Here is a 144,179-nt window from a genome sequence, read left to right as displayed (position 1 = left end):
AGGGACAGGAACTGTTCAGACAACAGCCTTTTTCCCATCTAGAGATGAAAGAGTTCAATGGCAGAATTCCTGGTCTAAATTTAACAAACAGATTCCTTGCCTGTGCTGGGTATATATTATCCATTGCTGCCAAATAACCGAGCTTTTCTCTAATTGTGAAGACCATGAATGATTGTCTCACATTTTGATGCCCAAATAATCAAATTGCCTAACTGCTCGATAAGGACACCCCCTATAACCATCTTTCCCCAAAAGGGTTTGTGTGGGTTCAGGGCCATACATTTTTACTTCTACAGGTTAATTTCTAACCCCCTCTCTTGACAAAATGCTGCAAAAGAATCTAGTTAATTTCGCAGTCCTATCGGGGTTCTTCATATAAGCAAGGTCATCAGCGAACATAAGAATAAGCACTGGTATTCCTTTTAATTTGGGAGCATTGTGATTGCACCGAGCCAACTGGTCCACTGCCCTATTAATATAAAGGATAAACAGAGTAGGGGCCAAGACGCACCCCTGTCTCACCCCTCTTGCAATAGGGATTGGGTCAGTAAGATCACTTCCCACCGTCTACCTAACCATAGCATAAGTGCCCTTGTGCAGATACCGTATTAGCCCCAAAAGGTCACCATCCATACCATAAGCATTTAAAACTCTCCAAAGGGACTCTCGTGGAACCAAATATAGATATTAAATAAAGCCTGGCTCAATGAGGAGCCCTGCGGGACACCAGTTACCTTCGGTTTATTCAGAAGAATAAGGGACTAACTTATCTATCTGTATATGAGCAATAAATAATTACTTTATCAAAGAAAGGGCTAAACTATCAATCCCACATTGTTATACCTGACAGCCTTTGGGTGGTCGTCCCCCAACTTTTTCCCTGCCTCCCTCCATTTTCTGATCTTGCTTTTGCTGGTTTTAGCACATTTTACCACTTTTGACCAGTGCTAAAGTGATTGTGCTCTCTCCCCTAAACATGATGACATTGGCTCCTAGCCAACTGGCATATTTAATTTACCTATAAGTCCCTAGTAAACTACACTATATGTGCCAAGGGTCTATACATTAAATGCTACTAGAGGGCCTGCAGCACTGATTGTGCCACCCACATAGGTATCCCCTTAACCATGTCTCAGGCCTGCCATTGCAAACCCTGTGTGTGCAGTTTCACTGCCATTTCGACTTGCCATTTAAAACTACTTGCCAAGCCTTACTCTCTCTTTTATTACATATGATCACCCGCAAAGTGGGCTCTCGGTACCCCATAGAGCAGGGTACTATGTAAGTAAAAAGCAGGACATGTACTGCCTCCTCCTCTCATGAGCCAGCATTGCAAATTCCCTTATATACTTTTAAGTGGTAATTTCCAATCGAAAGGAGTAACATTGTCATGTTTGGTTTGGTTGGAATGGTAGTGAGAAATCCTGCCTATTTTAGAAATGCCACTTTTAGAAAGTAGGCGTTTCTCTACACTTTTTGCTCTCTGTGCCTTACAGTCTGTCTCCAATCCACATCTGTTTGTTTGCTGGTTGACAACTCCCCTTGTGCATTCCACCAAGACAGCCATAAACACAGGACACTCAGTTACATTGGAATTCATTTTCATACTGATGTGTCTTCCTGGGCCGGATTGGTGGGGGGGCTCTCACTTACACTTCAAAGGCTTGTGGCCTGACCTCACACAAAGGACTGATAACCCCTACAGAACTCCTGAAAGACAGGGCTAGGTTGAAAGGGGAACTGGTGCACTTCAAAACCACTCTTTCAGTTCTCCTCCACTTCAAAGGCACAATTGGGTATATGTGTTGTACCTGTGACACCTCTGGACCTACAACTGGACTCTGTCAGAAGGACTGCAGTGCTGCCCAAAGGATTCATGTGAACTTTTCTGGAAGGACTGGTCTCATGCTTCTTGCCCTGATGCCTGCTGCTCTCTGACTGTACAGCAAGGACTTTGCCTTCCTTCCATAAATGATCTCCAAGGGCTTGTCAGCTTGCCTCCAGTTAGGAAGTTTAAGGGCCATCTATCAAAGACTTCACCTAAGAGAGAAAATCCACCTAGCCAGAAAAATCAACGCAATGCCTGAAGTGCCTGTCTCGCAGCTGAAAACTGTTGCAGCGCATTCAGAATGGACACAGAGCCTATTTCTTCATCACAGCATGTTTGGATTTTTCTCCCACAACCCATGGACATAAATTTATCATCAAACCCACACCTCAGCAAGGAACCAAGTCTGCATGCCTGGAAATTGGAGCATCATCTTGCCTGTCAGAAAAGAATCGATGCATCATCTCCACTGCATCGGAAAATTCAGCTCATTACTTTAGTTTCCGACGACTCATCTCCTCTGCAGCCCACAGCATCTTTAATTTGATGCACCCCAGGTACTTTGTTGTAAAGCGATACATCCATCGATTCCTGTGGAATACGACTTAATGAAACCTCTAAAAAGTGATATCCTGACTTGTGCATGTTGAATCTTTGCTGTTTTGGTCTTATTTTATTCAGATAAATAATATCTATTTTTCTACACTGGTGTGGAGTACGTTTTGTGGTGGTTTCACTGTATACTGTATGAGTTATCGCACAAATACTTTACACATTGCCTTCTAAGTTAAGCCTGCCTGCTCTGTGCCAAGCAAATGCAGGGTGAGCACAGCATAATTTAGGTTGTGTTGTTATTTACCCTGACTCGGATTGTGATCCCTACTTGGCAGGGTGCATGCCTCTGCCTATTAGAGACCCAATTTCTAACACATTCTCTACTGCGTAGAGCAGGGTATATTTGTGAGAGTGTTTAGGCATGGACTTTTTTGATGTGTAAGTGTGGTAGGTGACAGTTCCTCCCCTCATTAATTCAGAGTGGCATGTCCTACCAACACCTAGCTTCTCTTTGTCTCAATGTCTGGGAGCAATATACAAAGACCAACTGCCAACTTCACTTTGTCAAGTGATGGAGCAAAATGCCAACTTTCTAAAAGTGCCATTTTCAGAATTGTGACTAAATATACAACTTCTTTCATGGGGCTTTTCCTTACAATTCTTTAGACACCAAATTGGCCTGTCAACCTTCCCTCAATTGAAAGCTATCACTTATTACATGTAATAAGGTAATCTAATGTTATCCTATGAGAGTGGAAGGTCTTGCAGTAGTGAAAAACAAATTTAGGAGTTTTTCAGTGCCAAGACATGTAAAAATGAAAATTATACATCCTGCTTTTCATTGTACATTGCTCTCTGAGCTGTGTAGGATGTATGTTTCAGCTGACTTATATGCATTCAAAAGGAAGGTTTGGGCATGGCAAGAGGCCTATCTTACTAGGTCGAAATAGCAGCTTGAAACTGCACACACATGCTTCAATTATAGGCATGAGACATAATTAAAAGAGCTACGCAAGTCGGTGGCACAGTCAGTGTTCTATGTTCATTGGGAGCATTTAATGTACAGGCCCTGAGGCACATATTGTGCCACTTTACCAGGGACTTGCAAGTAAATTAAATATGCTTATTGTCCACAAGCCAATATTCCCATGTTTCGGAGAGTCAGCACAATCAATTTAGCACTGGTTAGCAGTGATAAAGTGCACAGAGTCCTAAGACTAACAAAATCGAGCTTAGCAAAAATAGGATCGGTCAAGGCAAAATGTTTGGGGGAAGTCCAACCTAGGGCCCACAGGTCTAATATGGGTGTGTGTGTGTGTGGGTGTGTGTGGGGTGTGTGTGTGTGCTTGTGTATATGTATATGTGTGTGTGTGTGTATATATATATATATATATATATATATATATATATATATATATATATATATATATATGATGTAAATGGTTGCTTCCATGCAGAATACCCAAATAGCAAGAAAATATTCATAAAACAATATGCGCTTTTTCCAGTGGCGGTTTCAATCCTCAAACTATCAGTGCGGAGACGTTATCACACCTGCTCTGTGATGTACACATATGCTATAAGCACATGAGAGGGCTGGATCTTCCGAAAATTCTCAAAAACTTTCAGCCCAGTTTGTAGTATTTGTGTGTAAGCTGTGAGGACATAGCTTCCTAAAATGATCTAACCAAGTTGTGTTTGGTGTGTGTATAGTGTGGCCTGGGCTCTTCCAGAAAGTTCTGATAAGTCAGATCACTTGACCGCTTAGAGAGCAACAGAGTCCTGAGAGGGAGTCTTTCTCCAGAAAGAATACTCTTCTTTGACTGTAGGCAAATATCAATGTAATATGTAATGTAATATTTAGTCACACCCTTCACCCTTCACCTGTTTTTGCATATGAGCTTCTCCTGTAAGCAGGATTGAACAAACAAGCATCTGTTCTGCCAAAGTAATGATTTGTGTGCCCCTCTCTGGCCTCTTTCTTCAAGCAAAGAGACTTGGATGCTGAGGGGGGATTCTGATTATTCTGAGTATATCTACATTGGGACAACGTAGCTTCATTTGGGGGCGTAATCATTGGTTTTGGGAATGCCCAAAGGTTTCCAGGATTGCATCTCGAAATGTGCAACAGTTGCATGTTTCTCAACGTACACCCAGGAAACATATGCACATTTCTAGCTGCTTGCGTGCACAAGCCAGAATTTCAAGCACAAATAGCTGGGTGACTTTTGGCCCGGACTAACTCTTCAAATACCCTTGTAATCCCTTGGGTTACCTGCGGACACTTCTCAGGGCTTTCTTTGCATCTATCTCGGGTTCTAATAATTATTCATCATGAACACTACCATTCATCACAAATCCTCTTTGCTAACGAAACTGAGGGGCATATTTAACAAAGAGTTGTATCACACTTGTGCCTCGCAACAAGGTGCAAGAGTGACACAACTCTTAACTTAGATTGTGCAAGCCATGCAAGGCCAGTTTGCGTGGACATGCCTTGCTTGATAAATCTAGAGTAACGCAATGCAGCACAAATTGCTGCATTGTGTTACTCTGCCCTGGGAAGGCGTTCCATGGGTGGAGCGTGAGGGTTCCACACATCCACCTACGGATTTTGGCGCATTCCCAGATTTACCATTACTGGTAGACGGGGGAATGCATAAAAATCCTGTGCCTCCCTAGGTGAGGCATAACAGGGAGAAATATTTATATTTCTCCTCTTTACTTCCTCCTTCATTGTGTGTTGCATTTTGCAAGGTGACTTGCTGCACTGTGCTGATGTTTGCTAAATATGTCCCTGACAGACCTGCAAATGAAAATGATGCATTTTCCAGAGTTCCAGGTCAGTTTTGGAAGGATGCACCAGTTATTAAGACAATATCACTGATTTGCAAAGCCATTTCCACAAGCAAGTTTAACTCACAAGTCCAAATGGCTACGTTTTTATGTACAAATTCAGGTTTTGTAATTTTTGGACTTTTATTTCAGTCATGAATCCATCTAGTCACACACAGTATCATGATATACGTTACCCCAGCGTTGTATACTATCACTTTAATAGGTAGTCCGAGTGTTGCCACGGGAGAGGAGTAAGGCTTGTCCCCGAAAGTCTGTGAACTCCCACAAACTTGTGTCTTGTTATTGAAAAACTTTTTCTCAGGCAATCACAAACTTGGAATTGGGTAATGATGTACTCATGTTAAAGGGAGAAGTAATGAGGACTAATTTTTTTCCCTGTGCACAAATCTGCATACAGACGTGCTTCTGCATTTAGGTAAATGGGATTTCTCAAGGGGTTTCTAGAAGTAGACTTGCAAATCTTTGGCTAGCTCAGTTTCTCTGATGTTTGCAAGAAAGCCTTTGAGAATTCCAGATCATCAAACATCTAAACCCAAATAAATGTGCCAAACTCTCACAGCCCACTGCTAGAGGCCAGAAAGTCCATGCACATCAGATGATTGGGTGTAAGTTGGGCACATTTTTATCTTTGAATGATAATGATAGAAACATTACACAGAAATTAAATGGAAAAAAAAGAAAGATAACAGTGATGTTATAGTTAGGTAGGGCAATAAAATATTATCTTACCTTAAAAGAAAACAGGAAAATTACTGAAAGATAAAAGTTAAGGTGATGTTATACTTAGGTGTAGAAATGAAATAAGAGCTAATGTTTAAAGACTTAAATATACTGAAATTTGCTGGTAATAGTTTAGTGTAGTAACTTTGACTTACATCCCTGTCATGCTCTGCTTAGGACTTCAAATATTACATCACTCTGGATATGTTAAATGATATAATTTATGAAATGGCTGATGACATCTCAAATTATATTAACCATGATACTACTATTAACATTAGCCCTTTCATTATATAAAAAAGAAAGTTGTAGATAAAGGGCCAACAGCATGGAGTTACTTTGTGTACACACGTTGATGCATATAATGCAAATAGTGTAAGCCCTGGAGGCAAGCGTGGTTTTTGCTGTTGAAAGTTATAAGGTGCACAACTTACAAACCAGTAAAGGTTGGAGTGCAACTAGTACTCAATGTTAAACAATAAGAAGGCTGAATGCACTTGATTTGTCTTACAGAGTATGTTTCAAATTGTTATGGGTTAAATCCAAAGCCTGCTGGAAAAATATGTGAGAAAAGCCAAACATTATGTTGACAATAACTTATCTACCAGTGGATATGTGAGCAAGTGTCCGTGTTAAATGGAAGGAATTCAGTTCTTTAGACAAATTCTATGTAACAAGGATGTTTGTAATGTGTGATTCTTTTTGCAGAACTATGTGGAAGACTTTCAGGTAGTTTAACTCACATTGGGGTTGTAAGCATGGTTAGAAGGCTGTTTGCAATTCTGTGCATCTCTGAAAGATGTGTAATGTATTTTACAAAATAATAGGATCAGGCAGCATGTGCCTTACAAATGTTAAATTCAGACCTGCCAACCGCTTAACTTAAAATTGCTCATCATGTGGAAGCTGTCACAATGGCTGGATATTATCATCTAGGATGTCATCCATGATCTCTCTATTGAGGTAGTTTCCATTGAATGAGAGCTTTTTTGGTTTTATAATAACTTTGGCAACGTTTGGTAAATCTTCACAAAACACACTGAAAAAAACGTTTATCCATCTCAGCTCCTTCCTGGAAGCTTTTGGGGTGATCCATCGAGCAGGGACTTGCATTTTCTATAGACATCTTTAAGACAGGCTGCAGCAAAAACTTCTGAACATAATTACAACACATTCTGCAAAAAGTTGGACCATGGCCCACAGTGTGCTTTTTGTGATCTGGTGTAAATCCGTTCAGTAGTTTATGATAAATTGAGGGTCAAAAATAGTTGTATATTTTGGCAGTTGGGCTTGAGAGAGTCTCGGAGACTCTTGCGGGGATGTCAATTTAAAACTAGAGCATTCTGATTGGCCCAGGGAGCATTTTTTCCCTTTGGCCAGCTCGCTCCCCAGGATTGAAATCCTGCAGAAGCAAGTGCTCAGATTGGGATAATGTTGCTGGCTGTCATTGCAGGACTCAAGGACTTAGTAAAAAAATGATGGAAGGGGTCATGGTGAAGGTACACTGCTCCCCTAGGGGGACACAGAGAGACCCCCTCGCAGTCAGAATTGGAAAAAAATTGCAAATTTTGTAGTGATCTAGCAGGAATCCTGCAGGATTGCAACAAAGAAAAACAAAAAATAAAATGGCAGCCAGGCAGCCTTCTATAATTAAGAGGAGAAGGGCATGCAGGACCCCCCCCCCAGAAATTTTGGCCCCAGGGACACCATCCATCTGGGCCCAATTTAAATATTGTGGGGAGGGGCTGGCATCCCCCTACCCAGAGCAGATTTTAGCCCTAGGAACCCTATCCAGAGTGTCACAAGTAAGTTTCTAAGGGGAGGGTGGTCACAATGGCCCCCTCCCAGAACCTTTAAAATGTCCAGGAGCCCCCTTTCCAGAGATTTTAATGGCCACGGAGAGCCCACCCCTAGGACACAGTGGTTTCCCTGCCCCCACCAGCATGGGCTGGGAAAAATGTGTTTGCTCCCAGCATTTTCAAATCTCCTGCTAAGTGGGAGCAAACACAAAGTCTGCTACCATCAAGCGGGAGCTGTAAGCATGGTCCCCCCAGCTTGAGGCAGATATGTGTTCTGTTTCCCTGCCAGCACTGATGAGGGCAGGCAAACTGAACCGATATTGCTCCCACATGCAGGGAACAACATAAACCACTGCGCTCTCTGGCGGGAACAATGCTGACTCCTGCACCATGTGGGGAGCCGGCTGGAGCTGTGGGGCCCTGGGGCTCCACCCATATCCCCCAATGTGTGCATACCCTAGGTGATCACCAGAGCACCCATGCATTTTCAAGACAGACTGCGGGAGGGAGTCCCCAAGGCCAAAACAGTTTCGAGGAGGCGGTCCACAGCCATTTACCCCTTTTAAAAAAGGCTGGCAAGTGTGTTTTTTTCTACAATTCCACATTACAAAACTACCTGAAATCCTTGATGGATGTGAATGCATTATTGATTTTTTTGGAACACAATCTCTTCTGTATTGATTGTCCAAGACAAATTGGTTCTTTCTTGTCATCTCCTGGTCTTAGAGCAAAGTCCATGGTTTTTCCTTTTAATTACTGCTGAGTATGTCAATGCGCCAAATCACATACAAGCTCTACCCATTTGGCCCCACCCCTTCCACGTTAGTAGTATGTGATGGTGGTCCTATCATTTTCCAGGCTAATGGACAACTTAGGTTACTAAAGTGTCCAGAGATTTACCACCGATTTTGATCATGTGTTCTTGATGGAGAGGAATAAGAGGACATTGCCAACAAACAAAGATGCACTTACTCCATATGATTAAGAGTAAGTACCTGGTTTGGTGGAGATTCAACTCTTTGTCTATAGTCTTGTCTTCTTCTCTATATTTGTCAATGATTTCTGTATGAAGGCGCTCCAGGAACAATCGCAATGCAAATATTACATGTATGCAAGGTCACGGGAGACATTACCTCGTGGTCTTTTAAAGCAGCTGTAGTGTAGAATATGCACTATACCTTTACCCAACAAAGTATTAATTGCTAATTATCCAATAGAAAGTACTCAAGATGGTAGACATTTTGTGCAAAACTGCAGATTCTTGTTTGATAAATATAGAGGTGAGGTTCCATTCTGGCTATAGTGATCATTTTACGGAAATTAACCTCAATGGGAACCACTTATAAATATAAACATAGCAGGTGCCCCAATTGAAGCTCCATTCTGTCATCCCTGGGTAGAGTGGGGAAGTCAAAAACTCTAGTGTGTCCCATTTTTGGGTGGCAGTGTGGCCAATGGCAGAGTGCAATCCGCACACCACTTTATTTTCCCCATAGGCAAACTCCTTAGTGACAGGTGGACTTTCTACCCCCAAATGTTAGGTTTGGGGTATTCTCCCCAATTGTGACAAACCTTCTATTTGCCCCGGGGGTAGAAAGATAGCATTGTCCCTTCTGGGACAGGGGTATGGCTCGCACCAAACCTCTTTCTTTTGGCCCAAATGCAAAATCCCTGTTGTCAGGTGAACTTTCTACCCTCCCCATGGGACATATTTGGGGCAACTTCCCCAATTGGGAGTGACCTCATACCTTCCACCAGGAGGACAGAAAGACACTATTGGCCCTTCGGGGGTATGGCTCGATGTCAGGATAGGCCGCCCCATCCTTTTGTTTTTTTTGGATTTGTTTTGAAGTCCCTGGTATTTAGTGGACTTTCTGCCATCTTGGGGGAGCACATTTGGCTTGAATATCTCTGTCCAACCCCTGGGGGGGGAGGGAGCAGAACGTTTATTGGGTCATGGCTAGGGGGGCCCATGCTGAGGGGAGGCTCTCCCTCACAGAAAAACATTGCAGAAATTCAGTCCCTCCTGTCTAGTGGGCTTTCCGCCCCCTGGGGGGGGGGGGGGGAATTGGGAGTAATTGCCCCAGAAACTCCAGTGGGGCAGTAAGACTGGCTGTACCCTTTTGGAATGGGCACATAGCCATGTCCGTGGTGGGGAGTCCCCACCTCTACGTTTTCTTTTTCTTATTTTTTCCTGGTGTCTAGTGAGTGTTCTGCTTCCCCCAGAGAGACAGATCAGAGGTAACTTTTCCTATCTGCCCCCGACGGGGCTGTTAAACTGTTGCTGCATTTATTTAGGGTGGGGGATGGCCATGCAGCCCCCATTCTTGTACATTTTTTACCAAACTTACCTGGTGTCTAGAGGGCTTTGTGCCCTCCCAGGGGATGGGGGGAGACGGAGGGTAATCAGCCACATCTGCCTCCACGGGCGGAAAGACTGGCGCTGTCTTTTTGGGGTGGGTGCATGGCATGGTGTGCAGCCCTAACCCCTGTAAATATTTTGCAAAAATATCCCTTGTCTTTAGTTTACTTTCTGCCTCCCCAGGAAGCAGAATGAGGGTAATCACTTCATTTAACCCCCAAAGGGGCATAAAGAATGTTGATGCATTTTTAGGAGTGGGGCATGTCCATTCCCATTGTGGGCAGACCCACCACAGTACATTTTTTTAGAAAATTTCCCTGGCTTCTACTGGCCTTTCTGCCCTCCCCCACACAGGAGACAGAGTGGGGTAATCACCCCCATCCGGCCCGAGTGGGGCAGGAAGAATTAATTGTTCAAGGTGGTGGGAGGATCACAAGTCCCTGCCCAAGGGGCTGCTCCCCCATGTCCCTAGTGTTCTAATAGGTGGGCCCTTGTTCTGGAATCACTCAAGCAGGGATCCACTAAGCAGATTTCCCATTGGAATTACCAATGGTAATATCAATGCTACCTCTCCCAAAGCAATCAGAGCTTGGACACGGGCTGAGATATGCCACCTCACCCCCCAGGACTGGTGCAGTGAAAGTAAAATGAGCCCCTCAGCTCCTTTTTTTCCCACTTTTCTGCAATGAAGTGGGCGTGCCGAGTGCACTGATTGATTGTCATTATAGTAAATATTAAACACTGAGGCTGCTCAGGAAGTTCTTCCCCAGCGGCCTGACGGTAAAATGAAGCAAATGAATTCCTCTAGTACAGAGCACTAGAGGGGCTTTTATACACCTCCCCAGTGTCAGTCAATGTCTGACACATGCACTTGGAAGGTAGTGCATGTGTCAGCCATTAGCCGACACCAGCACTTAAGGGGTTTTAAAAGAAAGTTGTTAATAAAGGGCCGATAGTCTCATAGAACATACAGTTACTGTTTGTGTATGTCAGGGTGCATAGGCTATAAATAGTATACGCCCTAGAGGCAAGTGTCATTGTGCATGCTGAAAGTTATAAGGCGCACATCTTACAAACCAGTAAAGGTTGGAATGCAAGTAGTACTCCATGTTAAACTAGTGATGGCAATTGATTTCGGTTGCATTAAAATGTTTTAGAGTAGGTTGTGGCTTAATGCCAAAGCCAGTCGCAAAACTTTGTGGGAAAAGTCAAAGCTTCTGTTGACAATAGATTATCCACCAGTGGATGTGGGGGCACATACCCATACTAAATAGTTGTAATACAGTATTATTTAGAAATTCTATGTAATGAGGATGTTTGTAAGATGTGTGTTTTTATATTCAGAACTTCACAAAAGAATTTAAGGCTTTGGAGATTGTAGAACAATTTAGAAAGTAGTGATGATCCACTTAGCTCACTCTGGGTTGGGGTTTTACGCATGGCTATAAGGTTGTTTGTGACTTTAGTCTTCTCTGGAGTGTCAGTAGTGTATTTTATTAAACTACAGAGGATTGTCCATAAAGCCTTGCAAAAGATGTCTTGTTAATGGCAAATACATACCTGTTGAGTTAAGACTACAGGTCATGTGGCATTTTCACAATGGCTGGATGATGTCATCAGTGATGCCATCAATCATTTGATTTCAGATGTCATTAGTGAGATCATCAATGATGTCATTAACAAGAAATGAGTGATGTAATATATGATGTCACAAGCAGTACATTTTAACTACCATTTTATTGGTATGGTAAATATATATCAAAAACTAATACACATATGGATGTATCAATCTTAGCTCCACTTCTTTGTACCTTAACAATATGAATATTGGGCCATATTCACACAGATTTCTCTGTAACTTACATTTTTGGTACTCCTGCATTATTCCTGTGATTTACAGCAGCTATGCAATATTTTTCCTTATCTACACATGTATTGTGCATTATTATTATTTTTTTAATTTGCCATTGCAGTCTGCTCTAAATAATGTAAAGTTTTAATTTGCCTATACAACAGATGAAGTGAATTAATCACAAGGAATATTGTAATTTTGAAATTCATATATTTTCATTTTTTCTCCAGTGTTTCAATGTGGACTGCATTTTGTGAACACTCGCTTCTCTCTGTGAGGACATTTTGTATAGAAAATACAACAGATGAACTGTATGCATCATATGTATTTTTGAAAATCCTTGTATACTATTTCCAATTGTCTTTGCTGTTTTATTTTAATATTGGCATTGGGGGTTGTTCCAAGATCATGTCCATACTCACTCAGTCTTCTTTTGATTTCACTTGTTTTTACTGTTATATGGAGCAAGAACAGCTATAAATGTCATATGACCCATACCACTTCAGCCCGAAAGTCATCGTAATTCATAGGATGTACGCGTTCAGTTCACCTCCGGAATGGCCATGCCAGGCATCAAGTGTTTTCTCAGTCGGCTGGCAGGGTGGGGGCCTGTTTGATATACAACATATATGACATCAGGGAGATCTTTAAAAAAAAAGTAGTTAATCATGGTTGTTCTAGATGAACTATGCCCACAATAAGAAACCCAATGCCGGTGGTGCACAATAAATGTCATAATTCATTCTTGCATCTGTGAAGATGAACAGTTTATTGTAAAAATGGAAGCACACTGACATGTAAAACATATTTATATGCGGGTTTTAAAAAAAAAGATTGAAATGGATAATTTTGTTGATACTTATATTGGTGTCAAATACTCATTTCGAGCTGAGCAGCCATATGTTTTTGATGGCTACTTCTAACCACAGATTGTTCATGTGGGGATTACCCCCAGCTGCCAGACTGTATACAGAGAATTTCCTAAGCAAGCTCATTGGTAGGTGCCGTTGTGTGTCTCTGCTTTGGGTTTAACCCAACACGGATGTCATTTCAGAGCCACAACTTATTCGTCAGTTCCTTTCTTTCCATGCCTATCGATGTGGATAAGGAAATCACTCCATCGAATTCTGTCAGGCTTGACAGACCTTTTCACAAAACTTTCCCAGTGTGCAAGGGACATGTAACTCCACAAAATGGCAAGGAGTGCCACAAACAAATGTCAATGATGGGCCCCCATCCCTTCCAAACATGATTCAACGTTGTGCAACATATGCATGGAGATGAACTCAAATGGTGTTCAAGACTCCAAAGCTAAACTCCACATCACATAAAACTTTCTAAAAAAAGAACAAGGCCCAGTCTCATGGGCGCAGACTTCCTCTCGCTCCCATCGTCCGTCTTCAAATCAAGATCTTCATCAACCTTAGTGTCCTTCTGTGGAGCTGGCTCTGGCTCTTGTCCCAGTGCACCCCGCCTTCTTCAAGCCATCAGTGAACCAGCGATATCTCTGAAAATTCAAGGAGGCCATGGACAAAATATTTGTTACTAAACTAAATCCTTCTCAAGTGGATTTGAACCCTACGAATCCAAGTTGGCCTCCAGTTGGTATACCGCGGGCAGATTTGTCTCTGACACCAACTAGGCACCTTAACCCTGCCATGGGGTCTGCCCTGACTCGAGACATGGCACAAAGCCTGATGCCATTCACTGAGCCTCAACCAATGGCAAAACCCTGAGCGTTGAGGACAACACAGGAAGAGGCAGCAATAGTATTTTCAAACACTGAGTTCAGCCACCACAACTTCAATCAAGGTGGCAACCACCCTGACCTCATCCTCATTCTGATTCAATGGCTGCCATCAGTGCTGAGGCCAGAGATTGCAGGGTTCGCTGAAGGACAGCCTGACCAGAATGAATGCCCTCCAGGAATGCATTACCGTGTTGCAACTCTCGTTCTACACCCTGGATGGCATTCACAATGGTAGACTGCCCAACAGTGAGTGACCTGAGGAGGTCAATGGCCTCATCACTGAGGGCAGCAGGGATGACTGGGGCAGGGCCTGAGGTGCCTGGGGCGAAGGTGATGCCCACCCTCCTGGGTGAGCGGGCACGGGGCGAACGCTGAGGGGCTGCTGGGAGGGCAGGGCTGGTAGGGGAGGTGGCGGCTGTACCTGGTGAAGTGTGGGGCACAGATGGTGCCGCCACCACAAGGGAGCTCCCATCGGCGGACGAGTCCGTGTCGCTGGTTGGTGATCCGGTGGCCGACGTGAAGCTCCCCTCGCCCTCCGTCCCACTGGTGCATTCAGAGTCCGTGGTGTGGCCCTCCATGGCCATGTGGGATGCAGCTCCCTCGTGCTCCGGTGCCACTGTACCTCTGCCTGATGATGCTGATGTTCAAAAGGACAGGGAGAGCACAAAAAGGGGGGGAGACTGAAGAAAGAGAGTTTTAGTGCATGGCATACCGCTCCAGTTGGCGGACAAGACAGACACAGCAGCCCCCTGCATTACGCCGTGCTCCTGCCCTCTGCACATGCAATTTCTGGTATATGGCCTACATGGCAATGGTGGACATCTGCGCATATGGATGCCACAGGGGCAACTATACCTCGACTTGCCACTCTGCTGAGGTGGGGTAGAGTGCCTACATTACGGAGGGGCCTTGCCTACCGAACTCGCCCTGGCCTAGCGACACCCACAGCCCACCTCCCCCACCCGGACACCTCCACTGCACGCAAAGTCTGCAGAATGAGAGTATACTCACCCCCTTGTGTCTGCTGTGATGCCCTCAAGCGCCCATCCAACTCCGGGTAGGCCACCGCCAGGATCCGGAACATCAGGGGGGTCATGGTGCGATGGGCACCCCTCCCATGTTGGGAGGCCATCCCCAGCTGAGCCTCCGCCGTCTTCTTGCTGCAGCATCGAATGTCCTCCCATCTTTTCTGGCAGTGGGTGCCCAATCTCTGGTGTGCCCCCAGGGTCCGGACCTCCTTGGCGATGGCACGCCAAATTTCCCTCTTCTGGTGGGCGCTGACCTAAATGACATGCACAAGGAAAGAGGAACAGTCATTACCAACTGCACCGTCCTTGTGAGTGGCCCCCTCCCTACTCTGGCCATGTGGCCCATTCATTCCCATGCATTAATGTTCTATGAACTCTGCCCCCTTCCCTCTTCCAACCAGCCCTCTCCACCCAGGCATAGCCCATACAACGTGCTCCCTTGGTACTAACCTGTTGGTCTGGAGGACCGTAGAGTAGCGTGTACTGGGGAGGACCCCGTCTACGAGTTTCTCAAACTACTGAGCAGTGAAGGCAGGGGCCCTTTCCCCAGACGCAGCAGCCATCGTCGCTTCCAGACCGAGGTCACAGCAGCACTTGCAGTGTAGGTCCTCTCCTGTCGAAGGTCAGGTATCTAGTGATTGAACAGAAAGAAAATGGCGGTGACGTCCGTGGCAGTGCGCATCATCACCGCCGGCGCACCTGTTCATTGGCTCCTGGGACCCATAGGGTCCAATGTTATCCAATGCAGCATTGCGCCGCGGTCTACGACCGCCTACCGCGACGGTGTACAACGCCAGCGCAGTTACCCCACAATCCCATTGTCCCAGTTTAGAGGTCATGCAGCCGCCATTTCAGGGGCCCACATGGCTTAATTTACCTCTGCGTCACACATAGCTAGGCCTACACTCAACACACATACAGGAAGGGTTTTGTGAGTGGTGTAGTCTTCTGTGTAACTGTGGGTACATACCTGGAGGGATAATGACTGATTATTCGCTGTTGTCCTTCATAGGCACCGTCAGCTGGGACATGTGAGAAGATGGCGGAATCCTCCGGTGTACCGACCGCTGGTGGACCTGTTGACAATGGAAGAGAGACATGTCATCGTCACCTACCGGTTTGACCGTGCCACTATCCAGGAACTATGTACCCAGTTGGAGCCAGACCTGATGTCACCAATCTGCCATCCGACTGGAATCCCCCCTGACGTGCAGGTGCTATCAGTGCTCCATTTCCTTGCAAGTGGGTCTTTTCAGACAACAGTGGCCATGGCATCAGGGATGTCCCAGCCTATGTTTTCCAACATCTTGTCCAGAGTGTTGGCTGCCCTGCTGAAACACGTAAGGAGATACATCATTTTCCCTGAGGTGGCAGATTTGCCTACAGTGAAAGGTGACTTCTATGCCCTTGGACATATCCCCAACGTCATAGGTGCCATTGATGGGACCCATGTAGCTCTGGTCCCCCCCCCACAGGAGTGAACAGGTGTACAGGAACAGGAAGAGTTATCATTCCATGAATGTACAGATGGTCTGTTTGGCAGACCAGTACATCTCGCAGGTAAATGCTATGTTCCTTGGCTCAGTGCATGACACCTACATACTGCGGAATAGCAGCATCCCTGATATGATGGCTCAACTCCAGAGGCACTGTGTATGGATATTGGGGGACTCTGGTTACCCCAACCTTTCCTGGCTATTGACCCCAGTGAGGAATCCCAGGACCAGGGCAGAGGAACGCTACAATGAGGCCCCTGGGCGGACTAGGAGGGTGATAGAACGCACCTTCGGCCTCCTGACGGCCAGGTTCAGGTGCCTCCATATGACAGGTGGATCCCTATTCTACTCACCAAAGAAGATGTGCGAGATCATCATCGCCTGCTCCATGCTCCATAATTTGGCTTTGCGACGCCTGGTGCCTTTTCTGCAGGAGGATGATCCAGATGACGGTGTTGTAGCAGCTGTGGAGTCTGTGGAGCCTGTGAACAGTGATGAGGAGGAAGCTGAGGAAGAAGATAACGACAACAGGGAGTCAGTCATACAGCAGTATTTCCAGTGACACACATGTGAGAACATTTTCATGTTTAACATTACATTAACTTTCACACGTCTACATCTATCCTGTTTCCCGAATTCAATCACTATTTGGTAACTGAGATGTACCCTTCCATTACGGTTTCACAGGTGTGGTTACCAACGTGTCATCTGCTTGTATCCTTCAAGGACTTTTGATGTGTGACATAGGTATGTTAGCCTTACAATGGGAAACCCATTATGACACTGTCATTGATAATACATATTTACTAAATCACAGACTGACTCCAGATTGTTTTGTGTTTCAAGGGTGTTTATTGAAGTTCTCAGAAATGTGAGGGGTTTATAAAATGAGGATGGGTGATGGTGGAGGAATGTCCATGGCAGAGTCCAGTCTACTAGTCTCACAGGTGCACTGCCCATCTGGGCATAGGAAGTGGAGCTGGGCCAGTTTAAGTATGGACAGGGGAACAAGGTGGTACAGTGGGAGGACAAACAGGGTGGTCTCATTTCCTGGCGGGGGTCTTGCCATCTTGCTCTGTCCTGTTCCTGGATCTCAGGGACCGCTTGCGTGGTGGTTGTCCGTCTGCAGGGGGTGGGGTGCTGGTGTGGTGGTCCTGTGGCGGGGCGTCCTGTCCACTAGCGCCGGCGGAGTTGGTGGGCAGTTCATCGTCCTGGGTAGTGTCAGGGGCCCCTTGGAGTGCCACGGTGTCCCTCATGGTGTGCTGTATGTCCTTCAGCACCCCTACGATGGTGCCCAGGGCGGAGCTGATAGTCCTGAGCTCCTCCCTGAACCCCAAATACTGTTCCTCCTGCAGGCGCAGGGTCTCCTGCAACTTGTCCAGGACCGTCGCCATCGTCTCCTGGGAGTGGTGGTATGCTCCCATGATGGAGGATAGGGCCTCGTGGAGAGTGGGTTCCCTTGGCCTGTCCGCCCCCTGTCGCACAGCAGCCCTCCCAGTTCCCCTGTGTTCCTGTGCCTCCGTCTCCTGGACAGTGTGCCCACTACCACTGCCCCCAGGTCCCTGTTGTTGTTGGGGTGGTGGGTTATCCTGGGTTCCCTGTAGTGGTGGACACACAGCTGATTGACCTGTCCTGGGTAGGGAGGTTTGGGCCCGCTGGGTGGGTGCTGTGCTGGTGTTACCAGAGGGTGGAAGGTCAGTGTTGGGCTGTGCCTGTGCAATGGGAACTGACTGTCCCGAGGCTCACGATGGTCTGGGTGGTCATCAGGATCCAGTAGGGCAGAGCTGCTCTCGTCACTGTGGGCCTCTTCTGGGGGTGGAGTGGTGTTGTCTGGACCCTCTGGTGTGGTGACGGTCCTTCGGGTTCCTGCAGGGGCATAAGAGCATGATTATTGCATGTGTGTGTGTAATGGTGTGCAATGGGTGGGTGAGCGTGTACCCCAGTGCAAGCATTCCTGTGTGTGGGTTTGTGTGATGATGGTTGGGGGGTGTTCTGGGTATGTGCAGTGGGCATGCTTTAGTGAGGGGTTCCCATGCTTAGTTGTGTCATGCAGGGCTTGGTGTTGGGATGGGTGGTTTGTGTTATGGGTACATTAGTGAGGATTTTGAGTGATAGGGGAGGGTGTGAGGGTGGGGGTGTGTGACAGCATACAGGTAGGGCGGGGGATATGATAGTTAAGATTTGACTTACCAGTGTCCCATCCTCCACCGACTCCTCCGAGGATGCATGATGGTCAAGACTTGCTCCTCCCATGTTGTTAGTTGTGGGGGAGGAGGTGGGGGTCCGCCGCCAGTCTGCTGCACTGCGATGTTGTGCCTGGAGACCGTTGAACGCACCTTCCCCCGTAGGTCGTTCCACCTCTTCCTGATGTCCTCTCTATTTCTTGGGTGCTGTCCCACGGCGTTCACCCTGTCCACTATTCTGCGCCATAACTCCATCTTCCTGGGTATTGATGTGTGCTGTACCTGTGAGCCAAATAGCTGTGGCTCTACCCGGATTATTTCCTCCACCATGACCCTGAGCTTCTCCTCGGAGAAGCGGGGGTGTCTTTGGCGTGACATGGGGTGGTGTGTGTGATGTGTGGGGTGGTGTATGTGGTGATGAGTGTAGTGAGTGTAGTGGTGTGTGGTGTTTTGTGCGTGGATGTTGTGTGGGTGATGGTGTGGTGTGCCTCTGTGTGATGGGGTTGTCTATTCTGTGCTCTCTCTCTCGCCTTCGTTCGTGATTTTTTGGTCGTAGGGGTTTGTGGGTGATGTGGGTGTGTGTTTTATATAGTATTGGGTGTGTGGGAGTGGTGTTTGTATGTGTATCAGATGTGTGTATTTTGAATTGTCCAATGTGGCGGTGTTTTGGAGATGTGTGTGTATTTTGAGCGCGGCGGTGTGTACCGGCAATCGAATACCGCGGTTGAAAGACCGCCGCATGGATTTGTGGGTCGTAATAGCATGGGTGTGTTTCTGTTGGCGTGGAGGTGGAGGATTGGTTTCCGGCAGTTTATCACTGACCTTTGGTGTGGCGGAGTTGTGTGGGTGTCTGAATTTCGGCGGATTCCGAGATGTGTGTCATAATAGATGTGGCGGAATTCCGCGGCCGCGGCGGTGTATTGGCGGTCTTCTGCACGGCGGTAAGCGCCTTTTACCGCCAATGTTGTAATGACCCCCTATGTCTGGCACAGGCATAATCTGACGAAATAAATTACAAAGTGGCGCATTGCATGCATTGCGCCACTTTGTAAATATGGTGCGGTGTCTTTGGCCATCTAACGCCACATTAGCGTCAATAAATTGAGACTAATGTGTCATTAGATAGGTCTAGGCCCTCTTAAATCTGGGCCCAATTCTTTGCCGCACCAATAGGAAATGGCCTACCCTGATGATGACATTAAAACGTATCTATGATGATGAGAAGATATTCTTTGACCTGCAGGACACCAGTGGGCTCGATATACCCCCAACACTGGCCTTAATTCACCCACATCAGCTACTACTACTTTGCCACAGTTATACGAAGAGCAGCAGAAGTAGTAGACATTGTACTTCCTACTGCAGAGATACAGAACAACATTCTTACAGAGGTCCTTTACCCAGGACAGGCATGTCAAGAACCTCTATTATATTTTAATGAAGGTCTAATGGATACATTGCTGGGGACCTGGGCAAAGTCAGGTTCTTGATCCCCAGTTAACAGGCAGATTGTAAGGCAGCATAGGCCTGGTCCAGAGGACCCTGTCTTGCTAATCCAGCACCCTACTCCAGAGTTAATAAAGGGGCAGGACTACACAAGTAGATAACCCCAAATGTGCTTCCAACCACCCCACCTGACAGAATTCTGAAACAGGGGAGCCATTCCTGAAATGGATATTCTCCTTGTCCAGTCTTGCCCTTAGATCAGTAAACACCATCTGCCTCCTGCAGATATTTTGCATGTGTTGTGGGACGTGATGGTGAACATCTTACCAACCATTCCAGATGATATGAGGCCCCATCTTCAATTCCTTATTCAGAATGGCAAGGGTACAGCAACATACCTCACTAATTAGGGCTAGAAACTACTGACTAATTGGGTAGGTCAGTTGACAACAAGCTTGGGTTATCTCTTAAGTGACATTCAGGAATTCCTCATGGACATGCCATTTGAAGGCATGTGTCCTTTGGCTCACAAGAGATTCAGCCCTGCATTTTGTTAGAAAAAAAAAATTAAGCAATAGCACACTCTCCTCAGTTGGAACTGCTGGTAAGGCTGTTTCCTCAGCTTCCCCCCTCTTTTGAGGCTTCATAAGAGTGTTCCAATAGAGGCTGCATCAAACCTTCTATAGCTATAGGCCTCCCAAGCCGTTTATGGCAGGATAACCAGGTGTCAGCATTCAGGCCCCTTGGGACACCAACCTACCCGTCCTAATGCACTTCCCTTCTCAGCTGTTGCAAAGCCTCTGTAATATCAACTCATGAGTGCTCAGCAGGAGGTCACATCATCTTTTACCTCCTTGAGTGGAGGAGCATCACGCCTGACCAGGGGGTGCCATAAATTGTCCAGAAGGGTTTCTACCTGCCCTTTCTGACCAACCCCCTTTCCCACCCCGACTTGCTTACTGACACACATATCCTCCCATTAGACCACTTGTGCATACTCCATCAGGAGATCAAACTTTCTTGACCAAGGAAGACAAAGACAGAGTACCAGCATCAGAAATCAGGACTTTGTGTTATTGCCATTACGTTTTAAGGCCAAAAAAGGACAAAGGCATTTGCCCTCCAGAAGGGCAAGTTAAAACTGCTTAGCATGACCCACATTTTGTTAGCAGGTGACCCAGTAGACGGGATGGTGGTGTAGGATCTGCAGAGTTCCTACCTCCATATCCCAGTCCAGAAATGCCACATATGCTACCTGTGGTTTCAGGTAGGCCACAAGCAAGTTCAACCATCACCTGTGCACCTTTGATGTTCACAAAAGTGAAGGTTAAGGTGGTGGTGGCTGCCCATCTACAGAGGTAGGGAACTGAAGATTACCCATTAAATCAAACGTCCAGGAGCAGATGCCTTTTACCCAGCTCCCTCCAACAGATGCGTGTTCAGACCTTAACTGATTATCTGAACTCCGCATCCGATGGGGAAAAGGGGAATGGGAATAGAGAAAGAGAGACCGCCTCCAGATCCAGTTCCAGCCTGTGTTTCCCACTTGAAGATAGGATATTTAGTGTGTGTCTCTGAAATCCTGCGCCTTTGTGGGTGATAAGAGCATAGATAAGTACATTCCTACTGCACATTCTAATGTTCAGCCATTCACATTCACCCAATTCTATTGTTCACATAACCTGGATCTTTGAGAGACTAGCCTTTCTCTAAGAGAACAATGTAAACATAATATCTTATTTTCTCCAGGAGTCAGAGGTTTCCAAGGTTCTCTGGAGAACAGTTCAAAAGTTCACAAATATACAAACTACTCATGTCTTTTACAGGAAACAAAAACTTGTTCTCAAGGTTCAGTTTCCTCAGTCACAGTCTCTAGGAATTAGTCTGAGCATTGAGGGGTGTCTCTAAGACTGACAAGTCTGCAAAGAAAGAGTTCTTGAATATATATATATGTACATATATATCTATTGGCAAGTCTGGAAATCATAGAAAAAGATTCCTTACTGCAGTTGCTTGAAGTTCTGTTAAGCCAAAACGAATTCTCCTCAGAAAGCAGATAGCCAGTTGTTGGAAGAAGGAAAAAATTCAGCTACTTCAAAAGGTAAAAAGTAGCTTCTTCAAAAGAGAAAGAGTAGCTGCTTCAAAAGGGAAAAAGTAGCTGGTGTGCACACTGTAACAAGAGAAAGAATTAATTACTCAAAACTGGAAGAATTTTATATGAAACGAAGCGCCTCAGCAACACTGCTCTTTCTCTTCAGGATGACAGTTGAATTGCAGGCCTTTTAGCGAGAAACAGCTGGAGGGAAGCTACAGCACGAAACTAAGGTTGAAACACTAGAGTGCTGACCTCACAAGGATTTGCAGCCACCATCTTGAGTGGCAGTTAAACCTGAAGAAGCTAGTTCTAAGAACAGCCTCTGCAAGAGCCACCTGGAGTGAGGACACCGCTGCAACCAACATGGGTATACGGAAAAGGGGAATTGTTTTTGCTGAGGGAAGAACTTAACAAAGCTGGTAATAGTTTTCCTGACAGAAATACCACATTTCCCATACCCCATGGTCTAGCTACTAAAAGTGGTCTCTCCTCAAACAGTCGTAACCCATGTCCTGAGGACAGCAACCTGTTGAATCTTTTCATCAACATGATGAACCTGATTCCTTCACAACAGCTTCCCTTTATTGGAGCCATCCTGGACACAGTGGTCTGGCGAGCCTTCCCCCTACAACTATGAGTGCAATGCATTTAAGCTATGATCTCACTGCTTCAATCTTTGACCTAGGACTCAGTGACAGCAGTGCTGAGTCTTCTTGCTCTTCTGGCCTCCTGCATCCTGCTGGTGTAACAGGCCAGTTAGCACATATGGGCTTTGCAGTTAGAGCCCTAGTCTCAGTGGGCCCAGCATTAAGGGAACAATTTGGATTTCCATCCAGGTGTCACGGAAGACTGAAAATATCACACAGTGGTGGTTGCTGGGCCTCTTTTGGACTGGTTGCAGGCCCCTCTCCCTACCCAACCCAAACCTAACTGTTGTGACGGATGTATCATTGCTGGGTTTGGGAAGTCACCTGGAGAGGTGGCTATCAGAGGGCTCGAGTGTCTTGAGGAAAGCCCATCTCCACATCATTTTGCTGGAGGTATAGGTGCCTAGCACTGAAATTGATTCTCCCATTCACCTAGGTCTGAGCACTGACTTGGAGGTGCCTTTAGCTCAGATTGTAGTTTGGGATTCCTGTTTGTCATCCCAACTCTACCTCTTCTACTCAGTGTTCTGAAGAAGATCAAGAAAGGCCAGGCCTGAGTCAATCAATCAATCAATCAATCACAGAATTTGTAGAGCGCACTACGTACCCGTTAGGGTTTCAAGGCGCTATTGCTACTGGTCGAAGAGCCAGGTCTTAAGAAGTCTCCTGAAGGCGTGTAGGTCCTGGGTCTGTCGTAGGTAGGTAGGGAGGGTGTTCCAGGTCTCGGCGGTGAGGAAGGAGAAGGATCTGCCGCTGGCAGTCTTACGCTGGATGCGGGGAACGTTGGCGAGGGTGAGGTTGGCGGAGCGGAGTTGGCGGGTAGGGGTGTAGAAGTTGAGTCTGTTGTTCAGGCAGGCTGGACCAGTGTTGTGGAGTGCTTTGTGTGCATTGGTGAGGAGCTTGAAGGTGATCCTCTTGTCCACGGGGAGCCAGTGGAGGTTTCTCAGGTGATGCGAGATGTGGCAACAGCAGGGTACGTTGAGGACCAGTCGGACAGAGGCGTTCTGGATGCGTTGGAGGCATCGTATGTTTTTGGCTGAGATGCCTGTGTAGAGTGCGTTGCCATAGTCTAGCCTGCTGCTGACGGGGGCCTGGGTAACCGTTCTTCTTGTTTCTGTCGGGATCCATTTGTAGATTCTGCGGAGCATATGGAGGGTGTGGTAGCAGGAGGAAGAGACTGCGTTAACCTGATTGGACAGGGAGAGCGAGGAGTTGAGGATGAAACCCAGGTTGCGAGCGCGGTTGGTGGGTGTTGGCGGGGCTCCCAGTGAGGTGGCCCACCAGGAGTCGTCCCAGGCGGAGGGGGTGCGTCCGAGGATGAGGACCTCCGTCTTGTCCGAGTTCAACTTCAAGCGGCTGTATCTCATCCATTCGGCGATGGACTTCATTCCCTCATGGAGGTTGGCCTTGGCAGTGTGAGGGTCTTTGGTGAGGGATAGGATGAGCTGGGTGTCGTCGGCGTAAGAGAGAATGTTGAGGTTGTACTGACGGGCCAGTTGAGCGAGGGGGGCCATGTAGACATTGAACAGCGTTGGGCTCAGAGAGGAGCCTTGGGGGACGCCGCAGATGATGTTGGTGGCCTTGGAGTGGAAGGGTGGGAGGCGAACTCTCTGGGTTCGGCCGGAGAGGAAAGAGGAGATCCAGTTGAGGGCTTTTTCCTGAATTTCGGCTTCGTGCAGGCGGGTTATTAGGGTGCGGTGGCAGACCGTGTCGAAGGCGGCGGATAGGTCCAGGAGGATGAGGGCAGAAGTTTCGCTGTTGTCAATTAGCTGTCTGACATCGTCTGTGGCGGCGAGGAGGGCAGTCTCGGTGCTGTGGCTTCACCTGAAACCAGACTGGGAAGGATCCAGGATGGAGTTGCTCTGGAGGTGGTGGGTTAACTGAGCGTTAACGATCTTCTCTGTGACCTTCGCCGGGAAGGGGAGCAGGGAGATCGTCGGAAGTTTTTGAGGTCGTTGGGGTCTGCTTTGGGCTTCTTAAGGAGGGCGTGGATTTCGGCGTGCTTCCAGTTTTCCAGAAATGTTGCAGTTTCGAAGGATAGGTTTATGACTTTTCGAAGTTGGGGGGCGATGGAAGAATCGGCTTTGTTGTAGACGTGGTGGGGGCATGGGTCTGATGGAGATCCTGAGTGGATGGAATTCATGATCTTGCGTGTTTCTGAGTCATCTATGTTGGTCCAGGTGGTCATGCGGTTGGAGCCGTTGGACTGTACGGGGGTGGGGTCTGTTGTGGGTGTGGTGTTGAGGCTGTCGTGGATGTCGATGATCTTTTGGTAGAAGAAGGTGGACAGGGCGTCGCAGAGTTCTTGGAATGGAGGGATGTTGTTGACGTTGGAGCTGGGGTTGGAGAGCTCTTTCACAATGCAGAAGAGCTCTTTGCTGTCGTGTGCGTTGCTGTTCAGGCGTTCTGTGAAGTGTGATATCTTGGCTAGTCTGATAAGTTGGTGGTGCTTGCGGGTGGCCTCCTTGTGGGCTGTAAGGCTGTTTGCCATGTGTTCGAGGAGCCATTTCTTCTTTAGTTTCTGGCAGATGCATTTGGAGGTGAGGAGTTCGTCTGTGAACCAGGCGGCTTTTTTCCTTTCTTGGTTGGCGGTGGGTCTCTTGAGTGGAGCAAGGGTGTTGGCGCAGTCGTAGATCCACCGTCGGAGGTTGAGTGCGGCGGTGTCTGGGTCGGTGGAGTCGGGGGTGGGTTCTGGGCGAGGGTGCTGTTTAGCTGGTCTTCCGTGACTTTGCTCCAGTGACGGCGGGGGGGGTTGTTGGGTGCGGTGGTGCTTGATATTCTTCTTGAAGGTGAAGTGGACACAGTGGTGGTCGGTCCAGTGCAGTTCGGTGGTGTGGTTGAAGGTGACGTGGGTGCTTGCAGAGACGATTGGGTCAAGCGTGTGTCCGGCGATGTGGGTGGGTGTGGTGACGAGTTGTCTGAGGTCGAGGTTGGAGAGGTTGAGGTTGAGTAGTCCTAGTTGCTCCGAACTGAGCAAGGCAAGTGTAGTACCTGGAATTTCTGAACATTAACATCTGTCCTCTGATCCGGCTGTCAATTGAGGAGGGCCTCTTGTTTCAGAAGCATGGCAGTCTTACACCCTAGCCTACGCAACCTTTACCTCCATGCATGGAAATCGAGTGGTGACAGTTCAGTGGATGGTGTTTGCTCTTCCTCCTAAAGTAGAAGGTTTCATCTTAGCATCCAGGTGCTTTCAACTAAAAGAGATAAGGGGGGAAATGGGAGGAGTTTGTTGTCTGGTGTTTTCGATTGCAATACCCAGCATCTAAATGCACAATTGTCTGACATTCTGTTATTTGAACTTTTGCTAGCCCAGCAAGACCTTGCTCTGGCAACTGTTAAACTTTCTCCATCAGACCTTTCGGCCTTCCTTCCTACCTCTACTTGATCAACCACACTTATTCAAATCACTTGCTGTAGTGCATTTTTTGAGAGGTTTGACCCACATGTTTCCACCAACCCTATTTGTGATGTCTCTGTGGGAACCTTAATTTGGTCCTCACTTTTCCTATGTATGTCCCATTTGAACCCATGCATAGCTGTTCCCTGGGCCTGCTTAAGCTGAAGATAACATCCCTCATAGCGATCACATTTGCACATCATGTTTGTGAATTAGAAGACAGTAGCCACACAATACCTTTTTTCCAGCCATGAAAGTCCTCAGGAAGAAAGCAGCGTTTCTCTAAAAGGCTGTCAAGTCTGTCCACATTAGACAGTCTATCAACTTGCCAGGCTTACTCATCCCTCCTCACTCATCTAAAGAGAAAGAAAGATTTCATTGCTTTGACCTGGAGAGAGCACATAGCTTTTACATTGATCGCACCAAAGAACTAGGACTGGGAGAAGTTTTATTTATGCCAAAGTGATCAAAGTAGTTTCTGTAATTCAACAATACAGTTGTGATGAGAAACTATTTAAAATAACATGATTACGCCCACATATGTAAATAGGAGTAATATAGGGTGAAAAACCTAGTGGTGGAAAACAAGAAGAATTAACTTAGCGAGGACGAGCAACTGCTGGCTGCTGCTGTTCATGTTCTCTTGCGTTTATTGCTACTTTATTAGTTCAAAGTGCCTCCTTGGGTTAATTTTGGATGCGAGGATGCCTTTTGCACTATGAAAATAGTGCTAAATGCTGAGTTACGCTCCTCACATTGTATTGCCTAGTTTACTGGTCATTCAGCATAATTACACAAGTTATGCCCAATCCTACTTCAACATCAGATGGATGATTAGCTCTTTGTAGAGTTTTATGGGGCAAAGAAGGAGCAAGCTGCTCAGAAAATAATAATTTCGAGATGGATTGTCTTGTGTATTATGACATGTCACGGACTGGCCAAGAAACAGCCTTTGGGAGGTCTACTTGCTCATTCTACGAAAGCAAGAGCTGCTATCATTGTGCTGGCGTCTGTTGTGCCAGTCTTTGATATTTGCCAGGTTGCTATGTGGACATCATTCCAGACTTCCTTAAAGTACTATTTCCTAGATAGCCCTTTGCCTGTTCTGAAAGATTTCCTTCTCTGAGAGCTGGGGAGGTACTTCTTTGGTATCTACTCACAAGTGGATTCAGAAGTATCCATCAGAAGAACAAGTTACTTTTCTTTGGTAATTCCCCTTCGGTGCACACTCTAACTGCAGATTCCTCACCTACCCACCCACCTCCCTGTTCGGTGGAATCGACTCATCTATCCATAGTAATGGGATTCCAATCTAGAGATCTGCGCATTGACACAGTCTGATTATTGGAGATTCCTTGTTCGACAGTGCGGACAGATGTCAGAAAGAAACTGACATCAGCACCCTTAGGTGATGTCTATGTAGGTGCCCGGTGCTGCGCAGCTCCGTACAAGCTTAATAAGGAGCTACGCAACACCACCTACCGATGTGTGAGGGATTTGCTGAATCCGATCTGGCACCTGGGGGTATTTAGAAGGTGAAGACTATGTTGTTAGGTAGAGCATCTGCCAGGAAGAGTGTCCCGAAAGGCAAGTAACTTGTTGGCTTTGTCTCTTCCAGATATTTCCTCAAGTCTACAAGGATCAAAAAATGTATTTTTGTTTTTCTAAATAGGGTATGCAAGATTCTAATTATAGTGAATAGCAACAGCTCACTGTGATGCAGAATGAAAAACGTGAATTTCTATGTATGTTGCTGAAATCTTAATTGCCTCAAATTGTCACAGTAAAATATTCAATTAAAGGTGTGTGCAGTAATCATGTAAGTTCTGTGATAGGAATGCGCAATTTAAAACCATAAAAATCAACGAAAGAAGCCTTAGGTAATCCCAGAGTGAATATGTGTGAAGATCAATAAAAGGCTCATCCATTCAGGTTTCATAGTATGTATTTAAGTAGGTTTGAGCTCAACATAACGACCTCATCCAGCCAGTTCAACTCTCCAACTGATTGTCCCCAGTTGGCTTCTAGAACTCTAGGAACATTCCCAATGACATTTTAACTTTCTTTCTGACATACATATAATGACATCACGAGGATACCACAATATGTGTTATATTCATTAAGAAATATATACATAGTAGGATGTGTGATGAGCAGTCAGGGAGAGTGAGTAGTGGCATGAGGCATTATCGAAACATAATAAGATAGAAAAGCGGTGACAATAGAGCATGTGCAGCGCATTCACCAATCACCATCCAGATTTCAGTGAGCTGCAGAGTAACTGACCAATGTGCAGCAGCCAGAGTTGGCAGTGACACTATGAAGAAGCTGCTGCCTCCTTCTCTGCTTGGACCTTCCACCAGCAGCAGCTGTAGCGGGTCAGAGAAGTTGGTGCTAACACCACTGATGGAGGAGGAGGAAGTGAGAGTGGTACTGATGCAATAGATCTGTCACATTGAGGTAGGGTACTGAGGTCAGAAGGCTGCTGCTCCATGCCTTGATCCCTCACATCAGTAAACACAACATTTCACCCATTGGCACCAGACTGGGCTGGAGCCAGGTGGTCACACACAGAAGGTGAAAGTACACAAAGATAAAATTAATTGTCAGTAGGCATTTTAATTGAAATGCTATCATTTCCATCTCAATTGATAATACAAAGAGCAATATGTTTTTCTTTTACAAAACGTGTTGCTGCCCATCCATTTATTTATCATAGACTGCAAAGTATTATCTGGTGCAAAACATTAAGGCATTAAGCAAACGTTACTTGAAAGTACCCATAAAGTGCCACCTAGCCAAGGGAGGGCAATGCCAAGTGGTTTTGTATCTGCATTAACTTGTTGTACAATGCCAGCCCCGAAATATATATTTTCCATTCAACGAAATGGGTGTAAACATGGTGGTACATGGGGAGAAATTGTTTCTGAAGTATTGAATGAAAACCATGAGGGGAGGACAAAGGTGTCACCAAAATCAGGATGGTTGAGTGTAGGTAAATCTTGAGGAGAGTTACACCCATCAGCACACTTTACATCATAGCCTTTGTTAGTCCCAGGATCTGGTCAGCTACGTAATCAGGTGAACACATGATACACCTCATTTCCTAATCAATACAAAGGACAGGAGCTCTTGCTGTAGAAATGACCAGATTCCCTCTTGGTCAGAGGATTGCGACTACCAATGGGTCAGCCCCCCCCCAACTTCCCCTCTGACATCAGTAAGTGTGAAGACAACATGCGCTCCCTCATTTCAAATGTGAATTTACAAACCAACCTAGTGTTCAAAATACCACCTCGTGTAACAATTTGTTGTTCAAGACCATGGTTTCTGATTCGAGGGCCATGGGGCAAGCTCGGTTTGTGTTGAAAAACTCTTTTCTGCTGAGTTTTAGGTTAGAGACTTTGAGTTTGGAAACATTCTAATAACAGTATCTGAGAAGAAGCTCAAAATTAAGTCCAGTCCACAAATCCAGGGGAATCCCAATTCGAACTTTCTGAAATCCATAAACCGCATATTGTGAAATGGGCTGCAGATTAAGAACCCTGGAATGCACAGACAATGAGGAAAAGGTGATGTGGGAAGAGGGTCTGTGTGCTGAGGAGGCTCTAGCAACTTTGTTCAGAGACGGTGAGTTTATGAATCATTTAAGTTTGAAAAGGAGTTTAAGGCACTGGCCATGAAAGTGGCCATAATATGAGCAGTGGCGTAACAAAACTTGAAGGGGCCCCCTTGCAAAGAACCTTGAGGGGCACTCCTCAACACATGCATAAAAGCTCTCAAGCCAAGGAACTGAGCTGAGGGGGGCCCTGGAGCCAAGGCCCCCCCTGCACAGCTGGGCCATGGGGCATTTGTTATACCACTGAATATGAGAAAAGAGTTGGATGTTACTTTTTTGAGGCTGTAAACTATGTCTCATTGTGAATAATTATCAGGGCCATCTCACGTCCAATTACAAAAGAACCAAAAAATCTTAAATATTGGATGAAAATGATAAATTATAAGATAATGAATAACACTAGAATGGTGATCTAACTACATGAACAGAGTATGTGTCAAGTCTTCTTCAAGCTGCTACAATGTCGATTTATAAGTATTGGACCTCAGTAACTGAAGCTCTCATATGGAATATCCCTTTCTTGTCACAGCCCACAGCTCTCCCATCTCTGAAACTTCTCGAGTTTCTTCATCTGATTGCTCCACAATGAGGGAAACCGATTGGTCTTGTCCAAAAACACTTTTGGCAGAGATGTTCATTGTGACATGAGACTTCCTTTCACCATTGACAGCATAATTGCCCCCATCTTCATTCTTTTAACAATCTCCTACTTGTTGCTAAGAGATAACAGGAGGGGCAAGAAGTAGAGAGTTCAGACAGCAAATGAGGTATTTTAGATGATTATTTGCATCTGTTCTTTATGACCCCTGGATAGGAGTCTTTGGTAAGGGTCACTTTAGGGAAGCAGGGCCAACACCTGCTATTTCTGATTACCCTTAATTAAGTCCCTTGGTGACATGACCTGGAGACAGATAAAACAAGTGTAGGGAATGCAAGAGAAGAGGACAAACTTTTAGACTCGAGGGAAATTCCGAAGAGTGGAGGTAAAGGTCGGCAGAAAGGAAAGGAAATGAAAGGATGAAATAGATCCTTAAATATACACTAAAGCATTTCCATACACCAAGTGTTTTTTTAAAGAGGGAAATAGTACTGTTCTGGAAAAACAAGGCCATTAGGAAAATATCTGCACGTCAAGACCAGCAGACAAGCAGAGGATGTAAATATTAAGCACAAGTACAGACTTTCTGGAGAAGAACAACTGAGATAAGGGGCTCTTGTAATCAACTACAATAAACAAGATGTCTCCACTTCATCTTTTATTTGTGGTCATTCTTGTAATTAATCTGTTGCTGGGCATCACCTTCAACACCTTTATAGTAGCTGTGATCTCCACCCAGGGGACAGGAACCAGACACTGGCCACCAACAAGTGATCTCTTTCTCCTGTCCCTCGGGCTGTTGAATATTTTTCTTCAAGTTTGTACATCAAGTGAACATCTCCGTTTGCTCCAGAGAGAGGTGTACAACAGAGATAGTGTTTGGAAAGCCTTCTTTATCCTCAGTCCACTTTTTATGCCTCAAGTTTCTGGATCAATGCCAGGATCTGCGTCTTCTATTGCACCAAGATCGTCAACTTCTCCCATCCCCTGTGGCTTCGTCTAAAAGTGGGGATCTCTGCTGTGCTTCCATGGCTTGTGCTGGTGTCTCTTCTTGCAACTTCAGCTGTCAACGTCTTAAGAATCTGGAGCTTTGGAGGACTGCTTAGAGATAATTCTACCCTGACAAATGCCACCTCTCACAGCACTGGCAATGGAGTTCACCTTTCCCACAACCTCTTGATATCCTTTACAGGATGCTTTATACCTCAGCTCATGATTATAACCTCAGTTGTGCTGGTCCTCACTTCACTTTAGAAGCACACCCGACAGATGCAGCAGAACAACACTGGTTTTACCGGTGGACCCAGCATGGAAGCCCACACCAGGGCAGTCAAAACCATTGTGTTCTTGGTAGTCCTTTATGCCTGTTTTACTCTGGCTACGTTGTTGGGTATACAAGATGAAAACTGGTTTACTGGGTCGGCTATGTTCTATATTTATACGTCCGTAGGAATTTCCTATCCATCCCTTAACTCGTTACTTCTTATATTTGGTAACCCCAAATTAAAAGAAGCAGCAAGATGCATTGTTTGCTCCAACCTGTGTTTTTGACAAATTCAATGAACATATAAGATGACCACAAATCGTTTGTACACACATCTTATAGCAGGAAATAATTATTTATTTAAGAGCAATTTCATCATGGAGGTCAGTGGAAAACCAGGAGTGAGGCAGTCCTCTCAGATTTACTTGCTCAGGAAGCCCTTCTTTGCCATTGTGCTAGAGCTGTTTTTTTTTTAACTCAAAACCACATTGAATTGCCAGGGAACATTTATTGTCCATGTTCAATAGTTGTTTATATCACTAAAATCACATTAAGTACACTAGAGACAGGGACATTGTTTTGACCATAAGGTACTCTAGTTAATATCTCTATAACCACACTAGATTGTACTAGATGAACTAGAAGGGGGCGGGGGGGTATTTGTTGTTCATATGTTAAAATGGTTTGTTTCTGGAATAACAATAAATGAATCAGAAGAGTAGATTGTGTTGTTTGTCTCTGTGACTAAGATTAAGATCCAATTTCACTCCTGTAAATCTTTCACAAGTTCTTTTCCACACATGTATCTAAATACAAGTATATATACATACAAGAATCTGTATCCTCTGTGCACCAATGGCCTGATTTAGGGTTTGGCAGATGGGAAACTTCATCACAAACATGACAGACATCCTGCAGCCATGTTACAAGTCCATTATATTCAGTCTCACAAAACTTGCCCCCCCCTGAAAAGTACTTTGAGGGGTCCCCTCCAGACTAACTCAGGAGCTGTCAGGCCAGGGTACTGTGCTGAAGGGGCCCTCTAGAGATCGTAGCCCCCCCCCCCGCGGCAGCCTTTGTTACACCACTGGTAATATGGCACAAATGATATCGGTCATCTTTGTGATGCGTATCCTATCCAACAAACTCTAAATTATTTTTCCAGAAAAGCTTCAACACTAGACTAATCATAAACCATAGTATAAAATATTTATGCAGATATGAAAGTAGATTTACTAGTTCTTATCATAAACAAGGCTTTTATAAGTTCAATTGTATGACGATGGATCTCCACATTTTTTAAAAATATTTTGTCATTTATTTGCTGTGATGTGGTGCATTATGTTAAAATCTGTCTGCTTTAATTTTGATTATTTATAAATATAGAGATTGTCAGCCAAACATTTTGACCTGTTACAATTTTAATATTAAAAGTAATATAAAAATGACTCTGGTCAGTTTTGGTATGTTTTAAATGCAGTTGTCCCCTCTGGAGCATGTAACTTAATTATTTGTGTAAATATGTTGCTTTTGTGCCTTTATTACCTTAAATTGTGCATTCAGTCCATATAATAAATTATTTAAAAATATTACCTATAAAAAGACACTCTCATGTTGCCCTTGTGCTAGTCTTGTTTATATCTCAAGCGTATCATTAAATCATCTAGGACCAGGGATACTTTCTTTGTCCATATGCTTGAGTTGGAGTTACCTAAACTGGAATGCCAGGATAGCCACGTAGCCTTTATTTTTCAAAAACAGTGCAATTGAGGTGGGCAACAGTTCTTTTTGGTTTGTCATAACAAACATCGCCTTGGGTTGCTGATGACTTTCACAATGGGGAACCTTCGGTGACAGACAAGGAACAAGGACCCTTCACGCTCTAGATGTGAGAAGGGAAGCTGGGATCTGCTATGCATGAAGGTCTCTACTCAGCTAGGCAGACCCGGAGCAGGTCATTCATGTTCCTGATGATGATAAGGTTTGCGTGTATTTATTTGGCATACATGCTGACAACAATACAGTGATTAAATACGTGTTTGTATTTGATTTTATTTGTCTTTAAATGTATTCCACTGTTATCGATTAGGGGGTTTCTGAAGTATTAATACAGTTTGAGATGAAGTTAGAGGTCCGCCAGGTAAGTGAGAACCATGTACAATATCCTTCCGCCTGACCCGTGTCAGGTCAGGTGGGGCTCTCAGTTGATGCAAGTCTGAAAAGCTCGCTTTCCGAAGATAACTGAGCTTCTAAACACCTGAGCATTGCTGTTAATCCGCAAACAATGTGCAGCATCACTGAGCTTTTGACCACCCTACCCGCACATCAAAACCACCGTGACCACTAGTCCACCCGTAAGACCCTCTTTGCTGACCAGCACTAGGGAACAAGGTATTTTACCAGCAGAGCATGAGGTAACTAAGCCCCCCTCCGGCATAGCCCCCCAACTGTTCAAGGGCCCCCTTGCCCTTCAGGGACCCCATTCTGCCCAACCTCAATGACCTTCTTTGGTATGTGGGAGACTCAGGTGCCTCTCTTCACATTCTGCACGGGGACCCCATCATTTTGCGATGCACCTCTGCAGAGTACTTCCACCGAAGGCTGAGTGACTGGAAGATGGCTTCAGTTCAGACTGGGGATGTCTACGGGTGTCCTCATTCTATTCAAACTCAGCCATTGATGAATTTGGAATAATTTCACAGTGGGGTATGATGGTCTTGCTAAAGGTCATTCCTCTCATGGTTCACCGAGAGAATGACTCTTAGAAGCAGCAGGAATAGGAGCAGGTGCCCCACCTTTGAAACAGCTCTGCTTGTGGCAGTACATAGCGGACTGAACCTCGCTGGGGAGGGCAGCAGATGCTCATCGGCATTTGAGCGGAGGTCACACACTTTCACAATGTGGGTGCTTGGTACAGACGCACTATGGATCAGCAACCAACAGGAATTAATGACCACAGCAGCTAAGCTTGTGAAAATAACCCTCTGAGGACACAGGGGCAAGGCAAGCGACTGTCTGCAAGTGGTAAAAACAAGTCCAGACATCCCAGTTAACAGGAGCGGTAACAAGTTGCAACTAATAATTGTTGTGGGGTAGAACTTCATGAACGCACGGCTACATGCAGCCTGAAACAATTAGGGCTGGTATAACATCTTTCCAGTGCTGACCCAAACAAGCCCTGCTACCACGAGGTTAGAAGAAGGGTGAGGAGAGCCACATACAGAAACATGGCTCTAAGGCAATCTTTACTTTCTGGCATTCGTGCTGCCTTCATGACCTCTGAGAAGGTGGGTAACAAGGACAGTTGCAGGCTAGCAAGGGGTCACTGAAATGGGGTGTTGGGGCAGGGATAAAACAAATTTTAAATATTAAAAAATCACTTACCTTGTCCGTCAGGAGACGGATTTGTCTCCTCCGTCCTCGCCCAGAAGCTCACAGGCTCCCAGCCTCCCCTCAGCCTATCACGAAGCAGCTGTCACCAGCAGCTTTGTGAGCATGACAGCAGTGTCGTGATTGGTGTGAGCAGCCTGCTTTGGCACTTACAGAGGGAGTGAAGGCCAGTGCACTTTCTCGACCCAGCTGTGCAATACAGCCTGGAAGAGAAATGCAAAGTGGCCAACACAACTGGCCAAACCCACATGTGAACGTATGGTGCACAAACCACTCCTCCTCCAGCCCCACCCCACCCAAACCTGGCTCAGTGAAAAATGTAATGATAATAACGCTCCATTATTATAATTTTATTTTTCTTTCTGTTGCAAGCAGCGGGCGATGGTCCTCAGCCTTAGAGGAGGTGCGGCCACTAGTCTGATACATTATTTAATGGTGAATTAGGAGAGGGGAGAGGATCTGGTGTAACAGCTAGAGCTCCCAACTTGGAAAATAGCCAACTGCTATTCTCCCCGTGCCTACCAAAAAATGAATGTGTCTTGTGTGATGTAACTGGTGCTCATGTAAACTGCCCCAATACCTGTGGGTCAAGTTCCTACTACATAAAACTGCAAAACTAAACTGATAGACTGGTTCATTTATCCAATGAAAAGTTGATCAAAATATTGGGGCTTGATCTCCTTGTTTGGTGGTAGGAGTTGAGCTTCTGGAACTTGTGGTAGGATCCATGATCGTCAACCTCCTTCCTGTATATGGACATCAAACTCTTTGGTGGCTTGCAATATCCTTATAATGCATGGTAGTGGGTCCTTGGCATAATGAAGCTTCAGAGGCCCCCTGCAAAGGGCATGAAGGGGTTCCCCCACAACTCAGTCTGGAGTTCTCAGGCCAGAGAACTGTGATGAGAGGGCTCCGGGGGGCACTAATGTTTTGTCACTGCTTTAATATATATATATATATATATATATATATATATATATATATATATATATATAATATTAAACACCGATACATTTCTTAAATTACATTTAAAAACTCTTTCCATGTCTCTAGGTAAAGTATTAATATAATGCATAGTCAATACTATGAATTATAGTTGAGGAATACATTTAAAAAATAAAACAATCTTGGGCATCAACAATTATTCCTTTTGAGATGCACAGAAATTAAACTAAAATATTTTTGGCCTATAAAAATTTATGAATCTAAAAGACAGTGAAAATACAGTGTCTTTTGGTCATAACAAAATCTAACTCACATATCTTGCACACTTTGGCACTCTGGCAAATGCCCGCCAACCGCCACGGTGACGGCCACCAACATACCATCGCCGTGGCTACCGACCGTCCATGGAATTATGACCATAGTCGGAATTCTTCCAGAAGGCTGGCGGAATTCCGGCAACGGTCATAGCGGCAGACAGCAGTAAGGTGGCGCTGCTGCCAGCAGCGCCACGCCAACCAAACACTGCCTACCATATCATGTTCCATGATACGGCCTGGCGATGATTTGTTGGTGGACGCTGCTGCTGGCAGCAGTGCCGCATCCCGTCTCCTGCCTGAGGCCCCCTGCAAGCAGGTAAGTCGAATTCTCTGACAAGAGAGGGGGGTGAGGGGTGTTGTGTGCGTGTGTGTGGGGGGGTGTGTGACTGTGTTTGAATGCGTGCATGCATGTGTAATGCGTGTGTGCATGACTGGGGGGGTGTACGTGCATGTTGTGTCATGTGATTGCGTGTGTGCCTGGATGTATGTTTGTGAGTGTGTATGAATGTATACATGCGTGGGTGAATGTGTGTATGCATATGTGTATGGGTGTGTATGTATGATCATGTATGTGTGTATATGTGGGGGGGACAGGGTGCAGGAGGGCTCTGGGGATGGGGACGGGGAGACCCCTATCAGTGCTAGGGAAGGAATTCCCTGGCACTGATAGTGCCTACCTCCATGGTTTCCGTGGCGGTACAAAACCACGGAAACCATGGCGGTGGGTGGTGTCAAAATGCCATGGGACTGTAGTCTCCAGCCTGGCGGTTGTTACCTCTGTGGCGGTCAGTGTGTTAACTTGGCGGTTTGGCTTTGGCCAACCCGCCAATGTCATAATAGTAGAGGTATGTACCGCCAGCCTGTTGGTGGTAATACCTCCACTATTGCACCGACTGCCGGGGTCATAATGACCCCATTTGTTCCTTGGGCCAACCAACTATTAGTTTGTTGGGATGACCATTGAAAGCACACACATAAAGGCACTTTATGACAACAGAATTAGGTTAAAAACTTGCTTGATACAATTGAAATATTCAAAGCAATGTACGAAGTTGAGGTATAAGTAGATCTATTCTGGATCTTAATATCAGCCTGAATAAATGAAACAATTGATCTTGAGATAAATGGCGAAGGGGGTGTATGGAAAAGGTCAGAGCTGGGCGGCACTGTCTCAAGTTGGCCACCCAGAGAATTGCTAATACGTATCTCTTGATCTGGCATATATAACATTTATAAAATACATTAAAGTGTAGTGCTTTTTGAGCCATGATTTTGTCACAACAACATGGAATACCCACTTTGTACTCATAACTAACTGACTGGTCCATTACAGATGGTGAACGAGATTTAGCCTAGAATGAATCAGGTAAAACGTTGCTTGGATAGTCATCATGTATGTAAGGTCAATGACACAATGTCTTAAAAGATGGGATGTGTCAAGACTGTCAACTTATTAGACCATGACATCCAACAAAACCTTTGACCATTATCCACTGATATAGAGATATCTGTGGATGAATATTTTATTAGATATGGACTAATAAAAAATTCTCCCAACCCTAAAAAATTAAAAGAACTCTTTAAGAAGTTTAGCAATGGAATTGAACCTTTGTCTAACCAGTGGTGGCAGTCACAAATTGAAAGTGGTGGGGCATGGGGGTTTCAGGGGAATATTCATTACAAAAATATATTTATATATATAACTTACCTGCCGCTCCCACTGCTGGACTCCTCTGTGCTCCTCCTCCCCAGCATCACTGGAGCACAAGCACAGGCTCCCAATCCAAATGCTGCTCTCAAGCTGTACCAAACATGAGAGAAGCGCCGGGATTGGCCTGAGTAGGCTGGTCAGACGCTCGCTCAGGCACAGGTAGCCTGTTCCATTTCTCCACAGCTGGGTTGGAAAAATGTAAGTGTGCATGTTGGTTTGGCCATCCTAAATCAGCCGGCCAAACCAACATGTGCACTTACAGGGCCCACCACTCCTCCTCCCTGCCACGTCCCAGCCCTCCCTGCCCTAGATTCCATGGCTCCAGTCAGACAGTGATTGATAAAATGATAATAAAGTCTATTTATTACCATTTTATTTTTCACTGTCTGAATCTGAGCAGGGGGATGACGTTGCTCCGATATTACGAAGGAGCCACCCAGATGTCTAACTAAAGACTGTCCTTCACTATTGATCAAGCTAAACTTACTTCTGGCTTGACCCATATTGCCACACATAGGCGCAACGATTCAAAGTCTGAAAGCATCCTCTATATACGGTCCACTCAGGTCCTGTAACATATAAAAAGAGAGCGTGACATGGGGTGGCCAGTAACCTCCTTCAAAAGTGGTTTTCTGTCTTTTGAATTAAGTGGGAGTTGGAGACATCCCATAATCTCACCCCATAATTCACCACTGAGATGAATTTAGATTTATATAAATTCAACATCAGAGGAAGAGGTTTCTGGCCCAATGTAGTACTAAATTTAAAAACTGTTTCAAATGATCTGTTTGACTGCTGGTTTCTGGCGTTAATTGTATTGTCCCATGCTAAAATGTTATTAGAAGTGATTGTTAGATAATTAAAAAGATAGGAGTGCTCAGTCAAGTGCCACTAATATGGTATGCCCTTGGCTTAGATGTTTTTGAGCCACATTTACTCACGTACGTTTTGGACAGGTTTGTTGACAGTGCAAGAGTATCCATAAACACATTAATAGAATCCAATAATTTTGGAAGCCTGTTTGGGGTTCGGCACAATGGTACTGTGTCATCTGCATAAAGCAGTACATTGTTAGATCTTCTATTAACATGGCGATGTCTCCTCCTTGCTGCAGTAGAAGGTTCTATATGAAGAAAGTTCAGATGATATGCAACTTATCATCCTCTTTGCTGATGCCTCTCAAGACATCATTACATTTTAGTAATGTATGCTGGTGTTGGCCACCTGAATGGGTGTCAACTGTTTAAAACTGAAGTCCAACAGAACCGAGATTCTGTTGTTTGTTTACCCAGATGTGGGGTGATCACTGGTGGCTGGAATTACAAAAGAACCTAAAAACCTTAAATCATGGATGATATTGGTATGTCATAAGATAAACAAATAACACTGTAAAGGAGACCCTTCTAAATGACCAAGTATGTATCAAGTCTTCTTCAAGCTGCTACAATGTCACTTGATACATATTGGCATCTTCAGGACCCCAATAAATGAAGGACTCAAATGGAATTTCCCTTTCTTGTCACATCCCAAAGCTCTCCCAATTGTCCTGGCTGACAGTGTCGCGTGGGCTCTCATTATCCTAAATGAGACTACTGGATTTCTAGGTAGCAGGATCGATAACGGTGTGGGGGACTGAGTCTGACCCACTTGTAAGGAACTCTGTCACCCTAAATCCGTTTTTTGCTCCGGCTAACTAGCAGTGCCTCATTTCTCCCGCGGGGAAGAAATGATTGGGCAGCCGAGCGCATTACATCTTTGGAACTTCTCAGGGAAGTCGTGGTCACTCAGATCCAAACCAACTCTCTCATTTACAATATGATCTCATATACAAACGACAAAGACAGTATAAGTTTTATATAATGTTTTAATAAAACAACTGTATTTTAGTTAATAAGGCGTGAGCCGCAATAACCAGAACAATACAACACAGTAGGATTGGAATAGTCACCAGGAGAGTAAAACATAAGAACAAAGCTATCATAGTGCCTAACAGTTTCTACTCTCCCTCTGCTTGTTCTATTTAGAGCACAGCATGTTAAGCTTCTAGCTTGCCTTTACGAATCACCCAGGGAGACATAAGCCCTCATACCTGAGCAAAGGCCTGTGATCTGGTTCAGCATCTACAACAAGGCAGTCAGCGTCTAGTTGTGGTTCCCTGGTCGGAATCTCCCTCTTGCATGTATTGGGGCAAGGAAGTGATTTTATAACTAACATGTCATCGTGATCACAAAATGTCCCTACGCAGGAATGCCAAATCTAAACTCCTACCACGTCTATCGGCAATGTACCAGACTGTATCCTTGACTGAAGCACAGAGTGAATATGTTATGAAGAACTCCAGTGCTGAAGTAGGCAAAACAGTGTGATATGAATAAAAAACTACACAGTAGAACTGGCTATTTTGTAAAATAACAGTACGAAGCTAAATAAAAAGCATTTAGAGCAAAGTGCGCAGAGGCTCTAAGCTGTCAGCAAATGAATAAAATACATTCTGGGCAAAGTGCACAAAGGCCTAAAGCCTGAAGCTAATGCGCAAAATATGCGTGAAACTAACCACACTACACCCTCCCCTTGTCGGTAGCAAGTGGTTCCAATAACATAAAAACATGCCCCAAACATAAACAATATATTTCGACAAGGTAAGAGGACAACAAAGTCTTAAATTTAGGAAACATGTGACGATAAAGCCAAATTCAATATAGTGTCAATTTTGCCGAAGAAAAAAACCAATTGTCAGACAGAAGCAATAGAACGTAGGAGCTCCTCAACTTCGATATATGTTAATATCGGAAGATCCACACCACAAAGTACCATGGAGCAGGTGTGTTCCAAAGCCCCAAAACCATTCAGGGCGGCACCCCGTGCAGGGCCAATGAAAGAGGCAATACCATCTTCCTCCAGGAAGGGAATCTCATAAACCGCCTCACGAAGCAAACGCAACCGTAGTGCACAAGTCTGGGAATGAGCCCTAATCGGGAACATCAACAGATCAGGATCGACCACTGGAGGGCGCTGCAGTGAGAGACAGAAAGCCAGTGCATGTTCAAACGAGCACCAAAGGCACCGAAACACGGGTTGCACACAATCCAAAACCGGTCTGAATGACAGAGACCAGTCACACTCCAAATGGCCCAGGAGTGTAGCTCCGAAATGCTGCATCATGCGTACACGACACAGCTGCGCTGACGGGAGCAGCAATATAAGATCTCGTCGTGGCGGGACAGCCATTGCGAAAAAATAGCAACAATAGCAAGACTCCAGCCAACAAAGCCAAAGTAATCGGGAAACCCCCAAAAATGCTTCAGAAAATAGAGTGTATAGCCGAAGGTATCAAACCGAATATGGAAGAGAAGGTGTGAGCGAAACCAACACCAACAGCTTTGAAAAAATGAGCAACACCAGCAGTGCTGGATGCATTAAATATACGTCCCACAAGTTCACCGAAGTGACTTGGAAAGTTAGTATTCAAAAGGGACTGTATCTCCGCCGATGACCTTGCCACCTGAAGTGCGTAGGTCTCGCTAGCAGATGTAAGGGCCACATGCTTATGAAACAATAAAGCTTTCAGCCGACTCAACTTGTCGAAATCAACCTTGGAAGTAGCAATATGAGTCCAGATGTCCGCTACCTCCCTAATTTGAGTGGGGGGAAACAACACATTCCCGCAGCACGTAACGGCCTTGTTGACAACGACAACGTAAACTATTCCGGCACGCATGCCACAGCAGCATTCGCTGTTAAGAACAATGTAACTGCTGTTAGAAAGCACCTGGAAAGTGTTTTTAATAACCGGAACTGCAACACCCCTTAAATAACAAGCTAAGTTAGCAATCGAAGCGTTACACGCTCCGTGCAAGGACAGCTGTTTACAAACCATGGAATGGCTGACAGAAGCTTCGCATTCGCTACCGCTAAGAAAAACCTCCCTCAAACCATTAACACATCTGTATTGAAAGGGAAGCTCCCACACCTCATGTATGTAACTGTCTCCCAATAGTTCATATCTACCCACCGGAATGTGCTTCAAACAAGAAGTAAATTGCAGAGTGGAGATAGGCAAATTAATAACCCCATGAATCAACCACTCAGCTGACGGAATCTCAGCCACCGTAAAAGGCAGTTTCTCCAATTTCTCAATATTCAACATAACATATATCGCTTCCTTTTTTGCCATCAACTGTTGTTGACAAGTTAAATTAAAGGAGATAAAGATCTCTCTGGCATGAATGTGCTGCCAAGGAACGCGACCCGCCTTCAAGGTCTGAAGAGTCCAACCCAGCTGCATGATGGACCGTGTCTGACTCTGCCCATGATATAAAGAAGACATGTCTGATTTAATAATGTCAATAGCAGAGGAAACAATGCTGTCAATCGTGTAAACACGGTCAGAAAGGGTATGCATGCCATTATCAAAAACAGACAAAGTCTGCAGCAGATTTTCCTGATCAATCTGCCTCAACCGGGCTGCAGCCTCCTGTTGTGAAAGTTTCCAAATCTCATTATAAACTTCATATAAAAACCTTTTCTTCCGTGGTACCTTGGGACCTGACAAAAAATCTTGTAAATCAGTACCATTAGACAGTAACTTGAGATGTGACTTAACTGCATCCAGCGTGGATGACTTCAACCATTGTTGACAAAGCTTCCCCACGCTGTACGTAGTTATAATATCTGCATGTTCTGGTGAAATGTAACGAGGGTCTGCCCTACTAGTCCTGAACCCCCCTGAAGAGGTGACAAAACGTTGATGACACTGATTAGTGTCTACAGGCCATAATAACCACCCGCCCGGATGTAACGATGAAGTGTTAAGCGTACCATTCTGGACCCAATGCGTAAATTCACTAAAAGTAGCATTCACATAGTGATGCCAGTTGTTTAATTTGGAAGGGACAGGTATACTAGGTAAAGTCAACTCTCTAATTGTCGCCAAGCCCAAACAGCTAGTCTGTTGTACTGTGTCATTGAGGAAAATTATCTGCACAGGGATAAGACATGCTCTAAATAATGTATCCCTGCCTTGCATCTGCCAATGTTTTGTACCCCAAACACTTTTCAAGTCAACAGTTTTAAACCAGTATTCATACCCCTCGACCGAAAGTTTAGATACAAACAAATTTGAATACAATAATTTAGTATCGGTCAATAACATTTGCTTATGAGAATACGGTGTAACTTTAAAATAGTAAGACTTAGCATCCCGTTGATTATGCCCAGAAAAATATGCAAATTTATCATAATACGTTTTCGAACTCCCTTGTGGAGGAGTCGAGCAATGTTCCCATTGCACATAATTAAATATGGACTTAGGGCTACTAGCTTTATGAATAAAGTGGTGTCCATAATAGTTGTAGCAAAACATGTCACCATGATTATCTGTAAATTGGTAAGCATCTACATCGTCATAGACAGTATAATATTGCAAATCTGTCAGCATAGAATCTACTGTCCTCACATCCCAATCATCAGAAACAATGCCTGGTATAACAATATCATTCATTGATAACTTGAGGACATACGGTATTTGAATCAATTCAGTGGGACCATATATATCAAACATTACTTTATCCCACACGATCCAATCCGGAATCGGTATTGCAGAAATGTTCACATTGGACAAGTCTCTTCGAACCATATGAGATGAAAAATGTGGTTTTAACACAGTCTCCACGTGCTCAATGTCAGATCGATCAGGAAGAAAATGACATGTATTACTAGAAAAAAAGTAACCACAAATCCCAACCATAAAAAAAGAGTCATTACAGCCATAAAAAGCCACAAATAGTTCCAAGGAAAAACAAAATATGTGCGTTTAAGCCAATCCAGCAGCTTACGTGGACCTCGGACAGAAGATATCGAGGACGAGGAGCTGGACACTGCATCATCAGCGTCATTGAAGCAGCCAGAGGCAGTTCTTGCAAAAGGTGAAATTGTGAACAAAGAAGCAGATGGAGGCTCTCTCCTAGGCACGCTATAAACCACATGTTCAGAAACATCAGTAGAACGTACAGCAACTTGATCAAAAGATTCCATATTAATCGTTGTCTGTGGAACAATCGCAAGATCATCTTCCACCCTCCCCAAGCTCGGAGAGGAAACAGTGTCGGTGTTAATCACCTGCAGCGGGACTTCTTCCCCAGTAGTGAGAGGGATTCCGGAACTACTGGGTGTCCCTCTTGGTCTGCTGTGCAGAATCGGTCACATGTTGTAACTTGACATTATCAATGGAAACAAAGCGATTTCCTTTGGCCCCTTGCAGCGGCGGTAAAATCACAGTTCTCGTGCCGCTCACCCCTAACACAGGGACAGGTGCTCGATAAGAAGGACCAAATTATTTCTTCACTGCGACCTTTTCACGCACTAGATCCCCAATCCTGGGTATCCAACCAGTAGATGTTACTGGTTCATCCTTAATTCCTGTGGAAGCAGCACATGCAGAAGAGTTATCTTCACGGAATTGTTGTAAATCCTGCAAAACAGTGACACGATCATTTATGTCAAAGGGCGTATCAGCCGCCTCCACACCAGGACCATCTAGATCAGGAACATACATTCGTGTTCCAAACAGGCACTCATATGAAGTACGACCCCCCAGGGACCGTCTGGGCAAGTTATTAAGTGCTCTCTGTACTCCATACAGGTGGGCTAGCCAACTACGACCCGTACCTATAACCCTGGCCGTTAAGGATTGCTTTAAATCACGATTTAAACGCTCCACAACAGAATTTCCCTTGGGATGAAATGGAGACGAGAATTGGAGCTGGACCCCCAACGAAGCCATGGTGTCCTTGAATGCCTTAGAGGCAAAAGCAGGGCCCTGGTCCGAATGAAAAGCCGCAACTGCAAATGTATCGACAAAGATACGCAAATCTTTAATAACAGTCCTGGCGTCAGCCGAGCGTTGTGGCCAGACCCACACAAATCTGGAGCACGAATCTACAGCAACCAAAATATATTTGTATGCACTATCTGGTGTCAGCGGACCACAATGATCCAAGTACACACACTGTAAAGGTCTATTTGAAATCAGAAGGGGCGTCTGCTGCGGGCGTCTAGCCGACGAAGCTTTAATCTGTTGACAAATGTCACAAGAAAGGACATATCGCTTTGTCTCTTTATAGAGACCAGGCCACCAGTAACGAGCCTGTAAATGCGAAATCGTGGCAGCCACACCAGCATGTGCAGACGCCACCCCCTCATGTGCTGCAGAAATTAATCGAGGTCTCTCAATTTTATTCGGTATGTCACGTACACCAATGCCTGGAATAGTAACAACAGCATTTAGCGCACCACTCAAGCAGTAACTACATTAAGAAGGAAATCCTTTAGGAAATGGCGTGCCATCAGCGGTAGCTTTTACGGCAGCCGAAATTTCTGTGTCTGGTTTGGAACTCGAACGAGTCACTGCGGCTACAGTGGCGACAGCCACTGCCGATTTTGCAGCTTCATCAGCCAAAGTATTCCCAGCAACGTGTATTCCAACGCACAGGTGTCCAAGTGTATGCACAACATGGACCTTAGGAAGCGTTTCTTTCAGATCCGCAACCTTACCCCACAACAATTTATATTTAATGGTGTTGCCTTTAGAATCTCTGAACCCATTCAACTTCCAATAGTGCAAATATTCATTGAAAGACTGAACAAAGTAGTAGGAGTCACAGACCAGCAAGGTCAAAGTCGCCGGATCCGCGTGCTCCAACGCTAACAATAGAGCTTTGAGCTCAGCCAGCTGTGCCGTGCAATCTCCTAAGGTTTTAGTATAAGTATGTCGGGAGCAGAACACTTCCCCCTCCATAGTGCGACTCACCACCGCACATGCAGCAGAATACTGCTGTTTAGTCCCAACCGCTGGTTGCGCAGAGCCATCGGTATACATGACCACTTGATATTGGTCAATAGGCAATGTGCCAGCAGGAACTGGGTACTCTATTTCATATTGAAGACATTTTTGAGTCTGCATTTTAAGGTCAAATATGTAATCTACATCAGTGGCTGTCAAAGACGTAGCCCATTGTATCCATTGCGGGTGTAAAGCTTTCGAATTAGGAACACTTGCTTTTGTAACAGCCTCTAAGGCCGGAATCGGGGAAACGACAATGATGCGTTGGCCCTGGGCAAGCGATCTTTCTTTGATCACAGCCATCTGTACTGCAGTGAGTATTTTCTCAGTCTGTGCAAATCGTTGTTCTGCAGCAGAATACAAGTGGGACTTGTATGCAATCGGGACTGTCTCACCCTCATTAAAGGTGACATACGTAAACCCAACAGCCCCAGGTATCACCCTGATGACTAAATGTGTCTTATTGTCCCGTTTGTGTAAGTGTTTAACTGCTAAGAGATCATTTTGTAACTCTCGCAGTATGTGTGTATGCTCAATCGTCCAAAATCTACTCGAAAAATTCGGGCGAATCAGTTCGTATAAGGGTTTTATACGCGTAGCATAGTCAGGAATGTAAGTTCTGCCAAAATTCAGAAACCCCAACAATGACTGGAGCTTCTGAACCATATTAGGAGGCTGCAATAAATCACATTTCTCCAAAAAATGTGGTGCTAGGCTCTTGCCCTCACTCGATAACTCATATCCCAGGAAAATTACACTGAGGAAGGCAATCTTCGATTTCTTAAAATTAAACTTATAGCCAATATCAGCAAATCCCACAACAATGCGCGATACGCGCCTTAGATGTTGCAGAATCTCATCGTCTGTCAAATATATGTCATCAACATATGATAATGCTTCAGGGTCCAACTCGTGCAGCATTTCAGTCACACGAGCCGAAAACAGTCCTGGGCTATTCTTATACCCCTGAGGCAAACGACAAAATTTTTTCTGAGAGCCAAACGCACTGAAACTGCTATAGTCCCGACTTTCGGGCGCTATATTTTGGCAGAAAAATCCATTCGAGATATCCAATGTTGTTTTGTATTTTTTACGCACTATATTGTTCATAAGCGCTGCGCTATGTGAATTCTGTATTGCATATGTGCGTGTGTGACTATTCAAATGTCTGTAATCCACCACTATCCTATATGAATGGTCCGGTTTAGCAACCGGAAATAAGTGATTATTCATCGGCGAGACACAGGGCTCAATTACACCCTGGTACTCCAATTGTGTAAGAATTTTTCTAACCAATGCCCTTGCCTCAAATTTAATAGGATACTGCGGCTGTGGCTGAGGTTCGCCCTTTATTGGAATGACATGATAAGGTGATTGTTTATCCCACCCCACGTTATTTCTATATAGGGCGGGGGCTTGTGCTAGAGCCCATGATTTACTATAGGACTCCGCTAGTTCTCTCGGAACAAGCGGTGAGAAGGAAGGTGTAATAACCTCCTCCCCAACCGGACAGTCGCGAACAAAGTCAGGTGGCCAATCTTGTTCGGCCAACAGAACATCATATGATTTTACCACATGGTCCCAAAAGATGGCGTGTACAACGCGGTCAATGTCCCCTTCTAATCGTAGAGTCACTTGATATACTCTATCAGGATCAGAGACTCGCATATCCGCCGTTTCGACTTGTATGAAGTCATCAGTTGCTTTCACCTCCAGATGCTCTAGAAGACTCCGGCGAACTATTGTGACCTCTGCCGCAATTTCTAACAGTGCTAATGCCCATGTCTTGTTCGTCAAGAGAACTCTCTTCTTGAGCGGCATGTCTAACTGAGACTGCTGCGACTTTTTTCTTTTTAAATTGCTGTTTTTGTTGCAGCGGTTTCTCTTCTTGTTTAACAGAAACCTCCGCTGAGCGTAGTGAATCCTGTCTCGGTTTAACATACTCCGTCCTTCGCTCTGACCGCCCACCTCTCTCACTTCTCTTCTCTGAGGAGTCCTGAAAGGAACGAGATTGGCGTGTATCAGTATATTGATATCTATCAGGCGTCTTCAAATTATCCCTATTTCTGAGATTATACCTATTCTGCGGGGTCTCCGGTTGCGGAGACTGTCCCCCATCATTTTTAGGTGTTTGCTGTTTCTTTTCCCAGCGCTTTTTCGTACCCACAGGTTGCTGTTGCTAAGCATTATCTTTATTATTTTTACCCTGCAATTGTGGTTTCTGCGGTCTAGCCCCTAGGCTATCGCGACCAATACTTGAATATGTCTCAGCTATTATTCGCGGAAGTTCCCGCTCTTGATTAATCTGCGGAACATCCCGAAGACGCATTCGCATTGCTAGTGCTACTGCCTCTCCCTTGAGATTACTCAAAATAATAGAAGAAACTGCGGCAAAATTGCCCATTAACTGCATGCCCAAATCTAAGGCAGGGGCAGCCCCATATTCATCTTGAATTTGTTTAAGCACTTCCGGTAAATTAGCTAAAGTCGGCGTACCGTGTGCTGTAGTGTAGAGCCCGGCAAACACTGTGCCCCAAGTATTACAAAGGTCCACCGGTGGAACCATCCCATACGGCAAACAGATCGTCAAAATTCTATGTTTATCCTGAGGTCCCGTATAGGGAAATACTGCCTGAAGCGTATTCATTTTTTGCGCCAGCCAAAATGGAGTCTCCTTACGTTTAGCCGGTACCGTACCCATAACTGAGTGTACAGTGGCCGGATTTATTCCCGGCACCACTGCTTGTGGGTGCGCAGGAGCAGCACGCGCTGCATTAGTATTTAATGTCTGCATCACAAACTGAACCAGTCTTCTGTATGTTGTTGCTAAGTCTATATATAAACAACGCACATCAGCCACTGCCAAATTTGCAACCGCAGAATATGGTGTGTAGGTAGCCAATAAAGGCCAAGTCGGACCATCATTACTCAATGGACCTAACCTTACTTGTGCTACTGTGTGTGGGAGGGTGCCATCAAGCCAATTATGGTGTTCTTGATAAGATAAAGGTATCTCTAAGTATGCATAAGCCCTGTATTGTCCAGGGACATTCGCAACAGTGTATTTGTGAAAAGTATTTGTACCCCCATCAGCTGCTGGAAATATGACCCAAGAATAAAAAAGTTCTGTTCTATAGGCTGCATGGGCGTCCACCACAAAAGAGACCGGACCCCCCTGGACTGTCAGTCCATGTGCTATCAGATGTCCTGTGAGCGGGTGACGCATATTGATTGCTATATTCACTACATTAGGATGCACCATTTGTAAAAAATAGCTCTAGGTCAGAGAAGGCACACCAATATTGGGGTTTTTCCTTTCAAAGTTCAAGCTTGAACAACCAACCACTAAGCAATAGGACGTACCTATCCCGTGGTGGCGGAAACCCTCAGCCCCACGGACGTCTCCGCGTACGGAACCGAGGAGTCAAAATATATATGAGACCGAGAGAGTCAGTCGGACCTAAACATTAGAGCCAGACCAATCGTTGGCGGCGCCATGTCGCGTGGGCTCTCATTATCCTAAATGAGACTACTGGATTTCTAGGTAGCAGGATCGATAACGGTGTGGGGGACTGAGTCTGACCCACTTGTAAGGAACTCTGTCACCCTAAATCCGGTTTTTGCTCCGGCTAACTAGCAGTGCCTCATTTCTCCCGCGGGGAAGAAATGATTGGGCAGCCGAGCGCATGACATGTTTGGAACTTCTCAGGGAAGTCGTGGTCACTCAGATCCAAACCAACTCTCTCATTTACAATATGATCTCATATACAAATGACAAAGACAGTATAAGTTTTATATAATGTTTTAATAAAACTGTATTTTAGTTAATAAGGCGTGAGCCGCAATAACCAGAACAATACAACACAGTAGGATTGAAATAGTCACCAGGAGAGTAAAACATAAGAACAAAGCTATCATAGTGCCTAACAGTTTCTACTTTCCCTCTGCTTGTTCTATTTAGAGCACAGCATGTTAAGCTTCTAGCTTGCCTTTACGAATCACCCGGGGAGACATAAGCCCTCATTCCTGAGCAAAGGCCTGTGATCTGGTTCAGCATCTGCAACGAGGCAGTCAGCGTCTAGTTGTGGTTCCCTGGTCGGAATCTCCCTCTTGCATGTATTGGGACAAGGAAGTGATTTTATAACTAACATGTCATTGTGATCACAAAATGTCCCTACGCAGGAATGCCAAATCTAAACTCCTACCACGTCTATCGGCAATGTACCAGACTGTATCCTTGACTGAAGCACAGAGTGAATATGTTATGAAGAACTCCAGTGCTGAAGTAGGCAAAACAGTGTGATATGAATAAAAAACAACACCGTAGAACTGGCTATTTTGTAAAATAACAGTACGAAGCTAAATAAAAAGCATTTAGAGCAAAGTGCACAGAGGCTCTAAGCTGTCAGAAAATGAATAAAATACATTCAGGGCAAAGTGCACAAAGGCCTAAAGCCTGAAGCTAATGCGCAAAATATACATAAAACTAACCACACTACAACAGGATCTTTTTGCATTAACTTCTCAGCTCTGAAACATGTTGAGTTTCTTTGTCAGATTGCTCCATAACTAGGGAAACCGATTGGTCTTGTCCAACAACACTTCTGGCATGAAGTTCATTTTAAGTTGAGGCTTCCCTTGACCACACATGGCTTCAGTGGCCCCATCTTCATTCTTTCATCAATCTGTTATTTGCTGCAGAGGGATGAGGTGAGGGACATGGTGTGTAAAGTGCAGAGAGTAAATTGGGTAAATAGATGATTATTTGTATCTATTCTTTATGACCCCTAGAGTGGGAGCAGTATGAGCAGAGCAAGGGGCACTAAATGGCAAGCCGGAGCAGCACTTGTTATTTCACTTTACCCTTAATTAAGTCCATGTCCTCTGGTGATATGACCTGATGACAGATAAAACAACTGGTGGGAATTGAAGAGAAGACGATAAAGGGTAAAACTCAAGGGAAATTCACAAGTGCGAGGGGAGGCTGGTGAGAGAAGAAAGGAAATGCATGGATGAAATGGGTCTGTAAATATGTGGCACAGAATTTCCATGAACAAAGTGTTTTTTAAAGAGGGAAATATTACTGTGATGGAAAAACAAGGCCATTAGGAAAATATCTGTGTATCAGGCTCAGCAGACAGGCGAAAGATGTAAATATTTAGCTCAAGGGCTTCTTTAAAAGAAGGGACTCCTTGAGATGAATACTAGAAATAAGGGGCTGTACTAAGGATCTTGCTCCGGCGAGAGTCATACACCTGCAGGATCGAGTGCTCTGATTAGCTGCCAGCAACATAAAAAAAAATGTTGCTGGCAGCCATTACAGGACTTAAGGCCTGAGTCCCCTGTCCTGACTTTTTCAAAATGATACAAGGGAGTATGGTAGGATGTTGTGGTAGAGCAGATGGGCCACCTAAGCCAAATTTGAAAATAAAATGGCAAATGTTTCTGCAATGCTGCAGGATTACCAAGGGATTGTGGCAAGAAAAAAATAAAACAAATTGGCAGCCCCGAGCTGCATTCTTTAAGGGGAGAAGGGAGTGCACCCCCCTCTTTGAGCCATTTGAGGCACCAGTGACCCCATCCCTGGGGACTCAATTTAATTATTATGAGGAGGGGGCTGGCGTCTCACTCTCCAAGCAGTGTCTGGTCCCGGGGATCCCATCCCCTGGGGCCAAAAGTATTTTTCTAAGGAGAAGGGCTGTGTGGTTCCCAACCCTGTGCCTTTTAAAGGACCTGGGTATCCCATCCTCCAGGGGCTTTAAAAAAAAAAAAAAGGAGTGGGGTTTCATGCCCCTCTCCCTGAGCCTTTAATGGCCCTGTGGAGCCACCCCCAGGACACCGTGGTTTCCTTCCCCACACCGGTGTGAACAGAGAAACATGTGTTTGTTAGCGTCTGGTGGGAACATTTTCAAATGTCTTGCCAAATATGATCAAACACTAAGTTCGCTCCTGTCGGGTGGGATCCAGTTGGTAGTAGAATTGTGTTCTGTTTCCCTGCCTCCAGCATGGCGAGAGCAGCATAAATAGCTGCTCTCGCCGTGACAGAGCAATGCTGGCTCCTGTACCTTGGGGGGCTATCTGGAGCCCTAGGTGCCCTGGGCTTCTCCCTCCCCAATGTGCACATGGTGGATGCTCTGGGTGGGCACTGCTTCACCCATCCATTATAAACACAGACAGGGATGAGGTTGGTGAGGCCAAGATCGGCTTGGAAAGGGGGCAGAGTGACCTCCCTCCCTTTTTAAAAAGGGTGGGCAAGTGTGTTTCTTCTACCATTCCATGCTGAAAATTGATCTGAATCCTTTGAAGGAGGTTAATACATCATTGATTTATTAGAGCACAATCTCCTCTGTTTTGATTGTCCAAGATGAGTTGATTCTTTCTTGTCGCCCCCTGGTCTGAGAAAGGAGTCCATAGTACTCCTGTTTAATTATTGCTGAGCGTGCAAATGCACAGATTCACCTACAAGCTCCACCCATTAGGTGCCACCCATTTCATCCTATTAGTATACAACGGCGTTTCTGCCATTTTCCAGGCTAATGGGCAGCTCAGCTTACCAAAGTGTTCCGTGCGTGTTTCCCTCTGATTTGATGGCCTGTTCTTGATGCAGACGACATGTCTATCAAACAAAGATGAACTTACTTCATTTAATTAAGAGGAAGGGCTGTTGCTTGGTGGAGAATCAATAACCTATAGTTATGTTGTCTTCTCTAATCAAGGATTCATTTTGTCACTGACTTCGGTATCAAGACACTCAAGAAACAAGCAAATTTACATGTACACATGGTCGCTGGAGACATTACCTTGTGGTCTTTCATTTGCAAGTCTGTGATGTTGTCTTAGTAACTGATGCATTCTTCCAAGACGGATTTGGAATTTGGAGAAAAGCATAATTTTCCTTTACAGGTCTTTCATGGACATATTTACCATAAAATGATGCAGTGCAGCAAGTCCCCTTGTAGAATATTCACTAAATATTATCCCAGCGAGCTAGCGCTTGCTAAGTATTCAGTAGAAAAAGCTCCAGTTGGGTGGAAATTTTGAGCAAAACTGTGGACTTTCCAAGGATAAATACACACATGAGTTTCCATTCTGGCCTTGATGCTAATTTCATTGAATTTAAACCTCAGGGTACCTCAGGGTAAAGCACTTACAAATGTAAGCATAGCAGATGCCTTAGTTGAAGCTCTACTCCTGTAAAGGACAAACCACACTAACTTGTTGCGCTTGGCCAAGACAAACCAAGTGTGTTTTCTCTACAATTTCACATTGAAAAAAGATCTGAAATCCTTGATGGAGGTGAATACATTGTTAACTTATCAGAACAGAAACTCTTTTGTAGTGACTGTCCAATACTAGTGGCTTCTTTCTTGTCTCCTGGTCTGAAACTAGAGTCATGCTTATCCCTTTTAATTACTGTTGAGGATGCAAATACAAAAATCACATACAAGCTCCACCCATTTGACCCTGCCCCTTTCAAGTTAGTAAAATGCAACGGTATTCCTGCCATTTTCCAGGCTGATGAACAGCTCAACTTACCTGACCCATGAGCATTTCCAGGTGATTTTAATGGGGTGTTCTTGATGCAGAGGAATATGAAGACATCTCCAACAAACAAAAAAGCATTTATTTCATGGAATTAAGAGGAGGTACCCTAGTTTGGTGGGAATTTGACTTTTGTCTGAAGCCTTTCTATCTTAATACGAGAATTCACAATCTCACAGATTTTTTATGAAGAGGGTCAAGGAAAAACCACATTACTAAAATTACACATACTCAAGATCACTGGAGACATTGGGGGTCATTACAACCTCAGCGTTCTTTTTACAAGACCGCTGAGGGACCTCCGTGCTGAAGACCGCCAGTGCAGGCGGTTTTGCGCTCGGCGAATTATGACTGCTGGCAGCCCTCCGTCCTTTTCCGGACGGAGTGCCGCCAGCAGCCATACTGGCGGTCGGCGGAGAAGTGGAGGTTGCTCCACCTCCACCGCCACGTCAACAGAACACCACCCACCAAATCACGTTCTGTGATTCGGCGTGGCGGTGTTCTGTTGACGGGGTGTGGCGGCGGAGCAGCCCCCATGGATCCCGTCCCCTCCCGGAGGATCAACGGACCAGGTAAGTTGATCGTCCGTTAGGGGAGGGGGTGGGGGGTGTTGTGTGTTGTGTGTGTGCATGGGGGTGTGCGTGTGAGTATGTAGAGGGGGTGTGTGAGTGCATGTATGCATGCGGGTGTTGTGTGTTTGGAAATGTTTGCGTGGCTGTCTGTATGTATGTCTGTATGGATGTGTGCGTGTATGTCTGAATGTGGGTGTGCGTGTATGGCTGTGTGTGTGGCTGTTGGCATGTTTGTTGGTGTGTGTGTGGGTATGTGTGTTGGTGGTGCCTGCGTGCATGTCAGGTGTGAATCAGTAATGTAATGTTGGGGGTGGGGGTGGGGAGGGGAAGGACTTGGGGGTGGGGGTGAGGGGGTGGGGGGGTGGAGACCCCTATCAGCGCCAGGGAAGGAATTCCCTGGCACTGATAGTGCTCACAGCCATGGATTTCATGGCGGTTCCCAACCCCATGAAATCCATGGCGGTGAGCCGGGACATGATACCGCCAGCGGTAGTGTGACGGCCGCTGGCCTGGAGACCCAAGTCACCAGCCCAGCGGCCGTCTCCGCCCTGGCGGTCTGATCGGAGAAGTGGCGGATGACCATGGCGGTCATAATTCCAAATTTTTTACCGCCAGCGTGTTGGCGGTAAAACCGCCGCTTCTCCATCAACCGCCAGGGTCGTAATGAGGGCCATTATTTTAGCAGATGTAATGTATGGTACGTAATAAACATTTACCCAGTGAGGTAGCACTCACTAATTAACTGATAGAAAGCACTCCAATAAGGTAGCCTTTTTATTATAATTTCTGCCCTGGGTGATGGGTTTCCTGGGGCCTAATTAGGCTCAGAGGAGAGAATGTGTGCCCCTCCCTTTATTAATTATTCAGCCCTGGGGATTAGGGTCCCCAGGGCCTAATAAGTCTTGGGGAGAGTGGCTACATGCCCCCTTCTCTTTCTTATTAAATTTGGCAACAAGGAAAGTTGTCCCTGGGGCCCAAGGAGGCTCTGAGAAGGGGACAGTATGTCCCTCCCTTTTTTAATTGGCTTTAGCCCTGAGTGATGGGGTCCCGGGCCCTGATAAGGCTTGATGTGTGGTCTGCATGCCCCCTTCCCCATAGACTGCAGCCCTAGGAATGGGGTCTCTGGGGCCAAAGAAGGCTTGGGAAGGGGAAGCCCCCCTCCCTATTTTATTGTATTTAGCACTGGGGAGGTGTGGTCCCCAGAGCCTAGTACGGCCCAGCAATGTGGACACACCCTTGTCCCCTGTTTATTTGTATTTGGCCCCAGGGGGCAGTGTCCCCGGGGCCTTTGAAGGCTTGGAGAGGAGGGCCACATGGTCCCTCCCCTTTTTATATATGTTTTGGCTCCAGGCGATGTGCTCTAGCGCAAGAAGGCCATCCCTGTGCCACCAATGTCAAAGTCTGTCTGTGGTGTGTGGTTGGCAGCCTACTGGGGGGTTTCCTAAAGGGGGCTGGTGACAGGCTAAACACAGTTGGCCAAAGGCCGAAGGCTGTGTAGGTCCTAGTGTTGGCTGCCTACGGGGAGCTGGAAGCAGGGACTAGCTGCAGGCTGACCCCAGGCCATGCATGACCAAACGTGTGTTTCATGGGGTTGGCATACCCACACTGTGTGCAACAAAAGGAGATGCGGAGTGTGTTGGCTGCCTGAGAGGAGTTGGTTATGACGTATGCAAGCAAAATATTACTTTACATTAAAAAATGTATTAATTCAGTCAAAAAATAAAGGTTAAAGTAACATTATAGTTAGGTGTGATAAAAAGTTTTATTTTTATTTTAAAATGCCTTAGAAATTAATTCACTGTAAAAAGCAAAGGTTAAAGTAACATTATAGATAGGTGAATATATCAGTGACAATATTAATGTTTAGAACTTAAAAAAACACTGAAATTCTCCAGTTGTACTCAGCAGAGCTAATTGTAACTTCCGCCCCGCCATGCACTGCTTATGTCCTCATATATTCCATCACTCATGACATATTTAAAGACATCCTTTGTGACAGCACTAATGACATTTCTAATGACATCGCTGATCAAATCTCTGATGACATCATCCATGCTTCTTTTGTACACATTGCTCTATAAACAAGTATCCCATTGCAAATAGAAAGGCCCTGGGGAATTAGATCCCCTGGGCCAATACTGGCCCGGTAAGGGGGCCTATCTGCCCCCCGACTCATTAACAATAAAGCCCGGTCCCAGGCGATGGGGTTCCCAGTGCCAAAATATGGCCTGGAGGGGAGCCGTGTGCACTCCTCCCGCTTCTAGATATGGCATTTTACCTGGAGTTGGGGTGCCTTAGGTCAGAAAATGGTCTGAGGAGGGGGGACACATACCCCACCCCTAAAAAGATGTGGCAGGCCTCTCAAGATTGAGTCCTCAGTGCCAAAATCAGCCCAGGGAGGGAGGATGGGTGCTCCCCTCCCGTGGCTGTTCATAGTAGGTTGGCTGCACTGCCATGCATGACCAAGGTTGTGGAAGGCATGTGGTTGGTTGCATGTGTGGGTTGACAGCAGGGCTTGGCCTGTGGGCAACCACACTGTTGGACCTAGCCTTTTGTGCAGGGTCATCCCGAAACTTTTTGCCTCCTTCCTCCTATTTTTTTGGACCTCTTGCTTTTGGCTCCAGTACTCTGAGCACTTTATCACTTCTGATCAGTGCAAACGTGCAGGTGCTCTCCCTTCTAAAGTTGGTATGATTGGCTTCCACCTAATTGGCACATTTAATTTACCTGTAAGTCCCTTGTACAATGGTATTCCCTATACCCAGGGCCTGTAAATTAAATGCTACTAGTGGGTCTGGAGCGCAGCTTGCGCCACCCACAGAAGTAGCCTTTCAAACCTGTCTCAGGCCTCTTAGTGCAGGGTCGGTGTGTACAGTTTACCGAGACAGGGAACTGACATTTAAATTTACTTGCCAGGCCTGGAACTCCCATTTTACTACATGTAAGTCCGCCTAAGGTAGGCCCTAGCTAGCCCTATGGGCAGGGTGCCACGTATGTAGAAGGGCAGGACATGGGCCTGGTTGTGTGTCAAAGCCCAGCTCACCTGAGTTCTTGTTCAGTTCTGATGGAGGTTGAAGACAATCCGACCCCACCCTGAAACTGCTTGTTCCAGCACACTAGTTTTTAAAACAGTGCACTAAGAACTTCTGTAGAAACTGGTGCCTAATGAAACATAAACAAAGAACAGATAAGTGCAACCTATTCCTAAATGGGTTCCTGACTATCCCTTTATTTATTAGAAATTCTCTTCTAAAAGTACCTCTTGGATCCTGGTCTCTAGTTTCCAGGTTTGGAATGTGTTACTGCTCTGGGATGTGTTTTCTATTACTGTAAAGCTTCTGAAACATTAAACAAATACCGTTATCAGAATTACCAATATCAAACATTCATCATAATATAACTAAAGCCTAAATTCCCAATAGCAGACTCACTTTTCCCATATTTCCAGAATCTTTTATAAAACAAATACTGTACTTTTACATCAAAATACAGCATGTAATTTGTGCAAGTCCTTGATTTACAGTTTGCCTTGCTGTTAATGGTTTCCACTGTTCGATTCTTAAAAGTTCCATGAGAAAAAACAATGTTTGCTTCACAAAGTTCTGCAAAATATTCTTGTAACAAAGAGTTTGAATCACAATGTTCGTGGAAGGTATTTTGTTTCAAATTGTCTATACACGAATCCAGAAATTGTTGTCAAAGTTCTTTCAGGTAATAAAAGGTTTTGCACTTACTTGTTGCTGGCAAGAGATACTGATCAGTCTAACCTTGTCTTCTTTCTCTTTTGCAGGTTACTCATAGGAGAGAGGCTGAAGCAAGGAGGAACCGGAAGAAGGAAGAGCCCATTGAAGTCAATGAAAGTCTGTAAAGAGCAGGAGTGCCAGCGCCGAGGGATCTTTTCTCAGGTAAGCGGGAGGTAGACAAGCACAAGCACTGGGTGAGGCTCGGGGGATGCCTTTTATAGACAGGGCTGGGTGTGGTTTGAAGGGCTGGGTGTGGTCCTCACATGCTGCACATGTTTTTGAAAGGTGTGCAGAGCTGGGTGTGGTTTGAAGAGCTGGGTGTGGTCCTCACATGCTGCACATGTTCTTGAAAGGTGTGCAGAGTTTCAGTTATTATGCAAATGAGTTGGATTAACACATGGCCTAGGGAGGAGTGTTTTAAAGAAGCCTTGGTAAAAGCAAAGCCCAATGTGTAAACAAAACAGCACATTAAACAACATACACAGAAGCCTGGGGGGGGGGGGGAAGGTGAGATAAAAAGAAAGGCTTTCAATAGTAAGTTTAAAAGGGAGCTATTACTGAACCCACTAGTGCAGTGAGAGGGGACATGCTCTTTGCTGTGTACAAACCCTAACAGTGTGCCCTGTCCTAGTAGTGACAAACACCATATTTGATTTCACTGCTGTGAGTGCTGCCTTATTCATAGGATTGAATTGGAAATTCCCTGCCTTATGTCTAGGGGGTATTGTCTGATCTATGAGGGGTAGCTTAGGCATGTTTGGTATGGGTGTAATGTTAGTGAGAAATGATGCTTACTGGTGTAGGTGGATTTTTTATTATCATTATAGAAATGCCACTTCTAGAAAGTGAGCATTTCTCGGTGCTTATGACTGGTGATTTGCAGCTTGATTCCAATCCACGTCTGGGGTAGAGTGACAGCTGGGCTTTGTGCATACTTTTCAGACAGCCTGTACACAGGGAGGGTGGAGGTGTCACAGAGGTGCATCTGCACTTTGAATGGTCTTCCTAGGATGAGCGAAGGAGAGGCTGGGCACACCTGCATTTGTAAAGTCTGTGCCCTAGCCTCACACAAAGGGCTTGTTTACCCCCTACTGATGTCTGGGGCCAGTGCTGGAGGAGAGAGGGGACACTCCTAGAACCAGTAGTAACTGGTTGGAACCTCTTCTCCCCCTCTTTGTAAGTGTTGTGCAAAACTGAGTATCAGTACAGGGGATGCTGCTGGAGGGACTCACCAGGAACCACCTTGGACTGCTGCTGTCCTGCTGTTGGGCCCTATCGCCCTGTGCTCAATTTGTGTCCCCAGGGGCTGGGTGTTGTGGCCGCTACCCCCTGCAAATACTTGTTTTCCAGTGCAAGTACAGCGCAGTACATGAAGGCTCCTATAATGGAGCAAAGCGCATGAGGAGAGCTTTCCTTTAGTCATTGGAGTGCATGGAGTAGCACTCTAATTGATTCCTGTACCACGCTTCGAGAGCGCTATTTCGTGTCTTCCTGAGGAAGAAAGCACCACTGCAACCCACGCAGACTGTGACGTCGGAGCTCAGTGAGGTGCCCCTGGGGCATGAGAGAGGGAAACCTGGGTCAAGCACACTCTTGGGTTAGTACCCCTGGGCATAGGAGCGCTTCTGGCAGTGCCCCGGGGCACTATGAGGAGCGGCTTTTCAGGGATATTCACTACAGCGGCGTGGGAGGGCTAGAAGGAGGCTCACACACCGTGTCAGGTGCGGGTGCATCATCACTGGCCGGGTGGGAGCCTCATCGGAGGCCCCCTCCATCGATCCCCCTTCTCTGTTGTGAAGCTTGCGGGTGGGCGGGAAACCTCGACAGGGGTCACTCATTGCCTCTGGGTCCCCTCCCCATGTTTTGTGGCTCATGGGTGGGGTAGTGACGTTGCCAGAGGTCCCCCCACTGTCCCCCTCCAAAGGGTGCTGAGGACACATAAACAGGCAGGGGTGCTGTCCCTCGACGGAGATCACCGGCCTTGCCAAAATTAATCATGCCACACCACAGGGCACAAACCGGAGCATGGGAGCTCTGATAATTGGGCACGGACGGCCCCTTTTAGCCCACAATGTTTTTGGTGCATCCTGTGGATAGCAGATCACACTTACCGGTTCTGGTGAGAATATTGCAAAATGATTTGTCCATTCCTGATGTTGGGCCTATTATATTAGGTGCATTCATGATGTTGTGGTTGCAGTCATGATATTGTTTTGTTATATGCTAATTCCATGAGCTTGATTCATGTTTTCTTTTTATGGGCAGTCACAATATTGTTTGGCATTTTGGATAATGTTTTTTCATGACTTGCCATGTGTTCTCTGATGTTCCTGTTATGGGCATTTATGAGTATATGTTTTTCAGGACATGTGCATTCTTTTTTAGAAATGTTTATCTGACTAGATCACCAGTAACCCATCTCTTGTATGTGACTGCTGCTGGCTTTGTTCTGACAAATGCTTGGACAGCAGGGTATTACTGACATGTTGTGTTTTGTCTAATGCTGTTGTGTCAAATACAGTTTATTTTTATATAACTTGGTGTTGTGTTTCCTTTGTGGTGGGGATAGTGCATCACATGTTTTGCAAACGCTTTACACATTGCCTCTGGGATAGGCCTGACTGCTCGTTCCAAGCTACCAAGGGGGTGAGCAGGGGTTAACTTCGGTGTGTAACCCCCTCGCCCTGACTAGAGTGGGTGGGTTCTGCCTGGCTTAGGTACATATCCTAGCCAACCAGAAACCCCATTTCTAACACACACTGTGTGAAAAAAAAACTATAAATGTTTGGACAAACCAAAGGTTACAGGGACATTAAAAGTTTGGAAATATAATTTAAAAAACCTTTGAAATTCACTAAAAGACAAAGGTTACAATGACATTATAGTTAGGTTCAGAATTTACCCACACAAAAGCATTGAGATTCAGCAGTTATAGATAGTGTTGTCTCATGTAACTATAACTCTTGCCCAAAAGTAACTACAACTCACACCCTTTCCATGCACTGCTAATTACCCTACATATTACATCAGTCATGACATCATCTATGACATCATTGATAATATAACTGCAACATTTGCAGTACAATTACTGATGAGAAACCTGTGCATGGTAGGGGCGTGACTTATAGTTATCTTATTGCATGAGCTATAGTTACTCGGGATTACTGTTATAAGTGCTGAATTTCCATAGTTTTTGTGTGTAAATTATATATATATATATATATATATATATATATATATATATATATATATATATATATAATAAAGGGATCCAGGTACCACCGTCACCGGTACCTGAAAAAACGCACTCCACAGGCTTGTGAATTATGATAAAGAAATTCAATGGCAACGTGTTTCGATCTCCCAGATATCTTCCTCACAGCCAATAAAAATAATGTGCACCACCTCCCTTAAAAACACTTGAAATACCTTAAACATAGTGAAAAGACTATAAGCCATTAATAGAATACAAGAAGAATTACAAAACTGAATATGTGCAATTAATCAACCACTAATCATATTCATGATACATCTGTCAATTTATTCATCCACATTTTTGACATTATATAAATACTCAGCAAACATGTGTTCTGGCCAGTGATGTTCAATTAAAAGTACGATCATATTTACATCATTTCCAAAACCATTATGCAAATATCTGTACCATATATACTGGCCAAGTGGCCATATGATATATCATAATCTGTTGCACATGATTTGTCTGACCAAACACTTGTAGCCCCGCCTAGGTCTCATTGCGTATCTGTACCCTATATACTTGCCAAGTGGCCATATAGTGTATCATAATCTCTTGCACATGGTTTGTCTGTCCAACTTGTAGCCCCGCCTAGATCTCATTGCGTACAGTATATGCTTATCTTATATATTAAACCAACAAAATGCCATTTTATTTTATTGTTTCATGTCAATCTTCTACAAAAAGCAACCCAGTGCACCCACATAAATAGATATGTAAGTATATAAAATAAGGAGAGTGCTGAGAGAAACTTCCCCCTATTATCCCACTGAGATGCCCCTAACTTTTGTCTCCCATAAAACCACTCATCAACATAATGCAACCAGATGAGAAAGCTAATGCCAATTGTCCCATATTCTGAATGTTGGCAACCTATACGAACCGAGAGCTCTTCATCAAGATTCAGACCCATCGGAGCCTTATTGTTAAGATGCACAATATATTCAGAATCCAAAATCCAGAGTTTTCTCTCTCTGTCGCCTCCTCTTGCTGAAACCTCCACCCTGTCAATACCAAAAAAGGAAAGAGTATCAGAGTTTTTGGCATGTGCTTGTTCCCAATGTCTCGCCACTGGATAATTATGATCACAATTCCTAATCGCTCTCAAATGCTCGAAGATACGTTTCTTGGCAGGAAAAATGGTACTTCCAATACATCGTAAGCCACATGGGCATTCCAAAACATATAAACAGAAATCACGATTACATGTGATTACCTTGTTGATCTTTCTCTCCTATCCATTTGGCATTGTATATGTCTTAACATTGACACTATTGTTACAGGAATTACAATTGCCACGCTTAATTAAGCCCTTCTGTTCAGTCAACCAACTAACCTGTTAAGTAGCCTTCGTCATGTCACTATGTACTAGAAAGTCTCTCACTGATCTTCTTTACGATAAATGATCAAGGGGGAAGGTGAAACCTTACCACCAATCACACTATGTGATTTAACCCCATGCCAATGTTTCAAGATCATCCTTCTGATCTCCTGTGATTCAGCACTGTAAGAGGTAATTAGGCTAACCTTATCCTCATCTCTGGAGAAACTAGATTTCTTTGTAAAGATATCCTTCCTAGGGACACTTCTTGCTGTATCTCTGGCCGTCATAAGGATTTGAATGGAATATCCTCTGACCTCAAATCTATGTAACATAATGGCCTCTTCTTACTCATCTGCATGCTCATCACTGCAATTATTCCTGGCTCTCAATAATTCACAGTAGGGGACACTCCACTTCAAATTGGTCGGATGATGACTTCGTGCATGCAGAAGACTGTGACCTGCTGTCTCTTTTCGATGAAGACAATTACACACCTTACCTCCCTGAATCTCTGTACATCCAAAAAATCAATTCCAATGATCGTTCTCATCTGTCCAAACATGTTGTTGCTTCCACCAGCCCATAAAGATGCCAGCAAAACGTGATGCAAAACAACTTCCCATGGCAGTCCTGGTAACCTGTCTATACCATTTGTGCCGTAGTGTGGTCTTGCCATGCACTATGGAACTCATGCCATCTTTCATAATACCAATGTAATGTTTGCAGTAACATTTTTCATGAAAAAAAACATGCATGGCGGGGAGCGAGTTATAGTTTTCTTAGACCATGCGTTATAGTTACTTAAGTAAGTCTAACTAAAACTGGTGAATTTCTATGGTTCTGTATGTTTAAAATGTGAGCCTAACAATAACATCCCTGTAGCCATTGTTGCGACTTTATGTATATATACATATATATATATATATATATATATATATATATATATATATATATATATGTATATTGCGATGAGGAGGCAGCGAGGAACACCAAGAGCGTTGCAGATGGTCATCTCTGAAATGCGAAGAGCAGGTTGGGCTGTAGTGCAAAGAGCTGGCCACCAGACATCGCAGACAGTCATTGCTGGAGCTTTGTATTGAAGGTCACCGCAGGCTGTCGTTGCTGTAGCACAAAGTGCAGATCTCACACTGTCAGTCAGTGCTAAAGGCCACCTTCACAGCTGAAAAGAGCCTAAATCTTCAGGATCTCACCTTTCTTCACAGGAGGGGCTCAAATGATGCCAGTCAGGGTCCAGAATGTAGGGAGGCACATTTTGGGGATCAGGAACTCACTCCAGCAAAGGTCCGCAGGGCTCAGGCAGGTCCATTTGCAGGTCCAGGCAGGGCCAGTTGTAGCAGGTTAGCTGGGCATTTGCTGAGAAGCCTCTGACGCTTGTTTTGTCCTTGTAGCTCAAACAGGAGGTCAGCCTGGGCTGAAAAGAGAAAACAAGGAAGTCCTCAATTAGCAGGGCAGACATTTGTGAGTCAAGGTTGTCCTCAAGCAGCAGGGCAGTCCTCGGGTAGCAGTAGGGCAGTCCTTTGGGGGGCAAGGCAGTATTTAAGAAGCAGGACAGCTCTCTGTGAGGCAAGACAGCCCTTCTTCCATAATGTCCATATGTCTAGGAGTGTACTAAAGAGTGGTTCTGCTCAGCCAATTATTTTAACGGGTGTCAGTATTTGAAGTGGGTTGTTCCCTATACTACCCCACATCTGGTTCTCAAAAGTTATCTTCTTCTCTGGTCATGATTCAAAGAAGTCTGAGGTCACCAAAGTCTAGTGTCAGGTACCTTTGTGTGTGCTGTAGGCAAGCCCTTTGAAGTTTAAGTGGGGCAAGAACCAGCTCTGCCACTGCTACCCTGACAGGTTGGCCCATCCTGCCAAACAATTAGTCCTGTTTTTTCTGACTGCCTGGGAGGAATACCTACTGCCGAAATCAGAGCTATCCATAGTCATATGATGCAGAACACTTGCAGAAGGCACAAATGGTTAGAACAACAAAATTCCAACTTTCTAAAAGAAATTGTGACTTAAATAGAATATTACCATCACATTTTAAATCTCAATGCACTTGAGTCTACCCATAACATCTCCATCTGCTTCCACACTAAAGGTAGCACTTATTAAATGTAAGAAAGGTAACTCAATGTTAGTCAATGGGAGAGATAAGCCATACAATAGTAAAAACAACTTTAGGAGATTTTCACTACCAGAACATGTATAACATAAACCCACATATCCTACTTTTAAATAAAGATGCCGTTTAGGCTGTACTTTAGGGGTGACATATATGCATGTTGCTCGAATGCTGGTTTACCGTAAAGAAATGAAAGACAAGAAGCGGAACAGTCTGTTTAATTAAATGCATTGGCTAGGAGAGTGCAGTACAGAGTCAGGGTATGTTGACTGTCTCTCAAAGTTCCAGAATTTTGTGCACCTTGAATACATTGTCTTGAGGTGCAATAAAATGATTGAATGCATTACTTGGAGAAAATGATGTAGGGCTAGTCACAGGACTATAAATCTGACCATCTGACAAAGTGTGCAAGTGGGTCTCAAACTTGCATGGACATAGCGTGGGCCAGCAGGCAACATGTTCAGATGTCCGGCATGGAGAGCGCGTGACCACTGTGTGTAGTGTGTGTGCTGAGTTCTGAATGGCTGAGTGTTCCCAGCTTCATGTTACATCTAACTTTATGGTGTTGTGGGAACATGCATCCCTTCAGTTTTATTGGGGACCAATTTCCTAGAACCTTTGTGTTGTTGCTGCCTATGTGTGGAATCGATATGGGCTTTCCCAGTTTGCACGTTTGTCTATGGGCTACATGTCACCCCATCTGTGATCAGTCAATCAGATGCTTCAGGCCTAGGTCGCAGGACCTGCCTGGCCACATACGTCTGACTATGGGTTGATAGGTAGGTCATGTTGGGTGGAATAAACAATAGTAATACAAGTTTGCTGTTATGCTGGCACATTTCAAGGTGTACATTGACATTACTTTTATGTATATCAACATTTCCCCCTCTAGTTGAATTTTCAAATACTTTTTCCACACCATATTTCATGAGAGTCACATTATTTGAGGTTTGACGTGTTTCTGTGGTATCAATTACTATTCCCCTACATACTTGTATTCTAACTAATTTGAGGACTGCATTTTTACAGCAGGAAACTCCCATTTGGAGGAATTATTAATAAAGGCTGCCCTAGACATGCGAACGGCCACACAGTGACCACAGACAGAGTTGGGAGCAGACATATTTGTGCACTGCTGCAGTGATTTTGCTACCTCCAAGAACCTCTTTTCTGGAAGGTCTTGGGGTCAAACAGTGTTCTCCCCTATCGAGCCCCACCTGCACATGCTGTCTAGCTCAGTTTGAATGTCACTAGGCTCAGTGTAAAGATACAGGGGGTAATTCCGACCCCGGCGGGCGGCGGGCGCCGCCCACCGGGCGGAAACCTCCAAAAGACCGCACCGCGGTCAAATGACCTCGGGGGTCATTACAACTTTCCCGCTGGGCCGGCGGGCGATCTCCAAAAGAGGGAGAGGGAGAGCCGGCGGATTTGCAGGGGTGCGACGGGTGCAGTGGCACCCGTCGCGATTTTTAGTGTCTGCAAAGCAGACACTGAAAATCTTTGTGGGGCCCTGTTAGGGGGCCCCTGCACTTGCCATGCCAGTGGCATGGGCAGTGCAGGGGCCCCCAGGGGCCCCACGACACCCGTTCCCGCCAGCCTCTTCCTGGCGGTGTAAACCGCCAGGAAGAGGCTGGCGGGAAGGGGGGTCGGAATCCCCATGGCGGCGCTGCAAGAAGCGCCGCCATGGAGGATTCCCTGGGCCAGGGGAAAACCGGCGGGAAACCGCTGGTTCCCCTTTTCTGACTGCAAAGCAGACACTGAAAATCTTTGTGGGGCCCTGTTAGGGGGCCCCTGCACTTGCCATGCCAGTGGCATGGGCAGTGCAGGGGCCCCCAGGGGCCCCACGACACCCGTTCCCGCCAGCCTCTTCCTGGCGGTGTAAACCGCCAGGAACAGGCTGGCGGGAAGGGGGGTCGGAATCCCCATGGCGGCGCTGCAAGAAGCGCCGCCATGGAGGATTCCCTGGGCCAGGGGAAAACCGGCGGGAAACCGCCGGTTCCCCTTTTCTGACCGCAGCGGTAAAGCCCGGGAAGCACTGCCAGCCTGTTGGCGGTGCTTCCTCTGCCCTCCACCCTGGCGGTTTGAAACTGCCAGGGTCGGAATGAGGGCCACAGTGTGGTGGGATTGGTCTCATATCAAGTGATGTTCACCACTACTCTATGAAGTTCTATCCTACTAGGTTGTATCTTGGCCCTGATTTTACAAAGGTAGAGGTGGATAAGATATGTTGCTTTTTCGGGGACTACCTCCTGGAATAGATAAAGCCTATCTGTATCTAGGACATGCGGTATCAGCGAACAGATGTAGCACAGTTCAGCTGATGTCTGGGCACCCATGGCAATCATGTGCTAATACCATGTGTTGCACAGTATAGTGTATGTGGAATACTAGCATTGGGTTCAGTGCAGTTGTAAGTGATGTGGAAAAAGGTCCCGGTGCAATCCTAACAATGTTGAGGTAGGTTTGTTAAAACAATGGTGAGGCAGATTTTTGCTATGGATGGAGGTGGCCACGCCCACAACAAACAAAGGGTGTGCAATAGTGCAAAAATACATAACTTTTGGGACGGTTTTCTATGCAAACATCTGTGGACCTCCTGCGATCAGGGGTGTCTTTACTATGGTCAAGTGCTGTGGTACCGGGGATTTCTTGCTTGGGTAGGAGAGTTTGCAGTAGAGTGTCTTTAAATAGTAAAAAAAAAAACATTCCCTGGTCTTTGTCTTTGTCTTTGCTCGTTTGTGTCGTTTCAGAGTAATGGAAGATGTTGCTAAAGAGGTGGTGAGCCGCTGCACAGGTAGAGCACTCATGGCTTGGCTGCAGACCTTTTTGATCAGAGCTGTGGGTAGTAGGTTAGCTTAGTAAACACAGCTCACTATTTAATCTCAGAAGATTCCTGTGCCTTTCTTCTTTACTTATGTTTTCTACCTTTATTTCAGAGGTGGCTCCAGTTGGGGCAACTATTTTAGGCAGCAGTGAGTATTTTAGTCATGGGTCACCTGAGTTTTGTGGGTCATTTGGTCCTCTCCTCTCATCATGGCAGCAGGGAGTGTTTTCAAGGGGCAATTTTCAAGGGGTTATTTCTTAGCTATTGTCCCAGGTAGATGAAAACATTGACCTACATGTGCATGGAACCGTGTGGAAGGGGTGGGTGTGTCATGATTTAGGGGTTGCTAATGTTCACAACCTGCTCCGAGGACACATGTATGCCCCTCTGGTCCCTGCATGTGGCATGCAATGAGGTGTTTTTTGTCAACCTATTCCATAAGGAGGAATCCCTCAGAACATGGTCATCACAACCGCACCCCATTTTCAATTAGATCACAGAAAAGAATGATCTTATGACAAGGAGAACAAGCCTTGTTGGCTAGCACTCTTGATTCCCCATACTTGTTGTGCGATTGGTCTTTGAAGTAGGGGGGCAGTATGGGGACCAGAACCTCCCCATCTCTCTTTATGTGTAAAACGCTTCCCTAGATCTTCATGCAATGGTATGCCAGGGGGCGGGGTCAGAGAAGTGCCCCTTGGCCACCATATGATTTTAATGCGGCAATGACTGGGATCAAGTCTATTGCAGATGCTATGTGTGAGGGCTTCGTGTGATCTGACCGACAGGCTGAATGGGACAGTGAGTGTATCTGTGCTCCTCACAAGGGGCTGCGATGGTCATTTTCAGGTTCCCTTTACCGTCTGCCACCCCCATCTCCTCAGATCCAGGATGTTTTAAGACTGCCGGTAGTGACTAGGAACATGCTGTTCTCTTCGCATTGGAGGGGATGTAATCCAACTAGCAGACTTGAATGTTTAGAAGCCTTTTAGGGAGAAGATGAGGCAAGGCATCTGCTATGATGAGAGTCAAGTGCCTGACCAGGACTCATTAAGATTTGCCCAAAACCGGTGATGAACTGGGATGCTAGTTGAAATTTCCTACTGACTTGGTGCCATGTGATGCTTTGCAATTCATCAGATTTGTGCATGGACTTTGGAATTCTATTGAGACTTCATTATCCCTAGTGTGTCAGAAGGCTGGCTCCCGACACTGGAACACTGTTTCATTTTGGAACTATAAAAGACGCCTCCATCTGTTGGAGGTCTTTTGTTGAAGAATGGGGTCTTTGCGACTTGGAACCCTGTCCTAATTGGACTTGGATGTGGGGACCGGGGGTTTTACTTTTATGCTCTGGTCAGGGCTGCCCTGCCCACCTTTTCAGACTGCCCTCCCTCTAGGTCGTAGCCTGCCAACCTGGCACTGGGAAACCAGAAGTAGAGTGGGGCCTGGGCACCTGCAAAGAACTGAATGGCAGATTCTACTGCGGATTCCTAATTGACAAAACATACAGCATCCCTGAGTTTTTCTCAAATGCAAGTAAAGGCGTGAGCTTTCCCCTAATGCTGTGTCACTGGTCTTTTATTGTTGAAATAAGTTTTGGAGTGGATGTGAGGTGAATGTAAACTCATTGGGAGTTTGAGCTTACTGCATATTTGTGTCTTATGGTTGTGCAAAAGTGTTGCCTTCCCATACAGTCACCCCTACCGGATGTGGTTGTGGCCCCAGGCCTTGATGGGATGAGTTTCATGTCTGCTGAATGTAGGATGTATTTGGGTTGACCCTGGCTTGGTTTGAGGATGGGGATTTTGCAGGGACTGGCCCAGGTTTATCCCTCTCTGTTCATGATACTCTTTTAAGCGGGATCAGTCGGCCATGTGGCCCATTCTTTGGCAAGAGTAGCATTCTATGAGGTCTGGTGGTTGCCTGCTTCCCTGAGCTCTTCCTTTAGCGCTGGGTGGGATTCCTTTGGAGTACTAAGGTGGAGCTCCCCTCAAGACTGCCAAAGTGGCTCCCTTGATGGTGATCTTTTTCAATTTATTTTGGACTAGATTAGCAGTTTCCCTCTGGGCTTGCTCCTGCAGTTCTCTGTCCTTCTCCCATTTCTTTCTATAATAATGTAATATGTAGGCCTGGATTTCCCACCAAGTTTTGGTGTCTAACCATACAATGCTATTGAGTCCACTCTGTATATCGGTGGGAAACCCTGTTTTGAGGATGTTATAAAAAAGGGCAACCTGGGGACCTGTGTCGGTCCATGGCTGTCCTGTTTCCTGTCTTTTCATTCCCTCATTTTTTCTAGAAATTCACTCATGGTTTCCCAAGGCTTCAAACTTTCAGCCATCAATACTTCTACATCCGGGCAGTAAGGGTACATTTCTCCCCGGGGCCTTCTATATCTGGTGTGTAAATGAATTCCAGGTGGCCCCATCATGCCCGGTGTTAGTGAGCTTGACTGTTGAGATGCGGGCCTGGAAAAAAAATGTATTGGTCTGCTCTTCTATGTTGATGCTGAACAGACTCTTGACATCACCTATTGCTAGGTTTATTCTCGCTGTGTTTTCCTCAAAATATGAGATCCATTTTCCTTCCCCATCCATCAATGGGGTAGTTTGGTCTTGAGCTCTTCTATTTCCATCTGCGCCCATTACACATAGATGGTCCCTGATGTGCTCTTCTGTAACAACAGGCATATTTTGGCTCAAAGAGGCTCTGCAAGTTTTTCTTCAACTTAGCGCTCCCATCTTCTCAGGCATTCCTGCATGAAGGGGAAGTGCCATTTGGGATGTCCTCTTCCGTGCCAGGTGCAGTCTTCCACAATGGCCATGTTCTCCGACTTGAAGGATCCCTCCTCTAGTCAGGGTCTATCATACTGGCCCTCGCTTTTGGTACAGCGGGCCAGCAGGAGGCAAAATGGTCATGCAAAGACCTCATCTTCTTCTCTGGGAACTATCTCTCTAGGGGTCAGTTTGCCTGACGAGTGCGTTCATAGGGAGCAGCAAACATACTTGTTGCTGCTCTCCTTCAGCATGCGTAAGAGTGTCATTTTGATTCTCTTATCCCTTAGTTGGGTTTGGAGTATTCTACTCTGATTTTGTATTTCTTGCTCGGCCCCTCTCCTATGCTGATGGTCTGTGGGAGGGGGGTCGAGTTTCCGATATGTGCCTCCCTTCTGGTTCTACCTCAGACTCCTCTTCACATGGAGCCCGAGGTCTATCTCTGCTCTGCTCAGGAGGAGGGCGCACTGCTCTGTTCTCCCTTTGTGCTTCCCAGGCAAGAGTTCACTCTCTCTCTTTTCTCAACCCATGCCTTTCTTCTAACTCCCACCTGGGCTGCCTCCTTCACTTCATGCCACATGTGCTGTTCCTTGGTTGGAATGCACCCATAAGCTCACTTTCTGTTGCCTCTTCTGCTGCCTGGGCATAGTTTGGGGAGTGTTTCCTGTGGCTCCCTCCCCAGCATCGAACCCTGGAAGGCTGGGAGTTTTTACTTCCCCTCCACTGCTGGTGTCACTGTCCAGGACCGCTTTGAACCTCCCAGTCACCTAAGAGTGTTCTACCAGACAGGTTGGAGTATCTACTCCCTGCACTGCTGGGGTTTGAATGGCAGATGGGGAGGTCGAGCTTGGGGTGCATCTAGCATCAACCTGAGCAGCCCTGGATCCAGTGGCTCACTGCCCAGCGGGGGGCCATCCAGACTGCAAAACCTATGGATTGGTATAACCTGGTGCAGAAACGGTGGGATCACAGGCATCAGGCAGAGGTCGTCTGTATAATGGGGAAGGGTGCAAAAATCTTGCTTGTGGATTCTGGGTGGTTGCAGGCCAGCGCCACCTCAAAGATGCTTCTCTTTTAGCCTTTTTTTTTCACCCTACAAATTTTGTCTGAATGTGTGTCCTTGTGTGCTCTATCATGATGGTGTTGAAGGTTCCCCCTGTGGCCAGGGTAACGTGTGTGCCTTAGTATGTGTATGTCATTCACAGCAGTATTTATCTAGCTTTTTAGCCTGCGTGGGGAATTTAGTTTGCATGTGGCTTAAAGGTGACTCCATGATGGGTTGGAAACCTTTTTTAGGTGACTAGTACAGTTCAAATTTATAAAGTTTTAAATGATCCAAAATCCTTCTATGATCATGGGGAAAATATGTACACAGGATTATGCCAGCAATAACTACTGTAGCTGTGAGCCCAGTTTTAGACAGAGATCCATCAAATAGGCTTTTCACAATGCATATGAACATTCACAACCTGTAAGAAAGAAAGTGCAATGGTTCATTTAAAACATTGTAAGCCGTTTTAACAGCAGAATAGCAAACATGGAATAAGAATTTGTGAGAGAAAGACAGTGCCATTAAAACATTTAGCGAGACATAGCATTTCAGAATTAAATATAATATCAACAGTTTTTCATCAACAAAAATGCTTCATTTGAAATGACAATGGAAATGAAGGGGAAATAGAGAAAAAAGATTGACCGATAAAAAAAGAAGATTTTGTAAAAAAAAAATACCCGTAGCCTGCTCCTAGCGCATGCTGCTCAATGCTGAGGGTCGATCTGCAAGGTACACAGGACCAAGTGAGACTGATAATCTTTCAGTATCGGCTTGGGGACAAAGATAGCAACAATTTACATGGAGAAGAAGGAAGGAGTCAACAACAAGAGGCCCTCCTCAGCCAAACATAAGTCACACACAATCTCCATGGTCCAAGTTTTCCCTAATTTCTGAATTGCACCCCATTTCACACTCAGGGGCTTAAAGTACCATCTGTGTCATGGCCAGCAGTCCATGTGAATAAAACCTCTTTCAAGTACCACTGGTGTTAAAGAAACCTGTAGTCCTGAGAAACTCTTTTAGGCTGAAAAATAAGATTGAGGTGCTGGCTCTATATCACACCCGGAGCCTATGCATACCATTTGTGTCCCACCCTGCAGTCCAAGCATTGAGGCCTCATCTCTATGTGCTCAACATATTTATTGCTTTTCCAGGCCTATGGATCTGTGGCAATTCATCAGAACCTTGAAAAAAAGCTACCTAATCTTCTCTGGTGTGTGTATTCCAACACCGTTCTGGAATAAGTGAACTCCCTAATAGAAGAAACAGTAGACATTGTTTTCCCCTAGGGTAGTCATTTAACAAATGCTAATGACACTACTTTCTTGAACTAAGTGCACCTTGGTTTTTCCGTGGAGACTGTACTGTTCCTGACATATTGACCAACTAGTGATCAATAACTGTGATGTGAGAATACAGGGAAAATTAATATACTACATATACTCTGCTTTGTTTTTTATCTTTAACATAGACCCCAAGAATAAACAAATTAAAGGAAAAGGGATTCTATACTTAATTTTAATCTACATAATTCCTCACCAATCTTCTTGGACTTTGGCATCCATCAGTAAGTGCATACATCAGAGTTGCACACCTGCAACCCTAAAGGCTAAAAAAGATCTCCAACAAATTGCCCCCTTGAGGGGCCCATCTGACATTGCAGCGCTGGCTCAACGAGGAGCACAGCCCAATGATGTAGCATGCCATAATTGGGTGGGTGAGGGCTTGTGCTCCATATCAGTGACCAATGAGAACCTAGACACCTAATACAATAACTAGCACCCTCAGTTGACCAGTGTACTTTATTAACATTGATATTACTTGGGAGAGTATATACTGAACCAAAATGTCTCTCGGTCCTCTTTGTTTGAAGTGTGTTAAGAATGCACAGATTGGGGGCGTGGTCTGGCCACGACTAATGATGGCCGCCTAAGTGAAGGGCTCCGCAGGACGGCGGGCCGCACGGCGAGAGGGGTGATGCCGGAGGCATTCTGAGAGCCCCCCATCCCATGCCAACCCTGGGGCGTAGGATTGGCAGTGCAGAGGAGCCACGAGATCCAAGGGGAGACCCGCGCTCCCCGTGGAAAACCCGAGAGGAGCGGGGGGCGGAGCCGAGGCCCGCGGCAAGACGAGAAGCCGGGGCCTCGAGTGAAAGCGAGAGGCCACGTCGGAAGACGCGCTTCCCCTTCCGGGGCCAATCGACCGGTGATGGACGGCGGGACCTGGAGGGAGGTGCTCAGTGGCGCCTCTGTGTCCTACCTCCCTCCCCCCCCCTCCTAACATACTGCCGCGGCTCCCCAAGACACGCGGCACGAAGAGCGGGAGAGCCGCAGCAAAAGTAAAAAAAAAAATACAGAAACAAACAATAATATAAATCAAAGGCAAAAGAAAACAAAACAAAAGAATAGACACGACAAGAGGGAAGAGGCTGGGAGCGCCTGGAGGGCCCCCCATCCCCCGCCAACCTTGGGGCAGTGAACCGACAGCCGGGACTGGCCACAAGAGCCATCGGGAGACCCGCACCCTTTAAAGAAAATCCGAGGAGAACGGAGAAAGAAGTCGAGGCTCGTGACAAGACAAGAAGCGGGGGCCTCGAGTAAAGGAGGGAAGTCGCCTTGTGAGTACCACTCCCCCCCTCCCCGAGGCCAGCCAACAGACGGCAGAAGGCGGGACCTGGAGGGAGACACCTTATAGCACCTTAGCACCCTTTCCTCCACACCTACTCCCGCGGCTCCCCACGACCAGGGAGAGTGGGGAAACCTTAAACCGGAAACCGCATAGAAAGGCAGCGATGGTCAGAGGAGCCGCTAAACCGCTTAACCGGGCGCGTGGAGACCAAACCGGAGAACGCGCGCCCTTGTCTCCCCCCCCTGCGGGGGACAGCTGGAAAGCCCCCCTCTATCTCTCCCGCCCCTGCCGACCAAGAAGACGAGCTGCGAACCGCGGCGGAGCGAGCCAAAAGACTGGCCGGAGAGCACCCGATCTCCTCCCCACCCCTCTCCCCCACCCGACAGGAGGGGGAAGAGAAAGATCCTTTGAAGACTTTGGAGGGGTGCACACTCCTGCGGCAGACCATGTGGGAGCGGCGCAGAAACCGGAGGTGAGACCCTTGTCACATCCAAGCCTTCTCCTCCTTCTTCTCAAACCCTGCTCACCCCCCCCCCGGCCAGGAGAAGAGGGGGGGAAGCTGGGGCCAGGAGATACCACCAGAGACTACCCGAGACGGTGCCTAACAAGCGGTGCCAAACTTTGCCTTACCGCTGAGCCTACCCTGGGACACAAGGAAGTACCCATCTGACCTTGCCTGCCGCCCGAGGCCCCCCTGCTCCTCCCCTCTCCACTCCCCTAACACCTGCCACGCCGCTGAGCCAAGGACGCATACCCCCCCCAGCCACCTGCCAACAAGAGGGGACTTGCCATGCCCAGAGGAAAAGCGACGGGCAAACCACCGGGCAACACCGTCCGTCAACTACTCTTCTCGGAAGCCCTGCGTCAACAGAAGCACCCACCGGTAAAAGACCCAAAGGGCCCCCCGCCCCACTGTCACACCATCACTGGCAACATGGAAGAGAGCCCGCAAGGTGCGTCCATGGACCGCATTCTGCAGGAGATCTCGGCAGTGGGACGCAAGCTGGAAGGTATGGATAGCGCCATGATGGCGCTGACAGCAGAGACAAGATCTATGCGCCTAGAGATAGCAGGCTTCCAGTCGCAAATATTGGGACTGGACCAACGTGTGGCAACAGTGGAAACCCAGGTAGCCTCCTGGACTGACAATGGCCAAGAACTCATGCACCTCCGTAGCAAACTAATGGACCTGGAGGATAGAAGCCGCAGGAACAACATCCGCCTAATGGGACTCCCGGAGGGCATGGAGGGCACGGATCTGACCTCCTTCCTCCGGGACACACTCCCTAAGCTAACGGACATAACATGGATCACCAAAAACGGCGACTCAAGAACCTTCTTCGACCCGGAGGACCTGAGAACATTCCTAGACAAAATCCAAGAACAGGCACACCCTATGGAAACGACAACTCTGCCCCTCCAGGACATACGAGGGACACCCTCGGAAACCAGCCACCCTGAAGCCATCTTTAACCCAGAGAGAGGAACAACCATGGATCCCCAAACCCAGGGGAAGAGACTTGTAGAGACTCGCAAAAAGCCATGATGACAGGGGTCAAGTGCTACAGGCTGTGGCGATGTATACCCAGATGTCGGACAGATATAAATCCCGCCTCCCCTTGAAGCCCACAGCTGCCCCCACCTGAGGCAGAACGGACACCAGCACCTTCCCCCCCCCCGCCCAGAACCCTTGGACTCATGGTCACGTCAAACACTAGACTATTGCGGTTGGACCCAGCAGCCCCGGAGGTGGAGGAGAAGAACAAACGGAGAGATGAGTACCTGATTTTGTGAACTCATAGGTCACCCCAATAATGGGGGCCTCTGCCCCAGATTGACCCGGCGAGATGTAACAGTGCTACTGATGCTTATCCCTATTCCCTCCTCTTCCTTCTTTCTTCTCTCCTCTCTCCTAACAAACACCCCCTTTTTCACACACCACCCCCATATTATCAGACTTGCTTAGCAATGAGCCAGCGCGCACCCTCTCTCCCCCCCTCCCCTCGGCGAGGCGGGAACTGCTGCTAAGTCTCGCTCCGCACCCCCCCTCGTCCAGAGGGGGTTTGATGGGCGGCTTGTTTGTTTGTTTGCCTGCTTGTCTGCTTGTTTGCATGCCTGCTGGTTTCTTTTTCCTGTTTTAGTGAGGGGTGACACGACCGACCCATGGAGCGTACTAGAGTAATGTAGGTTTGAGACGCGGAGTACGTAGCGACGATGAAGGTAGAATAAACCCCATACAACCGGCCCTCGCGGCTCCCCACGGCTCCCCCTGGCAACTGTCAGCCATCAACAATGGGCGTAAGGGGCCCACACACACACCTCCCTATGGAAACAAATAGGACCAAAGGGGACCTGGACGCCAGACGCGCGCTGCCTCTCTGGACGCGCGGGCCGCTGGACGGGCAGCGGAGCTCGACGGACTTGGGTTTTAGATCCGCAGGTCACAGTTCGAGAACACCGGGACTTGTGTCCTGTTTTCTTTATTTTGTTTTTTACTTTATTTCTTTCTTCCCCTCCCCCCATTATTACACGCGCTTATAGCCCCTCCCACCCCCCTACACCACCCTCTCCTCCCCCCCGCTTTTAGAGGTTCACTTTTTTTTCCCCCCCCCAATCCCTCCCAATCCATTTTTCCTTCATCCTTGACGCCTACAGGTCTGCCCCTCTAAAAGACCGCTATGCCTGACGCAAACAAGGTAGCACCCTTACGGATCACGTCATGGAATGTGAATGGCCTTACCCACTTCATAAAAAGGAAAAAAATCCTGACCTAACTTAATGACAAACGAACCGACATTGCCCTTTTACAAGAGACGCACCTGGACAGACTGGAATCCAACAAACTCCGACAGGACTGGGTAGGCACGGTCCTATTCAGCTGCAATCCACCCTCACCCAACACAGAGAACACCCCGAGGAAATGTGAGGTGGCATTATTAATACGTAAAACCCTCCCCCATAGGATTATCAAATCATGGTCCGATCCCGAGGGCCGCTACGTATTTGCTAAGCTAAAGGTAGGAGACTCCTCACTTTGCGTGGGCTCCGTCTACGCACCAACGGGCCCCAAACGACTTTTCTTTCTACAAATCAATCAGCTCCTGATGGAGATAGGAGCCTCTCGTTATGTAATAGGGGGGGACTGGAACATAGCTAGGGACGCAGTCCTGGACAGAACGGGACCCCTTGACACAAGCAATAACGCAGACAGAGCCCTATAGACTGATGTCCTCTCGGACAATGGCCTTGTGGACCACTGGAGGCTGACCCACCCGACGGAACGAGAATTCACTTTCATTTCGCCGGTACATGGCACCCAATCCCGACTTGACTACTTCCTCCTGTCCGATAGCCTCGTGGCCCACGCCCACGATAATACCATAATGGAGGGTGGCCTCTCAGACCACTCTCCGATCAGTGTGACTATCCATTTAGGACTAGTATCCCCGGGCCGCAAACCCTGGAGGTTCGCGGTCCATCGCTACCGATCCCCACAAGGTAAACTACAGCTACAAGATCATGCAGCCACCTTTGCTCAGGACAATAAAGGTACAGTCGAGTCCAACCGCATACTATGGGCCGCAGCCAAGGCCACGATACGCGGACGACTCATGCAAGACGCGGCGCTAGCGAACAGAGACAGAAAGGAACAACAGGCGGCACTAGAACTAGATATCCGTCGTCTGACCAGACAATACACTATGCACCCCTCTCTACCAGGGCGTCGAACATTAGAACGTGCCCAAATGGCCCTCAATGAGCTATACACCACACAGGCTGAATATGCTTTACAGAGAATACAAGGGAGACACTATAACCAGGGTGAAAAAGCGGGACGCCTGCTGGCAGCCCAGCTGCGTCAAAGAACGGCAGCCCTCGCCATACCGGCCATACACGCTCCCTCAGGAGAAATACTGACACACCTGCAAGCCATTGCAAACGAATTTGCGCTGTTCTACAGACACCTATACACCCCAGAAATAACATCTAACCCGGCACAGACCACAACCTTCTTAGAAGGCCTCGATCTACCCTCCTTGTCAGACACGGGTCGTAGCCTCCTTGAAGGGGAAATAACTAGACAGGAACTAGAGAGCGTCATCTCCAACCTCCCCTACCACAAATCGCCCGGGGAGGACGGTTTCCCAGCGGAATTCTATAAATGGGCAGGAAAAGAGGCAATAGATATCCTGCACGAAGCTTTAAACGAAGCCTGTTCCACGCAGACGTTAGGTGCCATATCCAACAATGCAACGATAGCTGTTATACCGAAACCTGGGAGGGACCCCTTGCTATGCGGCAGCTACCGTCCCATATCTCTTCTAAACGGCGACGTAAAAATTTTAGCAAGCATCTTGGCAAATAGGTTGTGCAAAGTCATCCCATCCTTAATCCACTACACGCAGGTGGGGTTTGTACCGGGACGCACCTCTAGGAACCACTTGCGCACCTTGTGTCATACCTTATGGGCAGCAAAAGACTTACCGGAGACCGCATTAGCTCGATCTCTAGATGCCGAAAAGGCATTTGATCGCATAGAATGACCCTACCTATTCACGGCCCTAGAGAGATTTGGTTTGGGAGACAAATTAATCTCAATGGTACGACTACTCTACGACCAACCAGAGGCAAGAGTCAATTGCGGGGGCTTCTTCTCAGACCCCTTTCCAATCCGCAGAGGCACACGATATGGCTGCCCTCTCTCCCCCCTTCTGTTCTTACTAGCCATGGAGCCCTTGGCCGCAGCTATGCGATCTTCCCCCCTTATAACTGGCCTAGCACTTCCTGACGGCCTATCCAAAATATACCTGTACGCCAATGACATCCTGTTAACACTTACGGACTTAGAAAGCTCTATACCGGCCCTCTTGGATGTCATTGACGGATTCGCAGCACTGTCCGGTTACCATGTCAACTGGGACAAGAGTGAAGCCCTCCCCCTCTCGCGTGTGACTATAAAAGCCGCACTCCTAGGCTTCTCATTTTGGTGGACACCAAAACACCTTAAATACCTGGGAGTGCTGATCAACCCGGGTATGGCGCATATGGTAGCGGACAATATCGACCCCCTCATTGCACGGATGAAACTCGACTTCGCCAAATAGACCCACTTGGGCCTGTCCATGTGGGGCCGTGTACAAGCGACCAGGATGGTCACAGTGCCTCGCTTCACCTATATCCTAGGACTCCTCCCCTTACAAGTGCCCCTTCACACACTACGACGCATAGAATCCCTCATTAGATCATTCGTATGGGGCCCTATGCGACCACGACTATCACCCGCCAAGCTCATAGCCCGCCGCTCACATGGGGGCATGGGACTCCCATCAGTGGAGCATTACTCGCTAGCATTACAATTGTCACAACTGTCCCACACCATGCTTATGACGCCTGACCCACCACAATGGATCGCGGTGGAAAGGCGACTACTATCCGCAAACGAAGAGCTTGGGGGACCTTATCGCGACGACCTCCCATCGAACAGTCCGGTGAACCCTATCTTGAAAGCGACTAGAGCAGCATGGCGAAGGGCCCACAGACTATTCGGGGTGCACCCCCTTATCCATGCTCAGGCGCCGCTGTGGCGCAATAACGGTCTCCGAATAGGCGGGAAAGTGATTAATTGGACGCAGTGGAGAGAGGCTGGTATTCACACCCTCTCCCAGGTACTGAGAACGAGGCGATCAAAACCTTCCCCAGGCTAAGGGAAGAATTCGGTCTACGGCCAAACCAAGAATGGAGATACCAGCAGCTCAAACACTGCATCTCCCAAAGGATCGAAGCTACCCGACGGGGGTCCCAACCCTCGCCCATAGTGACCTATCTGCAGCGGTGGGCCCAACAAAAGGGAGTCATGTCGGGTCTCTACGACCTAATCACCAAACAACTTTACTCCCAACCCCTCCTAGAGAAACTGCGCTCGCACTGGCAAACCCGGTTCCAACAACCCCTAGATCCAACCGAGTGGGAGGATGTCCTGGAAGCCCTGGACAGAGGAACCCGCGAAGCACGATTAAAGTTCTGCCTTTTCAAGGTCTTACACGATTGGTACTGGTCCCCGGCGAAACTGCACAAGATTGGCTTTCTCCCGCATGCGCAATGCTGGAGATGCCCAGAGACACATTGCGACTTAAACCATATCTTAATTGACTGTCCAACGGTCCGACCACTGTGGGACGCGGTGAGCTCCACCTTGGCCGAATCACTGACACTCCCGTCACCACTCCCCCCTTCCCTAATACTCATACAAGACACGACCACCCTACCAGACCTCTCCAGGCCGCAAAGAAGACTGCTACACACAGCACTAGCCACTGCAAAGATCTGTGTTCTCCGTCAATGGAGGTCAGAAATCTCCCCAACCCCGGAGGAATGGATCATAGCCATGACCCGCACAGTCACATATGAAAGAATTAGCTACAACCTGCAAGATCAAGCCCAAATCTTTACCCAAGTATGGGCCCATTTTCTGGCTGGGGGTAGGACGTAGTAGTAGGGGTAGTAGTGCGTGGTATGGGGAACGTAGTACAGAGCACGGAGTGCATAGAGCGTGAAACGTAGAACACAGCGCGTAGTTGGTGGACTGCACACCACCCTCTCCCTACCCCTCCCCCCCTCTAGTAACATTCCCCACAACCCCAAGTGCCGCCGATAGGACATTTGTATTAAAGGAGAAACGGACAGAGCATGGCCAAAGGCTTTAAGCCCCACCCTCCCGACGTACCTGCCCCCCCTCCGCCATCCGCCATCAACTCAACACCGCTTCAGTCTACGATACCGCCGGTCATGGCGACCCCCAGACTCAGTATGGACCCAGACACTTAACGACCGACATCCGACCCAGGCGGCGACACAGCACAGAGCTTACACACCCACTAGCCTGCTTGCTTACTTACTCCCAGACAGACAGGCGCCCCAACCCTTATGCCTTATGCTATGCTAAAAGGCTGGCCTAGCTAGCTTGCCCGCCCGACCAAAACTGTTTGTAGTCCACACTATCCTACAACCCCACCTCCGAGAGCCCTACAACTCTACAACCTAATAGCCTCACAACTCCACAACCACTGTAACCCGACATAACCAGGCATAGCACCCTTACCCTTACCCGATTCCACACCTCACACTCTTCTTTCATTTTCATTGTTAACGCCTTCCCAGTCCCCTGCGTGATTTGATATAATATGTTTACATTTGATAATATCCTACTGATCCACCCATTTCTCCCCGTTCCACTGTTTATTGATCATTGTACACAACCATTGAAAACCGTTGGGGCTCCGACCCCACTTGAGTTTTGTCAACGTTCATAATAAAACCTCAATAAAAAATAAATAAAAAAGAATGCACAGATTTACAAAGATAATAATCAATTAAAGATGCCATAGGTAATCCCAGAGAGAATGTATTTTTAGAACTTTTAAGAAATTTATACATAATTGGATGTAAGTGTGACTATTAAGAGGAGGGAATAAGTAATAGCAGAAGGCATTACCTACATATAATAAGATAGAAAACCCAGTGACAGAACAGCATTTGCAGCTCATACACCAATCATCATTCAGCTTTCATCAAGCCGCAGAGTAATTCACCAATGTGCTGTGGTCCAGAGTTCTCAGTCACATTATGAAGACCTTACTGCAGGTTCTGCTTCAGCCTTCCACCAGCAGTAACTGTAGAGGAGTTGCTGGTGGCCGCCACTGATGTAGGAGAAGGAATTGTTGTGGCAGATGGGTGTTTGTGAGGTAGGACACCAGGTCAGCTGCTCCTTGCCTTGTTCCCTCAAATCAGTAAACTCCACATTTCATCCATTGGCACTGGGCTGGGCTGTAGTCAGGTGGTCACACACAGATGGTGAAAGCACATAGAAAGATAAAATTAATTATCAGCAGGCATTTTAATTTAAAACACTCTAATTAAAAACTCAATGGATAAAACAAAGTACGATGAGCACTTTTGTTACAAACCTTGATGGTGTCCAAGTTATTTAGGAGAGATTGCAAAGTGGTATGTAGTGCAAAACATTAAGACGTCAAAGCAATAATTTCTGGAAAGAAATGCCCCTGAGGCTAGGAAGAGAGATGTTAAACAGTGTAATGTATACAATAATTTGTTCTGGAACGTCTGTCCTTGTAATATATCTACTTACAACAAAGAAATGAGGGTGACAGGGTGGATAGTAAATTAATGAAAATCTTGAGGGGAGTAAGGAGTAACAAACATCAGGATGCTTTGAGCGAGGGGACTTTTTGAGTGAGATTTACACCCAGCAGCACACTTTACAACATAGCCTACAGTTAGTCCCTAGGATTTGGGCAGCTACATAATCAAGACCATGATACCTCATTTCTTAATCAAATACAAAGAGCAGGAGGCTTTCCTATAGAAATGACAAGTTTATCTCTCACTGTCAATCAATTGTGACTATTAATGGATCAAGCTCCCCCATTCCCTTAGACAGCTTGCCCCACCTTAATATTCTTGAACAAATTTCAAAGGTTACTTTCCAAACTAACCTAGTGAACAAGTGTACAAAATACCACTTTAAAAAAAAAATCTTTCTTTCAAGACATTGCTCTCTGAATCTAGCTTCATTGAGCAAGCACAGATGTGTTGACGATTGCGTTTATGCTGACTTTTTAGTCAGAGCTGCAGGGATTGAAAAATGTTAATCATAAAATGTGAAAAGGAACTGACCATTAAGTCCAGGTCACAGTTTCTGTGGAATGTAAATTTTAGCATGCAGAAAAACATAAACAGCAGCTGAATCAACTGGGAAACAATCCCATATTGAAAAGTCATGGATTATAGAGACAATGAAGGAACAGTGATTTGAGAAGAGGGCCTGGTTTTAGGAGGTTTAGCAAATCTGTACAGATGAGGATCAGTTCATGAGTCGTTCAAGTTTGACAAGACATTTAAGGCAGTGGCCTCCAGCTCAGCCGGCACCTAGGGAAACCTAACAAACCTGTGCATTTCTGACAACTAGAGACCTAGGGGAATCCAAGGAGGGGTGACTTGCGGGGCTCGGACCAGGTTCTGTTACCCAGAATCCTTTGCAAACCTCAAAATTTGGCTAAAAAAACACATGTTCCTCACATTTCTGTGGCAGAAAGTTCTGGGATCTGAGAGGTGCCACAAATTTCCTTCCACCCAGCGTTCCCCCAAGTCTCCCGATAACAATGACACCTCACTTGTGTGGGTAGGCCTAGCGCCTGCGACAGGAAACTCCCCAAAGCGCAACGTGGACACATCCAAATTTTTGAAAGAAAACAGAGGTGTTTTTTGCGAAGTGCCTACCTGTAGATTTTGGCCTCTAGCTCAGCCGGCACCTAGGGAAACCTACCAAACCTGTGCATTTCTGAAAACTAGAGACCTAGGGGAATCCAAGATGGGGTTACTTGCAGGGCTCGGACCAGGTTCTGTTACCCAGAATCCTTTGCAAACCTCAAAATTTGGCTAAAAAAACACATGTTCCTCACATTTCTGTGGCAGAAAGTTCTGGAATCTGAGAGGAGCCACACATTTCCTTCCACCCAGCGTTCCCCCAAGTCTCCAGATAAAAATGATACCTCACTTGTGTGGGTAGGCCTAGCGCCCGCGACAGGAAACGCCCCAAAGCGCAACGTGGACACATCCAAATTTTTTAAAGAAAACAGAGGTTTTTTTTGCGAAGTGCCTACCTGTAGATTTTGGCCTCTAGCTCAGCCGGCACCTAGGGAAACCTACCAAACCTGTGCATTTCTGAAAACTAGAGACCTAGGGGAATCCAAGATGGGGTGACTTGCAGAGCTCGGACCAGGTTCTGTTACCCAGAATCCTTTGCGAACCTCAAAATTTGGCTAAAAAACACATGTTCCTCACATTTCTGTGGCAGAAAGTTCTGGAATCTGAGAGGAGCCACAAATGTCCTTCCACCCAGCGTTCTCCCAAGTCTCCCGATAAAAATGATACCTCACTTGTGTGGGTAGGCCTAGCACCCGCAACAGGAAACGCCCCAAAGCGCAATGTGGACACATCCAAATTTTTGAAAGAAAACAGAGGTGTTTTTTGCGAAGTGCCTACCTGTAGAGTTTGGCCTCTAGCTCAGCCGGCACCTAGGGAAACCTACCAAACCTGTGCATTTCTGAAAACTAGAGACCTAGGGGAATCCAAGATGGGGTTACTTGCGGGGCTCGGACCAGGTTCTGTTACCCAGAATCCTTTGCAAACCTCAAAATTTGGCTAAAAAAACACATGTTCCTCACATTTCTGTGGCAGAAAGTTCTGGAATCTGAGAGGAGCCACAAATTTCCTTCCACCCAGCGTTCCCCCAAGTCTCCAAATAAAAATGATACCTCACTTGTGTGGGTAGGCCTAGCACCCGCAACAGGAAACACCCCAAAGCGCAACGTGGACACATCCAAATTTTTGAAAGAAAACAGAGGTGTTTTTTGCGAAGTGCCTACCTGTAGATTTTGGCCTCTAGCTCAGCCGGCACCTAGGGAAACCTACCAAACCTGTGCATTTCTGAAAACTAGAGACCTAGGGGAATCCAAGATGGGGTGACTTGCGGGGCTCGGACCAGGTTCTGTTACCCAGAATCCTTTGTGAACCTCAAAATTTGGTTAAAAAAACACATGTTCCTCACATTTCTGTGGCAGAAAGTTCTGGAATCTGAGAGGAGCCACAAATTTCCTTCCACCCAGCATTCCCCCAAGTCTCCCGATAAAAATGATACCTCACTTGTGTGGGTAGGCCTAGCACCCGCGACAGGAAACGCCCCAAAGCGCAACGTGGACACATCCAAATTTTTGAAAGAAAACAGAGGTGTTTTTTGCGAAGTGCCTACCTGTAGATTTTGGCCTCTAGCTCAGCCGGCACCTAGGGAAACCTACCAAACGTGTGCATTTCTGAAAACTAGAGACCTAGGGGAATCCAAGGAGGGTTGACTTGCGGGGCTCGGACCAGGTTCTGTTACCCAGAATCCTTTGCGAACCTCAAAATTTGGCTAAAAAAACACATGTTCCTCACATTTCTGTGGCAGAAAGTTCTAGAATCTGAGAGGAGCCACACATTTCCTTCCAACCAGCGTTCCCCCAAGTCTCCCGATAAAAATGATACCTCACTTGTGTGGGTAGGCTTAGCGCCCGCGACAGGAAACGCCCCAAAGCGCAACGTGGACACATCCCATTTTTTTAAAGAAAACAGTGCCTACCTGTGGATTTTGGCCTGTAGCTCAGCCGGCTCCTAGGGAAACCTACCAACCCTGTGCATTTTTGAAAACTAAAGACCTTGGGGAATCCACGATGGGGTGACTTGTGGGGCTCGGACCAGGTTCTGTTACCCAGAATCCTTTGCAAACCTCAAAATTTGGGTAAAAAAACACCCTTTCCTCTCATTTCGGTGACAGAAAGTTCTGGAATCTGAGAGGAGCTACAAATTTCCTTCCACCCAGCATTCTCCCAAGTCTCCCGATAAAAATGATACCTCACTTGTGTGGGTGGGCCAGGTGCCTGCAACAGAATAAGGCCCAAACCTTGAAGAGATAGAAGGGATAGCACAGCGAGTTTATAAGGGCATATTCTTTTATACATCTTTAGACGGACTCTGCTTTGGGGACTCACATAAGTGAGGTGTCATTTTACTTGGGAGACTGAGGGGAAAACTGGGGAGTAGGAATTTTGTGCTGGAGCGGTGATCCTACTAAGAAAAATCAGGAAAATATGCTTTTTTATGCAAATTTTGAGGTTTACAGAGGAGTCTGGGTAAGAAAATGTTGGGGGAGCCACGCAAGCCACGCCTCCCTGGACTCCTTGGGGTGTCTAGTTTTAAAAAGTTTCTGGGTTTTGTAGGTTTCCCTAGATGAAGGCCGCACCCAGGACCAAAAACATAGGTGGGCCCTCCCCCCCAAACACAGGTATTTTTGTAATATATCATTTTGATGTGTGCACATACGTCCGTGATGTGCCAAACACTAAAATTGTGAAAAGAAACACACTTAGGTTATGTGAAGAAGACCCCTCACCCACCAACCAAGTTGGTGGCATGCTTCATCATCGGGGTCCCACCCGAGGCACCTAGCATGTCACAGGTGTGCTGCGACGCCTGATTACAGCGGAGCAGGTTTTGTCATTTTTTAGCACACATACTGGTTGGATTTGGCACAAGGGTGAGTGATGGTTCAGTGGATCAAATTTTATTAACAAGAGATTTCACAAAAATGAAATGCACTGCTAATAACTGAAAGGCAAAAAAGTGAACCAATGACTCACAGCTCGTGAGCTGTAAAGCCACGACAAGGCACCAACCGCTTTACAGTCCATTCACACACCTTTCATACATGACACGCACAAGACCATTCACACCGCCAACCACGGGCCCAGCACATTACAACACTCACATCGACAGACCGCGCCACTCAAGGGCCCATCACTTACATACGCCCACATGCCTGATACAAGAATCACACCAGCTGATGGGAGTTTGGACTGCCGTTTGGCTGGCACCGCAAGCAAAAGTGCCACCGCACGCACACCGCCAGCCAAGCGCCACCCCACGCACACTGCCAGCCAAGCGCCACCCCAAGAACACCGCCAGCCAAGCGCCATCCCACGCACACCGCCAGCCAAGCGCCACCCCACGCACACAGCCAACTAAGCGCCATCCCACGCACACCGCCAGCCAAGCGCCACCCCAAGCACACAGCCAGCCAAGCGCCACCCCAAGCACACCGCCAGCCAAGCGCCACCCCAGGCACACAGCCAGCCAAGCGCCACCCAAAGCACACCGCCAGCCAAGCGCCACCGCACGCACACCGCCAGCCAAACGCCACCCCACGCAGACCGCAATCACTTTTTTTATTTATAAACAACAAAGAAACCACTAATTATAAAATAAGCACAAAACTACAAACACAAAAGCTCTAACTAAATACACGACAGAGATGCCAACTGTGAAATATATGAAAGTATAAAACAGACAGCTTACGCTCACGGTATTTCTCAAAAGTTTTTCCTTGTCTGGTAACTTCTAAAACAGCTGGGCACACACAGCCCAGGCTTTGAAGGGCATTTGGGGCAGTACATCCGGCTCTCCCTCCGGATTGATCTCCGGGCACATACTCTACATTTCTTTGTGGGCATGTCTTTTTTGAGAGTGGGAGGAATGTGATCTGGAAAGTGACAATCTTTCAATCTAGCCACATCCTCCACCACTCCTACTCTAGGAACTCTTGCCGGTTCCACCACAATAAGGCTTTCTATCACCGACTCCTGAAATTTAACAAATGTCATCCTTGACTCAGATGAACAATCCTTGAATACAATAAAGGTATTAAAAGTTGCCAAATGAAATGAATGTAGGGCCAACTTTTTATACCACACATAAGACTTACGAAGAGCAGTGTAAGGTTCCAACCTCTGATCTACTCTATCAACACCACCCATGTGCCTATTGTAGTCCAAAATGCACGCAGGTTTGCGCACTTCCGCAACCTGACCCCAAACAGCCACAGGGGAAGTACTCTCATCACGGATGGTCGATAGCATGTACACATCCCTCCTGTCTGAAAATTTCACAGCTAGGACTGCACTGGGCCCAGCACTGAGTTAAACGTTTGGATTTCTAACCAGACGTCACAGAAGACTGGAAAAGAGTACAACTGAAGTGGTGGTTGCTGGACCGCATTTGGACTGGTGGCAGACCTCTCCCCTTACTCAGCCCTGACCTAACGATCATGATGGATGCATATTTGCTAGGTTTGGGAGGTTATCTGGAGAGGTGGATATCAAATGTCTCTATTCACCTTCAGAAAGCCCATCTCCACATCAACTTGCTGGAATACTGAGCAATATACTTGCCATTGAGATCATTTCTCTCATTCACCAAGGACTGAGCTGTTACTCAGAGATGCCTTTTACTCAGATTGGAGTTCAGGATTCCTGTATGCCTTCCCACCTCTATCTCTCTTACCCAGAGTTCGGAAGAAGATCAGGAAAGGCCAGGACTGAGTAATCCTAGTAGCTCCAGACATGGCAAGGCGAGTGTAATACCTGTCATTTCTGGCCACAAGCAACTGTCTTCTGATCTGACTGACACTTCAGGAGGGCCTCCTGTCTTACACCTGACCTTGCACAACCTTCACCTCCATGCATGGAAATCATGTAGTGACAGTGGGGTTGAAGGTGGTTGCTCTTCCTTCTAAAGTAGTAGGCTTCATCTTGGCTGCGAAGTGCCCCCTCAAATAAAACAGCTAATATGGAAAAACAGGAAAAATTTGTTGTCTCGTCCTCCTCTTGAAATACCCATTCTCTAAAGGCACAGTGGTCTGACATGCTGTTATTTTGTCTTTTGCTAAGCCAGCAAGGCCTTGCTCTGGTAACATTTAAAGTTTCTTTCTCAGTCTTTTTGGCATTCCAAAATGTACTTGATCAACCATCTTTATTCAAATCACTTTCTGTAGTGTGTTCTTTGAAAGGGTTAACTCATGTTTTCGCCAACTTTATTTGTGATGCCTCAGTGGGACCATTAACTTTGTCCTCACTTTGTCTATGTATGTCCCATTTGAATCAGTGCAGAGTTGTTCTCCTGGGCTGCTTATGCCAAAGGTGACATCTCTCATAGTGACCACATTAGCACATCACATGCTTAAATTACAGGCCAGTAGCCATACACCACCTTCTTTCCAGACAAGCTAGTCCTCAGGAAAAAAAAAACAATTCCCCCAAAAGTTGTCAAGCTTTCCCACTTCAGACAGTCTATCATCCTGCTAGTTGTCTTCATCCTTCTTCAATCATCTTAAGAGGAAGAAAGATTTCATTGCCTTGATCCAAAAAGAGCTCAAATCTTTTGCAACAATTGCACCAAAGAACTAGGCCTGGAGAAGTTATATTTACACTGAAGTAAACAAAGTACTTTTGGTACAATGCTATTATGATGCAAAATTTATGAAAATTACGTGATTACGCCCAATCATTTAATTAAGGGTAATTTGGGGCAAAAAACCTACTGCAGGAACATATAGGGACAATGAAGCTAGAGAGGGCAAGTGACCTCTGACTGCTGCTGATTCTGCTGTCTTGCATTAAGTACTATTTTCTTAGCTCAAAATACATCTTCGGGTCCATTTTGGATGCAAGGGTGCATTTTAAGCTAAGAACATAGTGCTAAATGCTGGGTTATGCTACTCACAATATTGTCTGATCCGCTGCCATTCAGATTATTTACGCTAGAGCAAAGTACACAAGTTCTGCCCACCCCTACAAAGAGCATCTGATGGATGATCAGCTCTTTGTAGGATTGTCCAGGGAAAAGAAGGAAAAAGCTGCTCAAAAAACAAAAAGTTTAAGAAGGATTGTCTTGTGTATTACAACATGTTATGGGTGGGGAAAGAAACACCCTCTGGGACGTCTAGATCAAGAGCTGCACATTGTGCCACTCTTCGATATTTGCAAGGTTGCTACATGGACATCACTCCATACTTCCACAAAGCACTACTGCCTGGATAGACCTTTGCCCGTTCTGTCCTGCATGATTTCCTTGTCTGAGCACCTGCGGGCGTACTGCCTTGGTATCTACTCACAAGGGGAGGAATCTGCAGTTAGAATTATCCATCTGAAGAAAAAGTTACTTCCCTTTGGTAATTCGGATGCTCTAACCGCAGACTCCTCACCTACCCACCCACCTCACATGTTCTGTGGAATTGACTTATCTAGTCCACACTAATGGGAGTTCAATCTAGAGATCCGCACACTGACACAATCTGATTATTGAAGGTTCTTTGTCCAACAGAGTGGACAGATATCAGAAACTGACATCAGCGCCCTGAGGTGGCAGCTAAGTAGAGACTTGACCTCACATCCAAGGCGGTACAAACTCATTAAGGAGCTGCGCAAAACCACCTCTGGACACTGAGAAAATATTCTGAATCCAATCTGCCACCTCTTGGTATTAACAAGCTGAATGTTCTGTTGTTAGGTAGAATATCTGACAGGAAGATGTTTGCTTTGTCTCTTCCGGAGTCTTCCTCGAGGCTGCATGGATACAAAAAACTTTATTTTCGAAATTTTGAACTGGGTATTCAAGATTGTATTAATAGTGATTAACACAATCTCACTGTGACATGGAATAAAATACATGAATTTGTATGTGTGTTGCTGAAATCCTCATCAATCGTCACAGTAAAATATTGAATTAAAAGTGTCTATGTGTATTAAAAATAAATGTTGTGTTTTAAGAATGCACACATTCAAAACGATAAAAAAATCAATGAAAGAGGCACTTTAATCGAAAACACTGTCATTTCCTCTCAATTACCAATACTAAGTGAAAAAAGGACTTTCTTTGCAAAACGTATTGATGTCTATAAATGTATTCATCAGAGACTGCGAACTGTTATCTAGTGCAAAACATTAAGGCATTAAAGCAAACGTTACTTAAAAGTATCCATAAAGTACCCCTGAGCCTAGGAAGAGCAATACCAAGTGGTTTTGTATCTGCATTAATTTGTTGTTTTATTTCTGCCCGAACTACATCTTTTTAAAACAAAGAAATGGTGATGGATTGGGTGGTACATGGCAGAAAGATGTTTCATGGGTATTGAATGAAAACCATTAGGGAACACAGACATCACCGAAATCAGGATTGTTGAGTGTAGGCAAATTTCGAGGAGCGTTACACCCAGCAGTACACTTTACATCATAGCCTGTTGTTAGTCCCATGATCTGGTCAGCTACGTAATCAGGTGAACACATGAAACACCTTGGGGCATATTTATACTCTGTTTGCACCGGATTTGCTTCATTTTTTTACGCAAATCCGACGCAAAGCTAACGCCATATTTATACTTTAAAAAATCATGGAGTTTGCGTCATTTTATTGCGTGGACACCTACCTTGCGTTAATGAGATGCAGGGTAGGTGTTTCCACGCATAAAATGACTCTAAGGCCTTTGCGCCTTATTTAAACTCCTGTGCAAAAATGACGCACGGGAAGGTGAGGGCCTGAAAAAATGACGCGCAGCCGCATTTGCGTCCTTTTTTAACGCCTGGTCCAGGCAGGCGTTAAGGTTCTGTGGGCTCGGAAGGAGCCCAGAGGTGCCCTCCCCTGCCCCAAGGGACACCCCCTGCCACCCTCGCTCACCCCTGGAGGACACCCATGGATGGGGGGACCCATCCCAGGTAAGTAGAGGTAAGTATTTTTTCTGATATTTTAGGTAGCATAGGGGGGCCTAACTTGGGCCCCCCTACAGGCCACTGTGCCCAATGGCCATGCCCAGGGGACAGAAGTCCACTGGGCATGGCCATTGGGCAGTGGGGCATGACTTCTGTCTTTGCTAAGACAGGAGTCAATTCCATGATGGTTATGCGTCATAAAATGACGTGAGTCAGGTTAGCGTCAATATTTTGACTCTAACCTGACTTGCACAATTTTTTGACGCACAACCCCCATTATTCCCTACGCTAGCGCTGCCCGGTTTGCGTCATTTTTTTTACACTAACCAGGCAGCAGCGCCGGCTAGCGTCATTCCATAAATATGACGCCCGGCTGGCGCGTTGGAATGGGGTTAGCAAACATTAAATCTTTTTACGCAAAACTGCGTTAGCGCAGTTTTGCGTCACAGAGTATAAATATGGCATCTTATTTCTTAGTCAATACAAAGGGCAGGACCCCTTGCTGTAGAAATGACCAGTTTTCCTCTTGCTCAGAACATTATGACTACCAACTGGTCAAGCCCCCTCCATGCCTTCTGTGATCAGTAAATGTAAAAACAACGTGACCTCCCTCGAAGTTGGTGCATAAAATTCAAATGTGACTTTACAAACCAACTTAGGGCCTCATTTACAAGGTTTTGGCGCAGGGTAGTGTCAAAAGGAATCTTGCTGTGCTGCCCTGCTTTGAAGGAAAAGGGCAGGAATGCATTTTATCTATAAGATCCTGTGCATGGGAAACGTCCTTAACAATGCGTCCTTAAGGACGCGGACGTTTCCCACGCAAGCATAACCACGCTTGCTTGAACAATGCATGGCTTTTCCTGTACCTTAACCATGCATGTGCTGAATTCTCATATGCGTAGTTAAGGCACAGAAAAAGCCATGCGTTGTTCGGGAGAGGATGCGGTGATGTAAGTGGGGCTGAGGCAGGGGTGGTGGGTAGATTAAGGGATTGGGGTGGGTGGGTGTGTGGTCATGTGCTGGCTAATTTTTTTTAAGGGGCCAGGGTGGGGGTTTGCGTATTTTTTTAAAGGATTAGGGTGGAGGGGTCGGAATATATTTTTTTTTTTTAGGGGTAGGGGTGGGGGGTTTTGGGTAGTTTTTTTATTTAGGGCTTAGAGTGGGGTAGTTTCTTTTTAAAGGGGTGAGGGAAGGATTAAGGAACTGTGGGAGGAGAGAAGAGGAGGAAGGATCGGGAGAGGACGATTTGAGTTACGTGGGGTTGGGACAGGGTTGTTGGGTAGTTTTTAGCGGTGGGGTGGAATCAGGGCTTTTATTGGGATACTTTAGTTTTTAGGGGCAGGGGTGGGGTGTCAGAGTATTTTTTTAGGGTTCAGGGTGGGTGAGGGGGCCTCATGATAACTTAGTTTTTAGGGGCGGGTGAGAGGGTCAGGATAGTTTTTTTTTAGGGCTTAGGGTTGATGGGGGGTCGGGGTAGTTTACTTATTAGGGGGTGAAGGATTTAGGGCTCAGGGCGGGTGGGGGGTGTTGGGGTAGTTTAATTTTAGATGTGGGGGTCGGGTACTTTTTTTTAGTGCTCAGGGTGGGTGGGGGTGTTGGGTAGTTTACTTTTTAGGGATGGGTGTGAGGTCGTGGTAGGTTTTTTTTTTAAGGGCTCAGGGTGGGTGGGGGTGTCGGGTAGTTTAGTTTTATGGGGCAGGGGTGGGGGAGTTGGGGGAGTTTTTTGATGGGTTCAGGGCAGGTGGGGGGTTGGAGTACCTTAGTTTATGCGGGGGGAGTGGGAGGAGGATAGTATTTTTTTTTAGGGCTCAGGATGGGTGGTGGGGTTGGGTAGTTTAGGTATTAGGGATGGGAGTAGTTTTGGGCCACAGGGCAGGTGGGAGGGTTGCACGACAGACCTACGCTTGCCGTTTCGCATGCATTTCCACACATACCTTTACTTGGCATGCTTTTACAATAAAATTTGTTGTAAAGACATGTGTGGTAAAGGTGTGCATGGAAACAACGTGGCCATGGTTCCTATCGCGTTGTTAAGGCATGTATTGTTCTGGCATGTGGGGTTCCATCATACAAACACAGCGCATTCCTGTCCATGGTGCAAGGGTGTCTGCGGTGCAGGGATGATTGTTTTGGTGCAGGAAGGGACACCTTCCTGCGCACAAACACTCACAAGAAGCGTTTTCCTTTTTCTATGTGTGCTTGCATCTGCCTTATGCCTCCCCTGGGGAGGCGTAGGCTTTTGACACATTCCCTAGTTTACAAAACCTTGTAAATCTGGGAATGTGTCAAATGCCATTGGTGTTACGTGGAAACGCCCACCCTAAAACCCCTGGCACACCTTCCTGTCACAGGATAAGGGAACACAACAACTTGTGCTACACTGCCTCAGTCCATGGCTCAGAAATGATGCAGCGTGGAACTGCAAGCCAACTTGCTGCGTTGCTCTGATCCATTAGGAAAGTGCAGGAATGCTTTATATTTTCAGCAATACAACGCATCCCTGTACTTTCCGCTGTGCTGGTGCACAATTGGCTGCCTAGCACCAACACAGGCACCCTTGCGCCATGGTGCAAAAGAGCTTCCATTGCAGGAACAAATGTTTATGTGCAGGAGGTGAAATCTCCCTACATATACACAATCATTAACGGTGTTTTCCTCCTTCTATGTGTGCTGCAGAATGCAGCACACATAGAAAGAGCAAAAAATGGGGAGAAATAAAGTTATTTCTCCTTGTTGAGCCACTTTTACACAATCTCTGGGGTGGCTTAGGAATCTGACGCATTCCCAGGTTTACAAAACCTTGTAAGTCTGGGAATGCGTCTGATTCCATGGGTGTTGCGTGGGAACACCCACAGCAACACCCATGGAATGCCCCTTTCACGCAGAGATATGGATGAAAGGGGACCATAAATACAAGGCCTTGGAAAGCCACGCAAGATGGCTTTGTGTGGCCCTGTAAGTATGTGTAGGCACACTGTGCTGCCGGAGCATCACAAAAGTGGTGTTAAAGTGCTGCAGGGGCATTGTAAATATGCCCCCATATTTGCAAGGCCATTACTAGCCAGGAAGAGTGGTTTTACATGGCCTTGTAAATATGGCCCTGTATTGTGCGATGCCGGACAGTCACTAAAAGTGACATTCCGGTGGCGCAGAGGGGCTTGTAAATAAGGCCCCTAATGTTCAAAATACCACTTCAAATAAAAGTTTGTTTTTCAAGACCTTGGTCTCTGATTCGAGGGCCATGGAGCAACCTTGGTTTCTGCTAAAAAAAGTATTTTCTGCTGAGTCAGTCAGAGCCTCTGTGTTTCCAAACATTCTAACCACATTATTTTTTATAAGAAACTGAACATTAGGTCCAGCTCACAAATTCTGGGGAATGCCCATTTTAGCATCCTGAATACCATAAACCGCAGCAGAAAATGTATGAAATGGGCTGATGATTAAAAGGAAGAGGGTCTGTGTGCTGAGGAGGCTCTAGCAGAATTGTTCAGAGAGGGTCAGTTCATGAATCATTTAGGTTTCAGAAGGAGTTTAAAGCAGTTGCCATAAAAGTGGCCATAATGTGAGAAACCAGTTGGGTGTTACTTTTTTGAGGTTGTAAACTTTTCTCTATGTCTCATGATTGTGATTATGTATCAGAGCTACCTCACTTCCAATTACAAAAGAACCTAAAAACCTTTTATCATGGATGTCATTGGTAATATTATAGTTAATGAATAACCCTGCAATGGATATCCTACTGCATGAAACTAGTGTGTGTCAAGACTTCATCAAGCTGCTGCAATGTTGCTTGATGTATATTGGCTTCTTAAGGACCCCAATAAATAAAGGTCTCATATGGAATATCCCTTTCTTGTCACAGTCTACTGCGCTCCTATTGGTCCAGTCCTACAGGATCTTTCTGCTTGCTGAGAGGCAAGGTGTGAAAAGTGCAAACAGTAAATGGGGTCTCTTAGATGGTTATTTTATTATTTTTTTACACTGCCTTTTTGGGACTGGAGTAGGGGCAACAAGTGCAGAGCAAGTGACAATGAAGGACAAGCCAGGGACAGAAACTGTAAGTTCTTACTACCCTTAATTTTACCCATACCTTGTGGCGATATGATCCGGAGATAGATGAAACAATGTGAACAAGACAGAGAAAAGGACACATAGTAAAGCACAAGGGAAATGTAGAATAGGGAAGGGAGGCTGATTGGAGAAGGAAGGGAATGAAGGGGTGAGATAGGTGTTTAATTATATGCCAAAGCATTTCCATACACCAAGTGTGTTTTTAATAGGGAAATAGGCCTGGACTGGAACAACAAGGTCAATAGGAAAATACCAGGACGTCAGGAACAGCAGACAAGAAGAAGATGTAAATATTAGGCTCAAGTGCAGACTTTCCTGAGAAGAACAGCAGAGACAAGAGGCTCTTGTAATCAGCTACAATAATCAAGATGTCTTCACTTCATCTTTTATTCATGATCATTCTTGTCAGTAATCTGCTAATGGGTATCCCCTCCAACACCTTTATAGTAGGTGTCATCTCCACCCAGTGGGCTGGAACCAGACACCGGCCACCAACAAGTGATCTCTTCCTGCTGTTCCTCGGGCTGACCAATATATTTATGCAAGGTTTCACATCATCTGATCAGCTTCTTCGTTTGCTCCAGAGAGAGTTGTATAACAAAGACTGTGTTTGGAAAACATTGTTAATCCTCTGTCCATTATTATAGTGCTCTAGTTTCTGGCTCAATGCCTGGATCTGCGTCTTCTATTGCATCAAGATGGTCAACTTCTCCCATCCTCTGTGCCTTCGCCTAAAATTGAGGATCTCTGCCATGCTTCCGTGGCTTGTGGTGGTGTCTCTGCTTGCATCCTTAGCCGTCAACGTCTCAAACATCTGGACTTTTGGAGAACTGCCTACAAATATTTCTACCACAATAAACGCCACCTCTTCCAGCACAGGCGATGGCATTCACCTTTTCAACAAGCTGTTGATGTTTATCATAGGATGCTTAGTGCCACAGATCATTATTGTAATCACTGCTGTGCTGGTCCTAACCTCCCTTTACAGACACACCCGACGGATGCAGCAGAACAACACCGGGTTTACCAGTGGACCCAGCGTGGAAGCCCACACCAGGGCAGCGAAAACCATCTTGTCCTTGGTAACCCTTTATGCCAGTTTTACCCTGGCTGCAATGTTGGGTGTTAAAAATGAGAACTGGTATTTATATGTTCATAGGTGTTTCCTCCCCCCCATTAACTCTCTGATTCTCATATTTGGGAACCCCAAACTGAAAGAATCAGCAAAACACATCCTTTGCTCCAGTCTGCGATTTCCACAAATTCAATGAACACTAATCTCCATCAGTTTGTGTAGATGTTTTTTACCAGAAAATAGTTATTTGTTTAAAAGCATTTTGAGATGGAGTTCAGTGGAAAACCAGATGGAGCTAGGCATTTCTCCCGAATTTGCATGCCCGGGAAAGTCCAGCTTTGCCCTTGTGCTACAGTTGTTTTTATCTCTAAACCACATTGAATTGCAAGGAAACATTTATTATCCATATTTTAAAGTTGTTTAAAGCTCTAAAACCACATTAAGTACAGGAGAACAGAGGGATGTTATTTTTTTACCATGAGCTACTCTAGTTAATATCTCTAAAACCACATTAGATGACCTAGTAGGGAGGAATATATTGTTGTTGATATGCTAAAGCTGGTTTGTTTCCAAAATTACAATAAATGAAACAGGAGAGTAAATTCTGTTATGTGTATCTAAGATTAAGATTGAGATTCAATTTCACCTCGGTAACTCTTTCACAAGTTCCTTTCCATACATTCTTCCAAACAGCCAGATTTTATAGTTTGGCGGTTGGGATACTCATCACAAACGTCATGGATATCATATCCGCCATATTACACATCCATTATATTCAATGGCCTTTGTAATACGGCCAACGAGCTATCTGTCACATTAAAGATGGAGTAATTTATCCAGAACAACTTTAGCCCCAGACTTATCAAAAACCATAGTATACCATATTGACGCAGATAGAAAGTAGATTTAATAATTCTTATCAAAAACAAGGCTTAGATAAATTGTGTAGTTAGAGTAAGAAGATGGATCTCCTGATTGTTTTTTAAAATATTCTGTTGTTTATTTATTGTGACGTGGTGTATTATTTTAAAATCTGTTTTCTTTACTTTTGACTACTCATAAATATGGAGATTATCTACTCTCACCTGTGCATAAACCACTGTCGGAATTATAAATTGGTAGGTATTTAACGCATCCAATTATTATCAGATGCGTTTAATACCTCAACCTTCGTTAAATATCGCATGTCAAACCTGTCAAAATTTAGCTGGGGGGAAGCATTTACCATATCATTTACCATATCATGCGGATTTGGGTGCATTAAAAACCAAAATCCTCATGTTATTACTCTTAAACTCACAATGGGTTCTATTTATCACACCCTAAATATAACATACTTGTGGTATCGCTGTTTATTAGATGCACAAAATAGCACCTAAACTCATAATCAGGGTCTTAATATTGTATTCACTAAAGGCAATATAGCATTTCGTCTAGTCAGGTTTTGTATATTTTAAATGCAGCTGTTTCCTTTGGTGCATTTAACTTTTATTGTTTGCGTAAATATGTTGTTTTTGTGCCGTTACTGGCCTGTATATTGCGTGGGATCTATATGATATATGTATTTTTTAATTAACTAGAAAAGGTACTCTCATGTTGTCTTTATGGTAGACTCCTTCATGTCTCAAAACTATCATTAAATGAACTGGATCCAGGGAGTCTTTAGTTCTCCATATGCTTGAGTTATGTTTACCCAAACTCTGACCCTGTGGACTTCTAAGATAGTGCAGTTGAGGTGGGAAATAATTGTTTGGCATCACCACCAGGAGAGTATTTGGTTTGCAGTGTGCTGTACACTGATGGACATCACAAAGATAGCAAGAAATCACTGAAAAAAGAAGGAGCAATAATTCCTCCTGCCACTTTTGTTTGCAGAGGACATTCACAATGAAGAACCTTTAGTGATTGACAAGGAACACACTCCATTCAAGCTCTAGGCCTGAGAAGGGGAACTAAGATTTGCTACGTTTGGAGGTCTGTACTCAGCTAGCAGAACCGGAGAGGTTCGCTCATGTTTCCGATGATGATAAGGTGAGCTTGTGTTTATTTTGTATGTCATCATGGTACCTGCTGACAACAGCAGATGGATTAAATACGTATTTGTTTATTTATTCACCTCTACATTTATTCAAATGTTGATGATTAAGACATTTTCTAAAGTATAACTACAGCTTGTTTATTGGTTGTTAGAGAGGAAGTTAGAGTGCAGGCAGATAAGGTGAGAAACCATGTTCAATAATCCTCCCGCTGACCTGTGACAGGTCAGGTGTAGCTCTCAGTTCATGCCAAGTCTGGGAAGCTCAGTTTTCACAACATCAATTAACTTTTAGAGACATGAGCATTGTTGTTGATACAAGTATACAAAAGGTGAGGTGTAGCCAAAGTAGTATCAAAGACCCTCTGACCCCTCTCCCATAACACCACAGTGACCCCCTTGTCCACCCCTTAGCCTCCCAGAACCCTACTATTTGCTACCAAGCACTGCTGGGATGGCTACTTTACTCGCAGGTATCGGCCCCTGCAGCTCCTATAGTGCAGGAGGCCCCAAACCAGGCCTTCAGAGGACATTCAGCCCAACCCCAATAAATATCTGCAATACATGGGAGACTCAGGGGCCTCTCGATTTTCTGCAAGAGGAGCATCAATTTGTGTTACATCACTGCAGAGTAGTTCCATTGAAGGCTGGATGAGTGGATGCTGGTGTCAGTTCCCACGTGAGTTGGCGTCATGTGGCTTGCTCTTAAAACACTTAGGGGCTCATTCCGAGTTTGGCGGTCATACCCAAAGACCGCCATGCAAAAGGCAGCCGATACACTGCCAGCGATGGGGGAGTGAAGCCCGCCGCATTTCGAGTGACAAACACAGCACAGTCAAATTTTGACTGGAAAAACAACACCGTCGGCCCAGACGACGGAAAGAAGGAGGCGGTTGCACCACCACCACTGCCACACAGAGAAAATGCCGCCCATCAAATTCCAATACACAAATCAACACGTCGGTAATCCATTGGCAGTCCAAACTGATAAGGGAAAATAAGTAGCCACCTCCGCAGCAACACTGCACCAGATGGGATAACACCAATAGCAACACCTGAAACACATACACACACCTGTACACAGCTCTACAAAACACACTCCAAACATACCCAGAACCCTTTACAAATTGAAACCCAGTGAGAGCAAGAGAAGAACACACTGAAAGGAGGCACTGCACCTAGATACCACAGGCACCATCATACTAAGTATGCAGCACACAACACATCCCTGCACACAAATACCACAGAGCACACGCACATATCAATACACATATTCACAACTACAACCAGCCCACCCACAATCCCTGCACACTAGACACCCCCACCCACAACACTACACAACTACCATGGCACCACAAAAAAAACAGATTCACAGAAGAGGAGCTCAGGGTAATGATGGAAGAAATTGTCAAAGTGTAGCCGAGACTGTTTGGAGCACTGGTCCAGCAGACATCCGTAGCCTGGAAGAACGACTTATGGCAGAAGATAGTCAACAGGGTGAATGCAGTGGGCAGTGGGGAACCATCCACGCACAAGGGAGGATATTAGGAAGAGGTGGAACGACCTTAGGGAGAAGGTACGGTCCATGGCTTCCAGGCACCAGTGGCCGTCATGAGGACTGGTGGTGGACAACCACCAACTCCCCCAGAAATGGCTCAGTGAAAGGAGATAGTCCCGGCCATACTACATCCAGAAGACTTGACGGGAATTGCGGCTGGACTGGACACGGGTAAGTCCACTGTATCCTTTGACCACCATGTCCCTGGGCACAGCATGTACTGCCACCACCTTCTCACTCCCTCAAACCACCCAAACGTGCACAATCACATCATTGGCCCCATACCCACACTTGCATGTCACATCTCCCCACTGATGCCATTTCCTCACAGCCCAACCTAGTGCATGTATTTCTCACACAGCAGAATGTACCACAACTACCACAATGCAACACTCCCTACTCTTGCCTAACTGCTACATCCATATCACATTTCTGCTATTGCACGTTTAACCATGTCACTCCCCATCACCAATATGTGGTAGGAATGCACATCAGTACATGACAATGACAGTAACAAGGCAAATGTAAAATTTACTGAAAATGAGGACCATCACAACTGTCCACTGAGGGGAACACAAGCAGAGGACTACAAACTGTCAATGCCAGTACTGTCCTACAAATACAGTTAATGAGGGAATACAATCATGTGTGTCACCACATAAATAACATCATCTGACACAATACCTCTCACCTTACAGGTCTCCCATGTACTGACACACAACAGAGGAGCCCAGTGACAGGAAGCCCAGGCTTCGATGCAGCATCAATAGGGGAGGATCCACATGAAAGTCTGGATTCAGACAATGAACCTGGCCCATCAGGTATGAGTGGTCAGTCCACCACCACCAGCCTTACACTGCCCACAACTCAGACCACCTCCCCTGTGGCAGCCAGTGCACAGCAGAGCCCACCTTCCCAAACCTGTGTCCCAAGGTCACATCAATCATCAGTGTGCCCCACAGGACAGGGACAAGAGTCAACGGTGCAAACCCAAGACAATGACTGTCCTGATGTCAGTCGGAGTGGGCACACTGCACCAGGGGCATAGGCACAGGGGGCAAGGACCAGTGGGAGGACAATCGTGGGACAAGGGACGAGGCAGGTCCAGGACATGACTGGCCAGGAGGCCGTCTCCCGAGTCCCGGGAGCCTACCAGCAGACCCAGGACCAGATGGGCCAGATACTCACCACCTTGCAAGACACACAGAGGCTGCAGGAGGAATACCACCAGGAGGCCAGGCAGCAGTGGCAGGCACACAATGCCACCATGGCCTCCATATTAGGGGAGTTCAAGGAGCCAGACCCTTTCGCCCTGTAGCTGGGACATCATTGCACGGACACTGCTGTTCCTCAGGATGTAGGAATCATGTACTGATCCAGGAAATTTAGCGTTCACATGTGTAATGTATTGGTCTGCAAGACACACCACTTGTACATTGAGTGAATATGTACCCTTCCTGTTCCTATATACCTGTTCATTGATCCTCTGAAGTACCAGGGCAATGTGAGTCCCGTCAATGGCCCCAATTACATGTGGGACAGTTTAGCTGTTGTAGAAGGCTGCTTTCACTGTGGCAAAACCTGGAGGTATCATCATGGCGTAGTGCAGTCAGACCACCGTGCAACTCCTCATTGATTAAGATTGATGTCAATGGAATACTGGAACCAATGACGATCACCGCCGGCGGGGAAGGTCATGACCGCTGCGGTCGTAACCGCCATTTTGTGAGAGATAGTTCACTTGACTCCTGCCATTCGGCCGATACAGACCTCCCCTTTGTGTGCTTCTGCGACCGTTCTCTTGGAGCAACGATGGCACGCACTGCAGGGGAAACGGCCCCAGCCTTCTCCAAAGAGGAGTTAGAAAAACTGGTGGAAGGGGTCCTACCCCTGTATGGGCGGTTGTATGGAGCTCCAGGACAACAGGTCAGTACAACGTCCATGGTCCCACTAGTTGTGTGTTGCTTGACGACGTATGTGTGTGCTCATTCACATGTCATGACTGATCAGGTCTGTAGCATGCACATAATATGTGTGGGACTTTGCCAGTGTTCATGAGCAGTGTTCGTTGTGTGTCACTTACGCTCAATGCTGGATTGAGATCATTTACATTATGTCCCCCCTTTTCTCATTGTTTCCCAATCAGGTCAGCGCCCACCAGAAGAAATGGTTATGGAGAGCCATCGCCAAGGAAGTGCAGACCCTGGGGGTCCATTGCCGGCAGAGCACCCACTGCAGGAAGCAGTGGGAGGACCTGCGTTGCTGGGCCTGGAAGACCGCAGAGGCCCAGCTGGGGACAGCCTCCCAATGTGGGAGGGCTACACGTCAGACCCAGACCCCTCTTATGGCCCGCATACTGGCGGTGGCATACCCTGAGTTGGATGGGCACTTGAAGGCAGCACAGCAGCGAAAAGGGGGTAAGTGTTGACTGTCAGGTCACTACTGCATGGTTGTGCACTGTCACCCTCCTTGGACTTGGAATGAATGTAGTCAGATGTGACATAGGGAATGTACAGTCCTGGTTGCAACACTGTTCAGGTAGGAGTGTGTCATGGACATGTAGGATGAGTAGTGGTGGTACAGTAACACATGTTCTGCTGTAGGTATGTGTCTCTCAACTCTGCTATCATGTCAATGGCAGCATCCTCCATCTCTGTGTGTACTGTAGTAGTTTGAAGTGGTCATGATGGCACTGTATATGGGTAATGACAGACATGTTTCATGAGGGTTGCATTTGCATCACTTCCTACATCAATGGATCCTCTGTACCACCTATACTCCTCACATTCCTGTCAGTTACTTAATGTCCGAGTCCCTCTCTGCTTAGATTTATTTCATCCTGAAGAGGATGACATGTGATTGGTTATAGCGCAGGGCTTGATTCTAGTTGTAGTCATTTTGGCAATGATGGGCATATAAGTGTCTTCATGCAGGAGTTTGGTCTGCAGGGTTGTAATGGGTTTGGATATAGGTTGCATGACTCTGGTAAAGACTGCTAAACGGTCCAGTGATTGTCAGGAAGGGACTGTTATCTGCATCGTTTTTATGTGAAGTGGATGTGTGGGTTCTAATAATTTCCTCCCATTCTGTTTCTGCCTCCTCCTTTTCTCTCTTCTCCTCTGTCTATGTGTGCATTAACATCATCTGGCAAGGGAGGAAGGGCACCGGTGACTGGGGATGCTGCAGCCCACGAGACCCAAGAGGCAACCAGCAGTGAAGCCGAGGGGGCCAGTGGGACGGAGAGCAAGAGGAGCACCATGGTGGAGACTGGAGCTACCACAACATCTGACTCAGAATCCTCCTCCGATGGTGGCTCCCTGCCAGTGGCGGACCCTTCTGGTACCACACCAACACCATTGTTGTCCGCTACCCCCTTTTCCTGCACCGCCCTCCCTGTAGCACTCCACCCAGTTGCCTGTGCCCTCTCACCCAGGAGGGTGGGCATCTCCTTCAGCGCTGCTGCCCTCAATGAAGAGGCTATAGACCTCCTGAGGTCCATCTCTGTGGGGCAGACAACGATCATGAATGCCATCCAGGGACTGGCATCCCAGATGCAGCAGACCAAGGCATTCCTGGAAGGCAGTCACTGTGCCTTGTGTGACCTCCACAAATCGTTTCAGGCTCTGGCCTCCCCGTTGACGGCAGCCAGTCCCTTCATCTTCCGTCCCCCCCTTCAGCTTCCTGTTCCCAATCCACAAGCCTTCTCCCTACACCTGTCCATGGCACACCAACACACATGCATACACTCACTACATCAGACAAGGTGCCCAAAGACAGACATGGGCATCACAAATGTTCACACAGGCATGCACACACACAACACACATCTGCAGACACAACAACAGACACTTCTTCCACCACCTCCTCTCTTACGGTCACATCTCTACTCCTACCTGCAAGCACAGCATCATCACACACTGGTCCTGCTGTCATTCCTGTCATCCCCATAATCACAACAACAGCAGACTCACAGTCACACACCCCACACACCACATCCGCCCTCACAACGGCTACCGTGTCTACCACCTGCAGCACATCCACCTCAACATTCACTCTCACATCACCCATTCCCTCTCCCTGCTTATCTGCCCCCTCCCAAGAAATGCATATGTACCCACTCACCCACCCAACATTCAGCCACCACACACATTCAGACACTGCACACACCAGCATCCATGTACAGCACACAGACACATCAGACAAGCACTCCCTCTAACTCCACCACTCTCCCTCAATCATGTGAGTGCCCCGTGTACCTAAGAGAGTTTTCCTTGCCGACCTTGACCTCTTCCCAACTCCTCTCCCACCCCGTCTTCCCCGCAAACAGCATGCCCCCTGCCCCTCTCAGGCCCTTCCACCTCCCATTCCTTGGGTCCCTCCTCTGGTGTTTCCCCTGCTCCTCCACCCAGCAAAAAATCCATTCCTCCCAGTGCCAAGGTCACCCCTCCCAAGTCCAAGCCAAAACATGCCCCTTCCGCTTCCAAGCCTCCCCCACTGCCCCCACACCCCTGAGGTGCCTGCCTGTCCCATTGCTGCCCCTATCAGGTGGAAGCCTAGCTTCAGTCAGGAGTCAGGTTGGGCCATTCTTGATGGACAATGTGCCCTGCAAAATTTGGACATTTGAACTTACCATTGGCACTTTTGTATATAGTTTATTGTTCTAATACAACTGCCCACATTGCTGTGGTTGTCAAGATGAGATGCTGGTCCTAGTTTCCTTCAACATTGTGGTGTGACATCTGTGTGCAAAGGTGTGTGAGGTTTGTGTGTGGATTGTGTCTGTGTTGTTGCATGCGCTTGGTAAATGGTTTGGGCCATGGGGATGTTGTCATGTGTGTGTTTGCTTGCTTGTGTGATGTATGGGGTGTTGTGTGCGTCAATGTGGCTAATGCTGGATGTGTGTATTTCCTTGACTGTTGGTTATACCTGTTGTGTCAGCTGCATAATTGTCTGGATGTATGTTCACAGCTATTGATTGTGTGTCATTGCTACATGGAGTTCATTGCGTGTGTGTGTATGTGTGGTGTCGCACAACGTGCCCGTCTATAACATCGTTAAGGTGTTTGTTGGGTAGTTGTTGTTGTGTGGTTATGGGGTGTGTTGGTGTTGTTGTGCTAAATGTTTGGCACGTATCTGTATGGCTTTGTGTGTATTGGGTATTTGGCATTGACATATGTTGTGTGTGCGTGTGTGTGGCCTTCACTGTGTGTGTGTGTGGGGTATGTGTGTTCTGCGTGGGAGTGTATCACTGTCATTTCCCTCCCCTCTATGCTAGTTATACTTACGGTTGTTGTCTTCATTGTTGTCGGTGGTCCTGAAGGCGTATGGCGAGATACAAGGCTGGGAAGACAAGTAGTTCATTCGCCTTGGTGGCGGCGGCAACATATCTGTGCCTGGAGGTGGGTGTTTCCATTTATACTTTCTGTTTCCGCCAGGATTTTCATGGCAGTAAGGCCCCACCGGATATCCTGATGGCATGGTTACTCGGAATATGGAGGGCGAGACGTTGGCTGCCTCCTGCCTGAAGTTGTCTTCCACAGGCAGATGCTGCACGTCAGCGGTGGTGGGGCTGGTGGTGAGTTGTCTGTAGTGCGTTGGATTCACCACGTTACTCGTTATTTGGCGGTCTGCACCACCACCCTGCCATCGGCGTAGCGGTTCGGTTAATGCCAAACTCGGAATGACCACCTCAGACTCAGCCACTGGCTTATTTACAAGCCCCATTTCACAGGGCAGCACAGCAAGGGACCTTGCTGTGTTGCCCTGGGTGACAGGGAAAGGACAGAAATTTGCTGTATCTAGGAGATACGGCACATTTCTGTCCTCTAACCCTGCACTGGCGCACAGTGGGCAGTCTAGCGCCGATGGAGGTGCCCTTGCAACATGGTGTAATGATGCCTGCATCGAAGACAGTATTGCTTCTGAGCAGGATAGGGCACCCCCCTGCACAAGAACAATCCTGGGAGGCTTTTTCCTTTTTCTATGTGTGCTGCACAGTGCAGCACACATAGAGAGAGAAAAAAACAAGAAGAGAAAAATATATTTCTCCTCGTTGCACCTCTCCTGGGGATGTGTAATCTGATGTATTTCCATATTTACAATGTCTTGTAAATCTGGGAATATACCAAAGCTCATGGGTGTTGTGTGGGAAAACCCATCACAATGCCCATGGAATGCCTCCCTGACACAGTGTAAGGCAACGCAGTAATTTGCCCTGCGTTGCCTTACACCATTTTTATAAGGCCATTGTTGCAAATTGGATTATCAGTAAGAGCAGATAGGTACCTACACTTAGTAACAGGCGTCAATCTCACACATAGGTCCAGTCAAGGTCTCAATAAATGAATCCTTGCTCAACCCTTGGTAGCATGGCCCAGGAGCAGTTAGGCTTAACTTAGGAGACAAGTATCTAAAGCATTTAATATCACCAAACAATAAATAAATAAAGCACAACACTCAATAAAAATCCAGCACCGATTTATAATATTAGGAAATATTTGTATCTTTTAAAAGACACCAAAATGACAAAAATCCAATGTAGGGAACCAGCGATATAATTTTTTAAAGGTTAAGTATATAAATGTGCTTTCTAGTGCCTAAAAACAAAAAAGCGCCAACCTGGGACATCTGGTCGCATTTGACCAGTGCAAAGACAAATTTTGAGGCCAACCATGTTAAAGCCCAAGTCAAATGCACTGAGCGGTACCTACTTCTGACTTAGGCCCTCTTTACAACCCTGGCGGTCGGTGTTAAAGCGGCGGTAATACCGCTAACAGGCCGGCGGAAAAAAATGGGACCACGACCACGGTGGAAAAAGCCATCATAGACAGCCACTTTAACACTCCGCCCGCCAGGGCGGTAGCAACCAACACTGCGGCAGTCACCGCCAACAGACAGGCGGAAGACAATGTACCGCCCACTGTATTATGATAGGCCAATCCGCCAGCTTTTCCGGGGCAGTACCAACAACATCAAAAGCACAGCGGAAACAGTCCACCAAAGGGGAACCACTCACCTTTCAACACTCCATGAAGAACCAGGACGCCATGGAGCCCGAACGTCAGGTCCTCCCCATGTTGGTGAATTTACTAATACACGAGGAAGTAGAAAGAAGGCGGCAGTGACAACGACGGTGAGTACTGCACCTAGCACACAGGGGAGGGGGGAGGAAAAAGAGAATTACACACACACAATGGAATTTAACTTAATCAGTAGAAACAAATATTGAAATCATGTACAGAGGGCCGTACACTGTCCCTTGTAAAGTCCGTGGACCAGTGGTCCCAAAAATCATGGGCAAAGGCCACACATGACACCTGCCGCAAAACGGAGAGAACACTGCAGGGCATCAGGTCGAAAAAACACAGGCACCTCAGGGGGAAGGGGAGGGGGGGTAACCTCAGCCGGAAGATGGTACAATGCACTGCTCCTGGAGGGAGCTACATGCCCACTGCTTGGTTCTGGGGAGTGCAAGACCACAGTCTCTCAAGTGGGTGGTTTGCCCACTGCTTGGTCCTGGGGAGTGCAAGGCCACAGTCTCTCAAGTGTGTGGTTTGCCCACTGCTTGGTCCTGGGGAGTGCAAGGCCACAGTCTCTGTACTGGATGGCTTCTTCCACTGGTTCTGGAGGGGGCCTTGTGACAAGTCTGCTTCATCCTGCCAAGGTTTGGGGGAGTGGATGCATCTCTCCACTGGTTCTGGAGGGGGCTTTGTGCCCAGTGATGCTGCACCGGTAGTGTGGCCGTTCACATTCTCTCACCTGGGTGTCTGCGGACGGGATGTTCATGGAACAGGTAGCATGATACTCCATGGAGGGAGAGTCACACTCCATCCTGCGGCCACTTAGACTGCAAACTGCTGGTAGTGCCAGTGCTGGTGGTAGTGACTCATGGAGTGGTGGTGCAGGTGCGCGTTCCGTTTGGCGGTCGTTGCGGCGGTGGTGACCATGGTACAGGTCGCTGGCATTTCTGGGGAAATGGTGGTCACCAGCCCCTCACCAGGAGGCTTCGTTCCCTGAGGTGACTTGGCCTTGCACTTGTGTCCCTTTCCCACCTTGGTAGTTGCTGCTGGGACCTTAGCACTGTCCTCTTTGTGTTTGGATGAAGCCTTGCTGGGTGGATGTTGTGACTTTCCCCTGCTGCATGCCGGCCCCATCTTGATCTTGGCAGGTGGCGGATTCGGGTGATCACATCTGTAGGTGGCACACTGACAGCTCTGATGGGTGCCCCCTTCGATCCACCCTGACTTGCAGGGACCACAGCAGATGCAGATTTTGTGGCTGAGGTGCTGGGCTGGGATCAAAACATCGGGAAAGGAAGGAAGAGGGGGAGGTGTATGGAAGAGGTTGATGTTAGCTAGGAAAAGTTTTTTGGACACACTGGGACGGGAAGATGGAGGGGGTGTGGGAGTGGACGAAGAGGTAGTGGTTGTAGGAGGTGTACATTTGCTGAGTTTGGGTGAAGGTGCATTGGCTGGAGGCTGTTGTGAGGTGGATGGCTGTTGAGTGGGTGTGTGCCTGCGTTTGTGTACTTTGGGAGGAGGGCTCACAGACACACTAGGAGAGGACACAGGGGACGTGTGAATGGTTGTGGGGGTGGTGATTGCTCGTGAGCGGTGTGTTGTGATGGGCGTGCTGGTGATGGAGGCAGTGGCTGATGATGTAGTGCATGCAGGTGTGAGTGGAGATGATACTGGGAGGGAGGTGGAGGACGAGGAGAAGGGGGACACAGTGGAGGCAGTGGATGTTGGTATGTGTGCATGGTTATAGTGCTTGTGTGAGTGCCTGTGTGATGATGTGTGGTGCCTATGTTTTCCTGAGCATGCTGGTTTGAAGGTGTGCTTCGGATAGGCTGAGGTTGAGGGGATTGGGTCTGGGTAGTGGAAGTTGGAGGGGTGAGGCTGCACATAGGGACAATGGCTGCCATCAGTGCTGAGGCCAGAGCCAGAAATGCTCTCTGTTGGGCCGCCTCGCCAGAATGAATGCCCTCCAGGTATACATTTGTTTGTTGCAAATGTCTCTCAACATCCTGGATGGCATTCTGAACGGTTGACTGCCCAACAGTGAGGGATATCAGGAGGTCAATAGCCTCCTCACTGAGGGCAGCAGGACTGACTGGGGCAGGGCCTGAGGTGCCTGGGGCGAAGGTGATGTCCGCCCTCATGGGTGAGCGGGCATGGGGAACACGCTGAGGGGCTGCTGGGAGGGCAGTGCTGGTAAGGGGGGTGGCGGCTGTACCTGTTGTTGGGGTGGGCACAGAGGTGTCTGCCACCACCAGGGAGCTTCCATCAGAGGAGGAGTAGCTGTCACTGGTATCTCTTCCTGTCCCCTTCATGGAGCTCCCCTCGCCCTCCATCCCACTGCTGCCTTCACCCTCTGTGGATTCACCCTCATGGGCCATGTGGGATGCAGCTCCCTCCGTCGCAGGTGCCTCTGCTCCTCCACCAGATTAAGCTAATGCACAAAAGGACAGGGTGACAAAACAGAAAGGGGGGAAAGACAGAGGACACACATGGTCACTGTCAGCAACACTACTACCTTTGGCGGACACAACACACACTCAGCTGCCCTATGCACTAGACTATGCCCAACCATTTACAAAGACAGTCACCAGCCCATGGGGTACAATGCCCACCGCCAGCACCTGCACACCTGAAAGTAGTAGTTGCCTACTTAAACCATTGGGTTAGGGGTGCTTCAGAGCCTGCAAACAAGGGACCTACTCTGGCATAATCGCCCTGGCCTAGGGGTGCCCACTGCCCACATCCTTTACCCAGCTAGTTCCTAAAGAGCGCAAAGTCAGCTTTCTGAAACTTTACTCACCCCCTTGTGGCTGCTGGAATGCCCTCAAGCACCCATTTAACTCTGGATAGGCCACCGCCAGGATGCGGAACATCAGGGGGGTCATGGTGCGACGGGCACCCCTTCCAGGTTGGGAGGCCAGCCCCAGCTGGGCCTCCGCCATCTTCTTGTCCAGGGGCGCAGGTCCTCCCATCTTTTGCGGCAGTGGGAGCTCCGCATGTGATAGACCCTAAAGGTCTGCACCTCCTTGGCAATGGCACGCCAAATACCCTTTTTCTGGTGGGCGCTGACCTGCAGGGAAAAGACAGCAGAAAAGGGAATTATTCACCTGTCCGGACAATCATACCCATTGCCCACCAGTTTCCAGCTATACCCTGATGCACATACACTGACCACCTCACATGCAGCACTCAGGCCACCACCCAACATGTGGCTTACATCCGCACCACTCCAAACAGGCATTGCCCACTCATCATGCTCACAGTGTACTCACCTGTTTGTCTGAAGGACCGTAGAGTAGCGTGTGCTGGGGGAGGACCCCATCCACGAGCTTCTCCAACTCCTTCGCTTTGAAGGCAGGGGCCCTTTCCCCAGACACAAGAGCCATTGTCGCTTCCAGACTCAGGTCACAGCAGCACTTGCAATGTAGGTCCTCTCCTGTTGATGGTCAGGCATCAAGTGAGTGAATGGGTAGAAAATGGCGGTGACGTTCGTTGTGGTGCGTACTGTCACCGCCGGTGTACATCACCATTGGCTCCTAGGACCCTTAGGGCCCAATGATAACCAATGCGGAGACGCTGAACAATGCCAGCGCAGTTACCCAATTTCCCCTTGTCCCGCCTCACAAGTCAGACAGGCCCATTTCAGGGGGGTACATGGCATGACAGCTAACTGCGTCATAGCACAAATTGCAACATATACTGACTCAAGCTTTGACAGACGGCTTCTGTAACATTAATTCAGACACAGTTGTGCATTCTATGTGGAAATATGACCTTCTGCTCACCGTTCTCCTCCTTGGGCTACAACTGCTGAGGCAGAGGCAGATGATGAGATGGTGGTATCCTCTGGTGTACAGACTCCTGGTGGACCTGTCGACAATGGAGGACAGACACATTATAATCACATACAGACTTGATCGGGCCACAATCCAAGAACTGTGTGCCCAGTTGGAACCAGACCTGATGTCAGCTATCCGCCAGCCCACAGGAATACCCCCTCTAGTGCAGGTCCTGTCAGTGCTCCATTTCCTGGCAAGTGGCTCCTTCCAAATACAGTGGCCATGGCATCAGGGATGTCTCCACCAATGTTCTCAAACGTGTTGAGCAGGGTGCTATCTGCCCTGCTGAAACATATGCGCAGCTACATCGTGTTACCCCAGATGGAGGATTTGGCCACAGTGAAACCTGACCTCGATGCCCTGGGACATATCCCCAACATCATTGGTGCAATTGATGGGACACATGTGGCATTTGTCCCCCCTCGCAGAAATGAACACGTGTACAGAAATAGAAAAAGCTACCATTCAATGAATGTGCAAATGGTGTGTTTGGTGGACCAGTACATCTCCCATGTGAATGCCAAGTATCCTGGCTCTGTGCACGACGCCTATATCTTGCGCAATAGCAGTATCCCTTATGTGATGGGCCAGCTCCAGAGGCACCGGCTGTGGATAAATGGTGAGCCCAAGGTCCCCACACAGTATGAGTAGGTGTCTCGGTATGGGGTTGTCCCTAAGGGTTAGAGTGTGTCTCACTATTGGCCCTCGATTTTTGCAGGTGACTCTGGTTACCCCAACCTCTCATGGCTACTGACCCCAGTGACGAATCCCAGGATAAGGGCAGAGGAATGTTACAATAATGCACATGCGCAAACTAGGCGGATCATTGAAAGGACATTCGGCCTCCTGAAAGACAGATTCCGGTGCCTCCATCTGAGAGGTGGCTCCCTGTACTACTCACCGGAGAAGGTGTGCCAGATCATCATGGTACACCACCGGGCCCCTACCACTAGCCACACCGATGAACAGCCCTCCACCTCCGCTTCCTCTAGTGGACAGGAGATCCCACCACAGGAACAACAGGCCACCAGCACCCCTACTCCTGCAGAAGGAGAACCACCCCACAAACATTCCCTGTGATCCAGACAGAAGCCAGAGACTTTTGCCAAGACCCCCGGCCAGGAAATAAGACTCTCCTGATTGTCACCCTTATGTCCCACTGTGTCACTCTATCCACCTTGAACTGCCATTGCTCCCCTTCCTGTGCCCCCCTTGGACAATGCACCTGTGATCCACATAGACTGGACTCTATCCTTGGCTTCCCTCCACCATCACCCCAGCCCATTGCACACCCCCCTCTCCTCATTAGCACTGAAATAAACACCATTTGAAAAAATGCAAGTATGGAGTCTGCCAAGTGATTGAACTATGTATTCGTTTAACAAGCTTTAAACACAGCAATACAACTGTACAGTAATGTATACATAGGAATGACCTCTAGTCGGCTGCAGTCAACACACTAGGAGCGATAGTGGGGCACAAATATCTGCAAATAGAGATGCCAAAGGGTACAGTAAGTGTCCATAGAAGTGGGAAAATCAGGCTGCCAATGACAATGTCAAACACAAAACTGTCAATGAAAAGTGAATTTACACTGTCTTACCTGTGTGACATTGGAAGTATTGTTGTATTATTGCACTTCTGTTGTCCTCATCCTCTGCCTCCTCATCTTCAATGTCTACAGGGTCCACTGCTGCCACACACCCATCTCCAGCCTCATTATTTTGAAGAAAAGGCACCTGGTGACGTAAGGCAAGGTTGTGCAACATACAGCATGCCACGATGATCTGGGAGACCTTTTTGGGTGAGTAGTACAGGGGTCCACCTGTTAGATGGAGGCAACAAAACCTGGCCTTCAGGAGGCTGAATGTCCTCTCTATGATTCTTCTTGTTCGCCCATGTGCCTCATTGTAACGTCGCTCTGCCCTTGTCCTGGGATTCGGCACAGGGGTCAGTAGCCATGAAAGATTGGGGCAACAAGAGTCACCTGCAAATATCGAAGGACAACTGTTAAACACACACTACCCCTTAGGGCCCACACCATACCCATACACCAACATCCACTGGGTGGGAACCAGAGCTCACCTATTAGCCACACCCGGTGCCTCTGGAGTTGAGCCATCACATTTGGGATGCTGCTATTCCTCAGGATAAAGGCATCATACACAGACCCAGAATACTTTCAGCTGACATGGGAGATGTACTGGTCCGCCAGGCACACTATTCACACATTCATTGAGTGAAAGCTCTTTCGATTTCTGAACACCTGTTCATTTCTCCGGGGGGGGGACAAATGCAATATGTGAACCAACAATAGCCCCAATAATGTTGGGGGATATGTCCCATTGCATAGAAATCAGCTTTCACTGTGGCCTAATCCTCCACCTGGGGGAAAACAATGGAGCTGCGCATGTGTTGTATGAGGACAAACAACACTCTGGACAGCACTATTGAGAACATTGGCTGTGACATTCCTGATGCCAAGCCCACTGTCACTTGGAAAGAGCCAGTTGACAGGAAATGGAGCACAGACAGGACTTGCATAAGAGGGGGGATCCCGGTGGGGTGACGGATAGCAGATATCAGGTCAGGCTCCAATTGGGCACACAGCTCTGTGATTGTGGCCCTGTCCAGTCTGTAGGTGAGAATAATGTGTCTGTCCTCCATTGTTGCCAAGTCCACCAGGGCCCTGTACACAAGGGGATGTCTCCATCTCCTATTCATCCACAGCGGTTGCAATCTAGTGGGCAAAACGGAGAGTAGCTGGTCAGTATCCCATATTTCCAAAAACTATACTGCATTGCATGTTGTGACGGAACAGTATATTGTTGGATAGGCTCAAATGGTGCCTATGTGTACTGTGATGCAGTTAGGTGCCATAGCCTGTCCCCCACCGAAATGGCGTCCGTCGATCCTGTATGGAGGGACATTTGGAAATTAGGTATTTCAGCTGACGTTGTGCGCCGTTGCGGGAGGCGGTCGAGAACCGCCGTGCAACTCCTCATTGGTTACCATTGGGCCCTATGGGTTACAGTGGCCAATGGTGATGTACGCCGGCGGTGATGGTACACACCACCACGGACGTGACCACCATTTTCTATCTGTTCACTCACTTGTTACCTGACCTTCAACAGGAGAGGACCTACACTGCAAGTGCTGCTGTGGCTGGAACCGACCATGACTGGTGTCACTGGGGAAAGGGCCCCTGCCTTTGGCGCAGCAGAGTATGAGAGACTGGTGGATGGGGTCCTACCCCAGTACCGAAAACTGTATGAGCCTACAGACCAACAGGTGAGTACACTCTGAGCACAATTCATGGGCAATTAATGCATGGAGGGCTGTGTGTGAGGTTCTTGTGTGGGGGGGTTGGTGGAAGGGCCCTGGGCAGAGTGCTGCATGTATGGTGGGCCATGTCTGTGTGTAAGGGGATGTGAGGGCTATGGTGGCCCATGAGTGTAACAGGCAGGATGGTCTGACTGATACCTTTTCCTATATGTATTTCTCTGCAGCTCAGTGCCCATCAGAAAAAGGGTATATGACGTGCCATCGCCAAGGATGTGCGGACCATGTGGGTCTACGGCAGGTGGAGCACCCACTGTCGGAAACGGTGGGAGGAGCTGAGACGCTAGGCACAGAAGACCACAGAGGCCTAGCTGGAGATGGCATCCCAACGAGGAAGGGATGCCCGTCGAACCCTGACTCCTCTGATGGCCCGCATACTGGCAGTGGCCTATCCGGAGCTGGATGAGTGCTTGGGGGCATCACAGCAGCCACAAGGGGGTGAGTACAGTGCCCCAATATACTACTTGCGCGTGGTGGGGTGGCATCCGGGTGGGGGATGTGGCCTTTTGGGTGCCCCTAGGCCAGGCCAGACATTGCAGGGTAGATCCCATGTTGGGGAGGGCCTGATGTAAACCTCCTCCAACCAAGCTACTAGGCATCCACTACTGGATAGTGATCTGTGGGTCTCAGGTATGCTGCAATTGGCGTTAGGTATCCTTGTCCATGGGCTGGTGTCTAGCATTGTGACTGGTAGTGCATTGCCTAGTGCGTAGGACTGTTCCCTATGTGTGTGTGTGTCGTGTACGCCAACTGTGGTGTTGTTGCTGCCATTGACCAAGTGTATCCTTTGTCTCTCCCCCCCTTTTTGTTTTGTCACCCTGTCCTTAAGTGCATTAGCATCATCTGGCGGAGGATCAGAGGCACTGGCGATGGGGAGAGCTGCATCCCACAGGGCCCAGGAGACCGAATCCACAGACTGTGAGGGTGCCAGGGGAAGGAGAGCGAGGGGAGCACCACGCCGGAGACAGGAGGGGACAGTACTGACAGAGACACCTCCTCCGATGGAAGCTCCCTGGTGGTGGCGGACATCTTTGTGCCCACCCCAACTACAGGTACAGCCTCCACCCCCTTACCAGCACCGCTCTCCCAGCAACCCTTCAGCATGTTTCCCGTGCCCGCTCAACCAGGAGGGTGGGCATCAGACACCTCAGGCCCTGCCCCATTTAGCCCTTCTGCCCTGAGTGAGGAGGCTATTGACCTCCTGCGATCCATCTCTGTTGGGCAGTCAATCACTGTGAATGCCATCCAGGGGCTGGCAGCGCATTTGCAACGACAAATGCATTCCTGGAGGGTATTTACTCTGGCATGGCAGCCCAACAGAGATCAAGCCAGGCTCTGGCCTCCTCCCTGATGGCAGCCACTGTCACTGTTTCTAGCCTCCCCCTCCAACTTCCTCTACCCAATCCCATTCCCCTCAACCCCAACCTATCCCAAGCACACAAGCAGACCAGCATGCACACAGGACAACACACAGGAGTGGTTCAGGCAAACACAAGCACCACACATCATCTCACAGGCATTCACACAAACATCGTCCAGATGCAGACATACCAACACCCACTGCCTCCACTGTGTCCCCCTCATCCTCATCATCCACCTCCCTCCCAGTAGCGTCTACACTCACACCAGCATGCACTACATCCCCATCCACTACCACTACATGCCCCTCACTGGCAATCACCATGCCCAGATCAATGCACACCTCCCCTGTGTCTTCTCCCACTGTGTCTGTGACCCTTCCTCCCAAAGTACACAAACGCAAGCACTCAGACACCCAAGAGCCATGCACCTCACAACAGCATCCAGCCCATGCACCTACACCCAAACACAGCAGACTGACACCTCCTACAACCACTCCTTCTTCCTCCACACCCAAACCTTCACCATCTTCCCACCCCAGTGTCCCTTGAAGCTTTTCCTCACCAACATTGACCTATTTCCTACCCCTCCCCCCGTCCTTCCCTTCGGGCCAGGGTGGCCAGAACCCAGGCCAGCACCTCAGCCACCCAGTCCACGGCCACTGTGGTTTCTGCAGCAACTGCAGGTGTTAGAGGCTTCAAGGAGGCACCTGTCAGCCCAGCGAGTGTGCCAGAACCACCTGCCAAGGCCAAGAAGGGTCCGCCACCTAGCAAGGGCAAGAAGGGGACCCCAGCCAGCAAGGGGAAGGAGGCATCACCAGCCAGCAAGGGCAAGAAAAAGACACCAGCTGGCAGAAGCAAGGAGACACCACCATCTGCCAAGGGCAGGAAGGGGCACACAACACCAGCCATGGCACTTCAGCCATCCAAGGCAGGTGAAGCCCTGGAGGCTACCACCACAACTGACAGAACCGCCACCTGCAGCACAACTGGCATCCACTGAGCAGCCATCACCACCGGCGAGCAGTGTGTAGTGGTGACTACATAGGCTGCAGTGCGTCCTGGCCCCTGCAACACCTGTCAGTGTGACACACAGTTGAGAAACTGTGACCATGGCCCATCCAGGATGAAGCACTCTGGGCACAAGGCCCCCTCCAGCACCAGTGGAAGAAGGCATCCATTCAGCCCCTCCTTGCCAGGATGAAGCACACTGGGCACAAAGGCCTCCTCCAGCACCAGTGGAAGAAGGCATCCATTCAGCCCCTCCTTGCCAGGATAAAGCATACTGGGCACAAAGGCCTCCTCCAGCACCAGTGGAAGAAGGCATCCACTCAGCCTCTACTTGCCAGGATAAAGCACACTGGGCATAAGGTCCCCTCCAGAACCAATGGAAGAAGGCATCCACTTGAGAGCTGTGGCTTTGCACTCCCCGGGACCAAGCAGTGGGCAGCCCACCCACTAGAGAGACTGTGGCTTTGCACTCCCCAGGACCAAGCAGTGGGCAAACTACCCAATTGAGAGAATTTGGCTTTGCACTCCCCAGGACCAAACAGTGGGCAAACCACCCACTTGAGAGACTGTGGCTTTGCACTCCCCAGGACCCAGCAGGGGGCAACCCACCCACTAGAGAGACTGTGGTTTTGCACTCCCCAGGACCCAGCAGTGGGCAAACCACCCACTTGAGAGAATGTTGCTTATCACTCCCCATGACCATGCAGTGGGCAACACATCCACTAGAGAGACTGTGGCTTTACACTCCCCAGGAGCAAGCAGTGGGCAGACCACCCACTTGAGAGACTGTGGCCTTGCACTCCCCAGGACCAAGCAGTGGGCAAGGAGCCCTCTCCAGGCCAGTGGCATTGTACCATCTTCCGGCTGAGATGCACCCTCATTCCCCATCCCCCTGAGGTGCCCGTGTTTTTTCGACCTGATGCCCCTGCAGTGTTCTCTCCGTATTGAGGCAGGAGTCAAGTGTGGCCTTGGACTATGTGTTATGGCCCAGTGGGCCATGGACATTTTGGAGTGGGCACTGCCCCTCCTTTTGTATATATTGTACATACTGTTTATTGTTTAAGGACGTATATATCTAAAACTGTTCTATTACGCTCATTTTACTCCATTCCTTTTGTCCTTGCATTATTCCTGAGGGATACGGGGTGTATATGTAAGGTTGTTGCATCTGTTTGTGTGTATGTTGTTGGGGGTGGGAGTGTTGCATGTTGAGTGTGAGTGTCCCTCTCTTCTTCCTTCCCCCCTCCCTTGTGTGCTAGGTGCAGTACTCACTGTGGTCGTCTTCGCCGGCATTCGTGTTCCTGGTGTATGAGAAGGTACACCAGCATTGGAAAAAGTGCAGCTCGGGCTCGATGGCATTGTGGTTCTTCCTTGAGTGTTGAGAGGTGAGTCGTTTCCTTTCAGTGTTCTGTTTCTGCCATGCTTTTGATTGCATTGGTACCGCCCCAGAAAAGATGGTGGATAGGCCTGTTGTAATGCTGTGGGCGGTACATTGTCTTCCGCCTGGCTGTTGTCGGTTACCGCCACAGTGTTTGTTGCTACCGCCGTGGTGGTCGGTCTGTTAAAGTAGCTGTATGTGTTGGCGGTTTCTGCCGCGGTCATGACTCCATTTTTTTTTTACCACCGGCCTGTTGGCGGTGTTAACACTGCTTTATCACCAACCGCCAGAGTTGTAATGAGGGCCTGTATTTTATATCCATTAAGAATATATATATAAAAGGATGGAAGTGTGATTAGCAAGCAGAGAGAGTAAGTAGTGGCACAAGGCATTATCTAAACATTTCAAGATGCAAAAGCTGGTCACATTAGAGCAGGTGTAGCCCACTCGCCGCTCACCATGCAGATGTCATGTAGCTGCAGAGTAATTGACCAATGTGATGCCAGCCCAAGTTGGCAGTGGCACTATGAAGAAGCTGATGCTGTCTCTTCCTGGACCTTCCACCAGCACCAGCTGTAGAGTGGTAGAGATGCTGGTGCCAACACCACTGACGGAGGAGGAGGAACTGCTATTGGTACTGATGCAACGGATCGGTCATCCTTAGTTAGGACACTGAGGTCAGTAAAGTGCTGCTCCTTGCCTTGCTCCCTCACATTGGTAAACACCACATTATATCCATCACTAACCGTCTGGAGCCAGGTGGTCGCACACAGAAGCTGAAAACACACACAAAGATAAAATTATTTCTAAGTAGGCAGTTTAACACAAAGATAAAATCGTAAGTAGGAACTTTAATTGAAAACACTATAACTTCCATCTCAATTAACAATACTAAGTGCAAAAAGGACTTTGTTTGCAAAACGTGTTGATGTCCATCAATGTATTTGTCGGAGACTGCAAACTGTTATCTAGTGCAAAACATTAAGGCATTAAAGCTAACATTACTTAAAAGCATCCATAATGTGCCCCTGAGCCTAGGAAAGGCAATGTCAAGTGGTTTTGTATCTGCATTAATTTGTTGTTCAATATCTGCTCCGAACTATGGTGCTGTGCCACTTTTCTTGCGCCCCTTAACATCCCCCTACTTCCACCACGTGTGCACTGTATGTAAAGCACGGTGCACCATGGTGCAAGGTAGGGGGCAGACTTTATGACGCTGATTTATTTCAGGGTTTGCGACAACATTTTGGCACCCTGAACAGTACATAGGGGTTGATTATAAATAATGGTGTTCCCCTTTTAACTCCTGCTCTGAGAAGGGGTTAAAAATGCAGAAGAAAATGGTGCAAGAAAATCTTTTAGACTTCTGTGTGCCATTTTTCCAGCCCCCCTAACGGGGGAACGCCCCCTTGCATACATTATGCCTGGTGGAGACATAGGTGGTCATTCTGACCTCGGCGGTAAAAGGCACCTACCGCCAGTCAGAAATCCTCCATAATTCCGCCGCGGTCGCGGTAACCCGCCACGGTCATTCTGACCCGCAGCAGCCAAACCTCCGAAAATCCGACAGCCACAACAGACCGCCAGACCAGCGGTCGGCGGAAAAGTGGAGGTGACCAAACCTCCACCGTCACGCCAACAGAAATACGCCCATGCCATTACGACCCACGAATCCACACGGCGGTCTTTCAAACGCGGTTTTCCATTGGCGGTACACACCGCCGCGGTCAGAATACACACAAACGAACAAAACTCAGCCACATTGGCCGATTTGAATTCCACACACCTGATACACATACACACACCACTCCCACACACACAATACAATATAAAACACACACCCACATCACCCACAAACCCCTTCGACCAAAATCCAAAAAGAAGCACTGAGAGACACAGCAGCGATCACAGAACACCATCACACAGAGGTACACTACACCATCACCCACACAATATCCACACACAAAACAACACACACCACCACACTCAACACACTTAACTACACATACTCCACCCCACACATCATACACACCACTCCATGGCACCCCAAAGACACCCCCGCTTCTCAGACGAAGAACTCAGGGTCATGGTGGAGGAAATCGTTCGGGTAGAGCCCCAGCTCTTCGGCACACAGATCCAATACACCAGCATTGCCCGGAGGACGGAGCTATGGCAGAGGATTGTCGACAGGGTCAACGCTGTGGGACAGCACCCCAGAAATCGGGAAGACATCAGGAAGCGATGGAACGACCTACGGGGGAAGGTGCGTTCCATGGTATCCAGGCACAACATCGCCGTGCAGAAGACTTGCGGAGGACCCCCACCTCAACCCCCACAATTTACAACATGGGAGGAGGAAGTCTTGAACATCCTGCATCCTGACGGCCTCGCAGGAGTCGGCGGAGGAATGGATTCTGGTAAGTTGAAGCTTCAATACTGCTTCCCCCCCACCTGCATGCCAAATCATACCCCAACCCTCACCCCCATCCTCGAACCCCACCCTCACCCCCACCCCCATCCTCACCCCCACCCTCACCCCCACCACCATCCTCACCCCCACCACCATCCTCACCCCCACCCCCAGCACACCTATTCCCTGCCAATGTCTCACCATCACAACCCACACATCCCAAAACCTAGGCCTGCATGCGTCCACTAAGCATGGACACCCATCACCAAAGCATGCCCAATGCATATACACATCCCCCCCACAAGCCACCCTCACCAAAGCCCCCACACACGAATGCCAGCACTTGGGGACACAGGAACCCACAGATACACCCATATGGCACACATTGAAACTATAACCATACCTCTATACCCCTGCAGGACCCGACCGCCAACACACCGCCACGGAGGGCCCAGAATTCTCCACACCCCCCACCCAAGAGGCCGTCAGCGATGACAGCAGCTCTGTCGACCTGGACACTGATGACCAGCCCGGACCATCTGGGACCTCTGGACAGTCGGTTCCCCTCACACAGGCACAGGCCACTACAGACCCAAATCCCACTGTTGTCTGAAATGACCCACTTGCCAAGAAATGGAGTACTGACAGGACCTGCACCAGAGGGGGAATCCCTGTGGGTTGGCGGATGGGGGACATCAGGTCGGGCTCCAGCTGGGCACACAGTTCATGTATAGTGGCACGGTCAAGCCGGTAGGTCAGGATAAAGTGGCGTGCTTCCATTGTCGACAGGTCCACCAGCGGCCTGTACACGGGAGGATTCATCCGTCTCCTCGCCAAACCCAGCGGACGGTGCCTAGGAAGGACAACATGGAGCACACAGTCAAGCAACCCACAGGTACGTACTCACAGCTTGCACAGTAAACAATTCTCTATGCAGTGAATGGCGTGTCTGAGTGGCTATGCAAGGCCTAGGCCTGTGTGACGCAGTTGAAATTGAGCCATGTGGACCCTCGAAATGGCGGCTGCCTGACCTGTGAAGTGTGACAATGGGATGTGAGGTCAATGCGCTGGCGTGGCACACCGCGGCGCGAAGCCGCATTGGTCAACATTGAAGCCTATGGGTTTCAGGAGCCAATGGCGAAGGGCGCCGGCGGTGGCGGTACGCACCACTGCGGTACGCACTGCCGCGGGCGTGACCGCCATTTTCTATCTACTTATTCACTCGCGACTTGAACTTTCACAGGAGAGGACCTATACTGCAAGTGTTGCTGTGACCTCGGTCTGGAAGGGAAAATGGCTGCTGCGCCTGGGGAAAGGGCCCCTGCCTTCACTGGAGAAGAGTTGGAGAAACTTGTGGATGGGGTCCTCCCCCAGTATGCGCTACTCTACGGTCCTCCAGACCAACAAGTGAGTTTAATTCAATATGGATTTGGGGCCACTGGCTGGCTTGGGGGCCTGGCGGGGGGCCTGGCGGGGATGGGGGGCATGTTGGGCCTGGCGGGGGGGCCTGGCGGGGATGGGGGGCATGTTGGGCCTGGCGGGGGGCCTGGCGGGGGGCCTGGCGGGGATGGGGGGCATGTTGGGCCTGGCGGGGGGGCCTGGCGGGGGGCCTGGCGGGGATGGGGGGCATGTTGGGCCTGGCGGGGGGCCTGGCGGGGGGCCTGGCGGGGATGGGGGGCATGTTGGGCCTGGCGGGGGGCCTGGCGGGGGGCCTGGCGGGGATGGGGGGCATGTTGGGCCTGGCGGGGGGGCCTGGCGGGGGGCCTGGAGGGGATGGGGGGCATGTTGGGCCTGGCGGGGGGCCTGGCGGGGATGGGGGGCGTTGGGCCACTGGCAACGAAAATGCAGACAAACTTGAACGTGGTATTTCTCCCTCCCTGTACGTGTCACATAGGTCCGCGCCCATGAGAAGATCGGGATTTGGCGTGCCATCGCCAAGGAAGTCCGGACCCTGGGGGTCCACCATCGACGGGGCACCCACTGCCGCAAGAGGTGGGAGGACATCCGCCGCGGGACCAAGAAGACTGCCGAGTCTCTGCTGGGGATGGCTTCCCAACGTAGGCGGGGTGCCTTCCGTCAACTGACCCCCCCTGATGTTCCGGATCCTGGCAGTGGCCTACCCTGATTTGGATGGGCGCGTGAGGGCAGCACAGCAGACACAAGGGGGTGAGTACAAGCATAATCTACTCTGTTGTCGCGCAGTGGAGGTGTCTGGGTGGGGGAGGAGGGCTGTGGGTCCCCCTAGGCCAGGGCGATATCTGTAGGCTGGGCACCCCCGTAAGCCCCTGTGTCCCCAGCCACCACCCTCAGTAGTGTGCCAGTACAGCCATCCCTGGGCCGTGTCATCCATGGGTGCGGTTGTCAACTCTAGGTGTGTAGGGCATGTTCCACGGAATGCGTAGGGGACCCCAAGTGCGCAACTTAGTGCAGGGGGCATCTGTGTCTGTCATGTCCGCTAACTGTACCGGTGATCCATGTACTCAAAATCTCTTTATTTCTCTCTCCCCCCCCCCTTTTTGTTTGTCTTTCTGTGCTTGTGTGCATCAGCATCATCAGGCGGAGGAGAAGTGGCATCGGGGCAGGAGGGAGCTGCATCTCACATGGCCCAGGAGGGCCATGCCACAGAGTCTGACTGGACCAGTGAGACGGAGGGCGAGGGGAGCTCCACAACGGGGACGACTGGACCCTGCAGCGACACGGACACGTCCTCGGAAGGGAGCTCCCTTGCGGGGGTGGCACCATCCGTGCCCCCCGCCATTACAGGTACAGCCGCCACCCAGCGCACCATCATCGCCCTCCCAGCAGCCCCTCAGCGTTCGCCCCGTGCCCGCTCTGCCAGGAAGCCGGGCATCTCCTTCGCCCCAGGCACCTCAGGCCCTGCCCCTGTTACCCCCGCTGCCCTCAGTGAGGAGGTCATTGACCTCCTCCGAACGCTCATTGTTGGGCAGACTACCCTTTTGAATGCCATCCAGGGGGTGGAGAGGGAGGTTCATCGCAGCAATGCGTACCTGGAGGGCATTCATTCGGGTCAGGCTGCCCATCAGCGATCGTTCCAGGCTCTGGCCTCAGCACTGACGGCAGCCATTGTCCCTGTCTCCTGCCTCCCTCTACTAACTCCCTCCTCCCAGTCTCCTGTTCCTCTGCCTGTCCCACCCACACCATCAGACCAGCCTGCACACACCTCAACACCCAAGAGCAGCTCATCCAAACATAAGCACCACAGATCACGCAGACATTCACACAAGCAACATTCCGATGCAGACATGCCAACAGTCACTACCACCTCTGTGACCCCCACCTCCTCGTCTCCCTCCTCCCTCCCTGTGACGTCTACACTCACACCTTCATTCACCTCACCATCAGCCAGTGTTTCCATCACCAGCACACCCTCCAGTACAGTCCGCACACGTGCAGTCACCACCCCCACTGCCATTTACACGTCCCCTGTGTCCTCTCCCACTGTGTCTGTCACCCCCTCTTCCACACCACACAAACGCAGCCACCCACCCACCCAACAGCCATCCACCTCACGACAGCCTCCCGCTCCTGCACCTGCACCCAAAGACAGCAAACTTGTCTCGCCTACAACCACATCCTCTCCCTCCACTCCCATACCCACTGTACCTACCACTATCCATTGTCCCAGGAAAATCTATCTCTCTACTGCTACCTTCTTTCCTGACCCTGAGCCCCACCCTCCTTCTCGTCGGGGTAAGAAGAGCCCCTCAGCCACCACCAGCCCTGCAGCCCCCTTGACAAGGCTGCAGGGGTATTGGAGCCCACCAGCCCGCAGGTCTGGATCATCGCCCAGCAGCAAGGGGACAGCCAGCCCACCCCCTGGGAAGAGGAGCAGAAGGCGGAAGGGCCGCCGCAGGAGCCCGGGTTCTATATCCCCCCAGGACACTAGCCAGCCACCGTCAACAGCCACAGCTCCAAAGGGAGGAAAGGGCCACAGACTCCCGACTAAGGAGGGCAAGGGCAGCAAGGCGGAGAAGTCAGGCAGCAGGCCTGCTGCCCATGGAGGACCCGTCACAGCTGCCCAGGAGGAGCCCGCAACCCCCATAGCCGCTGCCCAGGGAGGAACCGTCACAGCTGCCCAGGGAGAGCCCACCACCCCCATAGCCGCTGCCCAGGGAGGACCCAGCCCAGCTGGCCAGGAGGGCCCCACCACCCACAGCCCAGGTGGGCATTGAAGGAGCACCATCCCCGCTGCCCAGGAGGGCACCACCAGGCAATGAGCAGTTGGCCATAGAATGGCCGCCGTCTCCAGCACCGCTCCGCTGGGGACCGCCGTCTCAAGAACCGCTGAACTGGGCCCTTCAAGGCAAGAACCGCTGAACTGGGCCCTTCAAGGCAAGAACCGCTGAACTGGGCCCTTCAAGGCAAGAACCACTGAACTGGGCCCTTCAAGGCAAGAACCGCTGAACTGGGCCCTTCAAGGCAAGAACCGCTGAACTGGGCCCTTCAAGGCAAGAACCGCTGAACTGGGCCCCGCCGTCTCCAGCACTGCTCCGCTGGGGACCGCCGTCTCAAGAACCGCTGAACTGGGCCCTTCAAGGCAAGAAGCGCTGAACTGGGCCCTTCAAGGCAAGAACCGCTGAACTGGGCCCTTCAAGGCAAGAACCGCTGAACTGGGCCCAGCCGTCTCCAGCACCGCTCCGCTGGGGACCGCCGTCTCAAGAACCGCTGAACTGGGCCCTTCAAGGCAAGAACCGCTGAAGTGGGCCCTTCAAGGCAAGAACCGCTGAACTGGGCCCTTCAAGGCAAGAACCGCTGAACTGGGCCCTTCAAGGCAAGAACCGCTGAACTGGGCCCTTCAAGGCAAGAACCGCTGAACTGGGCCCTTCAAGGAAAGAACCGCTGAACTGGGCCCCGCCGTCTCCAGCACCGCTCCGCTGGGGACCGCCGTCTCAAGAACCGCTGAACTAGGCCCTTCCAGGCAAGAACCGCTGGCCCTTTGGCAGACGTGGCAGGGCAGGATCTGTCTCGGGCAGGGCTGCAGGATGTCCTCTGGCCAACATGCCTCCTCCAGTGGCAGTGGAGTCTGTTATGGACTGTTTGGACTGTGGCTTTGCACTCCCCAGGATGGCCCAGTGGGCAGGCCACCCACTGTATGGACTGTATGGACTGTGGCTTTGCACTCCCCAGGATGGCCCGTGGGCAGGCCACCCACGGTATGGACTGTATGGACTGTGGCTTTGCACTCCCCAGGATGGCCCAGTGGGCAGGCCACCCACGGTATGGACTGTATGGACTGTGGCTTTGCACTCCCCAGGATGGCCCAGTGGGCAGGCCACCCACTGTATGGACTGTATGGACTGTGGCTTTGCACTCCCCAGGATGGGCCAGTGGTCATGGAGTCCCCTCGTGGATCTGGCGTCGTGTACTCAAGTGGCTGAGGTGCCCCCCCTTCCCTTCCCCCTGAGGTGCCTGTCCTTTTTTCTTTCTGATGCCCCTGCAGTGTTCTCTCCATGGAGTTCTTGTCGTGGGACTGGGCCTTGCCCCTTTGCTCAGGACCCCTGTGGTCCACGGACAGTGGTTGGAATACATATAGTAGATGTATATATTTTGTACATAGTTTATTTATTTATTTGGATTACTGCTGTCCATTTTTCAATAAATCTGCCCGTTTAAGATCTCTTCTTTTGGTCTTTGCATTATTTCGGAGGGGGGGGTTTGTGGGTTGTGACAGTGATCTGTGGGAATGCATTGATGTGTGTGTTGTAGTGGGTGTGGGTGGGTGGGTGTGTGCCGGTAATCTTTTCCCTCCCCTGTGTCGTAGGTGCAGTACTCACCGATGTCTTCCGCGCCGCCGGGCGTGCTCCTGGTACAGGAGCAGGTATAGGAGTGCGGGGATGACCTGTAACTCGGGTTCCATACTGCCGGAATCTCGCGTGGAGTATGTGGAGGTGAGCGTTTTCCCGTTCGTAGTCTGTTTCCGCCGTGTTTTTATCGGCGGTGCTCCCGCCCCGGAAAAGGTGGCGGATTGGTGGGTCGTGATAGGGTGGGCGGTACATTGTCTGCCGCCTGGCTGTTGGCGGTGACCGCCGCGCTGTTTGTTTGTTCCGCCGTGGCGGGCGGAGTGTTAATGCGGCGGGCTGTGTTGGCGGTTCCCGCCAGGGTCAGAATTGCATATTTTGGACCGCCGGCCTGTTGGCGGGTTGGCCGCCGCTTTATCACCGACCGCCAGGGTCAGAATGAGGGCCATAATGTGGTGCAAGGGGTTACAAAGTGGTGCAATGCATGCATTGCGCCACTTTGTAAATCCTTTGCAGTGATTTTGGCCTTGTTGAGCCACATTAGCGTAAAAAAAAGCGATGCTAATGTGGCGCAAGGAGACGCTAGGCCCTCTTGTATGTGGGCTTATATCTTTTTAAATCAAAGAAATGTGGGTGGACGGGTTAGTACATGGCAGAAAGATGTTTCAAAGGTATTGAATGAAAACCATTAGTGAACAAAGGTCTCACCAAAATTAGGATGGTTTAGTGTAGGCAAATTTTTAGGAAAGTTACACCCAGCAGCACACTTTACCTTGTTGTGTAGCCATTTTAGCTATAGCTTCATGCATGTTATTTTAAAACACTAGGCCAAGCCGCTGTGCACTCTAACCTAGATATATTTTATTCTGCTTTATTTTGTCATTGTTACAATAGCCACTCTTACGGTTTTGTTTTATTTTTTGTTTATCTAACTGTTTTTGCCTAGGCCAGCACTCTGTTCTCAAACAAGACATTCTTGCTCACTCTGTGCTTCTTCCAAGGCTACAGCACGGTACATACAATGCCGGTGAACGTGGTATAAGTTTAGTCTCTGACATTCGTAGAAAACATACATCCTTACGTAGGGACATTTTCTCAGGACATCAGCTGTGTTGTTATAAAAACACTTCCCTGTCCCTAACACGTTAGAGGGAGATTCCAGCCAGAGAACCACGACTGTATTCTTATTGCCGAATGCTTCACATATGCTAACGCAGACCCGGGGCCTTTGCTCAGTATGGAGGATGATATCTTCCCAGGGGAACCTGAAGGGCAGAATTAGAGCTTAACACGCTGTGCTCTATCATAGCCTAGGTAGGAGTTAATCTATTGACCGTAGTGACAATATGATAGCGTTATTTTTATGCTTCACTCTCCTCGCCACAATTTTAATACTGTCATGCTGTGTCATTCTGGTTATTGCAGCTCATGCTTTGCTATCTAAGATGCAGTCATTTTATTAAAATCATTATTGAAACATATACTGCCTCTGTTTGTCATTTTATATCTGAGACTAAGGTCACTGAGAGAAACGGATGAGACCTGAGTGACCACGGCTTCCCTGAGAAACCAATTATGCCATGAGCTCGGCTGCCCAGTCATCCCCGCCCTCGAGTAAGGATGAGGCCCTGCTAGTTGGCCGGAGCAGAACCCGGATTGTCACATGCAGTGGGTCAGACTCAGTCCCCGAAGCTGCAGGCGATTCTGCTGCTCAAAATCCAGTAGTCTCTTTAGAATAATGAGAGCCTACGCGACAACATCATGGCCTGCAGTTAAACCCATCTCTGGGCAGCTACATAATCAGAACACATGCTACACCTAATTTCTTAATCAATACAAAGGGCTTGACACCTGGCTGTAGAAATGACCAGTTTCCCTCTTGCTCAGAACATTGTGACTACCAACTGGTCAAGCCCCCTCCAAGCCCTCTGAGATCAGTAAGTGTAAAAAGAATGTGGGCTCCCTTGGACTACGTGCATAGATTTAAAATGTGACTTTGCAAACCAACCTAGGGCCTCATTTATGAGGTTTTGGCGCAGGGCAGTGTCACAAGGAATCTTGCTGTGCTGCCCTGCGTCAAAAGAAAAGGGCAGGAATACACTGTAATTATAAGATACAGTACATTCCTGTCCATGGGGCAAGGGTGTCTGCAGTGCATGTATGATTGTTTTGGTGAAGGAAAGGACACCGCCCTGCACAAAAACAATTACGAGAGGCATTTTTCCTTTTCTATGTGTGCTTGCATCTGCCTTATGCGCAAGGTTTACAAAACCTTGTAAATACGGGAATGTGTCAAATGCCATTGGTGTTATATAGAAACACTCACCGTAAATCCCATGGCACGCCTACCTGTCACATGGTAAGGAAATGCAGTGACTTGCGCTGCATTGCCTCAGTGCATGGCCCATAAATGATGCAGCATAGCACTGCAAACCACCTTGCTGCGCTGCGCTGCTCTGTGCCATTAGGAAACTGCAGGAATACTTTGTATTTACAGCAATAGGACGCATCCTGTACTTTCCGCTGCACTGGCGCACAATTGGCAGCCTAAGGCCAACACAGGCACACATGTGCCATGGTGCAAGGGTGCCTCCATTGCAGGTATGAATGTTTATGTGCAGTAAGGGACACCTTCCTGCACATACACAATCAGTAATGATGCAGCACACATAGAAAGAGCAAAAAACAAGGAGAAATAGTTATTTCTCCTTGTTGCGCAACTTTTACACAACCTCTGGGGTGGTGTAGGAATCTAATGCATTCCCAGGTTTACGAAATCTTGTAAATCTGAGAATGCATCTGATTCCATGTATGTTGCATGGGAACATCCACAGCAACACCCATGGAATGCCCCTTTCACACAGAGTTATGCGTGAAAGGGGGACATATTTACAAGGCCATGAAAAGCCACTCAGGGTGACTTTGTGTGGCCTTGTAAATATGTGCGGGCACACTGTGCTGCCAGAGCGACACAAAAGTGACACTCCAGTGGTGTTAAAGTGCTTTAGTGGCTTTGTAAATATGCCCCTATATTTAAAATGCCATGAAAAGTGAGGAAGAGTGGTTTTACATGGCCTTGTAAATATAACCCTGTATTGCGGCCACCAGACCGTCACTAAAAGTGACATTCCGGTGGTGCAAAGGGCATTGTAAATAAGCCCCCTAGTGTTCAAAATACAACTTCATAAAAAAAATTGTTTTCAATACCTTGTTCTCTGATTCGAGGGCCATGGAACAAGCTTGGTTTGAGTTAAAAATTATTTTCTGCTGAGTTTTCAGTCAGAGCCTCTGCGTTTCCAAACAATATAAGCACAGTATGATTAGGTCCAGCTCACATAGTCTGGGGAATGCCCATTGAGTGCTAGGTGTAAAGTATTTGTACCAACAAACACAGTAACTTAATGAAAACACTACAAAATGGCACAACACAGGTTTAGAAAAATAGGAAATATTTATCTAAACAAAACAAGACCACAACGACAAAAATCCGACATACACAAGTCAAGTTATGAATTTTTAAAGATTAAACTCAAAAATAGCGCTTAGAAACAAAAATGCTGCGATGAGATGTTAACACGGCGTCGTGACGGAGTCGTTCCCAACAAGCCAACACCAGGGGCGCCGGACACAGAGTCGTGTAGATCCCCAAGTACAGTACCTGTGGTGAAGAATGGAAACAAGCCAATGTGCGAAGTCGGAGATCGCGGCGTCTGTGTGAAACGTTGAATCCGTGCACTTCGAGCGGCGTCGGTCACGACGTGGTGCGGCGACTTCTACAGAGTCACGGACTTCAGCGGGGCTGCAGTGGCGTCGGGCCTGCGAAGAGCGTCGCGTTCCAGCGAGGGTCACGGCGTCAGGTGCAGGCGGCGTTACCGGATTCAGCAGTGGCGTCAGTCCGGAGTCGTCCGAAGTCGATTTCCTTGGATTTCCACCAGCTTTCATTTCAAGGGCCCAGGGACTGGATAGGGCACCACTTGTCAGAGCAGGAGTCTCTCCAGAGATTCCAGGTGCTGGCAGAGAGAAGTCTTTGCTGTCCCTGAGACTTCAAACAACAGGAAGCAAGCTCTAACTCAAGCCCTTGGAGATTTCTTCACAAAATGGAAGGCACACAAAGTCCAGTCTTTGCCCTCTTACTCTGGCAGAAGCAGCACTGCAGGAAAGCTCCACAAAGCACAGTCACAGGCAGGGCAGCACTTCTTCCTCAGCTATCAGCTCTTCTCCAGGCAGAGGTTCCTCTTGGTTCCAGAAGTGTTTCTCAAGTCTGTAGATTTGGGTGCCCTTCTTATACCCATTTTAGTCTTTGAAGTCACCTTTCTTCAAAGGGTACTCACACCTACTTGTGAAATCCTGCCTTGCCCAGGCAAGGCATCAGACACACAGCAGGGGGTTGGAGCCGGCATTGTCAGAGGCAGGCACAGTCCTTTCAGATGAGAGTGACCACTCCACCCCTCCCTCCTAGCAGAGATGGATAATCAGGAAATGCAGGTTACACCCCAGCCCCCTTTGTGTCACTGTCTAGTGCGAGGTGAAAAACAACCCAACTGTCAAACTGACCCAGACAGGGAATCCACAAACAAGGCAGAGTCACAGAATGGTTTAAGCAAGAAAATGCTCACTTTCTAAAAGTGGCATTTTCAAACGCACAATCTGAAAATCAACTTTACTAAAAGATGTATTTTTAAATTGTGAGTTCAGGGACCCCAAACTCCACATGTCCATCTACTCTCTAGGGGAATCTACACTTTAATCCTACTTAAAGGTAGCCCCCATATTATCCTATGAGAGAGACAGGCCTTGCAACAGTGAAATACGAAGTTGGCAGTATTTCACTGTCAGGACATATAAATCACATTACTATATGTCCTACCTTATCCATACACTGCACCCTGCCCTTGGGGCTACCTAGGGCCTACCTTAGGGGTGCCTTACATGTAAGAAAAGGGAAGGTTTAGGCCTGGCATGTGGGTACACTTGCCAAGTCGAATTTACAGTGTAAAAATACACACACAGGCACTGCAGTGGCAGGTCTGTGATATGATTACAGAGCTACTTATGTGGGTGGCACAACCAGTGCTGCAGGCCCACTAGTGGCATTTGATTTACAGGCCCTGGCTCCTCTAGTGCACCTTACTAGGGACTTACTAGTAAATCAAATAGGCCAATCATGGATAAACCAATTACATAAAATTTACACGGAGAGCATATGCACTTTAGCACTGGTTAGCAGTGGGAAAGTGCTCAGAGTTCAAAAGCCAACAGCGACAGGTCAGAAAAAAATAGGAGGCAGGAGGCAAAAAGATTCAGGGTGACCCTGCATAAGCAAAAGTCCAACACGACCCCCTACCAGCCTAAAGCCAGGGGAGAACAATCAATACCTTGATGTACTTCCCTGATTGGGCCGATAGAACAAGGACCCAGGCCCACAACAGCAGGGGCATGTTCCAGTTCTACGCCTTCCTGACTCCAGTTGGATCCCTCTGTCCATACTCTCGGGGCCCACTAAGCTAACCCATGGGGAACCCTTCTCCACATCTACAGACACCATCTGTGCAGCATCTAACTTTACTTTGTTCACAGATGTATTGCAATGGGCAGATAGTACCACCAGGGCCAACACAGTGGTGTTGCCCACTCCACCCCTGGGGTGTGACTCTCGTTCCCCCCCCAGGGGCAGCTCTGTACACCAGGACAGCAAGCCACAGTGACCCCTGACAACTGTCAGGGATGAGAGCCTGACCTCAGGCCTCTCCAACCACTGTGACTGTGGAGAGTGGTGGGTGGTAGCCCCAGGTGCCTGACACCCTTTGACCACTCTACCTTCCACCAGGTCAGAGAAGATAACCTGACCCTGGTCCTCCCCTCTGGGGCTCTGTACCCTCCCTCCAGGAGCGGCACCCCCAGAGTAAAATTTGTCAGGGTGCTTGTAGAAGCAGTCCTGCACAATTCTTCCACCAGTGCAGGGAAGTTAACCTGCAACTGATCCTCCAACCTGGGGTCTGTACCTTCAGGTTGGACCAGGGCCAGGGGTGAGGCTTCCCTCCCCTTGCCCTCTCTTCTGGGGTCCTGAACCACCCAACTAGGAGTGGCCCCCCCAGAAGACAACATGGTAGGGGCACTGTTAGCAGTAGCCCCTTCCTCCAGGTCAGGGGGGGCACCCTGAACCTGGCCTTCCAATCCAGGGTCTGTACCCTTAGATGGCACTGGGGCCAGGGGTGAGGCTCTTTCTCCCCTGCCCCTACTCTCAGGGTTCTGAACCCCCCCCCTCAGGGAGAGTACCCCTTGAAATCACACCAGGGGGGGTGATTGGGCAAACCGCCCACCCCTTCAGGTCAGGGTTTATCACCTTCACCTGATCCTCCAGTCCAGGGTCTGTACCCACAGACTGGACCACTGCCTGGAAACCCAGGAATTCCTGGGGGGCATACCTACCCCCCACCAGGTCAGAGTTTACCCTCTGAACCTGGTCATCCAACCCAGGGTCACCACCCTGCGGTTGAACCACTGCCTGGTGCACCAGGACTTCCTTGGGAGCACACTTACCCCCCATCAGGTCAGAGTTTACCCCCTGAATCTGATCATTCAACCCAGAGTCACCACCCTGTGGTTGAACCATTGCCTGGCACACCAGGACTTCCAGGGGGGGCACACTTACCCCCCTCAAGGGACACACTGTCCTGAAGGGCCACACAAGAATCTGGCTGGCGCAGGTCTCCTGACCTCTGCCCATCTAACAGAGTCTGGATTCCCCTCAACCCAGAAATGGTCTCACCAAGGTCATTCATGGGGGGCTCTGCTCTCAGAGCTGACCCCTGACCCTCCAGGTTCTCCACTGGGGTCCGCAACCCCCTCTCAAACCTCTGTCTGTACTTCTGCACCCCCTCACTAGGAGTGGTACTGCCAGACACCAGAACTGTTGGGACGCTGGCTACAGCCGCCCCCCCAAGATCTCCTGACACTGTGGGATCTCCCTCAACAGATGGCCCTATGGTACAGGCTAGGCTCCCCTCCTGGTGTTCCCTCATGGAACCCTCCAGGTCCTGGGACTGGATCTCGGGCACCTTGGACCTCAGCCCATCCCCATTCCCTCTCCTCAGAGACTGGACATGGGGTCCCTCACCCATCCCACTACACTGGGACCTACCTGGGACACTACAATCCTTCCCTACCTCACCTGGTTGGGAAATACCTAGACCACTCCTCTCAGGAGCCCCCCCAAATGCATCTTCAGACTCTCTGGTACTCACCAAGAGGTCTGCCTCCATTGTAAGCTCCCTGGGGTCAGAGAACTCACACTCCACTTGGTGTTGGCGTAGCTCTGGAAAATAAGGACTAGACATATGCTCTCCAGCAATTACATCACTCAGCCCCTTACATGAATTAACCAAAGTACCCTTCACCCAACCATCCAGTTACTCTGCTTTGAAAAAGCACCCCACATCACCCTCCTGAGACTGGTGAGACAGTACCCGACTGTCCCTGACACTCAACCCACACTCTTCTGGGATGTCTTCACACTCCATAACCAGGACTTCTACCTGGGGGGAACCCCTCTCCCTGTCACTCTCACCTAGAGTCAGTAGAGTGTCCCTCCCACCAGTAGGAATATGACTCCCCATGCCAGTTCCCCAATCCACCTCAAGGACCCTGTGCATCACTGGAGCTACCTCATACCCCTGAACCTCCTGGCGTGTGTTAACTCCCTCCTTCAAGTAGGGCACCACATCTCTGGGCATGTGCACTTCTTCAGCAGTACTGGATACAAGATTTTTGCTGCCACCATCTGAACTGGACTCAGCCCTCATGGCCTCCAGCTTCAGCTCTTCACAGCTCAGCTCTTGAGCTGTAATCCTTTCTTTTTCCAGGACTAAGGCTCTCTTCTCCTCAGCCCTCTCAAGCTCTGCATCTAGCTCTTCCAGACTCCGGATTCGAGCTAGGAGCCAATCATCTCTTTCTGTTCCCTCCTCAGGGCCACTGCCCTCCTCCTCAGAGTAGTCCTCCTCCTCAGAGTAGTTATCCTTCTCAGACTCATTTGGTGGTGTTGCCTGACAACGTTTCAATTCATACTGAAACAGGGCTGACTCAAGATCCTCCCTTCTGGATTTCTTGTTCACAGCCAGTCCCCTTTACATGCAGAATGCTTTAAGCTGCCACTTTTTATACATAAATAGGTGCCAGAAATTGACTTCCATTCTACAAAGGCTTCACAACCAAAAACCAAAGTCCAAAAATATTAGCAATACTTCCAGGAGAACATCAGAGAACAAAAAGCAGAATCACAAGACAAGTAGTATGTGGTCACGTAGTGGTCTGAACTCAAAACAGTAGTGTACACTTAATCACTGTATGTCAAGTACAAATGCAAGTCCAAATCCCAACCGCTGATCACCAATGTTAGAAATGGGGTCTTTCGTTGACAGCCAGGTTACCCCCTGTTCAAGCAAGGACCCTCACTCTAGTCAGGGTAAAAGAGAATCACCCTCAGCTAACCCCTGCTTACCCCCTTGGTAGCTTGGCAGAGCAGTAGGCTTAACTTCAGAGTGCTAGGTGTAAAGTATTTGTACCAACACACACAGTAACTTGATGAAAACACTACAAAATGACCCAACACAGGTTTATAAAAATAGGAAATATGTATCTAAACAAAACAAGACCAAAACGACAAAAATCTGACATACACAAGTCAAGTTATGAATTTTTAAAGATTAAACTCAAAAATAGCGCTTAGAAACAAAAATGCTGTGATGAGATGTTAACACGGCGTCGTGACAGAGTCATTCCCAACAAGCCGACTCCAGGGGCGCCGGACACGGAGTCGTGTAGACCCCCAAGTACAGTACCTGTGGTGAAGAATGGAAACAAGCCAATGCGCGAAGTCGGAGATCGCGGCGTCTGTGCGAAACGTTGAATCCGTGCACTTCGAGCGGCGTCGGTCACGACGTGGTGCGGCGACTTCTACAGAGTCACGGACTTCAGCGGGGCTGCAGTGGTGTCGGGCCTGCGAAGAGCGTCGCGTTCCAGCGAGGGTCACGGCATCAGGTGCAGGCGGCGTTACCGGATTCAGCAGTGGCGTCAGTCCGGAGTCGTCCGAAGTCGATTTCCTTGGATTTCCACCAGCTTTCATTTCAAGGGCCCAGGGACTGGATAGGGCACCACTTGTCAGAGCAGGAGTCTCTCCAGAGATTCCAGGTGCTGGCAGAGAGAAGTCTTTGCTGTCCCTGAGACTTCAAACAACAGGAAGCAAGCTCTAACTCAAGCCCTTGGAGATTTCTTCACAAAATGGAAGGCACACAAAGTCCAGTCTTTGCCCTCTTACTCTGGCAGAAGCAGCACTGCAGGAAAGCTCCACAAAGCACAGTCACAGGCAGGGCAGCACTTCTTCCTCAGCTATCAGCTCTTCTCCAGGCAGAGGTTCCTCTTGGTTCCAGAAGTGTTTCTCAAGTCTGTAGATTTGGGTGCCCTTCTTATACCCATTTTAGTCTTGGAAGTCACCTTTCTTCAAAGGGGACTCACACCTACTTGTGAAATCCTGCCTTGCCCAGGCAAGGCATCAGACACACAGCAGGGGGTTGGAGCCGGCATTGTCAGAGGCAGGCACAGTCCTTTCAGATGAGAGTGACCACTCCACCCCTCCCTCCTAGCAGAGATGGATAATCAGGAAATGCAGGTTACACCCCAGCCCCCTTTGTGTCACTGTCTAGTGCGAGGTGAAAAACAACCCAACTGTCAAACTGACCCAGACAGGGAATCCACAAACAAGGCAGAGTCACAGAATGGTTTAAGCAAGAAAATGCTCACTTTCTAAAAGTGGCATTTTCAAACGCACAATCTTAAAATCAACTTTACTAAAAGATGTATTTTTAAATTGTGAGTTCAGGGACCCCAAACTCCACATGTCCATCTACTCTCTAGGGGAATCTACACTTTAATCCTATTTAAAGGTAGCCCCCATATTATCCTATGAGAGAGACAGGCCTTGCAACAGTGAAAAACGAAGTTGGCAGTATTTCACTGTCAGGACATATAAATCACATTACTATATGTCCTACCTTATCCATTCACTGCACCCTGCCCTTGGGGCTACCTAGGGCCTACTTTAAGGGTGCCTTACATGTAAGAAAAGGGAAGGTTTAGGCCTGGCATGTGGGTACACTTGCCAAGTCGAATTTACAGTGTAAAAATACACACACAGACACTGCAGTGGCAGGTCTGAGACATGATTACAGAGCTACTTATGTGGGTGGCACAACCAGTGCTGCAAGCCCACTAGTAGCATTTGATTTACAGGCCCTGGCACCTCTAGTGCACCTTACTAGGGACTTACTAGTAAATCAAAGAGGCCAATCATGGATAAACCAATTACATACAATTTACACGGAGAGCATATGCACTTTAGCACTGGTTAGTATTGGGAAAGTGCTCAGAGTTCAAAAGCCAACAGCAACAGGTCAGAAACAAATAGGAGGCAGGAGGCAAAAAGATTCAGGATGACCCTGCATAAGCAAAAGTCCAACACCCATTTTAACATTCAGAAAACCATAAACCTCAGAGGAAAATTTGTGAAATGGGCTGATGACTAAGAACCCTGGAATGCACAGACACTGAGGAAATGGTGATGTGGGCAGAGGGTCTGTGTGCTGAGGAGGCTCTAGCAGAATTGTTCAGAGAGGGTCAGTTCATGAATCATTTAAGTTTCAAAAGGAGTTTAAAGCACTTGCCATGAAAGTGGCCATAATATGAGAAATCAGTTGGGTGTTAATTTTTGAGTTTGTAAACTTTTCTCTATGTCTCATGATTGTGATTAGGTATCAGAGATACCTCACTTCCAATTACAAAAGAAAACTAAAAACCTTTAATCATGGATGATATTAGTATATTTTAAGATAATGAATATCACTATAATGGATATCATACTACATGAAACTAGTGTGTGTCAAGACTTCATCAAGCTGCTGCAATGTTGCGTGATGTATATTGGCTTCTTCCGGACCCCAATAAATAAAGGTCTCATATGGAATATCCCTTTCTGGTCACATCCCGCAGTGCTCCTATTGGTCCAGTCCTACAGGATCTTTCTGCTTGCTGAGAGGGCAAGGTGGTGAAAAGTGCAAACAGTAAATGGGGTCTCTCAGATGGGTATTTTAATCAATTTTGTATGCTGCCTTTTGGGACTGGAGTGGGGGCAACATGTGCAGAGTAAGGGGCAATAAAGGACAAGCCAGGGACAGAAACTGCTAGTTCTGATTACCCTTAATTGTGCCCATAACATGTGTTGATAAGGCCTGGAAATAGATGAAACAATGTGAACAAGATAGATGAGGAGGAAGAAGAGGTAAACACAAGGGAAATGCAGAATGGGGGAGGGAGGCTGGTTGGAGAAGGAAATGAAAGGGTGAGATAGGCCTTTAAATATATGCCATAGCATTTCCATACACCAAGTGTGTTCTCAATAGGGAAATAGGCTTGGACTGGAACAACAAGGTCAATAGGAAAATATGAGGCCATCAGGAAGAGCAGACAAGCAGAAGATGTAAATATTAGGCTCAAGTGCAGACTTTCCTGAGAAGAACAGCAGAGACAAGAGGCTCTTGTAATCAGCTACAATAATCAAGATGTCTTCACTTCATCTTTTATTCGTGATTATTCTTGTAAGTAATCTGCTAATGGGTATCCTCTCCAGCACCTTTATAGTGGGTGTCATCTCCACCCAGTGGGCTGGAACCAGACACCAGCCACCAACAAGTGATCTCTTCCTGCTGTTCCTCGGGCTGACCAATATATTTATGCAAGGTTTCACATCATCTGAACAGCTTCTTCGTTTGCTCCAGAGGGAGATGTATAACAAAGACAGTGTTTGGAAAACCTTCTTAATCCTCAGTCCATTTTTTTACTTCTCGAGTTTCTGGCTCAATGCCTGGATCTGCGTCTTCTATTGCATCAAGATCGTCAACTTCTCCCATCCTCTGTGCCTTCGCCTAAAATTTAGGATTTCCGCCATGCTTCCGTGGCTTGTGGTGGTGTCTCTGCTTGCATCCTTAGCTGTCAACGTTTCAAGAATCTGGAGTTTTGGAGAACTGCCTACAAATATTTCTACCACAATAAACGCCACCTCTTCCAGCACAAGCGATGGCATTCACCTTTTCCACAAGCTCTTGATGTTTATCACAGGATGCTTAGTGCCACAGATCATGATTGTAATCACTGCTGTGCTGGTCCTAACCTCCCTTTACAGACACACCCGACGGATGCAGCAGAACAACACCGGTTTTACCACTGGACCCAGCGTGGAAGCCCACACCAGCGCAGCGAAAACCATCTTGTCCTTGGTAACCCTTTATGCCTGTTTTACCCTGGCTGCAATGTTGGGCGTGAAAGATGAGAACTGGTATACAGAGTCGGCTACGTACTATATTTATATGTTCATAGGTGTTTCCTACCCCTCCATTAACTCTCTGATTCTCATATTTGGGAATCCCAAACTGAAAGAAGCAGCAAAAAACATTGTTTGCTCCAGTCTGCGATTTTGACAAATTCAATGAACATAGAAAATGACCACAAATCTTAATCAGTTTGTATATATATTTTGTACCAGAAAATAGATATTTGTTTAAAAGCAATTTTAACATGGAGTTCAGTGGAAAACCAGATGGTGCTAGACATTTTTCTCAAATTTCCATGCTCAGAGTGTCCAGCTTTGCCCTTGTGATAGAGTTGTTTTTATCTCAAAACGACATTAGATTACAAGGAATCATTTATTATCTATCTGCTAAAGTTATTTAAATCTCAAAAAACACATTTAATACACTAGAAACAGGGATATTATATTTTACCACTTGCTACTATAGTTAACACCTCCAAAACCACATTAGATGACCTAGAAGGGAGGAATATATTGTTGTTGATATGCTAAAGTTGGTTTGTTTCCAAAATTACAATAAATGAAACAGGAGAGTAAATTCTGTTAGGTGTTTATGAGATTAAGATTGAGACCCAATTTCACCTCTGTAAATCTTTCACATGTTCCTTTACCTACGTTCATCCAAACACGAGAATCTATTTCATCTACACACCAATAGCCAGATTTTATAGTTTGGCAGATGAGATACTCATCACGAACGTCACGGATATCTTGTCCGCCATATGATGCGTCCAATATAGTCAATGGCCTTTGTAATACGGCCAACGGGCTATCTGTCACATTTGTGATGGAGTAACCCATCCTCCAGACTCTAAACTAGTACCCAAGTTCCTGTGTATTCAGAAACGCCTTAGCCCCAGAGTTATCATAAACCAAAGTATACAATACTGACGCAGATTGAAAGTAGATTTAATAAGTCTTATCAGAAACAAGGCTTAGATGAGTTGTGTAGTTAGATTAGGAAGATGTATCTTCAAATTGTTCTTTTTTTAACTATTTTGTCGTTCATTTATTGTGACGGTGTATTAGGTTAAAATATCTGTTTTGTTTACTATTGACTACTCATAAATATGGAGATTATCAGTGAAACCTTTTAACCTGTTACAACTCTAAGGACCTGACTATAAGTAGGTTGTTATAGTCTAACCTGTGTGTAAACCACTGTTGTAATTATGAGTTGGTAGGTATTTAACGCATCCAATAATTATCAGATGCGTTTAATACCTCAACCTTCGTTGAATATCGCATGCCAAACCTGCCAAAATTTAACCAGGGAGAAGCATTTACCATATCATTTACTGTAGCATGCAGATTTGGGTGCATTTAACACCAAAATCCTCATGATATTACTCACAAACTCGCAATAGGTGCTATTTATCACACCATAAATATAACATACTTGTGGTATCGCTGTTTATGAGATGCAACAAATAGCACCTAAACTCATAATCAGGGTCTCAATATTGGATTCACTAAAGGCTCTAGTAAGGTTTTGTACGTTTTAAATGCAGCTGTTCCCTTTGGTGCATGTAACCTTTATTATTTGTGTAAATATGTTGTTTCTGTGCAGTTACTGGCCTGTATGTTGCATGTGATCTATATAATATATGTATATTTTTAATTAAATAGCAAAAGGTACTCAGATGCTGTCCTTATGGTAGACTCCTTCATTTCTCAAAAATATAATAAAATGATCTAGATCCAGGGAGCTTTATTTCTCCATATGCTTGAGTTGAGTTCACCCAAACTCTGAACCTGTGGACTTCTAGGATAGTGAGATGGCTCAGTGGCCTCATCACTTGATGGAAGCATCCTAAGTGACTGGCTTGGATCCTAGGAAGGCCCTTGCACACTTAGGGCCTGATTCTAACCGCGGCGGGCGGCGGGCGCCGCCCGCCATGCGGTTACCGCCAAAAGGCCGCCCGCCAGCCCAGTGGGAAACAGCCTTCCCACGAGGACGCCGGCTCAGGATTGAGCCGGCGGAGTGGGAAGGTGCGACGGGTGCAGTGGCACCCGTCGCGTATTTCAGTGTCTGCAAAGCAGACACTGAAATACAAGGTGGGGCCCTCTTACGGGGGCCCCTGCAGTGCCCATGCCATTGGCATGGGCACTGCAGGGGCCCCCAGGGGCCCCGCGGCACCCCCTACCGCCATCCTGTTCCTGGCGGGAGACCTGCCAGGAACAGGATGGCGGTAGGGGGTGTCAGAATCCCCATGGCGGCGGAGGATTCTCATGGGCAGCGGAAAGTCTGCGGTACACCGCCGACTTTCCGTTTCTGGCCGCGGCTGAACCGCCGCGGTCAGAATGCCCAGCGGTGCACCGCCAGCCTGTTGGAGGTGCTACCGCGGTCATTCGCCCTGGCGGTTTTTACCGCCAGGGTTAGAATGACCCCCTTAATTTTTCAAAGGTCAATATAAGGTGCAGTTGAGGTGGGCAATAATTGTTTGGTGTCACCACCAGGAGAGTATTTGGTTTGTGGTGTGCTGTACACTGATGGACATCACTAAGATAGCAAGAAATCACTGAAAAAAGAAGGAGCAACAATTCTTCCTGGCACTTTGTTTGGAGAGGACTTTCACAATGAAGAACATTCAGTGATTGACTAGGGACACACTCCATTCAAGCTCTAGGCCTGAGAAGGGAAACTAAGATCTGCCATGTTTGAAGGTTTCTACTCAGCTAGCAGAACCAGAGAGGGTCATTCGTGTTTCTGATGATGATAAGGTGTGCTTGTTTGTATGTCATCATGTTACCTGCTGACAACAGCAGATGGATTAAATGCGTATTTGTTTATTTATTCACCTCTACATTTATTCAAATGTTGATGATTAAGACATTTTCTAAAGTATAACTACAGCTTGTTTATTGGTTGTTAGAGAGGAAGTTAGAGTGCAGGCAGATAAGGTGAGAAACCATGTTCAGTATTCCTCCCACTGACCTGTGTCAGGTCAGGTGTAGCTTTCAGTTCATGCCAAGTCTGGAAAGTTCAGTTTTCACCACATCAATGAACCTTTAGAGACATGACCACTGCTGTTAATACAAATATACAAAAGGTGAGGTGTAGCCAAAGTAGTATCAAAGACCCTCTGACCCCTCTCCCATAACACCACAGTGACTCCCTTGTCCACCCCTTAGCCTCCCAGAACCCTACTATTTGCTACCAAGCACTGCTGGGCTGGCTACTTTACCAGCAGGCATCGGCCCCAGCAGCCCCTACAGTGCAGGGGGCCCCAAACTATTCAGGGACACCCTAGGCCTTCAGAGGACATTCATCCCAACCCCAATGAATATCTGCGATACAAGGGAGACTCAGTGGCCTCTCGATATTCTGTAAGTGGAGCATCAATTTGTTTTACATCACTGCAGAGTAGTTCTACTGAAGGCTGGATGAGTGGATGCTGGTGTCTGTTCCCACATGAGTTGGCGTCAGGTAGCTCGCTCTTAAAACACTTAGACTCAGCCATTGGTGAAGACTGAGGTGCTTATTTACAAGCCCGTTTCACAGGGCAGCACAGCTAGTGACCTTGCTGTGCTGCCCTGGGCGACAGGGAAAGGACAGAAATTTGCTGTATCTAGGAGCTACGGCACATTTCTGTCCTCTAACCCTTCGCTCGCACACAGTGGGTAGCCTAGCGCCGATGCAGATGCCCTTGCAAAATGGTGCAATGATGCCTGCATCGAAGACCGGATTGCTTCTGAGCAGGATGGAGCACCTTCCAGCACAAGAACAATCCTGGGAGGCCTCTTCCTTTTTCTATGTGTGCTTTAAAAAGCAGCACACATAGAAAGAGAAAAAAAACAGGAGAAATAAAGATATTTCTCCTCGTTGCACCTCAACTGTGGAGGTGTAATCTGATGCATTTCCATGTTTACAATGTCTTGTAAATCTGGGAATATGCCAAAACCCATGGGAATTGTGTGGGAAAGCCACCACAACACCCATGGACTGCCTTCCTGACACGGTGTAAGGCAACGCAGCGACCTGCGCTGCATTGCCTTACATCATATCTACAAGACCATTGTTGGAAATTGGATTATCAGTAAGAGCAGGTAGGTACCTACACTTAGTAACAGGCCATCCCATACTAGGTCCAGTCAAAGTCTCAATAAAATAATCCTTGTTCAACCCTTGGTAGCTAGGCCCAGGAGCAGTTAGGCTTAACTTGGGAGACAAGTATCTAAACCATTTAACATCAACAAAACAATAAATAAATAAAACACAACACACAATAAGAATCCACCACCAATTTATAATAATAGGAAATATTTGTATCTTTAAAATGACATAAAAATGAGAAAAATCCAATGTATGGAACTAGCGATATAAATTTTCAAAGGTTAAATATAAAAATATGCTTTCTAGTGCCTAAAACAAAAAGCATCGACCTGGGACATCTGGTCGCATTTGACCAGGGCAAAGACAAATTTTGAGGCCAACCATGATGGAGCCCAAGTCGGATGCACTGAGCGGTAGGCCTCGGTCATAATTTTACCTTCTGACTTTTTTGGAGCTTTTTTCTCTCGTTGTCTGTCGAAGATCCTCTTCAGGTGGGTTTGTGATGCGACGTTATCGGCTTGGCTTAATGCGGGTTCCAGGTGAACTCTTGAAAGTCTCATTGATGCAGAAAAGCTCTGTAGCTTCGACAGGACAAACTTGAAATTCAGGCCGGTTGCGATTCGACGTCACTGGCTTTACGCTCGCTGATGGGTCAGTCACCTCATGGAGAATTTTTTGCAAAGTTGCTCTTAACTTCTCTAAACTTCTAGATTTTCTTCCAGAAGTCGTTTTTAGGGTCCTTGAAATGTCCACAAACTTTAACCAAGGTTCCAGAAGCTCTGAATTGCTCCTTGGAAGTTAGAACTACAGTTCCCAGAGGTCATCTGGTCAGAATACTCAAATGGCCACTGTCAGCCAGTCAGCCGGGCTCTTCTTGCATGACTTGATGAAGGGGACTCTGGTCAGCTCTTCTCTGCCTGTAGCTAACATGGAGTCCTCTCCTGGTGCTGTAGAAGCAAGGCAAAGTCCTTTTCTTGGTAAAGCCCAAAGCTTACAGCTGGTGCAGTCCTTGTAGGTGCAGTACTTCAGGTGCAGACCAGGGGTTCAGCAAAGCAGTCCTTCTTCTCCAGTCTTTTCTTCCAGCAGGGATCTGAATTGCTGGGCAGCTCCCCCATATTTATTCTTGCTCTTTGATTGACAAGCAGGGGAGCACTTCTGACCAATGGGGTGCAGGGTGCCACTCTCTGGGGTTACCACTTCCTGCGAAGTGTGGCAAAAATCAATGCCAGAAAGCACCATTCTTTAAAAATCCAAGATGGAGAAAATTTCTCCTTGGAGGTTACATCTGGCTGAGCCCACCCACTGGGGTGGCTAGGTTTCCTTAACACACCCCTTCCAGCCCCTCCCCTATTCTAATTATTGGGGCTCCCATTTGGCTTTGGGAGCAAGTAATGGGGGAGCGCTAGTTTCTCTCCCAGGTGGCTTTCCCTCTTTTGAAAACCAGTTTGGCCACTCTGCCCCACTTCCTGCTCTGCCATCTGCTGCAGCAGTTCTCCTCCCACTAGATACTTCCTTTATTTCAGCCCACCCCAGGCCACTTCACATCTCATTAAGGTAGCTTGGCCCGGGCTGCGGAGACAGAGCAATCAGGAAAGGGCACTGCAGGGCTGATTCTGGTAACTTTTCAGGAAGAGTTCTGAAACTCTTTCTCTGTACTAGTTACAATAAATCCAACATTGGCAAATTGGTGAATTTATTCCAACTTTTAATTTGATGTCAAACATGACATATTTAGCTATTTTCTAGTGGAAATCAGACTTTATTATTTTTAAATAAAGACTCCCAATGTTAGCCTATGGAGCCAATGTACTACAATGAGGAACAATTAAGTTTGCAGTTTGTCCCCTCACCAGGGTTTATAAAACATCTTTTATAAAAAAATAAACATGCTTATATTTACACTGCACCCAAGGCTTGGGGCACCTAGGGAAGTCCTTAGGGTGACATATGTAAAAATACGTTTTTTTTAGACTTTGGAAGTACTTTTAATTCCAAAGTCGAATTTGAGGTTAATTTTATTTTAAAAACAGCCAGCAAGACAGGCCTGCCTTTAAAAGGATACCAAGAACCCAGTAGTGCACCCACAGGTGCCAACCTACACTGTGGTCCCTAAACCTGCATGCCCTACCATATACCAGGGACCTA

The 144,179-nt window shown here is 47.6% G+C and overlaps 1 protein-coding gene across 1 annotated transcript; it reads left to right on the top strand.

Annotated features, from left to right (window-relative positions):
• Positions 1–79,411: 79,411 nt before the first annotated feature.
• Positions 79,412–138,086, top strand: LOC138246803 (taste receptor type 2 member 40-like). The gene is made up of 2 exons (XM_069201566.1): positions 79,412–79,605; positions 137,240–138,086. Exons 1-2 carry the CDS (start codon positions 79,412–79,414, stop codon positions 138,084–138,086), a joined length of 1,041 nt encoding a protein of 346 aa, XP_069057667.1.
• The last annotated feature ends 6,093 nt before the right edge of the window (positions 138,087–144,179 follow it).

Source organism: Pleurodeles waltl, chromosome 7 (genome assembly GCF_031143425.1).
Source record: "Pleurodeles waltl isolate 20211129_DDA chromosome 7, aPleWal1.hap1.20221129, whole genome shotgun sequence".
NCBI lineage: Eukaryota > Metazoa > Chordata > Amphibia > Caudata > Salamandridae > Pleurodeles > Pleurodeles waltl.
This window is presented reverse-complemented; position numbering and strand designations above follow the sequence as displayed.

Excerpts from the sequence above, each read along its gene's own strand:
- LOC138246803 (XM_069201566.1), top strand. The coding sequence starts at position 79,412 with ATGTCGGGTCTCTACGACCTAATCACCAAACAACTTTACTCCCAACCC. Across the intron at positions 79,606-137,239 it reads TTCAAGGTCTTACACGATTG|CACCTTTATAGTGGGTGTCA; the intron begins GTACTGGTCCCC and ends TATCCTCTCCAG.